The 103,790-nt window shown below is 42.6% G+C and overlaps 4 protein-coding genes across 11 annotated transcripts; 3 read left to right on the top strand and 1 right to left on the bottom strand.

Annotated features, from left to right (window-relative positions):
* Positions 1-4,447: 4,447 nt before the first annotated feature.
* Positions 4,448-17,152, bottom strand: hunk (hormonally up-regulated Neu-associated kinase). Its single transcript, XM_071506267.1, has 9 exons — positions 14,633-17,152; positions 11,686-11,978; positions 10,811-10,866; positions 10,307-10,442; positions 10,064-10,191; positions 8,435-8,561; positions 8,155-8,323; positions 7,806-7,968; positions 4,448-6,829 (listed from the first exon to the last, which is right to left on the bottom strand). The coding sequence occupies exons 1-9, from the start codon at positions 14,870-14,872 to the stop codon at positions 6,081-6,083; spliced, it is 2,061 nt and encodes a 686-aa protein (XP_071362368.1). The 5' UTR covers positions 14,873-17,152; the 3' UTR covers positions 4,448-6,080.
* Positions 17,153-17,399: 247 nt separating this feature from the next.
* scaf4a (SR-related CTD-associated factor 4a) lies at positions 17,400-28,164 on the top strand. 2 transcript variants are annotated; one of them, XM_071506191.1, is made up of 19 exons: positions 17,400-17,648; positions 19,093-19,176; positions 19,324-19,368; positions 19,464-19,625; positions 19,780-19,912; positions 20,362-20,498; positions 20,627-20,812; positions 21,015-21,100; positions 21,230-21,314; positions 21,600-21,776; positions 21,996-22,069; positions 22,225-22,415; positions 22,613-22,713; positions 23,044-23,157; positions 23,309-23,465; positions 23,570-23,697; positions 24,065-24,218; positions 24,621-24,776; positions 25,031-28,164. In XM_071506191.1, exons 1-19 carry the CDS (start codon positions 17,619-17,621, stop codon positions 26,179-26,181), a joined length of 3,351 nt encoding a protein of 1,116 aa, XP_071362292.1. In that variant the 5' UTR covers positions 17,400-17,618; the 3' UTR covers positions 26,182-28,164. The 2 variants fall into 2 exon arrangements, with proteins under 2 accessions (XP_071362292.1, XP_071362291.1); XM_071506190.1 differs by having other exon boundaries at positions 20,627-20,818.
* A 1,111-nt stretch (positions 28,165-29,275) lies between these two features.
* Positions 29,276-33,011, top strand: sod1 (superoxide dismutase 1, soluble). Its single transcript, XM_071505871.1, has 5 exons — positions 29,276-29,436; positions 30,764-30,860; positions 30,998-31,067; positions 31,650-31,767; positions 32,279-33,011. The coding sequence occupies exons 1-5, from the start codon at positions 29,365-29,367 to the stop codon at positions 32,384-32,386; spliced, it is 465 nt and encodes a 154-aa protein (XP_071361972.1). The 5' UTR covers positions 29,276-29,364; the 3' UTR covers positions 32,387-33,011.
* Positions 33,012-33,156: 145 nt separating this feature from the next.
* On the top strand, positions 33,157-103,529 carry tiam1a (TIAM Rac1 associated GEF 1a). Of its 7 annotated transcripts, none has more exons than XM_071505866.1 (30): positions 33,157-34,151; positions 34,588-34,703; positions 66,125-66,231; positions 68,164-68,813; positions 69,519-69,805; positions 70,960-71,232; positions 71,333-71,564; positions 72,321-72,493; positions 73,145-73,369; positions 74,815-75,000; positions 77,702-77,848; positions 78,219-78,293; positions 81,266-81,436; positions 82,462-82,566; positions 83,550-83,631; positions 83,917-84,003; positions 86,324-86,536; positions 87,649-87,782; positions 96,061-96,285; positions 96,676-96,744; positions 96,880-97,005; positions 97,220-97,328; positions 97,722-97,901; positions 97,988-98,106; positions 98,230-98,338; positions 99,294-99,352; positions 99,705-99,801; positions 100,529-100,616; positions 100,761-100,933; positions 101,077-103,529. In XM_071505866.1, the coding sequence occupies exons 4-30, from the start codon at positions 68,171-68,173 to the stop codon at positions 101,733-101,735; spliced, it is 5,046 nt and encodes a 1,681-aa protein (XP_071361967.1). In that variant the 5' UTR covers positions 33,157-34,151; positions 34,588-34,703; positions 66,125-66,231; positions 68,164-68,170; the 3' UTR covers positions 101,736-103,529. The 7 variants fall into 7 exon arrangements, with proteins under 7 accessions (XP_071361967.1, XP_071361964.1, XP_071361966.1 ...); XM_071505863.1 differs by having other exon boundaries at positions 33,157-34,495; XM_071505865.1 differs by adding an exon at positions 37,282-37,385 and having other exon boundaries at positions 33,157-34,703.
* Positions 103,530-103,790: the final 261 nt, after the last annotated feature.

Here is a 103,790-nt window from a genome sequence, read left to right as displayed (position 1 = left end):
CGGCCAACCAGCACGCTGTATCCAAGGGCAGGTTGCGATGGCAACTGAGAGCACGTGCTATGCTGAGTGCCTGTTGCCATCGCGTCATCGTGCTCACTGCCAGAGGAACAGCCAGCCAGCTCGCTGGCCGGTACGCCAGTCAACAGACGTTATCCCCCGCTCATGCTCAGACACACACACGGGGGAGGAGTCCTGGACCCCCCCCCCAACCCCACCCTAATCTCTGAATGATGTTTTTCTCTCCGCTAACCCCACCCTCACCCTTTTTTTCTCCCTCCCCCTCCCTCTAATTCTCCCCACCCTCAACAAAAAAGTCAAAACAACAACAAACAAGCCGCGTGGTTTTTGTTGTTTCTGGTGGTGGTGTTGGTCGGTGTTGTTGTCTTAATCCAGTCCTCGCCTAAGGATGAGGTGCCTGCACGCACCCTGCACAGGATGTGGATGATGCAAGCCGGTCCACTGTCCAGATGTGCGCTGTTGCTGCCTGTAACAGACTCATTTTGGAGAATAAGTCCCACATTGTTTGTTGTTCCATTAAGAGCATTAAAAGCCTAAAGGCTAGTGGCTGTGTTGGAAGTCAGCGTCACAGTGGATGGCTCATTGAATGGCCTCTGATCTCACTTAGCTGTTTTATATATAGACATGGCGTTGCCGGATGCATTGCACTGCTGAGTGCAATTATTGCACCGGTTTCACCCCATTCACCCTTTAAAGTCTCAGCCAATCACTACCACCCAAATCAAGACCAACATAGAAACACAAACACACACACACACAGGCGTCAGTCAGTACATCTACACATATTCTACAGGCACTCAGGGACAAAGGATGAATAATGCAGAGGTAGCGTCTGAGTGAAAGTCGCCTCCCCTCTTTCCCTCCTTTTCACCTTCCCTAAGCAATAAGGAAGCAATGTTGCCATGGAGGCAATGAAGCCTCGGCTCACCATCAGCCAATTACAGCCTCTCCTGTGTGAAACATCGGACCAATGGCTGCGCGGACTGATGCTGCCGTTGCCACAGACACTGAGATCCTATTGGCTGAGCTCTGCTCTTTGATTGAATTTCTGATCTTGTTTTCGAGAGAAAAAATATCTCAAGGAGTGCCACCTGTGTGCCAACTTACAAAATATGTTTGTTTTTGTTCCATGGAATGAAAAGGATTACTTGTGAGAATGAAAATGTTTCTTTTTTAAGAGGCTTAAGAGAAGTAAATGCTGTGCAATTTTGGTTCAGTAATAAAGTGAGCACTGGGGAAACTTATTTTTTTCTGACAGTAGGTGGATGCTGAGGTGCATGTGCCTGGGCTTTTGTCCATTCACGGGTGAAAGACTGCCTCATTTCAATTCAAATTTTAATAACTTTTTGCTATTTAACTGCAATTTTCTGCTTCCCCATCATATTGTGTGGTTATCCCCTGACAAAAGAACCACACCCCACCAGTTGCTCATAGCTTCTTTATGACCAATTCCCAGTTTAACTCTCGATTTTCCACAGCAGTGGCCAGCTATCAGGTCCACTGTGTTTCATAACAGGCACAGAGTTATATTTTCTCAGCGCTGTGCATCTGTCCATGTCAAATTTCAGCAACAGTTAACTCAAATGTTTTTTTGTTATAATAAATTATAATGATACAATAATAAATGCATTAAGATGGAGCTTTTGTGAAAATAGTATTGAATTTTAGAGAATTCATCAAGTAGAAATATTTAATGCTCCTTAATTCTGTTTTACTACATGACAAAAAAAAACTATTTAAACAAAGCCTCTACTGCAGAAAAACAAACTATATTTAGGAGTGTCAACAGATTTTTTTTTTGCCTTGTTTGATCACCACTACTTTTCCTTCCATGGTTGGTTGTCCATCACCAAAATCTCCTTTTTAGATCTAAAGTCGTTAAGTAAGTCTGGACTCATCTTTGTCTTCGTATCACCCAGACTAGACGGCAGGTCAGTCAGCAAGCCCCCTCATCTGGAGGTTGAATTCCCCAAATTAATCTGAAGAATCAGTGGTTGTAAGATGATCTTGGTGTCAAGAGTATTTGGGAAACTTAGCCTTGTTTGTTTTAACTGACAGCACTTCTACAGCGAAAGCGTGAAATCTCTTATAAGCCGCAGCCTTCTTGTTTCATTAATCACCTTCATCTGCGTCTGTGATCGGACAGGGTAGCCGGCCAGTGAGTGACTCGTCTGACGGCATAACCCAAATCCCCTCTGAGTGCTCAAAGCCTCCTACTTCATTAGAAACATCTGCTTGTTTGTTTACCCCCATGTCTTTGTGTGTGCCAGTCTGGCTGTCTCTCACTCTCTCCCTCTCCTCCCCTGTGCGTGTGAGAGCTGCTGAGGAGGGCAGGTACTGGTCTGTGAGGCTGAACCAGGATGCTCAGGTAGTCTTTGCGTGTGAACATCCCTGGCGTCCGTTACTGTGCAGCGGGTTAATCGTCTGTTTTTCTCAGACACAAAGGCTCATCCCGTTGCCAATGACACCCTGGTGTGAGTGTGAGTGTGTGTGAGTGTGTGTATGTGTGCATGTGTGCGTGCGTATATGTGACGAAGAGGGGGCTAAAAACAAGATTAATGTCATCAGGATCTAAGCCTGAACAGATTGATAGAAACAAAGTCCTGCCGCATGGTAAGTGGTCAGTTTGGCATATCACATTAAAAACATTTGTTTGGTGACAGTTAATTAACACTCACTTATGGACATTTATGAAGGCCATCACTCAGGTTATCAGTTTTTGAAAACAACAGATATACTGGCTGTTTAATGTTCTGTTAAAAATTTGTTAGCCTCCATTTCTCCTGGGTGTGGTTTCAATCTCCACTTCAATTTTGTTGTATCAAAATATTTGTTCAGGCATGGAAAATCATCAATCACACTTTTTCATCCAGCAAATGATGCGGCAACTGCTTTTTTATTGTTCCAGACGACATAATTATATGTCACAATTCACAATATCATAATATCCCTTGGGTGATTATGATCTGAAATATCGACTTATTGCCCACCCCAGCTGGGACAGTAGGGGTTGGGGGGGTGTTTATCACAAATTTATCATTGTAACGTGACCTGTTTACACACAGATTAATCAAATGATATTTGTGTCAAGGAAAATGATTTTTTTTTTTTTTTTGGTCTTTATCTCATCAGTATGGATTTTTTTTCGACTAATACCTCCCGAGATTATACATTGACTAACAACTTGCCTGACCCCCCCAAAAGGCAGTCTAGTGCTGCACCTGACGTCTTATATTTTCATCACTGATTAATCTGTCTATTATTATTATTATTAATAATAATCTGTCTATTCATTCCATAAATAGTTTAATCTATATGAGTAGTAAATATGTCCATCACAACTTTTCACAGCCCATGGTGACGTCTCAAAATCACTTATTTCATCTTAAAGATATTATATCATATTGGAGAAGCTGTTGTTTTGCATTTTTGCTCCATAAATAACTAAAGCAATTAATTATAAATTATTACTATAACTATACTTTGCTGTTAAACAGTTGCCAAATCTGCTATTTCCCATTACCGTCCCTCCCCTCTCTGTCAGTAGTTATTTTATTTGGTACACACACCTACTACAGGTACCAGCAGTGCTCCACTACACACTCAGGTACAGGAACTACCTGTTCACGCTCTGCTCTCATCTCTATCCTTTCTCTCAGCGCTGCGGTTAAGCCTCAGCCTGTTTGTCTCACCAGACCGCTTGGGGATTTTGACTAACTGTCCGCCTGTCTTTGATAAACAAAAGGCTCCGGCTCTAATGCATTTTAGAGCCACTCTTGCCCTTTAGCTTATATCAGCTTAGCCACGCTGATTTAATCGTACAGCCCTGTTTGTGTTGTCCCGAGCATGTGTGTGTTTGTCTCAGAGCTCCGGTGAGCCCCCTTCTTTGTCTCGTCAGGGCAGTGTCACCCAAAGAGGTTTATGATGGGGACGGGGGAGCCACAGCTGAGTAGATTAGTCTACAGTGTGTGTGTGTATGTGTGTATGAGTGAAGAGGGAGGGGTCCTAGTATGTGTGTGTATCCTTCAGCTGTTGCAAGGGTGTTTTTACCCACCACAGGTGTCCCGTGGGAAATGTATACGGTATGCGAGACAAGTGGCACATTGAGGTTGTAAAAAGCGACACAGACTCTACCATAGCAGAGAGGCCGATTTTAATTAAGTCTTCCTGGAGCTGAGAACTTTAGGAATACATTATATGCCCCGGGCAGTGTGTGAATTTTACATAAATTAACAAGAATTTTGGATTCTGTGAATTAATGTGGAATTACTTACCTAATTATCGTAATTTAAGTGTATTAGTTTTATATTTTTTCAGCTAATAAAAAAAAGTTGTATATTGGTGTGAGTGTATAGAGTACATCATGTGGCAAAAATGAGGCCAGACGGTAAACAGGTGCATTTTAAGTACGAGACAGACACATAATGGATTCAGTATAAATATTTAAAATACTTTATACAGCATAGAAATCTCTCAACACTCAAAACAGAACCATCCATTACAAAATCTTATAAAAGACCCCCGAGTCTGTATCAATCTCAGTATCAACCAGAAAAAAAAGGTACAAAGACGTAATTGCAAATGTTGACAGTACAGTTCGACTCGTGAAACATTGCATGCAACTTTTCATTTGGACGGGAAGAGATTCTACAGTATCTTAACAGTGAGGAGCCTCATGTGCCTTTGGAAGCCTTTTTGTAGAGTCAAATAGTTTTACGATGCGAAGATGTTGGCTCAACAAACGTTTCAGAATCCCTTCATACAGAACGGCATTAAGTGACAGGAACACAGGAGTCGTACTGTTATTTACAAGCACAATTTTCACATCACTCTCAGAGAGCTCTTGGCAAATACTCATCATTGCAGTTAACACTTAAGACTATTGCACAAACTACAGCATTAAGACGAAAGGAAGTGAATTATTTTCATGGATGTTACGTGATCCTAGTAACTGCTCTTCCCACCTACATACCCTCAGCCTTTGCCGAGGTTGATCAGTTTCATAAGGCCTTTGATACTCTATTTTTTTAATCTTTTCTTTTCTTTTTTTTTTCAAAACTGACTATGAATAGGCATATCCAGCTGTGAGAAAGTTGTAACTAAGACTTTTACAGTTTGAGTTTTCCCTGTGGGTTGAAGAGGTGATGTAACACTTGTGTATAAAAAGTTATAGCTGTGATTTATTACCAGTGTTGAGTGATAGTTCATGAGAATACTATAAAAAGTGAGAGTATGACTCTACTCTTGGTACCTACTTCTATTTCATTGTGTTGATTCTAATGGCACTAACGCTCAGACGCTGCAACACTGTGGCAAAATCCACACAAGCATGTCACAATCAACTGCGGTTATACATTAGTGTATGAATAATGCAGTGAGGTAAAAGATGGTAAACACTGTTGTTACTATAGGTTTTGGTTTTCAAGAATAGTGCAGTGAGCTTCTCATCCAGTCAGCATTGAGGATACGGTGCCAGCTGGCTGGAAGTCAGTGGGTATCATAGAGTTTTCACAGAGACAAAACACTTACACATGTAATCGGGGTTAGGGTAGGAGTTGGGGTCCGTTAGCTGGTGTGAATCAGTCTGCTGCTTAATTAGTAACCAGTTACAGTAATATTACATAAGAGACTATCGCTTAACTCAGTTTATAATACAGTGTTCTGTGTGTATGCATGTGCATGTGTGTGTACACCTTGCTGGCAAGGCCCTTATTACATGATGTCCCATGTCCACACTGTATCTAGGACACAGCGAGGTTTAGTCATTGCTCTGGGATCTGTTTCAAATCTCATCTTCTCAGTGTCACCACCTCTTATTACATAAGGAGAGCAGTAATGAGAGATAAACTATTATATACTTTCATTCTAATCCCTTTTGTTTTCTTCTTTTTTTCTCATTCGAAAGGATCAAGTCTTTCATGAAAAGTGGCTCAGTCGCAATAAAGGGACAGTTCACAGTTCAAAAGGCCGCTCTGGAAGACCTCTCCAACTTAAATGAAATGTTGAGAGGGGCCTTGAGTTCAGTCTGACTTTCTTTCATTTTATTTTTTGTCTTGTATCCCTCAGCAGAGGGTCTTGAGTGCACCTGAAGCACACAGGAGAGTTTGCATGGGGTAGGGAGGTGGTGACACCACTTCCTCAACGACCTGTTCTGGTCGGAAGGTGAACGGCTGCAGCTGGACCTTCTTCTTTAGGATCTGTCCGATTCCCATAGAGGGGAACTTGCTTCGATGCGTCGGGCTGTCGGGATCGCTGCTGCTGCTGTTGGAAGGAGGACTGAATGCTGAGGTGGGGTTGAGGGGACTAAAGGCGGACTTCGGAGGACTGAAAGCTGAGCTCCCTGGAGGGCTTCCTACGGTGCTGGGGGGGCTGCCACTGGTGTCAGAAGAACCGCACCAATCTGAGGAGTTGCTCTTCTTGGGCTGCGGGTTGACAATGAGGACTGGAGGACTGGGGATCGTGGCCTTTTTCAAGTAAGAGGAGTCGGGTTGGAAGGCAGACACGTGGCGGGGTGGGGACAGCGTACCGTTGGTCAGCTTGTACCAGGGGGAAGTCGGGGTGTCTTCAATTTGCTCAGCTTTGGCGAGGGAGCCGAAGGAATGCATGCCTATTGGTGACGGTGCCGGCGGAGCGGGAATGTTGTGTTCTGGGCTTGTGTTGACTTGTGGGAGGGTGGCCAATCGCCTCCGTTGCTGAGGGGTGTTGGGAAAGAGAGGATGAATCTCTAGATACTCCATGGAAGAGGAAGCAACGGTACCGGGTGGTGCCAGAGGTGAATTACGATGGCCACCAGTTATGGCACGCAATAGACCTGAGGAGGAAATAAGGAGCATTGTAACAATGTGGAAATACTGCATTTTGATGTTTGTCAAAGAAACATTTGTAATAGGAGTTTTTGCCCAACTTGCTGAAGATACAACTGAATGAAAGTTTGAGAGCTGTTGCTTTACTTCTGGGTGTGTGCCCTATGTGTCCACATTCCACATGACAAGTCAGTGAAGACATACCTCTCACTGGCATAAGCATCTAATGCCATATAACAACCAGGTGCAAAGCTACAGGAACAGTCTGTCCTGATTTTAACCTTGTTAAGACCAGCCTGTCCTGATGTGCTAGATCTGGAAAAGCTTTCTCTACAGCACTTGTATGACCAGAGGGAAAGGAGCTTAGTCCTCAGCTTTGCCCCCGAGGGCCTTGTCTGTCACTTGAAAGCTCTTCTTTAGAAAGTCTTATCTGACAGACTCCGACCTCCTACCGCTCTTTGTTGAAAGTCCCAGGCCTAGTTTGAAAGACGTGGCTTTAATTAATGCTGCTGTGTTGCTAGTTTCATATCGGTTTCAATTCCAATTATATGCTTACTTCTGTACTACACTTTCTCAGTCACAAGGTGAATTACATTTTTTTAAAAAAATGATTGGGTGTTTTCCCTATGATTGGCCAGTAACTTCCGTCCAAGATGTTTCCTCCCAGATGGATGAATGGGTGGATGTTTGGATGGATGGGTGGGTGGGAGGGTGGATGGATGGATGGATGGATGGATGGATGGATGGATGGATGGACAGACAAACAATGGAAGCAGGGGTGGATGGATGGATGGATGGACGGATGACTGGGTGTGTGAAACAGGTCGTTGATGTACAAGAACATGTATGCTCAGTCAACCTACCCTGTATGAAGGTAAATAAAATGGATAAAATAAATTAAGTGTTTGTTTTGAAATGTATTGAATCTTATTTTCTTTTTTTTACTGTTCAAGTTTTTTTCTACTGCATCATATAAATTCTCACCTGTCCTGTGTTTCTTCTCCTTACTGGGCCCCTTGCTAACAGCCAGGTAGACGGGCGTCTGTTTGGGGGGGATGGTGAGCTTGTCGACATGCTTCCTCCACTGGGTCTGGAAGTATTCGTTTTTCTGCTTCTCTCCTTTCTTTTTCTCCTGGAACTGCATCTCCTAAACAGACAAACAAGCAAAGCACGCATTACAACAGCCCGCATCATTTAACAAACATGTTGTTGTTTAACCAGACTTTAATACCTTGTAATTTACTCATGCAAACCTCTCAAGGCACAGAAACTGAATTCAGGTGTCATTAAAAATCACTTAGAAATTCTTTGGAAAAACATCAGCTCCTCCTACCCTGTACTCTTTAGAGAGTCTCTTCATTTTCTTGTTGAGGAGGAAGTAGACGGCCAAAGTGTGGCAAGCGCGGTTGGTGAGGACGGCGCTCAGCACCTCGCTGTGTTTGTAGCCCATCTTCTCCGTCATGTGCAGCAACACCGTGTGGTTTATTTCCTCAATGTGGATCCTGAACACAGAGCAAGACGGTTCATGCTTTGTGACGCTTATAATTGAATGAGGAAAGCATTCAATTTAACTCATAGAAAACTCAAAGCATTTCAAGTGCGTGTGGGTCTACCTGTTGAGGTATGGTGCCCCCGTGTTCTTGTTGGCCAGCTGTAGCCAGGAGTCAGCCATCACCTGATGGATATTGGGACGCTTGTTGGGATCTGGCTCAAGGAGCTTCTTCAGAAGACAGATGGCAGCTGAGACAGGGAGGGAGAGAACAGATATTCATACGCTGCCAACACTCTGCTCACTGCATATAGTGGAGGGTTTTCCAATACTGAAACATGTTAGTATAGATTTTATGTCAGAAATGCGACGGCTCTCATGACTGACAACTAAGGGACTCAACGGGGGATATTGCCTCATTTCTCTGCCACTTAACAAAACCACTTGCCACCATTTTCCATGAGTAATCAGAGCAGAACGCATATACACGCTAAACACAAGCCCGGCCCTCGTCCTACTCATCTGCTTTCATTCTGTCATTGCATAAGACAGATGAGATGACATATCTGTGTCATTAGCTTGATTAACAGGTACTTACGTAAATGGGTTAAGCCATCACTTACTTTGCAATTTGGTGAATGACACTGCTGTGACATGCTGAGGAGGTGTGAATGCAGTACGTGTGTCACTGCTTTGAGGGGGGGTCAATGAAACACCTAGATTCCCATAATGGTGTCTTTCCTCACTCACTTTCTAAAGCTACTTGACAGAAAAACATTGTCCCACCACATTTAGCCCACGAACTGGCCTTAAATATGGCTGTGCAAATATACTCTAGTTCTACTTCCTTATAGTGACATCAATAAAAGATAAACAAGAAGGCTTTGAAAGAAAGGAAAAGAGTGGGCGGGGTTTTGAGGGATTCTTATGCACTCAACAAATACTTTTGAATGAATGCCAGTAAGTTCTTCGTAACCCTTGATTAACAGGAAAGGTTAGGCTACGTGTTTACACCTGTATTTCTGCCAAGGTGGCCACGCTCTTTCTTGAGAAGTGTTTATCAGCGAAGTGTGAGTGTGTACATAGGTAAGTGTGTTTCTCGTCAGAGGATTTAAAGGAGTATGAATAAAGAGTCTAAATCAGTGAGGTACATATTGTGTGATTGCTTGGTTTGATGGTGCTGCTATTCTCACCTTTTTTTTTTTTTGCAAGTGTTTTAGCCTTTTGCTTCTCATTTTATATACTTATTATTTAGTTGGTTGACATTAAAAAAAAAAACAAAAACAAAAAACACAGATTAAATGTACTGAAACCAGACTGCCACAGACCTTGTTCATTAAGGGACAGTCTGCCAGTTGGGTAGTCAGACAAAAAGCTCTGCAATGCTAATAAGGCAGCGGGGGCTTTTTCATGAGTCTGCTGTTTATTTACGCCCACAAAGAAGGCTGCTGACAGTCTGTCCAGCAACACACAGTAGCCATTTATTTGTGAATTTCAATCTGCCTCTCTTGCGTCTCTTGGCAGACACCAGGATTTTTTGTTGACACTTGTAAATGTCAACATTCTTTCATCTTCACTCTTGCAGATATAACCTGAAATTACCTTGTTCACGTGCCATATGAATTTGGACTTGCAGTGAATTGCGAGTATCTGGGTGGGTATTGTAGTGGCATATCTGTGGGGTGTATAAGATTCATATATTTGTTCACCGCTCTACACACAACAGGTGTGCATCTGTACGTTCACTATTTACCTGTAGAGAGAGAGGGAGGTAGAGGGTTCATTTCCTTGTCGACCATCTTCTGGTGCAGGGCTCGGAGACTGAAGGGCTCCACGGTGAACGGGAGAGTCCCCGTTAACATCGCATACATGTTCACACCACTGGAAGACCAGAATATACACTTCAGCTCTGGGTGGACGTTTAAATAAATGTATTAAAATATTCTCATATTTGACAACAACTGGTTCTAAAAAAAATAAAGGAGAGCACACTCACATGGACCAAACATCCACCTTCGGCCCATACTTCTTCCTGGAGAGCAGCTCGGGGGCGGCGTAAGCCGGACTTCCACACTGGGTGCTGAATGGGTCTGAGTATCCCAAGATGCCAGCGCAGTTACTGAGGCCAAAGTCTGAGGGACAGCAGAGGGAGGGTGAGTGTTGTTTCTGGGTTTATTACTGTCTTTTCAGCTCGCCCATTAAACAAGTCGCCTCATCGCAGCGTTACACACACAAACAGAAACAGATTAGCACTATGGTGAGAGCTTGTAAGGGTTTATTTAATTGCTTTTAGCCCTTCACCACATGTGGTGCTCTGTGACACTCTAACTGAGTAAATCTTTTTATTCCCACTGTAAAGTAATTGGCATTAAAAGCCTGCCTTTATTATTAACAGCTTAAAATATTTTTCTTTTTCTTTTGTGGGATTCGGCATGAACTGAACAGAGAAAAGAAACACTGAGATGTGAGGTGGGTTAGATGCAGTAACTGTAAGAGTTACCTATGAGCTTTATGTTGTCCTGCTCATCCAACAGGAGGTTTTCTATCTTCAGGTCCCTGGAAGACAAAGAAGGGGGAAAAAAGGAGACGTCAGTGCCAGCACAGTCTCAGTGTTTATATTAGATCACTTATCTAAGCCGTCGTCAAACAATGCACGAGCAGGACAGAGGTCGGTGGGGACCCCCCCACCCACCCACCCACCTCGACCCAACAATCCCCGACAATCCCCGACGCATACATACACAACCCTCCCCATGTGGGTCACACTGGCTGATTTTCAGGGTCTATTGTGTGCCTCCAGATCCCTCCTCAGTGTTAGAAATCCTGTTACACAGTCACTACAGAAATTTAGTTCTCAGACTCTGAGCGACAAAGAACTGAATATTTCTGGGGAGGGCCTGGTGGAGTTTATATCTGAAATTTGATTTAGATGAGAGAGATGCAACAGATGTGTTGTTTTCCCTAAATCAAATCAAACATTTTATCATAAGACACAACTGATGTTTATGTTAACGGAAGAAAAATGCAGCAGTTTTTTTTTCCTTTAAAACAAAATTGTGTTTGTTTTTATTTTAAAAGAAATTCTTAGCAGTTCTCTGGGAAACCTCTTAAATCATCTCACTACAGTTATTGAGCGGACAGATCTAGTTATTTGTGGATTAACAGTAATGTGCACAGTAAGGACTTAACCCACACTTTGAGAAAGAGGATCATGTCTAACTCGGAGATCTTCAAGTCAGCTTTAACTCATAAACAGCACAGAGCTCTGAGCAATGGATGGCAAACTCGATCTCAACTCAAACTCTTTCTTTCTCTCCACATTTGTTTGTAATATTTCAAGTGTTGCTTTGTTTCGTTTTTGTTTTTTTTTTTTACCTGTGCACCACACCCGCCCTGTGCAGGTGCTCGACAGCCAACACCAACTGGCGGATGTATTTCTGAGTCTCCCTCTCATCCAGGCGTTTCTTGTCGTAGATGCGGTTCATGAGGTTCCCGCCGGGACACAGCTCCATCACCAGGTAGTAGCTGTTCTCCGTCTCCAGGATGTCCAGCAGCTGCGTGATGTTGGGGTGGCGGATCATCTGTTGTATGTGGCCCTCCCTCCGCAGGTTTTTGGTCACGTACGAGTCCTTCTTGGCCTTCCGCTTGTCAATCACCTTCACCGCCACCTGGAGAAAATTGAGACAGGGGGGTGAATAATACCCATGGAGAGTAGAGCACGAGTGCACTGCCCGTGTCTTGAAGGGAGATTTTCCGGGGATCGTAGTGTAACAGGTGACGAGCAGGGTATATAACTCGACACTGACCTCTCCCTCACAGCTGCTCCCAATGTGGGGCAGCCCGGGCAGTACAGGGCCTTGAGGCTGCTGGAGGGGGAGGTGTGTGTGAGTGTGTGTTTGAAGGGTTACTGAACCATCATAAACTAAGGGGAAAGCAAATGTTACCCTATCTGTCGAGAAGGCGCCAAGGCCAAAAGGACAGTTGATATTCCCCCATTTGCCACAGAGTTTAGTTGCAGCTGAACACACACGAGACGCGGTGACAAATGTGGAACCGAGACGGAGGGCAGGATGAATGAGGGCCCCGCTCGTTCCCTGAACATCATTCATCCTCTGTCTTTGTTTCTTCATTGTTGTCTCATTGGAGAACAACCCTGCACAATCTTCTCATAAAAGCCTCAGAACACGTCCTTTACCTGAATGACCGAACACTTTGCTAATTGCATTCAATAACACACTTGTCTACTCTGTTTCATCCTTTGCCCGTGTCTCCTTGTATCCCGTCTAGACTGAGTTCAAGAGCGTGTCTACCATATACAGCAAATCATCTCAAGGAGAGCCCACAGACATGGAAAGGCATGACCAGTGAAACTAATCACCATATCCATTAATGAAATGGTGAGGGCCAAAGTGGTTGTGTGTGTGTGTCGTCTCTTTCTTCTGTCCTTCAGCTCGTCTTTCCGTTTTACTTTCGTTCTTTTTATCTTTGATAATTGATTCACCTCTGAAAACCTTTTTACTGCTGCTAATTAAACCTGGCTGTGTGTGCATGAGTGTGTGTGTGCATGAGTGTGTGTGTGTGTGTGTGTGTTCACTGAGCTGTCATGATACAGTAATAGATGGCCCATGTTTACGCCAAGCACTGTGGATAAGAGAAGGGGTGCGGGGTATGCATGGGGGGATGGGGCACTGTATTTACAGTAGGCTGGTCTATATGAGGAGATGGGGGGGGGGGATATAGAGGGGGAGGGGTGTGCCCAGCCAGGGGGCTTCTGGGGGATTCAGTTGTTTATCAAGCGCCCCTCAGACAGAAAAGGGGGGGAGTATGGAGGGGAAAGTGGGTTACAGACATCAAAAACACATGCGTATGACCTCCCCAGCCCCCTGACCACAACAACACCATCTCTCACCTCGCCTCACTTTCATAACCCCTGCTCTTAAACACACACACACCCAGTCTTTCTCATCCCTGCATCCACACTGACTCTCGAGTGATGCTAAAAAAAGGATCTGGGAGTCCTCTTCTAACTCCTTTCCCCCTGACTGCCCTTTTGCTTGAATAAACTCGCTGCCCTCCACTCCCTCCCCTCCGCCGCCTGTTGGACCCTGTATTCAAATGAATAAGAGAGAGAGAGAGTGAGAGTGTAAAGGGGGGGGCGGGGCATGTGATGTGCTTGGCTTTGAGATTGCCAGTGTTTGCATCATCCTTAACAAAGAGAGTGACGGAAGGAGGGATGAGGAGAGGTGTGCTTTCTTCTCTTCTCACAGCAACAGAATGGGAGGGGGGGGGTGGGGGGGGGCTCATGATGAACTAACCTATAATATGTAAATGTGAATTTAAGTGCCACACAAGTATGTATATATTGTGCACATATATACAAATATATGTAGAAACATGTAGGGAATGCGGAGTGCCTGGTTTTCTAAAAATGCAAATGTCTCGGCTGCTCTCAAAAAAAAAAAAAAAAAAAAAAAAAAGCCTGGAGAGACAAAGGCGACCAGTGGCCAATGGTTGCCCATATCAAAGCCCTGTGCTGGCGGAATCGTAATGAGGCTGAAGCCCATTTATCAACGACATCATTTCATATGCAAGCAGCAGCTCCGCTCTCTCATAGGCCGGACATTTTCCTCCGTGTCCCTATCACAGGCTTGCGCGCCCACAGCGGTGAGATCACCACCACCACCAGCAGCACCACCACCACCACCAGCAGCAGCAGCAGCAGCAGACAAAGCAGAGGTTTCAGAAATGATCCAACACATGTTAGGAGAAAGACAGGCATCTCTCTCTCTCTCTCTCTCTCTCTGTGTCCCTCCCACACACAGAAAGAGTAAATATTGTCACCAGAGCTTTGGCTGGAGAACAAGCCCTGCTGTGCCCTTAGCTGAGATCAACAGCTGGTGGTGCCTCATGAGCTCATTATGAACAAAGATTCCCGTTGCAAACAGAGCCGATCACTCACTAAGAAGACGCTCAGAGCCGATTAAGCAGTAAGACCTGGACTGACACCTTGTAAAACTCATACAACGCCGTTGTTAATATGACCAGGTGAAGTGTTGACATGCAGCAGAGAAGAGTGTGTTGCCAAGCACACATGTGCCAAGTGACAGCTGACACTGTCCAGTCAAATGACATTTAAAACCAAACCAGAGCCCTTCCTGCATGCCGCTCATGACTTTAAATGTTAATGCAGTTTAGAAGAAAATCAGATACTTTTCTTTAAAACGTGATTTTCCTCTAAAGTTCACTTTTCATTTAAAAATTACAACTCATGATAATAATAATAATAATAAAAATACATTACAGTCCAAACCCTGTTGCTTACCTTCTCCCCAGTCAGCGCATGGAGACCTTCTCTAACTTTGGCGAACGATCCTTCTCCCAGCTTCCGCCCGATCAGATAGTTCCCGACGCGCTTGGTGTGATAAAAGTTCTTGAGGATGTCCGCGGCAGGGCTGCAGAGGGAGGCCGGGAGGATGTTCTCATTCCCGGCACTGTTCGGGGTCTTGCCCTCATATAACGCGTGGCTGTTGTCCACTACCATGTCGCTGTCCGCAACTGGCATCACAGCTCCTTCGCCGAGCGTCTCCTTTTAACAAGGGAAGGGGGGGGGGGGAGGAAATACGCAGCTCGGCTCTCGCCCACCTCAGAGGCAGGCAGGTATTAAATACTTAACGTCCGGTACAGAGCGTTAACTCCGGGCTGCCTGCGTCTCGCCCCTAATAACAAATTAAGGGAACCGGAGCTTGCGCCACCTGTTCATCCAAAGCATCCAGTGAGCGCACTCAGCAGTTTCCGAGACAAGCCTTGATTGGTGCGTCAGCTTAGATTGAAATGACACACAACAAAAAAAAAAATGCCAGACTCAATCATGTAAAGTTAATAACTGACGCAACCTGTATTAAAACTTGTGTGGGGTATTAAAAAAAAAAAAAAAAGCTGTGGCTCAGTCTGGGTAAGGCAACACACTCAGCGTCTCTCCTCCACACCAGAGCGCCTCCAGAGTTGTCTGTGAGCAGGCAGCGTGTTTTTCAGTTTGAAGTGACTTTCCCGGTCATCTGGGTGGGCGTTACTTAGTGTGAGTGTGATAAAAAAAAAACACACACACAACCCCTCTCACACGGTGGTGGTAGCCGGGGTAGTTTCAATCCAATCAGCGCAGGCGGGCGGAGCACATGTGAGAACAAGGGGGGACGACTCCGCCCGGCACCGCTACCCCATGGTGCGCTCAGGCTGCAACATGGCTGTGAACAAAGACTACATTTGTAGCCGGAGCGGAGAGACAGCAGCACCTTCCCGGTACAGCCTATATTTGTGTGTCTGCATCGTAATTTCTGTCAGGTTCACTGAGGTAGATTTGTGCTGAAAGGATCCAAATGTGCACGCCGTGCGCTCTGCGCCAGGCGCAAGCCCCTAATGCCACTGGCACACAGAGGTGAACGCTACTGGCAGCGAGTGATGATAGATAAATGCTGTCTGTGAGAAATGTTCAGCATCTGACAGTCGTCATGCTTTGTGGTGTTGTTGTCTGTTGCTGAAACTTATAGATATAAAGTTGTGCTCCAGTGCACCAGCGGCAGACAAAGGAGCATGCCCCCCCCCCCTCCACTCATGAAGGTGTTCTCTGGCCTAATTAACACGGTGTTCATCAATCAGAGGACACCTGCAGGGAGGGGCAACAATTTGAGACACATTTCCCTCCTGTGTTTGGCTTCATTTCAGGTTAATCTGATCTAATATGATTATAATGTATTTTTTTCCTACACAGTGAACCTGCATCGGCTGAACAAAAATAATAAACCATATGATGAAATTCAGAAAAAAGAAAAAAAGCCCTGTAATAACCACTGTGAAGCCTGTGTTATTTATGAGTCTGTGGCTGAGAGGTGTTGATTCAAATCTGTTGTGATTTATTAGGCTGTAGTTTGTGGCCTCATTATCAGATTTAAACACAGGTGTGCTCTGTTTTCATCTGGATTCATACGGGGAGTGAGAAAAATAGGCACGTCTGCTCAGGCAGTTTGACTTGCCTGCTGGACCATGCTTTCTAGACATGCACCCACACATGGAACCAATAGTATAAGTATACCACCACCTACTGGAACTATTTTATGCTACAAGGCCATACAGACAGTCCAACAAGTCTAGACATTAGTAAGCCTTTAGTACTCAGTGAACTTGAGCTGATGGCTGTTTTTCTTTGTCCTGACAGCATTATACATCTATAATGAAATTATGGTTCGAAGCAAGTTGTCCGTGATTAGCCCTTGAAGTTTAACACAAGCTTGTAAAATAAAGACGCTTGGAACCGACCATTAAAGACGATCTGTTCAAGGGGAAACAGAGCAGCCTCAATGACTTGCAGATAATGACTCTCAATTCTTCTTTTAAAAAGTGTGTGTTGCACATATCCATTCAATGCTTTAAATTTGAGAGGTGTCATACTGTTGTCGAAGTGATTATTACACTGATAAACGGTGAAACTCAAAAGGTAGATGTATTATCTTCATTCCAAAAATATCAGATGATGATGACAAGCATAGTAGGAATTGTCACTTTTGATTGTTGAATTAATTGGTACCCCTGCATGGTAATATTTGTTTGTATCTGGGAGTACAGGTAAAATATAAGATTGCATGTGTAATCTTTTGTGTGTGCACTGCATATAGTAGGCACTTGGAGACAATTGAGGCAGGTACACAATGCACAGACGCCCTGTCCACACGATGGATGTATTGGTCCTCATGGTTTAAAATATTATGTGTAGGTTGCAGTGAGTGGCAGGTTTTATGCATAACACTTTTTTTTTTTTTGCTTTGTATGCTGCTTGTGATTTGTTTTTTTTATTGTTTCAGTTGGACCTCTTATACAAACGTTTTATGTTGTATTTTTTCTTTTATATATATATATATATATATATATATATATATATATATATATATATATATATATATATATATATATATATATATATATATATATATCTTTTTTACATTTTATATTTGGACAAATGTCTTATTTGAAGATTGTTTTATGCCAAATAAAACCAAATCAAACCATACTCCAAGGATGTACAGCCCTGCCACATCCCCCGTCCCTGGAGCACTCCGCCACCCAGTGGACAAAACCTCGAACTACAGTATTGAATCCCATCATGCTTTGCCGTGCCCGCCGACCCGAGAGCTACCGATGCTAGGCTAACTGTCGTTAGCTACCGGGAGCGGACATGTTGTACCGACCCTTCCTTGAATAAACATCGCTGTAAGCGGGGAATCGGGAGCTAAGGGGGAGGCACGGAGCGTTGGGCAACCATGGACGCTGTCAACGCCTTTAACCAGGAGGTAAGCCGCCTTCAGGGCTCCCTGAGACCCTGAACTCACCGAGGTTGGCGGTGCTGGTCATGGTCCTGTGTTGCACCGGAGCTAGCCGAGTAGGACCGACCTGTGGGCCTGTTCACCGAGCTAGCTGGACATGTCCATCTTATCTGGCCAAGGGCTAACCGAGTTAGCGTCGGTGTTTCACGCCTGCTGCGCAAATAACTGTCGTTTGTGAAACAAATGTCAGGATTTACTGCTAAGTAGGAAGCTAGCACCACGATAGCCAATCAACATCGGCTCCTGCACTAACGCAAATGTTGGCCAGTGGGAGTGTGGTTACTAACAGAGCTGCTGATAACAATGCTTTTCAGCAAAGTGTTTCCTGGCGGTGTCCCTCACGCTGCAAGCTCGCAAACATAACTGCCTCGATAATATACACAGGACGTGCTTGTAAAGTCAGTGTGCGGTTAAAAGTCAAGTCAATAAACAGGTCGAGTCATCTGTTATCGTTTCTGCTGACGGCTCCTTTAATCCTTGAATGTATCAGTTACAGTGACTGGGCCCATATAGTTGATTAACCACAGAGACAGGTTTGCAAACACAAGCCTCTAATGGTATCACAACTTTGTCCTGACACTTGTTTGTTGTACCATTTCATCCCCAGGGGTATGAGCACTTTCTCCTGCTTCCTAAAAAGTGTTGCAGTTTCAAGAGCAGTTTCTGTTTGGAATAAAAAATAAAGAAGGCAGTTGTTGTTACTGTATGCAAATCACTGTGAGTTATGACTCAATAGACACCTGTTTAAAAGGGCAAATATGTGCTTTGTGATGTCTAAATGATTTTCTTACAGACAGCAATAACTATGTGCACCACACAGCTGACACCCATGAACTGTGTACAGTTTATTTCTCATTTCTTTGCACAAAACAGTAACTACTCTGTGTCTTGTCATATTACTTAATGAGGATTATGCAGCTGCGCGTTGAACTCTTGGGTTATTGCCTAATAACAACCAAAGTGTATTATTGAACCTCCTCAGACTTCAGGAGGAATTATGAAATTTTATATCATCAAATCAAATGCCAGTTTGGGTTGTTTACGCATATCAAGGATTTATGGCAAGTTGATTAAAATCAGTCCACATAAATAATCGCAGTGTGACAACCAGTGACAGACTTATAAATGATGATTGGTCAATGCTTAGAGTTTATAATATCAGGTTAAATTCTACCACTTGTTGCCAATAAGTCATTGTATTGGCAAGAGTTTGTCTTGTAAATGTGTCTTTTGATGTGGGAAGACATGCAGGTTTGAAAATGGAAAGCAGGGGAAAAGAAATTATTTGCATCAACTCTGAAACTCCAAGTCACTTCTCTGGCACTGCCCCCTCTGTCTTTGCATTTATTTTTTTCCTCTTGTGTCTGGACTCTCCTTATCTCACTCGTCTATTATTTCTCTTTGTCTTTAGTTATTCTCACTGATGGACTCCAAGCCCCCGATCTCGAGGGCAAAGATGATCTCCATCACCAAATCAGCCATCAAAGCTATGAAAGTAAGAATAAGTTTGGCATTCCCCTGTTTTGAGAATTACTTACTACATATGTTTGAGCTGTATTCTCTGTATTTCTAATATTATAACCCTTGTTTTTTAAGCCTATGTGAAGCTTATAACATGATCTCTTGCTTCTGTCTTTCTCAGCTCTACAAACACGTGGTCCAGATTGTGGAAAAGTTTATCAAGAAGGTGAGACAGACTGGTTTAAATTCAGTTGTCACCCAGTTTCTCCCCACCGAATTTGTATACACTCAGAATCTGTTTCCTCCCTCTGCTCTCCCCAGTGCAAGCCTGAGTACAAGGTAGCAGGCCTGTATGTGGTGGATTCCATTGTTAGGCAGTCCAGACACCAGTTTGGACCGGACAAGGACGTGTTTGGCCCAAGGTTTACCAAAAACATTACAGGGACTTTTGAGAACCTCTGCCTTTGCCCCGTAGAGGACAGGGTAAGAACAGAAAGACCTGGTGGAAATTTCAGCATGATGAAAATTAGTTCGAAAATCGTAGACTGTACTCTTGTAGTCACAAATACCTCTGTTCTCTCCTCCTTTTATTCCCTCTCCTTCACTTTTTTCCTTGTGTCCTTATTCTCCTATGTAGAGTAAGATTGTGCGGGTGTTGAACCTGTGGCAGAAGAATGGGGTGTTCAAGATTGAGGTTATTCAGCCCCTCTTGGACATGGCAGCTGGCTCTAGCAGTGCTGCTGCACCCTATACAGGCACAGATGAGCCAGGTAATTGGTGTGATTGTATGCATGAGGCAGTAGTGATTGTTGCAAGGTCATTATGTTTTTAAATAGACACAACTTTACACTTTGTTCAGTTTTTCGTGTCTGTAATCTTCCTAACTGCTGTGAATGGGAGATTTTTTAAAAAAGTGTTTACAATTTTAATGCAAAGTGAGGCCTCGGCTCAGGTGGTAGATTAGTTTGGCTCCTGATTCCTCAGTGGGCGGTTCGATCCCCGGCCCCACAGAATCCAGGGATCTGACATAAACCCTATGCCAAATCAAATTCATGTGGGCAGTGAACCCCTCACGGGAGCAGCTGAAAGACAATAACATTACATTTACATTTTATAAAACAATCTAGTATTGATATGTTGAAGTATCAGTCAATGATTCTGCCATTTGAATGCATCTCTGTGCTGCTCACATATGTTAAAGCTTTCTCTCCTCCCTCAGGTTCCTCTCCCCCTCCAGCCAAAGAGCCGGTTACCGCAGTAACGGCAAACTCCACCATGACATCTGCTGCTCAGCTGCAAAACTCGGATGCCTTTGCTGCTGTGGCACAACTCTTCCAGTCTTCACAGGGTCAGCAGGTGAGTTTGTACTCATGTAGCTTTGACCTCAGTCTTGTTGCTTGTATTGTTGTCTTTTCTTGCACATTTCTTGGACCTTCACTAATAAATAACTCCTTTCTTTCACTCTCTGTCACCGGCGTTTATAGCTTCAGCAGATGCTCCAGAACTTTCAGCATCAGCCAGTGAGGCCCGACGCCAACATTCAGCCTCATCTCCATACCACCCAAACACAGATCCAAAACATCCCCACTGGACCGAGCATGGTCAGCCTACAACCTCCCCCACCCACCCAACCCACTCAGCCCACCCAGCAGAAAACGGCCTTCGACAAGGTGACGGTGTGTTTTTCCATATGCTATCAACAGCTAAATGAATTCTGCAACATGACAGACATCGGGCACTGTTTCAACATTTTGTAGCACAGTGCTACTGGGTGTGATACAGTAAAGGGAAAAAAACAAGTCTTTACAAGTTCTGCCTTAAAGATGTCATTGTTTGTGTGTTCTTCACACTCATGACCTTTCTCTCTCTTAGAAATTGCTGGACCGTTTTGACTATGATGATGAACCAGAAGTTGGAGAAGAGACAAAGAAGGATGAGACCGCATCACAGCCCTCCTTGTAAGCCCTTGATGTATTTCATATATTGCAACATATCTGTGATGCCAAGAAGTGGGAAGCTATGATTGATTTTTTTTTTAGAAGGGAAATAGGAGCTGTGAAGCTAATGATGTATTTTTACCATCACAGTATGCAGCAGCCTCCAGCTTTTCCACAGCATGTGGAGCACTTTAAACCACCAATGATCAACGTGTCACAAGACCTCTCACAGCAGGTAGTGAAAGCACAATTTTTTGATTGTAAAAGAAATAACCTTTCCTGTTTCATCCTCTAATTCTTTGTTTGAGCTTTGTTTTCATTTTGTCCATTTTACTTTAAATTGTAGAAGAGGGTTCTATAATACATGTACTATACTGTATACAGTGGATGGCAACACCTTTATAAAAAGAAAAAAACATAAAAATATGACAAAGGGACAAATCTATCTGTGATAAATTGATTTTATATGTAGGAAACTCTGATGTGTATGCACAATATTTACCACAATTGTCATTCTCAGGTTCCTCTCCCCCCTAATGGCCAGCTCCAGGCCTATGGCTTACCACCAGGACAAAGCTTCCCAGTTATGATACCACCTATGGGGCAGGCTCTGCCAGGGCAGCCCCTTCCTGGTTCTACTGGGCCGCCAGGTTTCCCAGGGGTATTCCATCCCCACAACGCAGCCCAGCAACAACAGGTAGACGTAACAATACAAAGGATATGCAGACTATTATTTTTGTACTAAAATTAAATTCTGATACCAGAAATCTTGATCTTGAAAGTGGTTGAGCAGGAAGATTAACAGTTGTTTTCCTTCATGTGTAATTTAAATGTTTTTGCCATAGTCAAAGACACAGTGTTGTAGGTCTAATAGTTAGCAACAAATCGTAACCACGTCTTTTTCATACCACATCAGGATTTATCAATGGATTTGGACCGTTCATCTATGAGGGATGGCAGACATGGTCGAAGGTCACACTCAGGCTCCAGGTAAGCATCAGGAGTGGGTTATGACCCTTCAGACTAGGTTTCCTTATCCACGCTGAATTTTCCATTTATTTTGCCCGATGCAGATAAGCTGCATAAGCAATGGTGTTGTAATTTGTGATGATCATACCATGAATTGGAGTGCCGTTTTTCTTCAGGTCTCCAAAGCGGAGGAGGTCACGGTCTAATTCCCGTACACGGCGGTCCAGGCACAGGAGATCTCGCTCGCGCTCCAGAGACCGGCGTCACCATTCCCCACGCTCGCGCTCGCAGGAACGCAGGGAGAGAGAGAAGGAGAGAGAGCGGCGGCAGAAAGGCCTCCCGCCACCCAAGAGCGAGACACTAAGCAGTGAGTCATAATCAGATTATAGTCATATCTTTTCAAGTAGACAGGACCTGAAATGATCTGTTAGGTTTGTGTAGTTTTAGAATTTTCACAAGATTATTGTCTTTGGATGACATCACAGGGATTTTTTTAAAATAGTAAGAGATACCCAGTGTTTCTTGTTGAGTCCTTGTTCATAATACCTTTTATTTCTTTTTTAGTTTGCAGTACAACCCTGTGGGTGGGCCAGCTGGACAAAAGAACACAACAGCAAGATGTCGCCTGTTTACTGGAGGAGTTTGGGCAGATAGAATCCATCAATGTAAGTGGACTTGTTTAGATCACTTGCACTCAGCCAGCTGTGACCCAACCTGCGGTTTGTAATAACAGAAATTGCATTTTCTCTTTTATATGAAAGATGAAAAATGTTTTTTTGTCTTCTGGTTATCGTATAGTAGATTTTTTATTATATATTTTTTGTGTATTTTATGCCAGTTATTACATGAATAGCAGTGCTTTGTTGTGTGTCTACCTATTTAAGAGAGGACCACAGTGTAATAATGAGAAGAAGTCCAGTCTCAGCTAACTGAATGAAAATCACAATCTCCTTGTATTTTTTGCTCACCTGTCTGTTCGTCCTCCTCTTGTTCAGATGATCCCTCCACGTGGCTGTGCCTATATCGTAATGATACATAGGCAAGATGCCTTCAGGGCTCTACAGAAGCTTAGTAGAGGGTCTTACAAAGTTAACCAGAAAGCCATCAAGGTGAGTGAGCCACACAGGGTGCTGTTTAGTAATACTACATTTTTACTGTACTTGGGGAGAAGCCAAAGACAAATTTCCACCGACCAATAAACAAAAATCCACCAACTTAAAGAGAAAACATAAATCAAGAGTTTTTTCCTTTTCTTGCCAGATTGCTTGGGCTTTGAACAAGGGCATAAAGGCTGAGTTTAAACAGTACTGGGATGTGGAGCTGGGTGTCACCTACGTACCCTGGTCTAAAATCAGAGAGGACCAGCTGGAGGAGCTAAAAGAAGGAGGAATACTGGACGTAGACACCTTATCGCCAGGTAAAAACTGACAGGCACAAACACATTAAGACATAAAATTATTGTGTATTAGAAGGTATTGGCCAGTTTGCCTTTTCACAACTTTTTGCGCTCGTCTCTTCCAGAGTGGAGTACAGTGAGGAAGACTCTAGACCAACCTGAGGAACTCAACCACAACGGCCGATCGGAAGCACAGCAGCCGGAGGAGACGCAGGTATTACCTGTGGCTGCTGCAGCTGCTGCTCCTGCACAGGTAAACAACAGCTGCAGTCTGTTACCACTGTTTTAAATGCTTAGTGTTGATCTATCGCTGGTAGAAACGAAAATGCTGGTCAAGGTGAACATTCTGAAACTTGTTTTGATTACATGCCTGCTGTTCTTTGAGGGATCTATGCAAATGCTTCATTTAAGTGTCGAAGTAACATTTAAAATAATATTACAAATGATGTGGCATCTGGTCCATACCCACATTAAAATAGATGAGATAGTCTGGATAAAATAACATGATTTTTATTGTTCTTTCATTAAGTTACTTACTTTGTCTCCCATGTGTTACTGGGAAGTATAACAAAAAACTTTCTCATTTGACAAATGCATTAAATCCCTGTAAATGTTCTCAGGTTCCTCCATTACAGCAGCCAATGGCTGGTGTGGGTTCTCTCCAGCCTCCTGTCTTTCCTGGTCCCATAGGCATGCCCCCGCCTTCCTTCCCCCCAGGCGTCCCACCTCCTCCTTTCATCAGACCTGGCTTCAACCCCATGCAGATGCCTCCAGGTAGCACCTCCTACGACTGCCATCAAATCATTTCTCACTGGCTTTCATTCAGTCGCTTTCTCTCACACAGTGCCTACTCTCGGATTATGTTTAACAGTATCATACGCAGAAATTATACATTGACGATGATACATTATTGCCATTTAGCCTGTGCTCACATTAGCTTTTTACAAACGAACCAAGAGCTTAAAACATGAAGTGATGTGGACTGATGATAACTCATTCATTGGGCAGTTATGGTGACTGTCACCCTGTCATTGGCTCCTCATGGACTCACATGTGGAAATCAAATTCTGAGTGAAAGACATGCATCACTTTATTACTCCTTATGTGTTAAGGTATTTAATTGATCCAGATGGTATAAAAGCACCACCCTAACTCATGTCACCCATCCTCTACCAGGTTTCCCTCCCCCAGGTGCTATGCCTCTAGGTCCCCCACCACCTTCCAAAGGTGGAGTTGAGGACCCACCTCTGGACCCAGCAGGGCTGGGCAGTCGGAAAAATGACGAGGTCCCCGAAGGTCCAAACATCTTTAACAACCAGATGGGACCCATGGGTCAGTCTGTCTTTCTCTTCTCACTTTTTAATGGACAGTCCAATTTGTTGTTTCTCATTCTGCCCGAGCCATCGCTAAAAGACAACTTGATTTAGCCAATTTAAAACCAGGGAGAATCTGTCTCATCACTGAAAAAGACTGTAAAGAACTAATCTTTAGAGGTTACGGGTGAGGTTTTACAGTCAGTACAGTAGTTACTCATTTGGTTGATGGGTTAAAATCAAAGCTGTATTTTGTATTTGTCTCCCCATCAGGTAACCAAGTAGGTGTACCTCCAGGTGGTCCTCCAGGAAACATCCAGCCCCCCTCTGGTGGGCTGCTTGGTGCTCGGCCCGGTATAATCCCACTTCAGCGTCCGCCCGTTCCCCCACTACCACATATGCAGCGTTTCCCTCCACCCCATGTGACAAGACCCCCTCACCCCAACATGCCCCCTATGCCCCCGCAGATGATGCCCAGAGGACCACACCCTCAAATGATGCACCACGAGCCCCCTCCACCTAAAGGAGGCTTTGGGATGCCCCCTCCCCACAATATGAGGGCTCCTTTCCCTCCACATGGGCATGGCCCTCCTCCTCAAGGCCCTCCACCTCCTTTTATCAGACCAGGGGGTCCTCGTGGCCTGGAAGGGCCCGAAGAAATGGATGGCAGACCATTCAGGGGAGACAGGCCTGGTTTCAGGGACCGAGAGCCAGAGAGGGACAGAGACTGGGATCGGGACAGGGATAGAGAGAGGGAAAGAGGTTTTGGAGGTGGAAGGCGTCCATTTGGTGATGGAGGGAGAGGAGGAGGAGGAGGAGGTGGTGATAGAATGGATGGGAGGGACAGGCTCGGAGGCTGGCAGGAAGACGGCGGCAATCACCGTGGAGGAGGATGGGAGAGAGATAGGGACAGAGATCGGGATCGGGACCGAGACCGTGATCGGGACAGAGACAGACGGGACTGGAGGGAGAGGCGAAGCAGTCTGGATACGGACAGGGAACGAGGGAGAGGTGATGATGGGGAGAGGGAGCATGGGAGGGGGGAGGGAGGAGAAAGAGGAAGGGGAGAAGGAGGGAGTCGAGAAAGAGGGAGAGGAGCTGAAGGAAAAGAAGGGGACCGGCCAAGGCGTTCAGAACGGCGAGAGAGGACCACGCGGTGGGACAGAGATGATCGTTTGGCCGAATTGGAAAACATGGACAAATTTCGGACCTCTAACAGCACCGAGCAACCTTCTGTGACTCCTGTGGTTACCGTGGAAACCAATAAAGAACAAAGTGTGGAAGCTTCTCCACAGAAGGAAAAATCAGAACTTGTAGCTTCGGCTGCAGAGGTAACTACTGCTGCTGGAGAGCCAATGCCCTCTGAGCCCTCACCTTCAGGTCAAAGTGCACCCACAGAAACAAAAGAGGAAGCAGCGTCATAGACTGGCTCACTGTTCCTTCAGCCAGAGACTGCTGTGAACCACTGAAAGATAACAAAGGTGTTTTTCACTATGGTAGCCAACCTCAAATCCTGGCAGATTCATTCGAACTAGCCACAGTTTGTCAGTTGCTAATTGACAGTTTCCCACACAGGTTGTCAAACATTATGACACATTTTTAGAATCTATGGTCAAATTTTGCTTTGCATCTGTCTCAAAATGCACGACCACGTGAAAAGCAGTTTGGACAAATGGCTGTAGTTAAATACTGGCTGTCACCTCTAGTTTGTCTTCTTCCTGTAAGTTGTAAGAATGAGTGGAGTGCTTGCATGTTAACTTAGATTTGTCCATCTGAGGTTAATGTGAGGGTAACTCGCATTGTTTTTACTCAAGTTTATTTGCAGAATGATTTCTATGGCACACATTTATTTTTACTTCATGGCCTCGTCTGTGTAATAGCAGGCATTCCTCAATGAAGTAAATATATTTTAACATATTTTTAAAATTTGCCAAAATGTCATGTCAAACACTGAATATCTTTTAAAGCAATTATTTCACAACAGAAGCGATTGTTCTTTGTTGTTTTCAGCTCACGTTTTTCTTGTCAGCCAGTAAGGCACAGCTTTTAAAGGACTATGGAGGCCTTAAAATCCAGTCAAGCTGCTTCTAGGTGTTTGAATGGAGAAAGGCATGTGGTTAAGTACAAATTGATGGATGTTGCAGTAAATCACACTGAGAATTCTACCATACTCAGTCCAGAATCTGTGACATGTGCACTTTTACTGGCCAATACCCAATGTCCTTAAAAAAAATCCACTCTCAATACGTGGTTTTATTTAAGTTTTTAATATTTCTGTTAGTACTATTAGTACTATTCCATTAGAACTGAGACTCTTACAAACACGGCACTGATTAGAAGCTGAGCTTATTTTCACAGGGTCTCTGAATCTAACATAATAGTCTTTTTTTTTTTTTTTTTTTTTACAGATAACAGGAATTACATCCAATTCCTTGTGAAAAAGTGTTCTCATTCTAATATTATTTAGAGAATCGAGGATGCTTCACATTCTTTGACTGTACTGTACTTACCCAATGTGACTTTACAGTAAAATTGTTATGAAAATCTTTTAATCATATTGTTTGTTTACAGAAACATTGGACAAACACAAACCATTGTAGTGGCTGAAAACCAAGGTCTTAAACTTTAATTGGTGCATAATATATTTTCCTTTGCTTAGACAATTGTGACTGATGTGCCAAGAGGCATTCCAGATAAGACATTTCAACATAAGATGCACCAAAACTAAGAACAAAAGAGAAGTTACACGCAAGGGCATCGTGATTTATCTCCCTTGGAATATTTAGGTAATAAAGAAATTTGATATTATGTAAGTGGGCTTTGTTTCAGAAGTTGGAGTGATCTAGACATAGAGATATAGTTATACAAAAATAAATTTGAGTGCATCCATTTGCGAAGAATTAAACTTTGACCATTATAAGCAATGTCTGTTCAAAAACGTAAAACAAAAAAGTAAAATTCCTCTGAAAATAATCCTCAGATGTGTATACTTAGTAATGTATTTTTCTCTACTGTCCAATTTCACACTCCTGCCTAAAGGTGTATGTTTTTATTTTTCAGTTAAAGAAATAAAGCAGAACCTTTCATTCATCCAACAGAGGAAAATCCAGCACATGTTTATTTCAAAAAGTATCATACTCCATGAAAAATGTGCAAAAATTCAGGTGCCAGCTTGGTTTTTGGAGCATTCTGTATAAACACAAGTGAGCAGCAGGCTCGGTAAGCTTTATGTTTATGGCGGTCTTTTCTTTGTCCTGTGTGTGTGTGTGTGGAAGGAAGGGGGCAATATCTTGGATAAGATGAAAAAGAGCTGAATTGTATTTGGAATCTTCCTCTATTTGTCTAATGTATGTCAGCCAAACTCATAAATTTGTTTTGTCCTCATGAAAATGCAAAGTGAAACCCTGTGGCTGAATAATTTTTTGTCTTTGACAAACACACCATTCAAACTTAGTGTCTGTTTCACTGAAAACACACTGTATCTGATATAGATTCATTTGTCAACATCTGAAGCTCAGACTCTGCAGGCGCAACTCTTGTTCTTGAATAATTTTAACACAGAAGCACCGAGGGCAAAGTGATGAAATGAAGAGTGTTGCTTGGGACACACTGCTGTAAATATGCTTGTATCACTGACGCCTCTAAGGTGTCATGGTAATTGTTGTTTATAATCTGTGATTCGTTTATCAGAGAGAAACAAGCTGACTTTGAAGGAATAACAGAGGCCCTTTGCTTTAATGTTTTTAACTCCTCATGGTTTGAAAGTTGACAGATGTTTCTATGATTTGTTAAAAATAGAAAAGACATGGACATAAAATCGTCAATATTTCAACCATAGGAAATTGTTTTTAATAAACTATTTTTTTACCAAATCATTTTTGCTTACTCAGAATATATCCTGTGTTTAACCCACACTCAATGAAATGGTGTCCAACACATTTGATGTAACGATCTGTTTAAGTGCCACACACCTGATATTTGCTGTCATTTTGAATTGTTCAAATAATGCTTACAGGCTGACCTTTTACTATCCATGGTGAATTATAAAGCAGGTAAGATTTGTTTTTATTTGTTAAGCGTAGGTCTCCACAATAAAAAAGGTAATGGCACAACCATCTATGCAGCCACATAATTCCTCCTCTCAAAAGCACATCTTCATGTGAAAGACAATTCCTTAGGCCTTCAAATTAGCTTTAACATGCTCTTTTTGCCAACTGGCCACAGAACAGTCAATGCAACTTAACCTCTGAATGCAAAGAGGCCTATTGGCAGCCTTGCCCCCAAGCTTAGTCACTGGGTAAATCTAATATTATTATAAATATATATATATATATATATATATATATATATATATATATATATATATATATATATATACATAGTGTATTTCATTTGTATGGCATAACTACTTTGTCTGCACACCTGCTTAATGTGCTGCTCTCCTCGTCATAGTCGGTGACCAATCACAATCAGGCTTTTCGACCGTATTTTATTCTGATTGGCTGTCAGTGTTATGCTCCCGCCTCTTAAGCACTTACACGCTTGTTCGGTCTCTCTGTCAAAATCACACGGCAGAAACTTGGGTGTCCTTTCAAACTACCGCAAAAATGGTGCAGAAAGCTGTCTGTGTGCTGAAAGGAGCTGGAGAGACCAGCGGGACCGTTTATTTTGAGCAGGAGGTAAGCCTTGCTACCTTGTTTTCAGAAGAAGAAATATCAAGCCAGCGAGTTTATTTTAATAATAAAAAAAAACAAGAATACCCGGAGAGTTGACATGCATACTCCACGGAGCGTTAGCGCTCGGATGCTAAGTTAGCTCAGTTCCCCATTGACAAGCCCGTAGTTCGACTAAGTTAGATCGGGTTTTAGGAGAGGCTAAGATAGCTAGCTATGTGTTACATTTGAATGAGAAGGCGTCAAACTTGGCCTGATTTCAGATTTGGCCACGCTGTGTTAATTTGCACAGGTTACCCATAGGTTTTAAATGCAAATTAACGCTCGCCTGGACGTTGCATAAGAGCAATTAACGTGAATGCTCAGCGCTACAGCTACTGCGTGTTTCTCTTTATTTACTCAGAGTAGGCTGCCAGTGTAAACATGTCGTTATTGCCGAGTTAAAACACAGCGATGGTCAATATCAGTGGGTTGCCATTAAAGCCATAACCTTTGAACGTGTTAGGCCTGTGTTTTGTTAATGATCAACGATGCGTGCATTAAAAATGCCTGTTGAATAAGTTCAGCGTGTGTAGTGTCAGTTTCTAGCGTTGGCAGACTTGTGTGGTTTGATGGACCACACCAAAACTGGAGCACTTCTGCTTGCAGGTGTTTGGCTGATTTATTTTTTTTATTATTATTATTATTATTATTATTTTTTTAAACTGCTGCACTGTTAATGGTAGGACTAAACGTTGATCCACGATTTTATGTTATTTTTGCTGAGTCACTGCGTGTCCTCCCCCTTGATGCCATTTTGGCCTTGTTGATAAGAGAAATATCATGAGTCATCAAGGGTGAAAGTAGGTGATTTCAACTGCTCAGTGAAGGGTCTACACCACACAGCCAGTAATGCATGGCTTAAACAACCCTGCCGACTCGGCCCTCCTAAAGTTTTAGCCCAGTTAAGTGTGATATGTTTATTTTGCCATCCTGTGTTGTTGAACATGCATGGTTGCTGCATTTTTAGACTGCATATTTGAAGACTCCCTGTTCCACCCACCAAAGCAGAAACATTGCACATTATATTACTATTGTATATCAAATAAAAACTGTGTTACAAAAGTTATTTTTGCAAACTGTATTTGGACATTTTATGCCTTTTTGTATTAGATATTATTCAAGATAATTTTTACATTTGGTATTGAGAGTGTTTGCTTGGGGTGTTGAATAAGATGAAAATAATACTTGTCTTGTTTACTTAAGGTCCAAGTCCTTCTAACCACCTGGCTTTGACAGCTCCTTTGTGTCTTATGTGTTCTCCTGATGAATTGTGTATGAATTGTGTTGCTAGAGTGAGTCAGCTCCTGTGAAGGTGACAGGAGAAATCAAAGGTCTTACCCCTGGTGAGCATGGCTTCCATGTCCATGCTTTTGGAGATAACACCAACGGTGAGTCTCTGTCAATAACTGTGTCTCAATCTATCAGGTTTGTCAATTGTTATTGCCTGGTTTTACCCTATCCTACTGGTTTTATCCTCCAGACTGACTCTGAAGTGTTTCTTTTTTTCTAAATTTCTTTTTCCTAGGGTGCATCAGTGCAGGACCCCACTTTAATCCCCACAACAAGAATCATGGAGGTCCCACTGACGCAGAGAGGTGAGTCCAGTCTGAGGGAAGCGTAGTTGTGTAATGTAACTATTGCATTGTTCAACAAATAATTGTACCTGTTAATGCCTCTTATTTCAGTTGATGTATAATATAGATTCAGTAACAGAATTAAAGTCTCTAACATTAAACGATTTGCATAGTCTTGTATACAATGTTTAAACACCAGGACCCATCCCTGTGAATTAAATTGAGGTGTGGCCATTAAAAACGACTTAATTGTATTACTTGCGCCTGTATATATCTAAATTTTCTGCCCTGAAGCCTAGTTCAGACTACATTTGACCTTACACAGAAAATATTTATGGTATCAGAAATGATGATCAGGTCTTAAGTGGGATATTAAGAATTAAAGCAGTTATACTAAAACCTAGTCTGTTCTTGACAAGCTTTTTTTAATTTCAACATTTTGGAAGTCATTTTCTAGTCTAACACAGTCTTCAGTCAGGGTTGTCAAATGAAATAAATTATATTAGTGTAAAAAATATCAGCCTTAATTTCAAGGGTAAGTCCAAAGTATGTTGTCAGTTCTTTGTGTCAAGGTGAGTTGAATGCTTTTTTCTTTTTAAACAGACATGTTGGAGACCTGGGGAATGTGACTGCCGGAGCAGACAATGTTGCCAAGATAGATATCACGGACAAGATGCTCACCCTCAATGGCCTCTACTCCATCATTGGCCGAACCATGGTGGTAAGGAACAGTGCCTGTCAGGTTTTAACCTAAGGTTAAGGGATAACCTGGGTCTAGGTGGCGGATAACATTATGAATAGGATTCCTACAGAGATGGACCTTTTTTGTTAAAGAATATAAGATCTGTTTAACTGGAAACAGCTGTTTCATTGCTTTGTTCAAAACACCAAACTCCATTGACAAAAAAGGCCATTTTACCTCGCAGATCATGGGAATTGCTGGGCTACTCCTGCGTCCATGAGTGAGCTTCTGTTATTGTGTGACTGTCAGTGGTGGAAGAAGTATTCAGATCCTTAAACCAAATAAAAGTGCCACACTATAACAAACAAACTTACCGATAACTTGTTTATCCTGACTTTATGAGACAAGCCCCAGGTGTGACTCCGGCTCATGTGGTGTACAGGAGGAACAAAAACCTGCTGGATATTGCATCCTACTGAATGAAGCTGAGGATCAAGGTTCTGAACTGCCATGAAATCCTTCTTACTGTGCTTTCTGTCCTGTGTTTTAGATCCATGAGAAGGCAGATGACCTGGGAAAAGGAGGCAATGAAGAGAGTCTAAAGACAGGCAATGCTGGTGGACGCCTGGCCTGTGGCGTCATTGGCATCGCCCAGTAAACAATCTGCCAGAAATCAGAGCACTGGAAATAGCTTTTCCCCCACAGCACTTAATAAGACCAACATAGCTACTTGATGTGACACTTTCTCCTTTTCAATACTCTGTGGCTTTATATTGACTAGGCAAGAGTAGATGAGCCATGCTTTACCCTGTCCCCTCGTCATGACAATTGTATGTATGGATTTTTATGTTTGAAGACTAGTTTTGGTCCCAAAGAATTGGTTACGCACAAGTAATAAACAGATGTATACAGTTAATAAATTGTCCGTTCATGTGAATGGTGTGTGACATTTCTGCCAGTTTGTGACGTGTGTAGATGGTTGACAGTCAAACAAAAAGCTGGGGCAGGTATGGAGTTGGGCTCTTGTTTTCCACGCCATGAAGTTGTGACAAAAGTTTGGCATTTGAGCTTGAAGAGTTGACTTTTCTCACAGTGGCAATTTTGACTTATTAAACACAGCTGTTAACTAACCACATGAATAGCTGCGCACCATTTAAGGTGTGCTTGGTGATGGATGCTTGCTCAGTGGTCTGGCTTACTGACACAATTGAGTGGCATTATTGTAACGTGCACCACCTGTTGGCTTGTTGGACTTTGAAATTAAAGTTTGGTCTGTGCCTTCAGTGGAGGTTCTTGGTATGGTAACATACTAGACTTGGGTTGTTGTTACAAAAATGGGTGACTATGAAGTAATTACAATAAAGTAATTAATAACACCCAACTAGTGCTGGATTACTAAATGAAAGACTGCCATAAGCTCCACATTCATTATGTGTCAGTTGCTTTTAGCTATTTAATTACTTGCAAATTTGTTTGGGAATTGGCATCATTAAAATTATTAATAAACTTTATTTGTGTAGCATATTTCATACAAGAAATGCACCACTTTTCTGCATTTCTTGTATGTGAAGCCTAACAAAAAAGCCATTGGGCCCCTTGTTGCATTTCAGATGCTTATTTCATAAAACAGACAAACAAATAAAACAGGCTCACAGACACAGAGGTAAAATTATGCAGTAATTAACACAAAAGCAAAGATGAGAGAAGTCCCAAAAATGGATATAAATTTGTGTCGTAGAATTTTTTTTTAAACCCCATGAATTTCGCATCTCACAACTCCCTGTGTTAATCCTGTCTCCTAGCTCATTTGGGAACCACTGAACTGTGTACACTGTCTTTGATTGGGAACTTGGAGATAACAGGGACCCTAATATCAATGCTGGATTAACGAGTGGGCAAATGCCCCAAAACTCCCTTGTTTTCTCCATAGTTCCTCCACCCTCCATCTTGTGGCACTGGTCTTGTAACCTGTGTCATAATTTGGTTTTAAGGACCTTGACTGTTCAAGGTTATACTCAATTGATATGTGTATATCAAATTGCTTTCATTTTTTTTCTGTATCAAGTTATTAAATTCACAAACCTATAATATGGTGATGTTATTCCATCATAGCAGTACTGTTATTTACTGCTCACTGTAATTTCTACTCTCTGAAAATTGGGAAAACCAACTAACATTCAAATGTCAGAAGCTGCTACCAATGAATGTTTGGAATTTTTGCTTGAAAAAAGTTATTTAGTTAACAGTTATCAGCAGTGCTGCCAACTAATTTTCTGTCCATAGCCTCATCGAGTACGTGCCTGGGGAAATAATTAAGCTATCATATATACTGGGGGCCAGTAGGGGCCCAATAACAAATGTCCTAATTGCTGCATGTCAGCTGGAGGCTAGCATCCGCCTTAACAGGTGGAATAACCCCACAGGTAAGTCAGCCTGGCTCACATGCATGTTGTTCCTGCACAGCTGATGATTCAATCTTAGTCGCTGCGTTTTTACGTCATAAAACAAACTTAATTAAACACACACGTAACAGGAAAAAGTGGGTAAATTAGCTTTAGCTAAGCGTAGATATATACATGGAACAACGGAAAGTAATGAAGCAAATTATTTCTAGTGTAAAACATTACGGTTTTTTTTTTTTTTTTTGGTGAGTAGTAGTTATGAGTATTAGTTAACTTTATTTATTTTTTTTTAAAATAACTTTACCAACAGTGGAAATGCGCAGAAGCACAGTTTAGTGTTCAGAAGAATTTAGGAAACATAACAGGTCTGGTGTAATATAATAAATGTGTCATTTAGAGTTAATGTTACTGTATGTGCCAAATAACTAAGCGCTTCAATTCTGAACTTTTTCAACAGATCCCTGTCACTTCTCAAATATGTGGGTCACCAAGTCATAATTATGGATGTGTTATTATAATACATCTGTGGTCATAATGCTGTGCAGTACACCTGAAAGACAAGCCTGCCTACAGGTAAGAAAAAAAAATGTTCAAGGTATGTTGAAAAAGACACATTTTTATAATAAGATAAGTCCATCAAACCTGGTTTATTAAACTGGATGATAGGATATAGAGGTGTCACCAAAATCTGGATTGAGAAAACAACCATTAAGTACATTTAAGAAGTAAATTTAAAAGCGGGACACAGGCAATTTCTGGCAGCCCCTGACACAAAAACTTTGATCCTCATCAGCGCCTTTGTTGCGTATTAAGGTGTATCATCCTCTAGAGGGCATTGCTCCTCTTCATAACTCCTATTCTGACGCGCATTGGTCTGATGTATCAACACAAAGAGATCAGATCACATTTTGTCCTTCTCATCGAGATTTCAAAATGCTCTCATGGGGATGTATATATTTATACATTGTAGGAGTGCAGCTGTGCATACCAGTGGCTGGAAATGTCCACAAGATAATGGTGTACACATTCATCATCATAGGACACACGGTCCCATGATGAAGCAGTAGGAGGAATTATTTCCTTTTAATTATTAATTGCTGTTGCACATACATAAAAACATTAAATTGAAACATGAACATCTCAGACTGGCCACGAGAGCCAGCCTACTAAAATATAAATAACACTGTTTGATTGGAAACTTTGGGTTGAAAATTGGAATCTTGGTCTTTGCTCTTCATCCATGATGTGAAGAACAGAACAGCTGTGTCCTGCAGCAGCCAACACACACACACACACACACACACAGTAATACACATGGATACACTCTCATACACATACTCAGTATACACATCCTTCCCTACAGATACCCAGTACATGGCTGTATAAATTGCATGCTTTTAAAAGCCTTTTCCTTTGCATGGGGAATGGCGGATGCTCTCATGTGAAGTGCCATGTGGCACTCTCTGCTCTTCTCCTGGGGAAATGAGAGACTGGAGGCCCTTCAGTGGAGTGAAATCCAGCAGCAAGCTGCAAAGTGTGTGTAGTTTAAATTCATACATGATACGTTTAGCTCTGAATAAGTGCAGCGGAATAATCATATACATAGCAAGACTCGGATATCTATTAACATATGGGATATGTCTCTTTGCTTTCTGCTCAACGGCTGATAATCTACTGCTCATGAATTTCAGCTTTGAAGGAAGTCAGGCAGCAGAATTGTTGGCAGTGCGAAATAAAAAAAAAAATAGGGCACCTTAAGCGCTTGTTATTTTCTGATTACAATTAACATCTGCAGTCAGCGGTTTTTAATTTCAAGATCATTTGACAGGTCTAGCCTTAGAGCAATTTTGTTTTCTTCTCCAAAGGTACCAGGATGTATTAGTCTGTATGCATGGAAGTCAGTGTGTGCATACATTTCCCACTATGTTTGGGTACCTGTAGTGATGCTGTTTCAGGCCAAAAACTCAAAGGCATCCCAAAACCGTGTATGCAAGTTCAAATGGCCGTATTAGTGTTGACAGAGGCAGCCAGCAGAGCGGAAAGACAGACTGACTGTAAAAGCTGGTATAAATAGCCTGGGAGTGGAGGTGATGAATAATAGAGGCTACTAATGCTGCTGACAGTGAGGGAGAGAGGCTGTGACAGCAGGAGAGACCAACAAAGCTTAGTATAAAAGAGTAGAATAGAATTAAATGGTAAAGACATTGAGAACTGACTAGCCTGCTGTTGACAGAAGATCATCTTGGAGGTCATATCTTAATATCATATTGGCCTTTTTGATAATCAGCTTAGCCCTATTTCCTATCTTGGATATGATGTATATAATGGACTTTGTTGGATTACAATTTTAATTTACATGTTCTCATTTGAAAACTCTGTCATTATTGCCTCATATCTAAGTGGATTTTCATTGGGCCTCCCGGAGAATGCTTTTGAAATGTTGATAAAAACATACCAACAGAAACTTCATCAGCATCATTGTTCACCTCCACAGCACTGGCCTTCAAATTTTGTTAAACCTTAGAATGAGCTAATGAAACACAGACCAGGTATGATTATGTAAGGCTTGGAGATAACTGTCACCAACAGCATGCTTTCAGGTTAAAGGTAATGCTTAAGGTGTATTCTTCTTTTAATAGCCGCTGCCTCAGGGTTTCACATTACACAACATCGCAGTTGCATGTGTGTTCTTCCCAAAGATACTGTTGAACCGGTCTTACAGGGCTCAGTGGTTTTGTGGCTTACTTGGTTGTAAGGACTGAATGTGTGTGGACTGTTTTGAAAAGAAAAGGGGAAGCAATGTATGACTATTAACCGATATCCAACACCCACATGTACACAGTCACACTCGGAGGTGGTAAGGCTGTGCCCGTGGTGTTCGTTGAAAGATGACTCAGAGGTGGAAGTTCTTCTTTTCAATCAAGTTACATAAGTAGAGAAAAGTGCACTTTTCTGGGAAGTGTGTGTGTGTGTGTGTGTGTGTGTGTGTGTGTGTGTGTGTGTGTGTGTGTGTGTGTGTGTGTGTGTGTGTGTGTGTGCGCGCGCGTGCGTGCGTGCGTGTGCATTTCTCTGGTTCTATGTGCGTCTGTTTGTAGGTGTACTTCATCCATGAGCAGTCATCGGGTTGTTTTTTTTTTTTTTTTTTTTCTAGAACCATCCAGCTTTGCGCTCTGAAGCACTGCTGACAAGAACCAGTGTGGTCACATTTCTGGAGGTGGCTTCCTACTGTTCTCCCCCAGGGCTGCAGCAGTAGATGTATGGCCCAGCACTCCAGCTGAACGCTTTCGACAGGTTTTTACTTGTTTAACAGCTGCATGCTGTACATATTACATCCCCATCCATCTTCAATCTGTAGGATCAGTTTCTTCTGTATCAATCATCGGGAAAATAAAAAGCTCATGTAGGTCAGTGGCTTCCTAAGACAGCGGTTGGCCTCTTCCAGGGAGATTGTATTAGCTTGGTGTGATTTAGGGCACAGCTGTTATTCTCTTGAGAGATATGTTACCGTCTGGTGACTGCGTGCACGCGTACACGTTTCGAAACAAACACAAGAACCTATTCTGCGCTCTAGCCTGAATGCTCCTATTGAGGTATTGGCACTCTCTCCCCTGTGACCCTCCTCTCTTCTCTGGGGTGAAAGTTCACCTTCCGGTACCACTGTCTACCACTGACATTGTGGGGATATTTTAGAGGCTAGGAGCCACAGGTCAGGGGTGAGATGCCATAAATGGTGCCCGTCCTATGAGACATGGTTGGTTGGTAGACAGACTAATTACAAGGCCCCTGTGACCTAACCTCTGACCCCTGAGCTCTGTGTCATGTGATCATGGGAGTGGAGCCCCTAAACACAGCTAGTTTCCTATTTGCTGCCATCCATTTTCCCCTCTGATACATTAATGCTGCTGGCATCAAGTGTGTTGATCCTGTATTATGTGTATGAAAATGGTTCAATATCTGCAGGATTGGGCTACAACGACTGACTACACTAGACTGTGTAGATATGACTCCAGAGGGATTCAAAGGCTTATTTAACACATCACAGCCCCCCTCTCATCCATGGTCAAACAGCAATCTCGGGGTCTGACCTTTGAACTTAGTGACCTGCTAACCCTGCCCAACCATAACTCTCGCTTTTGCTCAAGACAGCGGATGTAGGATTTTCAACATTGTTCTGTAGGTTGCTGCATGAAAGACAGCGGGGAGACAGACTTGATTGGATATTTGGCAGCTGAGTATGTAGCCAGACGCTGACCTTGTGTGACATTCCAGAGATGCTCCTGTGTCTAACTCCTGAATGGTCAATGGCAGGAATATCACACATGTTGACCATGATCATGTGACAGCAAAGTAGCCCAATGTGAAGAAAAGCTATTTTACCATGTAAATGAGCAAACACATTGTGCCTGTTTTAATCTTTAATTATGCAAGTTTACTACCACATACCTTCTACTTATTACTCTGTATGACATGAACAAAACTGGTGCTTGAAACAATTGGTTTATTAAGCAAAATTGATCGCCAAAAAAATGAATGGCCAATCATTATGATAACTGGTTGATAATTTATCAAACAAAAATGCCAAATAGTTGTTGTTTTCAGCTCCTTTAATGTGATGATTGTTGCTTTTCTCTGTTTTATATCTTTATAAAATGAATGTTTTGGGGTTTTGAAAAGTTAATCCGACAGACAATTTGGTCATTTTGGGCTATGGGAAAAGCAATAATCAATTGATAAACTAAAGTATGACAATGTTTACAGCCATGCTAGCTGCTCTGCCAGGCTAAACATGAGCTAAATTCTAACTTCAATATGCTAACATGCTCACAGTGACAATGCTGACATGCTGCTGTTAAATCTAGATCCATGTAATGTTCGTATATATTATGTATCATGTTTGCCATGGTCACAATCTTAGGTTTAGCATGTTAGCATTCTATTAGTCAATAATTAGCACAAAACACAAATTATAGCTGAGGCTAAGCCATTACCAAAACCAAAGTACTGGACAACTTAACCTGATGGTGGCCCCATATGAAAAGTTAAGGGATCAATAAAGATGCATCTGGTGCTGGAGTAAACGTCATGGGATCACCAAAGTCAGTTGGATTCACTTTCTGGGAACAATGAATGTTCAAAACACAATTTCATGTCAGTCCATACAATAAGTGTTGAGATATTTCTCTTGCCTAGAGCCATAAAATAATATCCAGATTAATGGATAATGAAAACATTCATTAGCTGCACAAACCATATAAATGTACAAACTACAATACAATTCACTTGTATTGGTGTTTATCTACATACTATACATAAATAAATTGCAAATTTTATGACATATATGAATCTTACACATTGTTCACAGAAATGATCAGATCATAAATGTTTACTGCTGCTCCCTGGAGCCTGTTCATGCAGATTTTCCCCCTGCAGACAGTCTCCCGAATTTCCGTTATGTAAATTCACTCCCCACCTCAAATGTTATCAAAGCAAATATTTTTCAGGGAGTTACAGAAAAAGGAAGTAGTGAGCAAGACAAAGCGGACAAGCCAGTTTGCCAAATGTTGTCAGCTTAAATCGTGGGGAGGATGGTAGAATAGGAAAGGGTGTGTCACAGTGAGGAGATACTGCACATTGTGTTCAGGGGTCTGACGGACAGATCAGTCTTTATTCACACTAAAACTCCAGCAAGTGTGTTTGCACATATTTATGTCTACAAGGTGACTTTCCTGCAGATTTCATGCTTCTTGATTATTTTCTTTCATGAGGTCTTTTGGTGTGCACTTTGTGTGTGTGTGTGTGTGTGCGTGCGTGCGTGCGTGCGTGCGTGCGTGCGTGCATGTTAGGGTGAGTTTTCCACTTAAGACTCTCATATGTGTGTGTGAGATGTGCTGCTCAGGTGTGAAGTGTTCTGCGGTTCCCAGCAGAATGAAGACCGCTATAGACACTCCTCTCTTGTCAGGGAGCGAGGGAAGACTGGGGGGGAAGGGTGAAAAGAAGAAAACAGAGAGAAGGAGGGAATGAAAGAGGGAGAGAGGGTCAGTGATGCTCCTGTTCATCTCCTAGAGGATAGAAACTCCACAGTCCACGGCCAGACTAGAGGGAATGTTTCCACTCCCTCACAGACTGTCCTCTCTTTTATTCTTTAGTCCATGTTTCTGATTTTTTTTTTAATCCCTTTTCCTCTGTTCTTCTTTCTTGCTGCTTTCTGTCCATTACAGATAATGGAGAGAGTCTGGGCTCTGACCCCCACGCTCTATGAGATGAAGGATGAAATTACTGTTCTGATATGCGCATATTTAGCATTCTTTTGAATTACCCGAACCAAAATTATACACTTCTCCCCACGTTTTGCTTAATTATTCATCTACTTCTGAAAAGATTTTTGGAAAGTAAAATATGTTCAGGGCCTCAAGTCGAGGGCTGCATCCACTGACAAGTCTCTCAATTAATCATTTGGCCTATCAAATCTCAGAAAATAGTGAAAAAGGCCTTTCACAAATGATATTAAACATTTTGTATTTTGATAGAACATCAACTAAAACAACTGGTAAAATTCACATGTGAGAAGAAGGGACGAGCATGGCTTGCAAAATGATACATTTTCTGTCAATAGAGCATTTTACCTTTAAAGAAGACACAGACATTTTTTTCTGGAATGTGGATTTTCTTTTTTCCCAAGCACTTAATCTTGGAAGATTTCTTTTCCCATTTCTGAATTGCAATGGTAACATGATGATGGCCAATACATCCTAGGGGCACTTGACTTCTAGTGTGTTCTAAGCTTTATCCAAGGACAGCTAATGTAAACCGGCTACAGCACAATAATGAATACTTATTTATATTTCTTCAAGTTTCCATTTTGTTCTCTCATAGATGTTTGTGGCCATTATTCACTGTTGGTCCTATAGTGTGTGTGTGTTGGGGTGAAAATGTGCTCTTACTGGTGGTTAATGTTACCATATTAATTACTTGCCCTGCCGTCAGTCTTGTTAGTCTTGGACGGCAATTAACCTGTTTTAATTAGAGCGGTGTAGCCAGAGGAGGTGAGACAGCAACACCTGCAATTACAGAGAGAAGGTTAGACTGAGAGGGATTATTTGGCCACCAGCAGTTGGTGTCTCTTTCTGGTGGAAACCCCTGCTGGCACATTTTATAGTTTACTGACTATGTTACATTGAGCGTTTTCAGAACTGTGACTAAATATATTGACCGGCACATTTCATCTACTCACCAAATACCCTTGTTGGAGCATAATATGTAGGTCTTTTTTATTACAGCTGTTTTGTTAACCATTGAATTAGTGTGTGGCTTTTTTAGTCGTGGTTCAAATCTTAATGCTCAATTAATCATCCGAAAACCTCGAGACAGGAAGAGGTCATCCTACCTGACTGTACTAATCCACAAGTACAATGATCTAGAGAGGAACAAACTGTTTGTGTTTAAATGGGATGGGGAACAGCTGTCTTCTGCTTCACCTCAACTATCTAAAGGTCATATCTATTCTTACCATATGACCCAGGACTGTGATAATGTGTGTGTTTGTGTGCGTGGAGAAGCCTCTGTATTTTTGACAGTGCATAATCGAGACGTATGACCATTGTTCTCCATGTAAATCCACCAACTGAAAATCAATTAAGTTAATCCACTCAGTCACTATCAGGTAGGTAATTGCAAAAAAGCTAATTTCCCAAATGGAAACAATACATTGCAAAAAGCTATAATGTAGGTCAATAATAATGACAGCAGCACATAATGAAACAATAAATTAATCCTTTAAACACATCATCAACAAAGCAACCAAGAATCAATTAATCTTGGAGAGGACTAGTCAACCAATACCATACTGTTTTTGTTTGAAAAGTGTTTTATTTCAAGATGACTAATCCTACACAAAATCATAAGATCTTATTTGGAATCTGGGTACTTTTCAGCAATTAAGTAGATAGTGTGGGACATTTGTTGACAAAATGTTTGATTTATTTAAGGTGAAACAGGACATCTAACAATTCCTAATATTTCTTTTCTGTTTAGTTCTAATGTCAAATGGCCAGATGAAGTATGGGCTGTCCTTAGGCTTTGTGGGGTTCACTGAGCTAAAACCCTTCACTAGCTTGGCAGCATCTCTCAGCCCCCACCAAATCCCATCCTTCTCTGCCTCCTGTTGTCTGCCTCTTTCTGGCAATTTGTGCTTCTAATTATTTGAGGTTGCCAGCTAACGCAGCATAAACCTATCAAAGCACTGATGTGTTAGCAGGGTCACACCAGTGCAAATCTGCCACAGACACGGGAGAACAGCAAAACACTCTGTCCTGGTTTTTTTCATAGCAAGGCACAACAGTCCTTGGTTTTGCTGATGTGCACAGAAAGCTTCAGAGTCAGAGGGTGCAGTGGGGTGTCAGGTGTCCCCGCCTGATTTCCCACTGCACAATATCTTCTACCTCTGCAGGCTGAAGGATTTGCCGTTCAGTTTAAGCTTCGGCAAAGTTGAAAATTTTCTGTATTTTAGTGTTGTCCACAAATGTGGGGTTTTTTTTTAGTGTTCTAGAGCAATGAATAAGCCCACATGTGCCTTTTGTGATAAATTGTATTTCGGGCTATATTTCTGAACAAGTCACTGTAATTACTAGCATTTGTGTGTGTGTGTGTGTGTGTGTTTGTGCATCTTTCTTTGTTTCTATGTTTTGATTGTACGTAATTTCTCCATTGTCAGCTTAGCTCTCTGAGATAGATATGTTTTGTCTGTGCCTACATGTGGATGTTGCACATGTTTGTGTACGTGTTGGCTGTGTGTGTGCATGTGTGTGTGTGTGGGTGTGTCTCGTCTATGTCTCTGTGTATCTCTCTCAGTGGGTGGTGACTGTTAAACTCTTCCATTTGGGGGGATTACTCCTCCAGTCAGTCCTGTGGGAGCAGCCATCAGCCCGTCATCTTCCAGAGGAACACTATACCTTCTGATGCTCTAATCCCTTCCTCCCTCTCCTCCCCTCCTTTTCCCACACTCAACCTCTTAACCTCATCTCCTTTTTTTTTTTTTTTTTTTTTTTTTGCTGGCGCTGTCAACTTTCAGCTGAAGTGGCTGAAAGTCAGTAGACGCAGCGGTGGTTGTGTTAAAAGCTGTGATGTTACAGCTCTGTCTTATGTGTTCAGCACTAAGATGTGGCTGTTTTGATTTTCATTCAATCTTCTAACTGTCAGCTCAGTGCTTTTCAGGTGTTGCAAATCATCTCAACTGATGAAAAAGGCTGAAGAAAGAAAATAGCGATTTCATTAGTATTAAATAATAGTGGTATCAAACTGTGTGAAATAAGATTTGTATTATTACACCATTATCCCACATGTTGAGACTGCGTTGTTGATTTTTGTATTCATTCTTATTAGTTATGCCTTTAACACCATTTCCTACTGTGTATAATTCTGTATGTGGCAACCTGAGAGCTTCTGAAAGTGGGAAGATGATGTGAATTTGAAATGGCTATGTGTTACAGACAGTGAAGGATGTACTGAGAAAAGAAATGGTCTAATTCTGTTTCTGCTGCTCGGTCTGGAAACAACCCATACACAAAGACTTCTTAAATGAGCAGGAAGTGCATGACAATGCTAAAGAAGAAGGTGTAACGTTTACCATGTTCACCGTCTTAGTTTAGCGTGCTAGCATGCAAACATTTGTCATGGTGCTCGATCAAAAGTCATTAAAGCTCATCCTGTGAGGATTGTCTGTACCAAGTGTCATGGCAATCAATCCGATTATGTGGTTAGAAATCTCTCTTTCTTTAGTTGACTTAAGATTTGGTTAAAATACAGCAACACAGCACCACATTATTAAGCATAATATTTGAAATATTTTTTAGCCTTCATGTATAGTAGTGTCTGTGGGTCACCACTATAGTCCAGACTGAAGTCGCAACAGCCGTTGGTGCATTGTAGGGCGGGGTATTGCTACTGATTTCTCCAATTCATTTCCAATTCACAAGGACACGATATGATGTGATTGCAGATTCCGGTTTCGATTCAGTTAGATTAGATTATATTCAGTTCAATTCAATATCAATTCAGTTGGAGATATTTCAGTTGCAATACAAATTTTGCTTGGATATGAATGAGATTCTCAGAAAGCTAATGCTGTAAATTGTACCTTTAGCCTGGTGCATTGTTAAAAATTAAAAAATTTACATTAGGAACGGATCCCAAAGCGGTTACATTAATGCACTTTTTATTTTAACGTAACCAACAGTTTAGACACACATCTCAAGAAATAATAGGTAGGTAGGTAATGTGCGTTGCTAACGTGTGCCAGTACACCAGCTACAGTGCTAATGGACAGGTAACGAAGATCGATTTGATTTGGAGAAATGTTTTTTTTTTCAACACAGACAATCACTGTCACCAGAGGATGAATTCCACTGACTGTGGAGATCCCCTTACCTTTCCTGTGGCGCCATTATGAAGTTCGCAAGTGATTTTAAGTGACATGTCTCAACAGCTTGTGAGGGAAATCCCTGTTTATTTAGCCCAAATCATCACTGAAATAGAGGAATATTTGTGGTTGTGTATACCCAGAAAACCTCATTTCCATTATCACTGCGGAGCAAAGACCTTTTTATATACAAATATACTACGGCAAAGACAGGGTTTCTTTGTCTTTGACTCCTTTCACACGTACATGTGAAAGGAGTGTGTTTGTTTGCCTGTCGATGTTACATGTAATATCAGAGCTTGAGGCCAGCTGGTTTTTCCAGGATGACATGTCAGAATCCATTATCATCCTTGTCCAAGAGTCTGTGATGAGCAGTGAAATCCTTTGATGTTTCTGAGCCTGATGTGTCTGATGTGTCTGGAGTGCGCTTTAATAACAAAAGAGCAGAATGATGTGTACGTGTGTGTGTTTGTATCTCCGGAGAGGCCAGGTTACTGGGGTGTGTGAGCAATGAAATGGACTGTGGAGTTTTCGCTCATGAGTTTGTGACAAGGTCAGGGGGTTGTGTGGTGTGCGTGCAGCCGCCTCTCACTCTTCTTCCTCCCTCGGATGACTCCCTCACATCCCACGCTGTCACCCGCTAGCACAGGCAAACACATTTTATTCCTTTGCTGCCATTCTTTTGTTTGTTTGTTTGTTTATTCTTCGTCTGAACAAGTGAGAATCAGAGAGTAAGAGAGTCGAGGGTAAAGCGAGATAGAAATGGTAATTCGGCATGAAAACAAAAGAGACATATACACTGTTCCCACTCCTCCCATGTGCTTTTATCCCAGATAATCATCTCTGAATGCAGCACCATAATTAATGCTGCTCCCTGTTTACATTGATGGGGATTATGATTGATGAGGGTGATACAGTACATTACACCACTGATGTGGAGGTTTCCAGTGTGTATAGTATGGAGGACAGATATGTCTTTATATATGATACTTTGTCTTGATGATTAGATGTGATTTTCTGTGATGCTGGCTATGTTTGCCAAACATGCTGCGTGCTAGTCGATGACTTTTTGTCAGCTCTTATCCTGCAATCTCTTACCAAAATTGTCTGCGTGTGTCGCCCTTAGGAGGGCTATGCATCTTGCTGCTAACATTTCTGACTTGGTTTTGCTACTATTGGCTGCTGACTAAAGGTTATCCAGCTTTAAAAATTTTGAAGGTCCCATGTTTTACACTGTCCTGGTGCTTTATTTTAAGTTTTGATATCCGCAAGAGGATTTATTTAAAGCATCTCAGTGTGGTTTTACATCCCCTCTTTGGGGCGTCTCCCTCTCCCTCCCTTTTGCAACAACAGGTCTGTGAACCAATCAGAAGAGAAGCTCTAAGCCTCTCTTCTGATTGGCTGATTGGCTTCTGATTGACTGTGATTGGCTGTTCTGAGTGAGCAAATAAAAATTTAGCAGATTGCAGGTAAACCCTTGGAGAAATCAAATCCTACAAAGTTGGACGCTGGGTCCAGGTGGCTCAGGTGGTGACTGTTTTGTTGTGACATCACAAAGTTACAGAAGCCCTGATGGCTCATTTTAAATATAGACTGTGTGTATTTTGTCTGTGGATTGCACACTTTGATGCTTTCACAGTATTAATGTGGCACCTAGACCTGCTTTATAATCAAAAAAGACATGGGCATCTCATGCTCTACAGTATGGGACCTTTAAAGATATACCGCATGTTTTCTTCACCTTTGCTACACAAAATTATTTTCCTCTCAGACCTACAAACATTTTAAGTGATTACCACAAACAATAATAAACTATAAACAATAACTCCTGTGTAGTAACCAAAAAGCAGAATCCTAGGCTTGTTGGTTGTGGAAGGGTTTAGTCCCTACAGATACTATAGATCTCCATAGATCTACATCTCTTTTTTTTTTTTTTTTGGCCTATTTTGGTCTTAATCTCAACCCACACTGGCTATCATGTCTTAAACTGGGTTGATCCTGAAATAAAGTAGTGCTGACTGTGGTGCTCATTAAAAAAAAAAGTATTATTCATCTTTCTGTTTATCTCAGCACAAACTAGAAAAATATATTGTACACAAGTGTGCAGTATTAACTGTGTAGAGTCCCCAGGGTGAGGATTTCTGTCTATACAGTTAGAGCTGTCTGTGAGGGAACAACTGCAACTTCAGTGTGTTATCAGATAATTAGACAGTTTGAGTACTTGTGTGTTTTCAGTGAGTGCCTTATTAGTATGGACTGAAGTAGCCATGTGGGGATCTGTCCATCTGGTTTAGGATAAGTGTAGCTGCCTGTAATGCAGTCCATTAATTTACTAAGGGAATGAGGGATTTACATACTGATCTAACATTCACACCTAGAAAGGACATTGATGCCACTGTGTTTGTGTGTTTGTTTGTGAATCGATTATGTTGGCTACACTTTCTTGCCCAGAGTTAGACATTTCCTCTGTGTCTGTCTGATTTCACTCCTCTGTGACAGTGCTTGATGTATGGTGATCAGACAGCAGAGCTCAGAATCAGATGCGTGCATGAGGTAAAAAAAACCCCAAACAATTCAGATTCTTTTCTTCCAGTAAAACATGCGAGGGGCTGAAGGTCATGTTTCTCTGTACTGTTAGAGGAGTAGAAATGTAACAGTGACCAAAATAAATAGTACAATATACAATGTTCCTGTTTTATAATTGCTCTGCAGGTAATGAGCTAACCTCTCCCATGTGAATATTCATTAGACTCATAGCTCTGGGCTAATGTTGCACAGATGTGTCCTGTATGACCTTGAAGTCTATGGACAAGAATCTACTGGTGTGTTAGCGAATGTTAACTTAACTGTTTACTTACCAGAACCATTCGCCCTCATCCGCAACACAACGGTGCCGAGTGTATCACATCCAACACTGTATATCCCAATTGTTATGACAACAAAATTAAAGTGGCTGGGACGCAGACATTTGCCAAGAAATTTGAGACCAATCCAAGACACTGCAAACTGAATGCCAAGCATGAGCACGAGTGTGGTTGTGTGTTTTTTCTGTGTGTGTGTGTGTGTGAGTGTGTAGGTGAGGCTGAGGGGCCTTGGGGGAGGTTGGACCCGTGTATGATCAGTTATACTTGATGATTCAAATAATTGACGTGCCACCTATCGTGTCAAACCCGAGCTGTCCATCACGGCGTTACACCTGATGCATGTGATCGTTTCTTTGTGTTGATGATGAAGGGATGCAGTCGCACACCTGATGCCTGCTTCCTCTCCAGTTTGAGGGCCTGTCAGTCACGTGTGTCGTCACCATTAATGAGCGCAGTTGTGTCGTTCTGCATACCTGTGCTCGTGTGTCTGTGCGTGTGTGTGTGAATTCAACACGTGTTTTGTGAGCGTACCACAGTGCATGTGCATATATAGAGGTGTGCCATGCTAATGGAAAATGTAATAGCGGCAGACAGGGATTAGCTGATATGACCCCAAGCAATGGAACTAGCAACCGGTAGCTAATGTGACTCAAGAAAAAGGTAGCAGGCCAGAAGGGATGTACTATTGTGGCCCAGCAGTACATACATTATTCATCAGCTCCGCTCGCGTGGCTGGTGAAATGATTTTATCACATCTGGCAAGGTGGTGCTGGCAGGGTGGGGGAAATGGGCATCCTCACTGTGTATATGTGCATATCTTTTTTTTTTGTCCCCAATATAGTATGTTCATGAATTTCAATATGATATGTTTAGCAACAGAAATGACAGGAGGCATGGAATAGGAAACCAATCTGCGTCTCATCCCTTTGGCTTTTTACTGATATTGCCACCCTCCCCACCCACACACGCACACACTGCGATAACATCTGATAAGGATTGAATGGTGGAGTCCATTGTGCCAAAAGGGCAGCTCAGGTGTGCAGGAAGACGGGGGAACAAAACCGGCTACACTTACAGTGCTGCTTCCAAATAGCCTGTTTATTCAACAGAAAACCACGACTGGTGAATGGGCTTTGATATTCGTTTACTCCTCGCTGTCCCAACTGCCGACCGCACAGCTGACAACAAACAATGAGCGTGTTCGCACTACAAAAGCGGCACGCCAAAGGATGAGTGCAGATAGAGCAAAACAAGAATACAAAAAGAGACCCCCGACATCTCCAGCCCTCCTCTCTGCTTACATAACATCCTCCACCTGCTGGTGTTATTATTACCTCTTCTGTATTCTGCTTATGCCAACATGCCATCGCAGCCATTGCTCTGGGTTGTCTTTAAACTGCTAACCAATTCCTCCCCACTCTTTGGATAATTGCATTACAGCCCAATAACGCTGTGTTTGGGTAGGAGTGTGGGAACTGGTTGTCTAAGTCGCTGTTCATCCTCCTGGATTGGTTATTTCCTGTTTCAGCCGGCTCCCAGCAGGACACGACCTTTTCCAGCTATATTGTTAGATAACACAGAGAGAAACAAACAGGGGAGACAGAAAGGAAGGAGACAGGCTGGGAAGAGAATGAGGTCTGATGGGTAGACAGGTGCTAAGAGACAGTCGGACAGACAGCGTATGTGCACACTTACATACAAGCATGCTTTACACAAAAGAAATTCAAATAGGCAAGAAGCATTGCAGCGGTATTGTCTGAGTTATGTCGAAATGTCATAATGTGCCTGGAGGTAAAAAGCTGCGTGTGTGTGTGTGTTGTCCGTGCAAACAGTGTGCGTGCATGTAAGCGACTTTGTTTTTGTGACTGTCTCCTCTCTCTCCCCCGTGGAGACTGTGTCAGGTCCTTTTGTTGGGTAGATCTGTTACCTTCACTGCCCTTTGTCCCGACATGTTTGCCTCTATAAATGTTAAATACTCCCAAACAGCAGTTATTTCTGCAGCTTCACAGCAGAGCAGACAGAGACAATGGGGATCATCAGCCTGCTACGTAATCGTCCCCGTCTCTCTCATAAATTCCCATGTCCTCAAAGCCAAACCGTTTGGTAAATGATTTGATGATCCTGAGAAATCTGAGACAGCTACCTCCTGAGACAAAGTTATTTATTATTCAGGAGATTATATTTGCAGATATATTCTAATAAAGCATTTAAAATATTTTGAGATGGAAACATTTTAATACATTTGGATACATCTCACCACTGGACATCCTCACCTGGCAAGTCTCTTTTGAAAAAAAAAAGAAAAGAGGGCCTGAAGAAGGTTTCTTTATTTCTTGGATCATAAAGGTCTCTGGAGTGCTGAAGCCATGTTTTTGCTGAGTAAGGTCCAGATGAAAGTTTCTCCACACTTCCTGTTTTTTTAACGTCTTTTAACGGAGGAAAGGTTTTATGAGGATAAATGTCCACAAGCTGCACAGTAATGTTTCAAAAATGTTGAATTCTGGGTATCGTAACATCAGCCATATCATTTCTACCAAACACAACACATAAGTATATTGTTTAACACATTTCCTTCTGTTGCCTGTTGGACAATATGCCTTGTTACAAAGACACTTCTAAACTTACTGTTTGAGTTTACCTTTGTCACGTGCACTTATGTTTGCTTCTGATGGTCGCAGAGGCAAACAGCTAACCACGCTAGCGGCAGTATGAAGGTGTGAATTTGAATTTAAGATATTTTTGGTACATGTTGGCAAAAACGTGAGTGATCAAACTGAGCCTGGAACGGACAGGGGAGTAGTCAGTTATGCTGCAAGAGTGGTTTGAGTAGTTTCTATGGATATCTTGCTGGTTTTTTTTGCCATAAAACTGGGTCACTGTTGGAATCCATTGTAACTGTAGTGATTTCAAGCTGGCTACAACTGCTGCCAGTGATGGAGCCTTGTTTCTAGCCTACAGGTGGTGATATCTTGAAATAAAAAGTGTGGCAGATAATAGTAAGAAACAGCAAAAGCTACCACTTGTGGGTGTATTCTTTTTATATGAAGCTCTGTTACAAAAAGCCCTGTGGGTTATAAAACAGTAAAGTGAGGATGCATGGAAAACAAACAAAAAAAAAAAACATGAGCTACAGCAGCTCTCGTGGAAGATTGATAAGAAAGAGGTGGATTCTTCTTGTACTCCACTGTGCACGTTTTCCTGCTGTCTACCAAAGCCACAGTTTCTATTCTTGTGTATTAAACCTTACAAGTTGCGCATTTTAAGATGCATATTTAGTTTTCACTGAGCTGGTTTTCATTATCTATGATCTTCTTTGAAAAAAACTCATTTACTTTATCAGCCTTCATTTTAATTGTGCGAGTGTGCTTGCGTCTTTTCATGTATCTTTATATGTTTGTGCATGACTGTGCTTGTCCACTTTATCTGTGCATCTTTGTGTTTGTGTGGAACTTTTCAGGCCAGAGAGCCAGCAATTAAAAAGAGGACTGGGACATCTAAAGGCTTAGAGGCACAGACCCAGCACACATGCTGGCAGTCAATTGGCAAGCCGGGGGAGGTGAAATTGGAGAGAGAGGGAGTGAGAGAAGAGAGAGAGAGAGAGAGAGAACAAGAACGGAGAGAAGGAGGAGGGCAGGGTGAGTGCATGTGGGAGAGTACGGGAGAGCCACAGAAAAGAGGGCGGGCTCAGACTCAGGCAGCGCTCACACACCCTCCGCTCCTCAGCCCTCTCAGTCTGGTCTAGGCGTGCAAGAGGCAGCATGTGTGAGTATGTGTTGTAATGTGTGTGTATGTGTGCGTGTATAGAGTCAAACGCTGCGCTGGAGAGCAGGAGACGTCTCACCGGTGCAAGGATTCCCCTGTTTGCTCTCAGAGGACGCGTGCCAACAGTGTTTTAACCACCACAGGGAATTAACTCACAGGTGTGGAGCACAAGTAAAGGTAAAGAGACACATTTCTTGGTTTGAGGATGTTTTAGGAGCTTTGTGAGGGACAGAGACAGAGACAGGTAGAGTTTTTAAGGAAACTGGCTTCATGTTGTGTGTGTTTAGATGATTTGTGAACTGCTTCTATATAAATGCTGTGTGAGAAAGACAAAAGGAGATGAAGTTAGGAGCATCTGATAAGCTTTTTGTTCTACATGGTCTGAATCTGTGTGTGAGTTAACGTGTGTATACCAACGTACTCTGTGAGATGGCATACTTTCTCACACAACGTGCCTCTGTGTGTGAGTGTGGCTTGGCTCCTTTGCTAGTACAGTATACTACTGTTTGGCGTTTGGGTCTCCCCCACGCTGTCGCTCTCTCTCACACAGACACACACATACAGTCATATATATTTATATATAAATACATGAGAACTGAGCCAAAAAAAGCCTCGCACACACACACACACACAGATGGCCATCCTGCATGGAGCAGTCTGTGTGTGTGTTCATGAAAGTTTATCAATCATTAATGCTCTCACTGGGACGTTGCCTAGTTCCCTACTTGAGGTAATTTGGTGATAACAAAATACCTTAAGAGCTCTCTGCACTGGCAGCACCTGACTTTTCCCCTGCCACTCAACAAACTGCTTAGCTCAAAGGGCAAACATAGTGATGCATACTGTAGTACATACTGTACTGTGGCAGCGTATGTTTGATTGGGAGCTTTTACGTAACAAATACAGGGCGGATGAAATTACTTGAGATAAAATGAGATTACGCTCCAGATCAAACACTCAAGTGGCGCTTAGAGTAATTATGAGTTTTTAAAAGCTTCTTAGAGAAAAAAAAAAAGATCAAGTCAGTCCTCAAAGATTTCTGGTAATGACATCAAAGGTGCACAATGCAAAATGAAGAAAGATGGATCACACACTGACAGATTTTGATTAAGACGTTAGCCTGCTTGGTGTGTGTGATCTGCTGAAGAGCAGATAGACAGAGACCTCAGAGCTGCTGAGAGTCTTGAGAGACCAGCAGTTAAAGGCAGAGTGGGACCAGAGACCTGGCAGAGAGTGACAGTGGATAACAAGACAGTAAGAGAGTGAGGGGATACAGAAACAAAGGAGGGAGTCTGAATGTTCTGAATACTTCATATGTATTTAGCATCTGTCACTCAAATGTGTGTGTGTGTGTGTGTGTGGATATAATTGCATTAGTGGAGGTGTTGGGTCTCAGCTGTGCAGAGGGTCATCTTCAGGCATCCAGACAGCTGAGGAATTGCGAGAGGTCAAAGGGCACAAGGTCTCTGCAGGCCCTTCTTCTCCCTCACTTTTGTGCCTCTTCTCTAGAGGAGAAAACAAACAAACAAAAAAACAGTTGTCTTGGCCTTTTGGTTTGCTCCATTAAGAAAAGTCAGGCCAAGTAACATGTCACATATAGGGTTTTACAACAATAATTTGATGTGATTTAGTAACAGCAAAGTGAAAATGATTTTTCATTATAACAAAGTGGTGAATAAGTTTGTTAAGAAAAAGTACACTCATTTACAAAACCCTGATTAGGTCTGAAAATAAGACAGTAATACATCTAAGCACATTTTTGCCTCCTTGTCTGTAAAACACAACCAGGCCTGAAAATGATGCTCAGTCTGTTATCCACCTTTACAATTAGTGTTTGTTTAGAGAGGAAAATAGATTATAAACTAATTCTCTCTCTCTCTCTCTCTCTGTGTGTGTGTGTGTCTCTCTCTCTCCCGCTCTCTCTCTCTCTGTTATCTTTCCTTCATGTTATCTTTCTTGCTACAATTCACTGCTTCAGTTGCTGCCACGAGGAAGTTGAATATTGGCAGGGTGTTTTGAGGAAGTGATCCGTGAAAGGATTTATAGTGGCAGATAAAACCTGGTGCCTGTGCGCATGTGTGCGTGCGTGTGCATGTGTGTGTACGCGCGCACACTTTTTTTCAAAATTGACAAAGACTTTGTGAAAGCCTGGGGCTGTGAAAAAGCCATTATCTCAGATACTGTTACACACTGTTCATCCAGGTTTATGCGTATGGGTGTCCATCTACTATGCAAGTGTGTGTTGTGTGCGTTCAGGACAAATATGAGTGTGTGTGTGCGTGTGTGTGTGTGTGTGCATCCACGCAGCCATGTGCTCCGTCTGTGTACAGTAAGCTAATATAGTGTGTGAGCGTGAAGGGGGGGGATGGGGCTCTGCTAAGTGAGCCTTGTGGGCGTGTGTGTGTTTCTGTATGTGTGTGTGTGTTTGTATTGTGTGTGAGTGTGTGTGTGTACTGACCCAGATTGATACACTACTCTCCTGCTATGTCAGCCCACCTATAGGGCAGATGTAGGTAAACATATCCTCTTCCAGCCTCATGTAAACACCCACAATCAAGCTCTTGTTTTTTTTTTCTCTAAGGAGGATGTTGCATTCACTTACATCCTGAAACCACAACCACTACACCAGTACTGCAACTCCAACCCTTACTTTGACCTCAAGTCTTAACCCTGAGGTGTGATGGTTTACATAGTAGGGACCAGATCTCTGTGCTAGGCAGATGACAGATAAATCACACACTCAGTCACACAGTGAACACACTACACAGATATTCTGCAGCCTTTGTATAATCTATACTATAAATACAAATATCTGATCCAAATACTTATCCTTTGATCTGTTAATGTGATGCTCATATAGCGCTTCATGCATCAAATAGTACATTACATAAATGGAAATCATCATCATCATCATCAACAGCAAGTCAAGCTCACTGCAAATACTCTCACATCTTTACCCTCCACAGTGAATGAGACTCTTCTGACCTTGTGGCAGGTCAGAAGAACAGCCTCTCTTTATGATTACAGACACGGCACATAAGATGCAGTTTGAAGAGCATGTGGCGGGCATGATAAAGGGATGATGCAATTAACATGAAAGGGATGATCTCTGTCTTTCTCTCTCTCTCTCTCTCTCTCTCTCTCTCATCTTTGTCTCTCTTTTTTTTTTTTTTTTAACCGTTGCTTTGCTAATGCTTCATCCCTCCCTTCCTCAGTGGTCCACTTATTTCTGCTGTTGAGCAAATATGGGGCTTATGCAGCCCCCGGTGCCCATCTCCCTACATGCAATCAAGCTGTTTAAATGTTTGTGTTTGACTGTGCGCCTGTGGGAGACTCTGTGTGTCTGTCTACTCTGTGTGTTTGTGTGTGCGTGTGTATGTGTGTTCCTGTCGCTCACTCTCCCAACTCTCTGCTGCTGTCACTTGCAGACCAGTACCAGACGGATACTGTTGAAGGCTGTTTTGGGAAAACCAAGACAAAACTGACAGCTGAGGGTGGAGAGACACTTGTTTTTTTCTCTTCTTTGCATGCAATAGTAAGGGGGAATCCCTTTGCAGCGTAGATCATAGAATAACGCAATGGTGCCTCTAAAAACTAATCACATAAATCATAGGGGGAAAAAAATACTCTGGTTGAAACTGAACTAAATTTTTCCAGTCAGGTGCCATTAAACAACTGCAAAGAAGGCAAAATAAGATGACACTGAGAAGAGCAGCCTCAGACAAAAACGTGTAGAATTACAACACTTATGTTTTAAGAATTCATTTGAACAACATTATTAGTGTATAGTGTGTTTGTGTGTCTGTAATCAATTGTTTTGGCCTTCAGCATGAGAGGCAGAATGAGTCAGTGTGAACATTATGTCACACCGACTCATTTGCTTAAGTGCGTCCGTTTGTAATGTCGCTTGTCTGGTCGAGCAGGACCACGAGAGCTGTTAGTGCGTAACATCAGGTGGAGAGAGTTTAGCTTTGTGTCAGACTCCTTAACATCAACCCCCTGCTGAGAAGAAGAGGAAGAAGAAGATGATGATGATGATGCAGAAGGAGTGGGAGAAGCAGAGGGGATGCCTTCTAATTGAGAAGTGGCCCAAATGGGGGAGGGGTGTCTCATAGCTGACGTGAGCTGGCATGTGCCCCCATTCATTTCCTCCCTTTTGTCTCCTCTGCGTTTGCTGATGAATTGGGAGTTTCTTCCTTACCTTCCTTCCTTCCTTCCTTCCTTCGCTCCCTCCCTCTTTCTGTCTGTCTCTCTCTTTCTGCCTCATGCTTCATCATCCCTCCTTCCCTCCGCTCTTGGTGTGACAGTATCGCCATCCCTGTCATGTGTCTACCCATTATCTCAAATCAGTGTTGCGTTCCAGCCCCCACATCGGTCCGTGTGTGTGTGTGTGTGTGTGTGTGTGTGTGTGTGTGTGTGTGTGTGTGTGTGTGTGTGTGTGTGTGTGCATACATGCATCTACATCTTATTTGATACGGTTAGATCCCCAGATGTTTCTAGGGTGCCCTCAATACAGAAAAATAACTTAAGAAGAAAAAGCAGCGAAGGGGAATATGTGTCATTTTTTTTCCTGAGTGATCAACAAACAAAGGATACGTGCAGCGCAAACAAGTCGATAGTTGTTCCAGAGAAGTAGAATTTGATAAGGTGGCAGACACTGAGCTGAGATATGGAAGTGTGGTTCAGCGGAAAACGAGACGTGTTACCTGAACAGGAAGCTGGTGTAAAAGACTTCAGAGTGAGAGAGTGGAAATACAGTTGTGTGTGAAGTGCTGAGTAGGGATTTAAGGGAGGAATTACTGTGGGAGTGCAAAGAGTGTCTTCAAAGATTGTGTTTATGCTTTGTTTGCACTGGGGAGATTTGCCCTTCCTGGGATCTTGTCTTTTTTTTTTTTTTTTTTTTTTATCACTGCTTGGAAATCTTTACACCCCCTACTTTGTGTGAGTGTTTGTGTGTTTGGAGTGTGTTTTTCTTACCAAGTAGCAGAGGAAACAGGCCACTTAGCCATTGTCTCCTCACTCCTCTCCTCTTCTCCTTCACTCCATCTTTCCTTTCAACCCTCACATTACATTAGTTACAGTTAGTTAGAGGGTTAGTTAAAGAGAATCCCGACCTGGACTCAGTCCTCATCACATAGTCACACGTCACGTTCCTGCTTGTTGACCTGGAAGTGATGCAGTGGGATTGTACAAGGCTGTCTGAACAGCCCGTGTATGCATTTCTAAGTGTGTGCATGTGCAAATATGTATGTGACTATTTTTGTGTGTGTGTGTGTGTGTGTGTGTGTGTTTGGGAGCAACAAAAGCAAGGATGAAGGCTTAAGAGGCAGAGCTGCATGGATTCTTTTTGTCTGGATTGAGTTTCTTTGGGGATAAAAAAAAAAAACTCTGTGGTGAATGCTGTATAAGGTTTTCTATTAGACTGTGTGTTTTTGTTATTGTCCTGTGGTGCATTAGCTTTTAGGCACCTCAGTGTGTGTGCATGTGTGTGTGGTCAGATTGCCTTTGTCCACTCCCCTCAGGCCTGCACTCAGATGTCAGCGAGTCGTGTGGAGCTTATACAGGTCACTAATGCGCTGAGAGGGGAGGCTCCATTCACTGTAGCCACTCAGAGCCCAAACAATAACCCCCGGCTCGAGTCCGCACAAGAGCTCAACTACCAGGAAATGGACCCATTGACCTAGATCCAACCCCATCCACTGAAGAGACGCCACACTGCTGACATGTTGTTGACATCCTTGTCTGATTGGTGGTGTTGTTTTTGTCACAAGACATCGTTTAGACAGCGGCTGAAATCCTACAGGATAGTAACGGAGGAGTCTCTGAAAGGATGTACCCAGGGACTTAATGATGACTTACTGACTTTTATAACCTTTATAGTGACTAGAGTTTAACTCTGAGACTATACCTAGATCTTAACTAAGGATATGTGTGGCTTTCTTGACCGGTACTGAAGCGTTGGACAAAACCAGCCATTTGAAGTCGTCGCACTGAGCTCATTTTGTTGACTAAATGATGAAACATGACAGATTAATCAATAATGAAAATCAAAATCATTAGTTTCAGTCCTAATCTCCACAGAGGCCTGTTTTAGTTCAGACCTAAGATGAACCTCTGTGTGGGAAACTGACCCTGCTGTGTGTGGTAAGATTACTGAAGCAGTTTGTTGAAATTTGCAGAACATTGATGCAACACTCTGGGCGTAGGTCCACTCTCATTCTCTGAATCCGTCACACCTCATTGTGTGTGTGTGTGTCTGTGTGTGTGAGATATACAAATGAAGAAGTGGGTAGCAAGAGGCAGGGTAGTTTCTCTGTGGTAAACAGAAAAATGTGATCATGTGAGAAGTACAGTATGTGATCTGCTACATCCATTAAAAGCTATTACATGACTTTTTATTTTGTTTTTGTCCAGTATAAAGATTTTCTGCCTTTTTCCTACAGTGTATCAAGGGGCCATACTGTATTGTCGTTGTGTCCTCCTCCTCAGAGACACTCCACAGTGAGCTGCTGTTTGTCTGTCACATTCTTGCTGAACATTTCTTACCCCCATCCCTCTCTGCAGCACATTGTCTCTTCTTCAAGGGGGTACTTTGTTTGCAGGCACTGCTGTTGACTCAGGTGCAGGGACGCACTAAGATAACTTCCCCTTCCGCCCCCCGCTGTCCCCCTCCCCCCTCTCCCTCCAGCCTTACTCTGTGCTGCCCACTACTAACTTCTTTCTTAACATTACCTGCCTCCTCACCTCTCTCTCTCTCTGTCTCTCTCTCTCTCTCTCAGGTTCATACTGTTAAAGTGTCTTTCTCTACTCCCCCCTCGATCTCTCATATCTCCTTACTCTTTCTCTACCTCCTTCTCCCACGGCACCCTCTCCACATTCTCCTCCCTCCTTACCTGTCCTTGTGCGGTCATACCAAAGCCTCTCTCTTGCTCCCTGATAGTGCTACGAAGGTTTTGCAGGACCTCAGCAGTTTTCCTAATTAAAAAGTGATGAGGTTTCTGCTTTGTTTTTTTATTAACTGTCTTTGCTTTACTCTAAGAATCTGATTAAAATCAGAGTAAGCTAACATCTGCATATTGCATTGTTGCCATTTTTAAACCCTAATCACCTTATTCTGTGCACAATGAAAGAATATTTTGAAAAATAGTCCCTCCATTTACACATAAACCTGGATTATTACTATAAACCATGTGTAAACAACTCAGTCAAACTGTTGTAAACATGCATAATCATAGTCATCTCATGATTAGTTCACAGACAAAACAAGAGCATGAATCAATAATTTCCTTTAATAAAACTCCATGTTTTTTAATTAATTAGTGTATTTGTAGTTTATTAGTACAGTAGCAAACAATAATTCCTCCTCAGAAATCCGTCCTTCTTTCTTATAGACCACCTAGTCGTAGCTACACACATCTGCACTCACTCACATGGACAGTGGCTCTCTCCAGACAGCCTTACTCCAGTCATATTGTTAATGACAACAAATCGGGCCTGTTCACATCTGCCCTACTTCGACACAGTATCTATCTCTATCAGCCCCTCAGGACCTATCAGCACCACTCCACCTCTCTCCCTCTCATGTCTCCTTCCACCTCAGCACACATCATTTGTCTGTCTACCTGTGGGCCAACACTCGATTCCACCCGCTCCACAGCTCTCTAACAACCTCTCATCCCCCTTTCAACACCATCATCTCTTCTTTTTTTTTTTCTCAGACCCTCTTATCGCTTGCTCTCCTCCCATCCCCCATGTCTCAACCTCCCACCTCACTCTACCTTTGCTTAAAACCCTCTTATTGCTCTCTCTCGCCCACCCATCCACCCTGTTATTTTGCCGTCTCTTCAGGCTGCACAGAGAGGAATAGGAAGTATTACCCACCAATTTGGCCCCATTCACACCTGTCTGTTTTTGTCATGGGGTTTCTATGTGTGTCAGTGTCTGAATATGTGGTGATGCCAGGGTTTAACTGATATGAATTTCTAAGGACAATATTTGATGCTAAATTAAGTATATTTAAATTTGGCCATTTCTTTACCAGAATGGAAGCTGGAAACAGGTTTTTTTAATCATACACTTAATTTTAAATTTTATTATTAAAGCTGACATTATGACACAGTAAACCCCCTAAATCTTAGACCCTTATCACCCCAAATTAGGGGGAGGAATTTTAAAATAATGGGAAAAAATTACCTTTTCCAAGATGGTACAACAAGCCATAGTCCTACTTAATAATTCCAGGATTAAAAGCTCTATACAGCAGGGTGTCCTGTCCCTCTTCATTACTTTATTGCCATGTCAACCGAGCTGAAAGGAATCTGTCTCAGTGCAACTGGAATAAAACAGAGAAGCAGGACAACTTGGGAACACCACAAGACATTAACAGCAAAGGATCCAATAACACAGGCAGCAGAGGAGGCAAAAGTGCGTCAGTGATAAATCAGAATAAGTGATAAAGCGAACCAATGTAGAAAAGTTTTGAATTAGTTAATAAGTTAGTAATAAGTTAACTGTGGTTTTTGTCTTCCTGATTATACTAATTGATTCTTGATGTATTGATCCTTTCTTAAAAAAATTTAAAAGATTCATTGACATGGACAGGGAGAAACCATGCTGATACTGGGGATGGATGAGGCTGACTGGATGATATCAGCTGTGTAATAAAAACCTGTAGTTGCATTTCATTGCCCACGTGTCGTTTCAAGAAACTCAAGTATTCTGCCACGTCCTCACATTACTCTTCTTCCTTGCTCCTTGTTTAGCATCGTTCTCTATCTTACTCCTTCACTCCCAGGCGCTCCTCCCCCCCAGGCTGCGTCTCGCCCCGCAGGGTTTCTACGGTTACCAGCTGAATCTGGAGCACAGTCAATGTCTTATCCCACTCCGCCTGAATAATTAAACAACACTTTTTTTTCTTTCTTTTTTTTTTAACTGCCTCTCACTTATTGGGAACTGCAAATCAGCACATCAATATACAGTTGATTAGTTTTGATGACTTGTCTGTGCAATCAGGACTTTCATCAGGACGAACGAGCGAGTGCTGATTGAGGAATGGCAACGGAGGGAGCTGATGCTAGTTGAACATTTTGTCATTGGACCTGCTGCATTGTATAGTTGCACCCCATCAACAAGAGGATTTCAAGTGGCGTAGTAACCTACAAGAGAAGTTCAGGAAGGATTTCATTTAAACTGACGCACCTTGATCGCCGCCTTCATCTCAGAACAAGTGGGAGAATTGAGTACTCTGATTGTACAATGTAAAAACATTAAAGTATATATCATGAAAGATCATAATGGGAGGTTTCATACAGGGGATTCTGTGGTTGCTGAAGTTGCACTCAGCAACTCAGAGTGGAGCGTCAAAAGCTGCACACACTCATTGACTCTCATGGGCCTCTCACTCAATGGAGGACTTGTGGTGGAAGGATTTTTCTTCAAAATATGGTAATCCCCGACTGCACCGCGCTGCCGACACAGTCAGCTGAAATCTGAGTTAAGGAGCGTACAGCGTAAGCTCCTAGAAAGATGGAGGAGCGTATTTAATGAGGTTAGTGACACTTGAGGAGTGGAGTGGACTGACTGACACTGAATCCCACTGCCCTTTATCTTTTTTTTTTGTTAACTTGAGCCTCAGATGCCAAACTGACCCCAGAATCTCAGATCTTTTATATGCCATTTTGCAGATGATATGCCATACTATATAACTATCTCTTTACCCCTGTTTTTAAGCTGTTATCTTTTTTTCCTTTTTTTTATTGTGGTTTTCTTATTCTTATTTGGGCAGGTTTTTGACAGGACCTGGCAGTGAATTTGCTTTGCTACTTTTACCACCACAATCCCAAATCATAGCCCTATTTTTCTACACTTCTACACGAGGGAACCGTTGTAAATGAATGACAATCATCTCCTCTTTCCTCCCTCTACACTCTGTTCTGTCATTTTTATGCTTGGCCCACTGCTGAGAGCGTCGTTCAGGAAGGAATTATAATTTGTGTCTCACCACGTAAAAGAAATTAATGTTTGATTTGAGCAGCAGCCGAGACTCATGCTTGCAGGCACAATGTTTGTGTATGTGCATGTGTGTGTTTAAGCGGAGAGAGGGAGAGGGGGGGTGGGTGGCACGTGTCTTGTCAGATCCCAAAAGGATGAATAAGAAGCTAATCTCCCTCTTCCAGGGAATTCTACCAGCGATGTCTGAGACAGTCTCAGAGGGACTGTGGGAGTGCAGCGGAGCGTGCGCTCGTATCTCTACAATAGGATGATTTCAGAGCACATCTGACTGTTATCTCGGCACTGGATAGATACAGTTCCTTCTCAAATGTGAACAATGCATACACACCTAGGTGCACATATAGACACTCGCTGACGGATAAGTCCCCGATTCTTACTTATTTGGACCACTGAGCCTTCCTGCACCTCGTCCTGATTCGCATGTTATTGACAGTGTGTTTGTCATATTTTTCAGCAGGTTTGCTCAGTGTAAACAACAACAAGGAAGCCCTGGAATACAGGCAAGCATGTTTGCAGGTGTGTTAGTGTGTATGTATGTAGTTGTGTACTGTGTATGTGTGTGTATGCAGGATCAGGGAGTGTAGAGACGCTCTGATAAAACCGTCTTCAGGATTCCCTTGGTAGACTATTTTGACTTGCTAGGAAGGAATTTGTCCCCATTCAGAAATTCCTTTGCTTACCCCCCAGAGAGAGCGTTAACCTCAGTGACTTCCCTCCCTGCCTAGAGGGAGGGGGGGAGGGGGGCGAAAGGTGCGGGAAAAAGGCCTAAGGGAAGGGTGAATCCAGCTCCTGCTTCATGCATTTTGAGGCTTGATGGGGGGCGGGGGTGGTGGTGGTGGTCATGGTTCAAGAGTGCAGAGAAAGGTCAGAGAGGTCAGTCAAGCTGAGCGTTTCTCTGGTTACAGTGTCTAGACACTACTGTTGTACACACACCTTCAGTGTCTCTCTGAGGTTGGGTTATTTTCATTAGCTCTCTCACTGGGAAGTCACGAATGACAAAGAGAAAGCACAGAGTCATAAAACACAACATTAAACACTATTGTCTTAATAATGTTTCAATTCTAACAATAAAAAACATTTTAAGATGGTACAAGATGAGAAAGGTCTTTAGAGCTATACATCCTGTCATCAACAGCTGTTCATCTGAAATAAGAAAGTACATATATTCAGTCTTAAAATAGCGTGGGACTTCAGGAGGATTTCATGTCCTGTAATGTGTGACACACAGTGACTATAGACTGCATGGTGACGACACAGTGCCAGGAACTGGATGAAACTCTTGACTAATAGTTGCTCATTTTCAATTGTTCTTATTCATTTGTTTATTTATTTATTTTTCACACCGTCAGTTTCCCATCAGTTTACTTTTATCCATATTTTCACTGATATAGCCATGTATTCTCCTTTTATTGGTTTAGTTGTGTCTGCGGTCGTTGTTTGTCTGAACCTCAGTACCATTGAAAATGGTGTCTTCGGAGGTCTTAGATAAATAAATGAATGGATGAATTAATGAATAATAACTACATATCACTTTAACAGCAAAAGCTGAAGCAACACTTTCATTCCACAATGAAACATACAACACACCAAATGAAAGATGTGTCCCCTTCACCTGTCGCTGTATTTATGGATGCGATCCTCACTGCTATGCTCCTCAATTTTACATCAGTTGTATAGAAGCAGATTTATGATGGGAGTGAAGAGCATTTAATACAGGTGCTTATTAATTTCATAACCTGAAGTCTGTGTCTCATTTCAGCAGCCACTGCGGAATGTGGTGTCGACTATGACAGGCTTAAAAAAAAAAACAAAAAAAAACAATCAGACAGGTTTTGTGCGTCTCCATTCACGGTACAGTGTGGTACAGTGGTGCACAGCCACGTCATGTGTGGTTTCAGTCTGGAGCGCTGAGCTGTGTGTCATGTGGGGCGGAGCTGCGAGACAGGTGCAGAGATGAAAAGATTGGCTGGGGGAGGAAGGGTGTTCCCGCTCTATGGCTGTTCTGACAGGCCTTTGGTATTTTTCCAAACAAGTGTGAGAGCATGTGTGTGAGTCGGAAAAACCTGCTCGCATTTCTCTGGGGATGGTGCAGGTGTGCGTGCGTGTGTGTGTGTCTGCCTTTATGCTATTGTGCTCCAGTGTGTGCCACAGAAAACTACCTGCTTGCGTGCGCGTCTGTGTTCACGAGTTAGGTGATGGATGTGAGAGCCTGTCTGTTAAAGCAGCTGTGGCGGCGTCAGTTTGAGAGCTCCAGTGCAGAGTTGTTTCTGACGGCGCAGTTAAGAGGCACCTCCAGTCCCAGCACGATGCTCAGCTCTGCCTCCGTCTCGTTTTGTGTCTCCTCATGCACTTGAAGCCAGAAGTGCTTTCTGCTTTTTAAACATGTTGTTGGTGATAGATTCAGTAAATAAAAATCCAAATATAAATATGAGGTGAAGGGACTTTTTTTTTTCTGGAATTGTTCTTTGTCCCCTCTCAGCGTGTGTGCTTGTGTGTGCGAGGGCATGTATGCGTGGTAATGATGCTTTGGCTGCTGTTGCGCAGGCCATTGTGTTAATACACTCTCCCAATGTGTTAATATACTGCGAGAATGAGAGCGAGAACGAGAGACCGAGAGAAAGAGAGCGAATAATTATGTTTCCCCTTTTGTCTCGCCTCCCTCAATTAAGCCCGAAGAGAGGCAGCCAGAGCACATGTCTACTTATCCACTTAGAGCTCAGCAACAATAGAACACCCCCCCTCCACAGTTTCTCCCTGTCTATCGTTCTCAGTCTTCATCCCCCCCCCCGTCTCGCTTTTCTATATCAAACTTCTATTCATAGCACAGTATCTCAATATGTCTGCACCGACCTCAGCGGCCTCCCTCCTCATGTGTTTCGCCTTCAGCCCTGCCTCACCTCTCGGCTCTACGTGGGTTTTGCGGGGAGCTCTCTCTCCCCTCTCCTCGTTACCCCTCTCCGTCTCCCGTGCCTTGCTGCAGGGTACGGGGAGCGGAAAAACGAAGAGACTAAACATTTTAGACTGTACACCGCCAGAGGAAAGACAGTGGTTTGATTTCCCTTGTGTTGTGTCAGGCAGGATTGTTCTGTTTGTTTGTTTGTGTGTGTGTGTGTGTGTGTGTGTGTGTGTGTGTGTGTGTGTGTGTGTTTTTCACCTCAGACAGAGAATCAGACAGACTGACGTATAGAGGAATTATATGTCTTGGCAACAGTGATGTACAGTTAATGTAACCCAGAGTTCTCAGCACTAATTAACCAATATTTGTTGCGCAAGTTTAATTATCTCCAAAATAAACTGATGCCAGATTTAACAGGAAAGCAGGACTGCCTCCAAAATGAATATCCAGCACCTGTCAGGCATTATGTGTGGAGGATAATATATGTGTCTTTGTTTGTTTTTCAGCGGGGTTGGGTGGGTGGGTGGGTGGGTGGTCAGCATGTGGGCTGGGATGACTCTCATCTGGCTGGGTGGGTTGGAGGACGGATGAGAGATAATAAAGAGTGGAGCGTTAGGACGAACAGAGGAAGAGGAGGAGAAGTATCAGGGTCAAGTTTAGCTTATGTAACCGCTTCCCACAGCTGGGGCGAAATGTGCTGCAGTGGCTGTGTTTGAATACATCAACACACACAAGCTGGCATGGCGCAATGTCAGAGCTGACCAGTGGAACAAAACACTACGCAACAATGCTCTTTTTGTCCTTTCTGCTTCACTTTTTCTGGACTCTTATTTCTGTGTATTTCTGTGAACGAACTGACAGCGTTATCTTATTTTATTTTATTTTTTTATCAATAATAAAACCATCCATTGTATTCAAAGTTTGGTGGAAGTATCATTATACTCAAACCAGTGCTTTAGCCCTCAGGGAGCAAATTGATGATGCTTCTTTTTGCTTTCAGATAAGGACAGAAATGTCTCATGGACAATATGCTGATAGACATCTGCTTTGCAAGAGAATTTTCTTTTTTTTTTTGGCAGTGAAATTATTTCTTTTACATAATTTTCTTCCTTATAGGCCTATGGAAACACGAACACCTCTGACAATTGTGTTTGCAGCTCTGTGGGCAGCAGTTGGTCTCCCAGCTAAACTGCTAAGGGCCTCTAAATGCCTGTACCAGCCGACTGGGAGCGATCATACGTACAAATTAATAATTTTCATCTGGTTGTGAACTGAAAATATGTGCAAATCTACACGCAAGCCGGCATGTTTGAACTTGCATACCTTCACACTATACATAGCACATTAGAAAATGTGGTCTACTCTAAGCAGCTCAGGGCTGGTATTAGAGAAAATTAGGTCGTGTTGGTAAGGCTCATTGAATTGAGTCTTAAGCAGAAAATCATAGTGCGTAGCTGCTTTCATCTCCTGTCATTTCACAGTGTGTGAGTGTGCATGTGAGCGCGCATCCCTTTGTCTGCAGGGAAACAAGGGGTGTTTTCCCAAAATGTTTTGTGCACATGCCTGTACATGCCTGTGAGGTTTCTGGTTGGCAGTGAGTTTCAGGGTGCAGTTCAAAGAAAATGCAGTTGCTGTTTTTTTTTTTTTTGCCCCTCAGGCTCAGACAGTACCTCTGTGCTTTGTTTCTGATGATCTGTGAGTTTGTTTGTATGTCTGCATTTTAATATGCATTTCTTGTTTTTTTGTTTTTTTTTCTTTTGTTTTGCCTCACTGCATTATCTCAACACCAGGCTAACTGACCACAGTGTCCCTTATTCCCTTCCATCCTGTGTACTGCCTCTCATCCTATACGTTCCCTCTCTGCTGCGCTTCACAGCTTAACTTTCACCTTTACTTCACCCGCTTTATGTAACATACCTGGCAGATCCTCCTGCAGAAGCATCTTCCTCTTCCTGACTTCTGTCTCTGTGTGCATTTGACACATCGGGTCACTTTGAAGTTGTGAGAGCTCCATAGAAACGCTTCTCTCTTTCCTTGTTCCTCTCAGGGCAAACTGACACCAGCGTTTGAGGATGTGTGCAGGATCGTGCAGCCGGTGAAAGGCGACACCACGGTGGATGTGGGGATGCTGGTGATGCGGCTGCTTAACCACAGGTACAGCTTTTACACCTCAGTATCTCAGCGCTGCAAAGATCTCCATTTGTGATTTTATTTTGTGTTGAATTATAAAATCCTACAAGTTTAAAAAAAAAATATTTTTAATTATTAGATTTTTGTAGAAGATTCAACAGACTTTTGTCTCATCGGAAAGGATTCTCTCTCTGCAGTTTGAGTCCTGATGGTGTAGGTTGGGTGATGTGTGACTCACAGAGGACCAGCTGATCTGACAGCAGTTGACTCAGCAGCTCCATGTGCTTATATAACAGAGAGCATGAGGTGAAGCAGGATGCTGAGATAACTTTATGATCAACAGAATCCAGCTAGAAACAGATTTCTTTGATCATTGTAACTGCTTCTGGGAATATGACTGATGCATAATTTGAACAGTGCAGAGGGAGAGAAGTGCTGCAGTAAGATGAGGCCATCCATCACTGCGGCAACCGAGATGATGAGGCTTCATGATCGTGTAGGATCCAAAAGTACAAGAGTGACAAAGACTTAAATTGACCAAAGTAAAAAATTTAATGGCTTAAATTGCAATGCAGCTTTTAAACGTATGAGGAAGGAAAATTTGGGCATTTAAAGTTTTAAAAGTCTGTAACCACTAAAAAGTGAATGGGATTTTGATGCATTCTAAATACTTAAATGGGAGATAAACAGAAAGCCCTCAGGGAGCCTTGCTCTAAAACGTTAGCTGTGTTTATGCTCTAGATGAAATTTTAATTCACTTTTTTGTCCCTGTGCTACCTCATGTGAGTGTGTTGTCCAAACATCAAGGTCAGTTAAAGCGGCCAAAAACTGGCAAGGGAATTTCCACCTCAGCTGTGGACACCTGATCCCTGAGCTCTGCAAGGCGCTCATACAGATCCTGGAAACCTTTGACATTCCACCATTAGTTAATGGGACATCAAAGGTTACCCACTCATCCAGTGCAGTGACCTGGTTTTCAGGAATAAATACAGACACTTAAACAACCCATTAAACATAGTTACTTGTCTGTCAGATCATAATTTGAATCTCAAAGCAAAGAGCTCTTTTTATAACCCTTCTTTGTTTGATTCTTCCTTCAATGTTTTTGAAAATGCCATTAGAAGACACAACCTGGAGTTTGGTTTGTAAGATTTGAAAACAGATAACTCAATAACTTCCCTAAACTATCTCAAACTTCATCACAGGCTGAACAGCACTGCAGCTCAGCAATCAGTTCAGTGGGGAATTGTGAAAAGACAGCAAAAGCTCGAAAAGCTCGGGCTGATAACACTGCTAATGTAATATGTGAATTTTGGCACTAAAAGAAAGTTGTTTTTTGTCATTACTTCATTTTGCTGAGAAAGACGTTCTTTATCCTTTTTTTTTAACCAAACCTACTTTGCATAGGATTACAGTAAATACCTAATGAAAGAATCTGAACAAGTATCCAGTGCAGTTTTGACAGTAGCTTTGACACCCTCCCTAACTCACAGTGCAGCATGCAAATGTAGTTCTGTTTTTCTCCTATTTCTTTGAAAAGCCTCCTCTCAGTACTTTCCGCAACATTTAGAAGCTGCTGTGTGTTCATCTGTTAGTTTGCCTGACCTCCTCAAAGGCGCTGGCCCATAAACAAGTTAATCAAATAAAAAACAAAGCTGCATTACAAACAGCTGGCAGATACATGCTGTTTGAAATGTGTGATTTTGGTAATGAATTTCATACTCTATGTTTAAACTACAGGGGAATCTGGCACCTCACATTGATCGGTGTGCTAGTTAATGAATACAGATGTTAGATATAAATATAACACAGATGTGGCACACACCAATAAGAAGTTGTAAAACACTTAGGTCACATTTCTAAACTTCCAAGAATTTGTCATGGTTGAGATTACGGGATAATTAGAACCTTTCTAAGATGTATAAATTACACAGAACCTTCTTCCTCAATCTGCAGTTGAATCATGGGAAACGTGGAGAGTCAGAATGGGAACAGTGGTTTCTACGGCGATGTGACGGGACAACTCTCCCGCAAGCACACGTCCCGCTCACTCCGTCTCTCCGGCAAGCAGCCGATCACCCGCCGCTCCCGGCACTCTTCTTCAGTGAAACAGGAACACAGAAACTCTGAGGCCTCGACCCGCTCCTCCAGCACTCCCAGCATCCCACAGTCCTTAGCTGAGAGCGGACTGGAACCTTTTAACGCAACAGATGCGTTTGGGGATTTCGGCATCAACCCTCACTGGACACAGCGCGTCGCTATGACAATGAGGCCAGAGTCCTATCAGCAAGATGACGACCCTTTGGCCACGCCAACTCCCGAAACCTCAGAGGCGGACACAGTTGCTCAGGATGGAGGCGAGGACTCTATGGGGGAGGGGGAGGGAGATGCTGTCGGAGAGGAAAGGTACCTCCAGCGGATGACCGAGGGCCCCCGGGAAGGAGGGAGCTTTAAAAAGAAGCGGTCGAAGTCGGCGGACATGTGGAGAGAAGACAGCCTGGAGTTCTCTCTGTCTGACCTGAGCCAGGAGCATCTGACCAGCACTGAGGAGATGGTGGATGGAGGAGAAGAAGAGGAGGAGGAGCAGTTCACACGCCCCAGTGCAGGTGAGGATGGTAAACACAAAAGATAACCTGTCTATCGTAAACCTAAAGAATGCACGTCCAATTTTTTAGAAGAAAAGTAGTCATTCAGAGGCATCGGCATTGTCACTGTCAGCATCATTTCTGTGGATGTTAAGTTACGTTTCCTGTCTTGATATTGAGATTTCAGGAATTTCTACTTGGTATATAGGTATATATTCAAAAAGCACCACTTTAGCTTTCCAAGAGAATGGTGACTGATGGCTGGAAGAAAAATGCTCATATATATGTGTACATCAGAGCATGTCTGCAAGAGTGTTGTTGATTTGACTCACTTTACAGATGATGAGGGGGAGGGAGGTGGGAAAAATTGCAGACAGTCAGTGAGTGGGGAAAAATGATTTGAAAAAGTGCTGCTGATTGAAGGTTAGCTGCCATCCATCAGTCGCTGTACTTTGGTTGATCATGGGATTGTTAGTTTAACCGGTGCTGTGCAGGAGGTGCTGGAGCTCAGCATGACAGCAGGCTGGGAACCTAACTGCTGAAGGTTAGCTCAGAATAATGTATGGGCTTGGTGCACTCACACACTCACACAGTAATCAGAAAGCACTTACTTGAACTTGCTCACACACACACACACACACACACACACACACACACACACACACACACACACACACACATGAATACGCCACACGGCCCCGCAGTAACCACCTGTGTATGTTCCAGGCTCAGCGGAAAGGGCATCGTCTCTGGACCATCTGTGCAGCCAGCAGAGTCCTGGCCTCAGGGGGCAGAGGAGCCGCTACGCTAAAAACTGGAGAGAGGCTGAGTGTGACGGGGATGGAGAAGGGGAGGAGGGGTTGATGTCTCCAACTGAGGAGGATGGCGGCGGGTACGGAGCTTTCACGCTCCCTTGCCGACGGTCCCACTGCCTGTCTGAGGGCTTGGCAGGGCTCGGGATCCCAGCCGCACCGTGCCCCACCTTCCAGGGCCGCCGTGCACAAACTACTCAGGTTAGATCACACTGCAGCAATATACGAATAATTATACAAAGTCAGTGATAAAGTAATTAGGATAAAGTGTTCTGTTTCTGAAATATAGACCTCTACAGTAAATGTAGAAAGAGGACTTTGTTTGCCAGTCATATCCAGGAAGTGTAGGGGGGGTCACAGACATGACAGAGGACACCAGTCAATCCACCAATTAACATTTTGTTGACAACTGGAGACATTTCCTGTGTGTGCTCACACTGTGCAGTTGTGTGTGTGCATGTTATACATGTGTGTGTATATTTGTGTAGCGGAAAAATGGATTATAAGGAGTCAGATAAGTAAAGTCGCTGTGGGGCAAACTTGTCTAACGATGGCCTGGTTTTCTTCCCCCCTCCAGAAGAAGCAGCAAAGCATGATATCTTTCATGCCCCATTCACTAACCGCTGTCCTAACATGCATAAATACGCACACAGTGACACTTTGATCAGAATTTACAAGCTTATCTCACAATCTTACAAAAGCAGATTCACTTGCAGGGTAAATGAGAAATTCACTGAAGCCAGTTCATATGAGAGTCACTGGACACAAACAAAACTACATCAGTAGAATAAATAATGTTCATATGCTTTCTGTGATTTCCATGTGTCATTGTTAAAAAAAAAAAAAAGTTGCCAAATCAGAAGGAAGTGCTAAAATAGCAAACCAGGCTTTTCTTTCAACTCATTCCCACAACCCCCAAGCACCCTTGGATAGCAGAGCACCCTAAGTGCTCATTATAAATTCATCTTGCCAGGCTGAGGGGGTTGTTAGACTGGATATAAATAGATCGGCACAACACAGCAAAACAAAGAGAAAAAGAACAGAGGGAGACTCAGAAAAGTGTGAAAGCACGGAGAACCCCCTCGGTTGAAGTGAAAAGCCTTCGTGTAGCAGAAATGCATGGCTAAATATGTGCTAAAGATGTAACGCACCCGCCCACACACAAACATAAACCCAGAAACCCCTTGTGAAGCAGAAGCTGTCGGGCTAATTCTTGCAACCAGAGGGAAATGACCTCCTGTATTATGACCTCGTAAACTGGTTCATGCAGTTTTCACTGTAGGTTGTTGCTTTTATCTGTAGTTTAACCACTCACACTTCAGTTCTGTTTCCACCCTGTGTTTCCGGATTGACAGGACATCTCGGGTGTTTTGGGCGAAGGAAGTGAGTATGGCGACAGTGGCATTGATGGCGTTACCACGGAGATAGACGGGGATGGAGAATTGGTGTCACGGCGCTGTAAGGCCATGTCGGCCTCCTTCTCAGTGTACTCGGCTACCGAGAGCAGCATGTTCAACGGCAGCGACAGCGGAAGCAGCAGTGCAGGAGGAGGGGAAGGAAGAGGTGGCGAAGGAGGAAGGGGAGGAGTGTATGAGAATTTCCGGAAGGAGCTGGACAGTCAAGCTTGGGTTAGTTACTTTTTCTACGAGTGTGTATTTGCGTTTTCTTTGAAATACACATTGGTATGTGTGACAGATTCACTTCATCTTTCAACGGCTCTCTCATCAGACGCATCAGGGTCAGGACTGCACGGAGGAGGCTGGCTCTGCTGTGAGTGACGAGCAAAGCAGCGGCACGCTCAGTAGTGCGTATCCATCAGACACTGTGATTGGCTGTGCACAGGGCACAGTCAGGAAAGCGGGGGCTCTGGCTGTGAAGAACTTCTTGGTTCATAAGAAAAACAAGAAGGTGGAACCTGCAACGAGGCGCAAGTGGAAACACTACTGGGTTTCTCTGAAAGGTGTGGCATAGCCTCTCATTCCTCTATGTTTAAGATTATTATGGTCATATGACGTTAAATGCTTCTGCAGCTATAATCTAACTAATCTAAAATTTAGTTATCTGCAATATCCCTGAATGACTTACAGATCCAAGAAGTAGGAAAAAAATGATAAAACAATTCTTTAAGACAAAATATTACAGCCATTGCACTCAGATAAACATCTTAACTCGACCCCAACCTGTTTAATCTCTCACTCTCCCCATCCTGTTAGAGTGTAATCACATCAGTCGTAACACAGTCCATGCCCTTGGTTATCACCTCTACTGTCCCCTCTCAGCCTCTTCTGTGCGGCCTTACATTGCCTTACCTGGGCCTCGTCACAATTTAATTTTACGGCGGCATCCGTGTCTAATCCACTCTCATACTCTCAAAATGCAGCAGAACATACAGCATCTGCAGCTGCATTCCTGCCTGCCTCCTCTCCTTTAATCCGTCCCTCCTACAAATAAATAAATGTGACCACTCTTGGTATTCCTCCTGACCTCATGTTACTGAGGCCCATAATGGTATACATTTTTTTTGCTTGAGTATCAGTGAGGGATTTAAATAAATTTTTTATTTTTTGTTCCAGTCACACTAGATTTAGTTCTGAAAAGCCTTGGTTTCCCAAGTGGTTTCAATACAATCTGATAAAATTGTAAACATAGTACATTTAATGTAACATCAGTAATTCAATTATTCTGTCTTTCTTTTGTCCAACATCTGGTCTTCAAGGCTGCACCCTTTTCCTGTACGAGTCCGACGGTCGTTCGGGTATTGACCATAACAGCGTTCCAAAACATGCGCTGTGGGTGGAGAACAGCATCGTCCAGGCCGTACCTGAGCACCCCAAGAAAGACTTTGTCTTCTGCCTCAGCAACTCAGTGGGAGACGCTTTCCTCTTCCAGGTGAGAGAGGCACTGGTATTTAAAACATCCATGTGACATAACAGCTGTGTTCCTGTCAAAATAAAGGTGCATGTCAAATATTTTGCTCAAGGATACCATTAAGGCAGAAACAACAGTAGTATTTCATAGTCTAACAGATAATTTGGGTCCACTGATTTCTAATTATTTCATTGGTTTTTGGGACTAAGTGAAGTCAGCTGGTCACCAAGAGAGACACAAATGGATGGGAATAGATAAAGACCTAATTTCTCTTGGGGATTTGTGTGTGTGTGTTGTTGTGGCCACACAAGTACATGACATTTAGCCGTGTGTGGGAGATAAGCCAGTCCTGTGTCCATGTGTTTGTTTTATGTTTGACATGTTTAAAGGCCACACTGTCATACTGTGACAGTGATCCACAACAGTGACCATTGTGTAATATTAAAATGTGCCTATTTATATTCATGGCAGCTGTCTACAGTGACATTCAATCAATGAATGGGAAGATAAGTAATAAAATGATGATGTGATTGTAGTGACCACCTTCCCCTTCAATTCGTTTTGCTGTCAGTTCCTGAATTTCTTTTGCTCACCATTGTGACCTGTTGTCTTAAGATCTTCAACGTATCCTTCCGGTTATTTAAAAAAAAAAGTTTTTCTCTCCTCGATCAGACGTCAGGCCAGACAGAACTGGAGAACTGGATCACGGCGATCCACTCTGCGTGCGCCGCTGCCCTTGCTCGGCAGCACCATAGGGAGGACACGGTGCGGCTGCTGCGGACCGAGATCCGCAAGCTGGAGCAGAAGATCGACATGGATGAGAAGATGAAGAAGATGGGAGACATGCAGCTGTCCACCGTCACCGACGCCAAGAAGAGGAAGACCATACTGGAGCAGGTATGGAGGCGAGCGAACAGTCACGCTGAACTACTGACAATGGTCAAATATATTAAAATAATAAAAACAGAGCAACACCCACGAAACACAAGAGGAAGTCTCAGTTTCAGAAAGCTTTTTTCATATTCTCACACTGTGGATTAGTCATGCTTTTTGTCCACCTGATGCTGATATGAACCAAGTTTGTGATCTCATCTGTTGAGCACCCTGCTGAGTGTCTTTAGCTTCAACTTGAGTTAAGAGAAAACACCTAAGGTGCTTTACAGATGCATATCTCTGAACCGTTGAACCTCACTGATGCTCGCACACACTGAACTCTGCAATAAATCACCTTTACTGCATGGCGTCATCCAGACAAAATGTTCTGAAGGAGCATTTGCACCAGCAGATGTTTTCAGATATTCCGGCTGGTGCTCATTGATAAACACATGCAAGTGCAGCAGAATATTCATAGCACATGTCGAAACACAAGCAGTGCACACATGAACAGGCAGGTGAACCCGAAACCTCTAGCTAATTCTTTCATATTTAATCGCCGTTTTGAACATGATGTTGGAGTCACAGCTGAAATGTCACAGAACAGAATTTCAACAGAACATAGCCTATAGCTTTACTCTTGAAATGCTATGCATGTCTGGAGTTGCTGCTGAATGTCAAAGCAGCATTGCATGTGAACATTGAAAGAGAGCTTAAGAACATGCTCAACAACAATGGACCTCTTTGTGTGAGCCTGTTTGTCTTTGTATGTGTGCATACATGCATTTGGCTGATGGTCGATCAAAGACTGAAGTCCAAAGAGAAATATTACATAAAAAAGCAGCTGGAAGTGGTTAATCTCAATCATGCAGAACACTGACCATTTCTGAGAAAACACTGGGATTGCCTCTTATAAAGGCACATTAATACAAAAATATGGGATGAAAGGAGTAAAATAAGTTTCAACCTAAGTCAATTATATCATTGTCTGACGTCTTTCAAGATGAGTATCTGGGACCACATTAATCTACAAAAGAAATTTACAGGCCTGGGCTCCATGTTGAGTTCAAGACTCAAGCAAAGAGAAACTGTATTCATTTTGTCCTGGAGCAAATAGGTGAAGGCAGGAATCAGTGTAAATTAAGTCTATGTTGCGTTGCACAGTGAGTGTGTGAGTTCCTGTGTTCCACCTCCCACGGCCCACCCTGTGAGACATTGCACATAGCACAACAGGTCACTGACTGATGGGGGTTGTGTTGGTGAGTAATACCTCCACAGGGGTTTCAGCGCTCCCACATCTCACTCCTCCTGAAATGACCAAAGAATCATGTTTTATCTTCTTTTCCTCTTTATCACCATTGTGGTTTTAATCTTTCCATAGATAAATCTGGACCAAATCAGCGATGTACTCTCTTGTTACATAATAACAAATCCATCCCTCTCACTGTTTTCACATTTCCCTGTGTTAGATCTTCTTGTGGGAGCAGAACTTGGAGCGGTTTCACATGGATCTGTTCCGCTGTCGCTGCTACCTGGCCAGTCTACAAGGCGGCGAGCCCCCCAATCCCAAACGCCTGCTGGGCTTCGCTTCGCGTCCCACCAAGCTGGCCATGGGGCGACTGGGCATCTTCTCTGTTTCATCCTTCCATGCACTGGTATGATTACAAACATCCATGCACCCACTCACATTCATGCACGCACGTTTTCAGTACTCATGACTGACTACTCATTCCAACACTCTCCAAAACCTTTATTCTCAAACCTAATCAAAGCGCCCTAATCCAAAACTCAAACTCTTGTCCCACGTGTCACTACATGTTCCAGTAGGCATTGTATGAGAGCCAGAACATAAGTGTGACAGTCAGTCTAAATTAGTTGGCTAAGGGTTGGCTTTTAGTCTGCAACTTACCTCTCATTCATATTGACACTAGTTGTCTCTTTAGGGCCTATTTTTTAAATCCCCGACAGTGTAATCTAATAGAAACAACAACAAATGCACAGTGAAACCTACTCCAGCTGCAACATATTGTATTGGCATTGCTGGGTAAAAACAACAGAAACAGAACAGAAACTTTCAGCGGTTTGATTCTATGACATGAAACTACATTTTTGAATAATTTATTCTGTGGGGAGTCATTTTGAATGGTCTCATCTGTAACTCCCAACAGAAGAAATGAATTTGAAAATCAATGATATGACAATTTAATCCCAGAACTGAATTAAACATAAATCTAATGCAAGTCTAAAAAAAGCCTTTAAAAAAAATAAAGACTGAAAAAAAAAAGGTCCTCACTTGTCCTGGGGACATGTATACAAGATGATAGGTTGGCGCTGAGGTGTACACCCTGTCCTCACCTCGCAACATTCAGAACATACCCTTCACAAACTGTCCCTCAAACCTTGACACGAAAGTGAACACATGCTGACAATTGTTTCTCCTCTCCTGGAGCTGACTGCTTCAGCCTGCCAATTCTTGAGCTCAGGACTCTTGTTGACACCTTGAGTGCTCTAAAACTGTACAGAATGAAACACAAGCACTGATGGATGATCTGCAGGACAGTGCTTGCTGCTGTGTATCATGCGGCTGTATGTGGCTGCAAATATCTCCAAATATCATCCAGGAAAACGAAAAGCAGAGTGGAAAGGAAGAGGTGGAAACAATATCTCTGTCGGCCAGTTTCATACCAGCAGGCCATTGGATAGACCAAACAAATACGTTCACACATAGACAACATCAGAGGCTGATAGTGTTTTTTTTTTTTTTTGTGATTGGTGGATCAATACAAACTCTGTTAGTAAGCTACCATCCCTGAGGCACTTTCCCACAAACAGGCTTAACACTCTCTGCTCTGTTGCCCCCCCACCCCCCACCCCTTCCTTCTACTGCCTACACCCTCACTTCCTTTGTCTGTGTCTCTCTCTCTTTCTTGTTATCTGCCTTATTTTCTTCCCATCTGTCCTCCTTCAGCCTTTCTTCCTCTCTTTCTCAACCCAGCTCCGTTTTTCCCATCTTCTTTCCCACTGTGTTCCTTATCGTATCCCTTTGTCTCCCACATTTTTATTTATTTTTATTGTTGAATTAGGCAAATACCGCTAGAAATACATTTGCTCCACGTAAACTATATTTATTTATAGGAATTAACTAAATGGCATTGAAACACTGTAAAAAAAAAAAAAAAAAGAATAGAACTTTAATTAATGAAATACAAAAACTCTTAATAAGACTCATAATAATAAAGCTCTTAGCGACTTTTCCTTGGTCTCTAATTTTTGTCTTCCTTTACTTTCTACAGTGATTGCGTCTATTCACCATTGTTGTTTTTATCCATGACCAGAGGAGAAATTGTAGTAAAACAGGCAGTAAAAAGGCATCTTACACGCGGCTTACGTAAGAAGAGTCTTGAAGACAGTTTGACCTATTATATTTGAAGCGTGTGTTTCTCATGAGCAGTGACTGTTGAGGAGAGCAGTGAGCACACACCCACAGAACTGCAGTATGTGCCCATGTTTGCACATACATAGCTGTATGTGCCTCAAAGTATGTATTCATGTACCATATAGTGAGTCAGAGCTGCTCATAGCTCAGTAAGTTCAATGTGAATTAACCCAGAAATGCCAAGAGTGGTTTCTCTGTGCATGTGTAGTAGGTCACTGAGGGAGATGAGGAGCTGAAAGTGTTCAGTGTGTGACATTAGTGTATACTGGGATATACTGCAAATGTGGGATTTTATGTGTTGGTGTGTTTCCATGCCTCCGTGTGCATTTATATCAATGAATGCAAGGAATGACCCGTACAAACACAGACAGCCACTGCTGTCAGTGTGTAGTACACATACATAATACATTCCTTTGAACAGCTACTCACGCATTTATAAGAACAAAGCATAAGAGAAAATTACTCGTGAATATCAAAGGTAAGAAAAAATCCCAATTGGGATCAGTTGAATAGCACTTAAATGCAATTGATCAGTTACACATAATATTGCTTTAATGTCTCTCAAATGCTTAATAAATACTGAAATTGACAAGGTGTGCAGGTAATGGGGGGTTGGTGTCTGAACCCTTTTGTAGGTAGCAGGTCATTCAGATGTAAAGTAAGTAAACTCTAGTAACAGATATGGATAAGTGCATTATACGTGGATTTATTGTAAGTGCATAAAACTGAATTATTATCTACAAATGAAAAAGTCTAGGTAAAACCTTTGTGGATTTTAAAGTGAATATGAGCAATGTCAGTTACTCTTATACCAAATACGTTAGCGTTTCTCTTAAAATAACAATCAGGGTAGATTGTCCATAGTTAAGACTCAAATACCCTTTCGACTGAATTCATGTTTTCTGTAATTACTGTCACAGGTGTCGGCCCGTACGGAGAGCAGCATCAGGAGGCGAAGCCAGGCCATGCCTCGTACCTTCAGTAAACGCAGAAGCCGTTTCTCCTCCCTCTGGGGGCTGGACACCACCTCTAAGAGGAAGACCAAGGGACACCCCTCCATTAACCAGGTCTCCATAGCGACACATCCATACTACTACTAAGTGTTTCATAGAATTTTTTCATATTTGAAGCAGTAAAAGTTTGAGCTAGTAAAAGTTAGGAGACATAGCTACATATTGAACCTTTGGAAGTTGACTGAAGAATTTGTTGCTGAAAATGAATTTTGGTGATGACCCAAGTTGACCACTAAACTTTTATGTAGATGTCGGTTTTAACATGCAATGTCAGAGATGCCATGAAACCATAATGCAGATTTGAAAGCTGGATAAATGTTTAGTGTTGCTGAGATTTTGTACAAAGGTTCTTTTAGTTGTTAACTGCTCTGTGTGTGATATATTTGGATTCAGCCGCAATGTGCTGCTCTCTGTGTGGTTGCAGGTATTCGTTGATGGGATGGAGCCTGTGAGAAAGCCCTTGGAGCGCATGTTTGAAGACTCTGCCAGTGAGAAATCTGTAAGACATCAGCTATCTTTACTTGACAAAAGTGCAAGTAGACAATGAAAATGCATTGTTATATTTAGGACCATAATAGAATTGTGATCTGTTTGTCATTGTGTGCTATTTTATGTCTGACCCCCTCTAATGTCCAACAAGACAAGCTAAACTTATAGTTTACTGTTGAAAGTTAGAGGTTAGGTTCAAGTGCACATGAGCAACTTGTTAAATGTTTAACTTCTCTGAAATGTGCTCATGACTCTCTCAAGAAGATTTATCTCTACCTTTTTATTTTTAAGTCTCAAAGCACATACCAAACAGTTAGTGTGACATGAAGTAGGCCCGGACTTGTCTCTGTTTCCGCTGTGGTTCTTGCCTGTCCTGCAGCCAAACCAGGATACAGTGAATGTTTATATCTCTACAGTAATAATCTTCCCAAGGCTAAGCACTAAATTCCTCCCCCTTTTCTTAGTTTGGCATTCACTTCAGAGACCCAGAGCTCATGTAGCTGTAGGCTAATTCCTTGTCATTGTTTGCCTTTCTCATAAGCCAGCATAAAAATCACTGGGGCATCTGATGAACCTTTGTTCTTGTATAATGGGTTATGGGCTTCTTAAGACCCTGAGGCCAGCAACATTGCTGGATTTTCCACCTCTTTTCACTTAACTGAGATCCTTTTGGTGCTCTGGCTCTTCATTTGGTGGGTTATCTGGGGGGACGCACAAAATCTCTGCACCCTTCCGCATCAGTGAGCATTTCTTTGAGGTCATTTTCAAGCTCTCGTTTTAATGTTTTCCGACATCCACTTCTCTCCTCGATGAAGAGTGATTGGACAGATTTGCAGATTTATAAAACTTTAAAAGCTGCGGAATCTCTCCTTTCAGTGTTATCAGATGATTCTTCAGTTTATTTGCGGTACATGCAGCAAACAACTTTTTTTTTTCATCTTTTGCAGCTGTTTCTCCTCCTGCATCCGTCAACAACAAATGATTTGCTTCACATATCTTTGCAGGATGAACTTGGGTCTGCGTTCTCTCTGTCTTTGTCAAAAATGAAGCCATTTCTCTTACTGTATTCTCATCCTCCACCATCTATCAAACACCATTTCCAGATCGGTGTTGACAGATTCCCATTTCTTCTTTTCATTTGCTCCAGGCAATTCCGACTCCATCAGCATCATAGGCCATCGACTGGAGGGATATTTCTGTCTGCTAATCCCTCTGAGACAAATTTGATCTGATATGTTCAGATCATTAGCTTTCTGATGTTTCAACAAATTATGCAGACATTTGCTACCAAAGGACCTGGCAGTTTCACACCATCTGTGCTTGCTTGTATCTGTCGTATTGACCACATTTTACAGACAATTGCAAATAATGAGTAATATCTGTAGAAAGAAAACTGAATTATCTAAGGCCACTGTCGGACTGTAGGTTTCTGGGTGTGCCTTACACACACCACAGCCTGATGGATTTATATGAACTGTAAGGGAATATGTCCAATTACCCATGGGTTGTGGCAAGGACAAGCATGCCAGCTCCATATTTTATGAAGAGTGGTAGAAGGAAGCATGATGAGGAGAGATGAGGGAGAGAGGGAATACAGGCCTCTGTCTGAACTCAGCAGATAGGAGCAAACTTAACTAGCCCAAACCCACTCAGACTGTGGAGGCCCCCAGCGGCACCATGGGAGATTGATTTCCTTCCACCCACGTCTAACTTCAGCTGGCAGGGTATGGGATTACAATAAAGAAATGCACACTGAAGGAAGTGAAACACCCCAGTTTGTAGTAAGATAGAAACTGATGGAAACTGCTGCATCAGTGACAAAGGTTTAGATGATATCAAGATTAGCTCCAAATGTTTTCAGTTGATGGACTTGTCCCAGCTTTAATTCTCTGTTTGTTCTGGGGAATCCCACTGATGGCCTAAAAAAAAGGGAATAAGAGAGAAGGAGAGTTTAGTGTGCCGCGCCCCCAGCAGAGGCTTCCTACATGGGCCAGGAGGGGAGCCAGATGGTGCTAAGCAGGGCTGGGGAGTTCAGGGAGTTGGGGGAGGTACTAGCTAGAGGCCCCCTGGTCTGTTGTCTGACAGAGAAAATATAAGTGTGTGTTTTCCAGTATAGCTGTGTGTCTGATTTTGGTTTGTGCTTGTGAACATGTGCATGTGTGTGTTTGCTTGCGCATAGAAAAAATGTGCTTTTGCATGTAGTTAGTATCTAATAGTCTCTGGTTCACTTTGTGTGTAACCAACACACAGGAACCACACACAGGCACAGATACAGCCAAGTGTAAATTCATTTAAACAAGGACCGCTAGGCCAGATTGTTAACTGTCAGCAGATTGTATGGCATGAATGGAAGACGGGGAGGAGGGAGATGATGGAGTGATGTACAGATAGAGGGGAAGAGGCACCAGAAGGAGAGGCAATGATTAGTGTGGGGTGGGAGTGTGGGAGCGACAGAGGAATGAAAGAATAAATGCGGATGCTGTTACTTGATAGGAGGCGATAAGGTATCAGTGACAGACAGTGTGAGGTCGAATAGAAGAGACGAGCGAGAGAGGAGAGAGGCTGACATAGCTGCCAGATTGTCGGAGGTCAGACCGACGGGCTTAAAGGTTACAGACTACGCTTTGAACAGAATGCGCACACACGCACATGGAGACACAAGGGCACACACACATATGTAGCTCATGACCACACAGGGAGGAAATTGTATCAAGAGACTCTCATCAACACAGATGAATTAGATTTTGTAATCAGATCTCCTGCTGCTTTCAGGCCACCGCCACTCTCCATCATATTAGTCTCATCGGTCCGAGTAAATCTGATTTCTTTTGGGAGTAAGAAGATAAATAATGATGAATGAGGGGGATCACTGCACAATTTTAGCTGCGGATAATAGAATATCTTTTTCTTTCTTGCAGCATAAAGGTTACTCAGAGATTCACAAACCCTCATTGTGTTTGTGTGTGTGTGTTGTATTTTCAGAAGGAGAGAGAGGGCTCTGTGAAAAGTCTTCCTCAGCAGAACGTAGACAGCGACATTTGGGTCCCTGACTACCTGGCTCCATCCTGGGTGTGTCTGCCGAACAATCAGCCTGTCCTGGCCATCATACAGCCGGCAGAGACAGCGCTGGAAGTCCTGAGCGCCATCTGCAAGGTGGGACAAACATTATATCACTGGAGACTATTTATCAGCTACAAGTCTGTTTCTTTAAGGCTGAAGCACATAATGTACAGCATTAATGTACAGCACACACACACACACGCATGCAAGCATGCGTGTGTGTGTGTGTAAGCATGCAAATAATTCATTTTAACGGGTTTGTCGAACACATGCAATCATTGAGGAACAAGTCTGAGAACATTACACACAGTTCTGCCGAGGGGGGTTTAGAAACTGTAACTGGTTACATAAGAATAATGACGTCTTACCATTTACGGTCTGTTGACAGCTAAAGACAGGCAAATATGTGAGAGTCAACTTTTTAAAATTCAGCGCAGGGTAACAGGAACGCAACATGAATAATTACATGCAGAGGTGAGTATGTGACTCCGAGAATACCTCAGATGTAAGACTGTGATTGGTATCTCTAGGAAGAAAGAGGAGTGAATGGGTAGATGAATGAGTGGATGCTCTCAGACTGACAGCGTCACAGATCTTTTCTCAGTCTTTTTCTTAACCTTACAATGTACACTACATATTACTGTCACACACAGTCTTGTCAATTTTCTTTTCACTGCATCTCATCTCTCTACTCTCTAATTGGTCTCAGCCAGAGATGCACTAGAATAATAATGTCCAATGATACGTATACGTTCCTCTTAAAGGTCTGTTGAAAAACATGTAAAGCTGATCGACGTGCGTGCGTGGGCGTTCGTGTGCAGGCGTGCTATAAACATGTCTCAAGGAACTGGAGCATCTAATTCATGACCCCTGTGTGATACATGTATGCAGATATATGGAGATTACATACATGATTTGATACATGTATGTGTCCTTTTGTCAGTGGCCTCAAAATATGTCACATTTGAGGACACGACTGGGATGAAATCACAGGGAGTTTAATTGCAGTAATTAGAGTTATTATGTCTCCCTTATTTTGGAAAGCAGCATGCCTACTTTAGTTTCTACCACTCAAATATGTATTTCCTCTCATTTCCTTCTTGTCTTTTTACCGACAGACCCATAAGCTAGACCTATCCAGCCACTACCTGCGTTTGAAAGTATGGGCCGACAATCAGATGCTCTTCTGTGTTCCCAAACTTGAAGACGACATCTCTGATCTGGTGAGGAAACCCGCATTAAAGGATTGTTGTATTGTGGAATTGTAATATAATGGAGAAAATATCCCAGTTTTTGATTCTTGACAACCATGAAACTACAATATTTCCTGACACCACCCACATGGAGCACAGTTATCACTGTATGTGTCATTTAAAGTTTTACAGTCTCATCTGAGACACAAAGTCTCATTTGGATTTTGGGGGTCTTCACCTTATTATTATTAATTTCTGTCTCATTTCTGCCCAATGTGGAGCGAGCTTGTGCATGTTTTATGACTTGGTTGCAGATTTGATTTGCAATGCATACAAAATTCCCAGGATGCAAAAGAGGCACCATAGCATATGCTATAAATTATGCAAAATAATCTTCTGACTCTATTGTGTGCACTATGAACTGTGCACATTTTTGTCTGTCTGTGTTTGTACTTTTTTTTTTTTACTATTCATATAGACAATCGCTCATTGAAAGAGACCTCACCTCCACATTAATCAACCACTGTAAACCCCAAAACGAATTCTCTTTGTGACGGTGCTTTGTAGGTGATACACTGAGCTCTGTCTCAAAGCACAATCATTGTATAACTCGCTATTTTCCTCAAGAGCTCTTTTATCTCGCTGCTTTGATCAGTGACTCTTGCCACCCTCTTTCATCCTTAGTCTATGATATTACATGATTATTTCTCCACAGTGCAGCACATTGCACACTGCAGACTTCTGTTCCTGTCTGTTGCTTCATACACACAGCTGTGTCTATGCTCTCGCCCACCGTGAGGTCGAACCCTCGTCTGAGCACCCACTGCCTTTACAGACTTGACCTGGATTTTGACCCCACAACCTTGAAATGCAATTGCTCTGTTAAGGAGCCTGAATAAAACATGAATCTATCCATTCTTTATTAAGAGCCAAGACCTTAACCTTCTTTGTCCAACAACACTGCTCTCCTTCCATTTTCTTGACAATTAAATATGATTTTCTCGTGTTTGCAGCTCTACAAAGAGATTGAGATTTGCCCCAAAGCGACCAAGGTGATCCAGTTTGACAACGCCGAGTCCTGCGCCATCGGATATGGTACGCTTGTCTCTGACAATAGCCCTTTTTGAACTAGACAGACTCAGTTCCTGTCATACTCTTAAAGCGTGTATCAAATTGATTTTGTAGTGGACTTCATCAAGTCATGCTTTGTTAATGACTGAAGGGGGGGTGACCCAGTGTGAGTGCATTTTGTCTTAAGTGGATCTAATCGCTCAGTAGTTATGCTGCAGCAGTGCAAACTGTCAAACTGTGACATTTCAAAGAGGACTGAAAGAATTAATGACTGAATCTCTTTTCGTGTCTAATTATCTGTGCCTGTAGGTTTTTCTGTGGCTGTTGTAGATGAGGATGGGATGCAGCAGCTGCATATCACTGAAGTGAAAGCAGGAGGACTGGCTGCAGCTAAAGGTACATATTTCTTTTTTAATAACATACCGGACATGACATGTGTAATGCACTGTACAAAACAAAAAAAAAAAAAATAAAACCAAAAAATAAATCCAGGAGATTTGCTTTAGTTGAATCTGAGTGCAGTAATAACAGAGTGTGTGAAAGCTGGGTTCATACAGTATTTCTTACTTGACATTGCACACACAACACCCAAACACCTGACCTGACAAACACCTGATCCCACCTGGCATCTTATCAGTGCAGCTTTGTGGGACTGCATTGCATCAGCTGAGCCGGCACACCTACATTTCTTTTGTTTGAGAGAGATGAAGAAAAAGAAAACACAGACCTTGTCCAGACAGGTGTTGAAAGGGGGGAAAGCCCATCTCTTCTTTTTTAGGATTTAAAAAGAAATCAACGTCATCAACTTCCATAGAGAGATCATTCCCAGCCTGTAAAGGCCTCTAACATTAGTATGTTAACATGATATGAACCAACTACTACAAAATAAAAAAACAGAAAAACATCTGGGTGCTTGTATATAAGACTGTATAAAAGACATGATAGTCTTAAATAGACTGTATAGTCTATAGTCCAGTTTTATAAAACTGTGAATTTATGTGTTTTTTCCTTCCTGAGAGCAGAGAAGAAAAACAGCATCATTCCTTTGTCTGTGTCTGACCCCTGTTTGAACAGCCAGGTGTGGAGATCAGCCCCCATTCACTGGTTTCTATTTTTTAGCACAGCGAGAGAGACCTAATGGGTTTGAGAACACGGCAGCTCTGTAGATACAACGCTAATGTATAGAAAATAACATACCCCACTATTGTGCTCCAGGGTCAGACCAAGGTTACTCAAGTGTGAGATTATGTCCTCCAGTGTATTAGCAGTCTAAAAGCTGCTAGTTTAACAGGCTGCTGGCTGCCAGAGGATACGGCTGTGCTGACTCTCTCCCTCTATAGGCGAGTGGAGATGGAAAAAGCTTGTGGCATCCAGACAACACAATGCATCTTTTTGGAATATTACACTATATACTTTTGCTGAATCACAGAATTGGATATGTCAGGCACGGCATTAGGAGGTCCACATGCACACGCTGGGATGAGCCTGTGTGTGCGTGCACGTGTTTTACTAAGAGAGAGGAGAATGAATGGGGAGTGAAAGAGATCACGCTCCGATTTCTGCAGGGTATACGGAAAAACCAGGCCAGCGCTGGACAAGGAGCCCCAAAGGGTCTCTTCTCCTCAATCTCTTTTTTTCTCTTCCTCACTGTAGCCCCTGATCCCCCTCCCCCCTACGCAAGCACACACACACACACACACACACACACACACATAGTCATACACACACAGCAGTATATGGCCAGAGGGGTTATCTCTCTCTCTGTCCAATAAAGACTCTGCTGCAGCTGACATTTCACATCCCAGACAACTAGGTCATAACTTTGGGCTATATGTGTGCCTTGTGTATGTAACTGTGTTGTGTGCCTGCATGTGTCTGTTTATAGCAGCATTCAGTGCATTATGAAAGCCCTCTAACAGATGATGTATATATGGAGTCAGAAGACAGGATAACAAGCAAATATTTCATGTGCTCATGTGTGACTGTGTTAACAGGACCAAACCCTCTTTGTCTTACTTAATTCTGAGACTGCCGTCAGATACCCTAAACAGCTGTCACAGCCAATCAGGTTTATTGGGTGAGGTTGGCTGCTAATTGGTCAGCTGATTGAGTGCTAATTCTCACTTAGCGGAGCTGGGCACAGGTGGCTGAGGGGAGGGGCCAGAGAGAAAATGCCTCAAACTGAAACTGCGTTCTTGTTTAGTGTGTGGTTTCTTTTCCATATATAGTGCTACATACTGTAGATTATATACATGATGACAGGACAGGAATAGACATGCAATGCACCCTCCCTCTTAAACCTATCGAGTCTTGTTAAATCAGTATTAGCCTTAAGCAAACAAGCATGGAGGAATTAATTTTTTATGTATTGGAACACATTAGAGTCCCAACAGGATGAGCCACAGAGCTGCTGTTAAGAGGTATGGTGCTAAAGTTTTAGTTTGCTTAGATCATTTGTACACATTAGCACTCTTGAGGTGATAGCCCACAGAAAAGCTCCTCTGTTGGATGGTGCTTTGTTGTTTGGTAATGGCCTGACAGATAATCCTTTCACTTTATTGTGTGTTGCTTTGACCGTGTCAGCCTTTTCTGTTGCACCGTGTGTGTCTCCAGAATTAAGCCACTTTAAAGGATGCAATTACTGTTTCTCAGCATTTAAAGGAGCTACCTGTACGAGCTGAGTTTTACATTGCTTTGCCTTTTCATTATCTGCCAGGTTTGAAAGCAGGGGATGAGATCCTGTTGCTGAACGGTAAACCTGCATCTGCCCTCCAAATGGATGATATGAGGGCTGCGTTTGTAAACCAAGCGCTGACCTTGAGCGTAAGCACCCTGCCCCAGCTGGACCCTCGAGTGCTTTGCTCCCATCCACCGCGGCGCTCCGATGCTGAGCAGGACCCAGCCACAGACATCTTCTCCCAGAGCCAGGGTAAAGCTTCCTGTTCTAAAAGTTGTTGATGATATTTAGCTTTGAGCAGTGGCAACTGGATGTATACAAACAGTGTCCTCTAGTGACAAATCTTTGTCAGTTTCAACCTGTAACTAGAGGGTTATCAAATCAGGTAAAAGTGAAAGAGAAGGTTAACTTGCTCTTGATGTATTTTATCAACAACTCAGTCCAGGACTTACATGTGGCCTGACCATTTGAGTCAGCACAATCACACTCTTAACGTGCTCCACGCTGATATGTAAAAGATGTTCCTACAGTAGTTCAAATCATTTGAGCATTATTCATACTGAGTTTGTGAAAAAGAAATTACCATTTTGATCGTGGAATTAGAAATTGCACAGTGCTCCTTTTTGTCCTTTTTTTTTTTTTTTAGTTTTTATTCTTATTTTTTGTCTTGTATCATCACACACACCCTCCAAACCCCTAAGTTTGTGTGGTGAAAAAAGAGAGAATGCAGCTTGTGATGTTTCTTTTTAGGCAGAGGGTGAATAGGGCGATCTGCTAATTATGCATGGATGCTGTCTGATAACTAACCTGCAGGCAGCCGCCAGCTTTCCACTGACCTGCTCTTTTTTTCTTATCTGTGCAAGGGCACCATTTGTATTCCTTATAAACTGGGGCTTGCAGTGCACATGCTGACAAGCTGGCATTGTTTATACAGGGACTATGAATATTAATATGAATCCTTCAGTTCTGTGGAGCTGTCATTGTGTAGGATATGCCATACGCAAAGGGTCAGCGGGGAGTAAAAACACTTCAGCAGACAGATGGAGGTTATCAATGATATCATACTTAAGAAGAGATGGGTGTACACAGGAGGCCTTTCAACATAGGGAAGACAATTTCTCATGGATGTGGATGGAATAATAACCAATTTGACTATACAGTCATATCATAATAAGAAACTCTGGGGATTATGGGGATGTTTCTATTACTGTCACTATCACTGTAACTTAAAACAAACACAAGGATGATGCTGTTAATTATATTTATCATGATGTCTGATGGAATAGGAATACTTATTTACAGATTACTTTTTCAAAACACAAGTGTACCGTACACAGCATATACTGTATGTACTGTCTCTGCAGAGGACATCCTGGACGAGGTGTCAGGGTTGACAGTTGAGAGCCCAAATGACAGTTTGGAGGAAGGACCTCGGCTGACCCTGCAGAGCCCAGGAGATCATCAAGAAGACAAAACCTGCACAGGGACTGGACAGAAGGTAGGATATGACATGCAAAGGCACAAGTTGGATCTGTATATGGACTAAGCCGACCATACAGACACATACATACATACATACATACATACATATACATGCACCAGAGCAGGGGATTAACAGTCTGGTTGCGCAAAGTTGGGATGTCAGACAATCTGTCTATGTAGGTGGGTTAGGGTGTGTGTATGTGTGTGTGTGTGGTTATGTGTGACACCTGTTGATCAATACCAGTGTTGGAAGTGTCTGATTAGCTGCATTGTCGTGTTGCCATTCTCTCAGCTTGTTAGTGGGAGTGTGTGTTCACTTCTGATCTCAGATCTGTCAGAAAAGGAAACACTGACACAGATGATGACAATCTAATACATTCTGGATGCATGTTTGAACAAATAATGAGTGTGTGTGTGTGTGTGTGTGTGGGTCTGAAAAGAGATGACACAACCGCATTGAAGTTGTTTTTTTTTTTTGTAAATCCAAATCCAACTGATACATGTAGTAAGTTTTTAATATCTGTTGAATCCTATATCACACTCTTGTTAACGGTTAATCATATTCTTACATAAATAGCAGATTAGTTTTTGTACAGTGCTGACAACATATTGCGTGACTGTTCTTCGTGGCGTGTTCAATAGCTATAGTGTGTGAATCTGTCAGTCCTAGCACATGAACAGATGTGTGATCGCTCTGGAGCTCAGAGACGACAGACAGACAGACAGGTGAGTGAAAGAGTGAGTGAGCAGCATCATTTCTTTAATTAAGATTACGTCTGGTCTGATCAGGGTTGGTGCTGTGATTGCTGGGACACGCGGCGCGCCAGCCGGTCTCCCTTGGTTACGGTTGTCACTTCCATTACCATGGTAATGTCTGATAACCACCGGAAACATTTTTTTGTCCCTCTCTGTCGATAGCCCAGACGTGAACAAAAGATGAGGAAGGGGAAGGGACAGCGCTGTGTTCTCTGCTGGATGTGTGTCAGTGAGCTTCAGTTAGGAGGGAGAACTAATGGGTGAGGTCAGAGCCGGCTCCGGTCTAGACTCCGTCCTGTTGGACAGTGGTGGTTCTGTGACTCCAATGTGCCATTATTAGTTGGAAGGAAAGTATGAAGATGAGAGAAACACCGACAGATAGGGTTGCCAGGGTGGCTGGATAGGGATGAGAGGCCTGCTTAAGTCTGTCTCAGTGCACTTGATGTGGGGGAAAAACATTTTAAACTTGGACCTCAGCGCAGTCTTCAGTCAGCACAAAATGAATACAGTGTTTGTTCATCAGCCAGTAAGACACATCTGAAATAATATAGTCCCTTTGGAGACACAATAACAACAACGGTGTTGCTTACTCTGGTCTGTAATGTTGTCCCTTGGTGATTAATGCTTAGCTTGTGCTTTTTGGTTTATTATTGGAGGCTGCTGCATATAAATATAGAAGGGAAAACAAAGCCCTGCAAGCAAGGCAATATAAAGAAAAACAAAAGCTGTGTAAGTCTTCATCTCACCTTTCAGTCTCACGCCCCCTGCTCCAGTCTAATATGTGCTGTCTGATTTCCGTCCTCATTTCCATCTGCTGTCTGTTTTAGCCTCCTCTATTCCCTCTTTTTTTCCTTGGTTATTGGGATTTATTGTCGTATATTTTGTCTCCATAATTCATAGCAACAATGTGACCACGTCCTCAGACGAGACAGCTCAGTGTTTTTTCTCTTTGTCCTTTCTGATCATCCTGTCTCCTTATCTGCCACCCTTTGTTTTGGATGGTTTTTTTTTGTTGTTGTTTTTTTTCATCTTTTTTCCTGTCCTTCCAGTTTCCTTCTGACTTCCTGTCCTTTCTTACCCTCCTCCCCACTAACCCCCTGCTGTTCATTATCATAAACAACATGAGGCTTCTATTGGCTCTCAAACAGCCCCGCTCCTTTAGCTCTCTAGTCGGCTATGAGCCCTGACCCGAGTGTGAAGCACTTGGAAGCTGCCTCTGTCAACAAAGACAATCCAAACTTGCTACAGAATCCCTGGGAGCTTCCAAAACCATGTCATTTCTGTTTTTTACAAAACTCTTTTTACCCCCCTGCATGTTGATTACGCCTTTGTTTTCCCTGCTCTCCTCGTTGGAAAGTGCTCAGAGGCGCTGAGGATCACGCTTTACCTCATCTCACCCAGAGCCTGCGGTTGCATGGTGCGGTGGCAAGACTGGGGAAAAAGAGGCAAAGTGGGACAATTTTAATTATCCCCACATTCTAATTACTTCATTCTCCAGTGTTTCACATCATTTAGTGGAGATAAATGAGTGTCTGGCTAGCCGGAGGAAACATGGAGGTTCATTATTTTAGACAAAGCACAGAGCCACCTCCTCAATATGATAAACCAACCAGAGAATAAAACAATGATTGCTCAGGATAACAGCGATAATAGAGATGACGGTGATTGCTAGTGTTCTCCGAGGTGTAGTCAGCCTCACTGACAAGTGCTGTTTATAATTTACAAACCCCTATCAGTTCGGCTTAGGGGCATTTGAAATGGAAAATACATTATTCAGTATGTGAAGAGTGGGTGGGGGGCAGTTTTTTTTTTTTTTATTTTTTTTATTTTTTTTTTTATCAAGGTTTGTTTTGATTGACTCTTGATCGTGTAATTCCACCTAAATAGCTCCTTGCATTCATCGTAACTGCATTGAATGCATACATTGTTTAAGGTAGCTACTGACCCCTAAGAACCCATAAATTCAGTGCTATATATATTTAGCCTTAAAATCACATTCTTTAAATCATCCTTTCACTTGTCTTTTCTCACTACTCTCTAAACAGGCCTTCAAGCTCTGTCCAAGTTGTTGCTGTCATTTCATGGTCTTCCACTGGAGGGAGCTCTGTGCTGGTTAATGAAGCCTGCAACACAACAATAATGTTTCTAACAATAAGCATCCAGCCAAGAATATATCTGTTTGAAACTTAATCCAGTGTGATTATCAGTTCTGATTGGAATATTTCAGTATTTAATCATTTCTAGATTGTATTCCTTGTCTAACATATGGTTTCAGAACATAAGCTACAGTTTAAATGTGCAAAGCAGAATTGTCTTATGTTCTGTTATTAATGCTGGGTAGTATCCAGTGCTTTGAGTGATGAAAGAAAAAAAAAAAGCCTTGCACTTGACACTTGCTTTATCCTCATAACTTCCTAGAGTTGTAAGAAGAAGCTTGGAGTCTACAATCCAACTATTTCGAGGTCTAAATGTTCAAGCATAGATTTGTGAAGTCTGATGTCATAACATCATCATCCTTTCTCTTGAGATTAAATGATTAAAGTCTCCCTCTCTCGCTGGCACTCTCTCTCTCTCTCTCTGTCATGACGTATATCCCATCATTCCTCATAGGGATTTATGGATTTGCATGTTCTCCCTGATTTCAGATGAAACTGAACTTTAAGACTCTCCCTCCCCTCCCTTCCTGTCCCTTCCCTCCCCCCCTCTGTGTTCACTGACATGGACAAGTACATGCCTGCTCTTTCTGAGAAACAATGTCGAAGGTGGGATTAGACACATGCCATCAGAACTCCTGTATTTCTGTATTCCTTGTGCATGAGTCTATTTTCCACATGTCAAAATGCATGATACCAAGTGTGCATAAATGGGGTGTGTGTGATGTGTTTTCACTATGCCAAGTATGTGGATATGTGTAATCTGTTTATCCTGGCTCTCACAGTGCATGGTTGCAGCTGGTGGGTGTGAGAGCAGGTTGGAGCTTGCCTCCACGCCCCTCCCTCACGCTGCACCTCTCTCCCTCTCTGTTGTGAAGGGCGGGTCGGGGATGTAGTGCATTTTGTAAAGAGGTGAGGATTTGTTTCTGGTGATAGCCAATGCATGTATTGAACTTACTTTAAGAAAAGGTATTGCTGTCCGGGCTCTCTTTTCTTCTGCCTGCCTCTAATAGTTTGCTTATGTACTCTTTGCTAAGCTGTTAGCTTGTTTTCACACATCTGAGGTCAAAGTGTTGTGTACCATGCGAGTGTGCAGTAAGTCAGTGTGCACATATGCTTATCTGCTGCTAATTGATTTTTGTAATTAACAAAGAAGAACGTCCCTTTTATCAGACTTGATGTACATCAGTAAAACCACACTTTGATTTAAAGATGATCATTCTTAAAGATAAGGATCAGTTTTTAACTAAAATTTTAATCACAAATGTTTCTAAATATCAGCTTCTATTCATGTGGATATACGGGAGGAGGGGCCCTCGACCCTCTGTTACATTTTTTTTCTTATCTCCACTGTCAAATGTGCAGGTCAGTTGGGATTAAGGCACGCTCTTATTCCTGAATGTATTACATAACTCCTGTTTCTCAGGAATGACAAGTGTGCAGCAGGTGTGGTATCGCAACCCATCACTGGACTGACAAGGGTGTCACTTGACAGTGAAATTCAGGCTTTAGATTGAAGCAATTCAATTATGTGAATGAGAAACTTGAAACTCCTGTCAGCCCTGAATCAAATATCATTTGCAGAATTCGCTTCAAGCTGCTTTGACAGCCATACGGAGATCTGTTTTTGTTTTTTTGTTTTTTTAGTGCATCAGAGCATTTCTCGTTTTGCTGCGTGTGTTTTTATTTCAAATTGGTGTCCGGATTTATTCCTTTTTGATCTCTGCAATCTTTCTGAAACATTATATTGCACTGTTAGTGCACAGAGGTAATGCTGAGGGCATTTCAGAGACTCGTTTTGAAACATGAGACTGAGCTCAAATACGTAATATTTACCTTTTGTGTAATAAGGCTGCTGTCCTTCTCAAGTGTGGTGACATAAGACTCTCAGCAGATGCCTGTTGTCTTTTCCTGTTGGGAGTGTTTGGCTCTCACCACCCACTACTTCCTCACCTCCCATTCTCTCCTCCTTCCTTTTCTCCTCCCCTCTTTTCTTCCATCTCTCACGAGGATGTGATGTTTGATCTTGTTTTTTTTTTTTTCTTCAAATGTTGTATTCTACGCTGCTGCTGCTGGTGCTGCTGCTGCTGGTGCTGCTGCTGCTGGTGCTGCTGCTCTCAAACACCTGGACAGAAGTGAGACAGGCAACAAGGACAGCGAGAAGAGAGAGTGTAAACGGGGAGTTGACAGAGAAGCACGCACAGGCAGTCGGTGGGGGGGTAGAGAGAGAGACAGAGAGAGAGAGAGAGAGAGAGAGACTGATTGGGTAGACGCTGTAGGATAAGGTGACATGAGAACGCTGTTGTTTATTGCAATCTGTTCAATTCAATCTGTGTAATGACCTATTTGTTCAGCACTTGAGTGCAGCGTGAGTGTTAAATAGAGGCGTTTATTTCTACACTTTCAATCAGTTTGGGCGGACAAGTTCAAACTCCACACATCCTGCACAGGTTGTAGGCTTTTTTGAGAGGGAAGGTTACTAAACGGAACCTTCTGGCATCGAGTGGCACGGAGGAATGGAAGCTACCTGGACTGGAAAAAGCTGGACAGGAAACGGACGCCTGATTTCTTGTTGAACTCTCATTGACCTGTCAGCATGTCAGCCTTTAGGAGGAGCAAGAACTGCAAACGCTCGACCGAATCCATCTATGATATGTTACAGCTGGTGAGCCGTGCAGTCTGATCTTTGTGTGTGTGTGTGTGTGTGTGTGTGTGTGTGTGTGTGTGTGTGTGTGTGTGAGAGAGAGAGAGAGTGTATTTAATAGCTTGTTGTGGATTTGGCAATGCAGAGGTCAGTGGTTATGTCATAGTACCAGCAGCGCTCAGGTCAGAGGTTCAGTTCCCAGTGGAGCAACATACTCTTACAATTTATGTAAGATTTTTGTCTCATCCCACATGTGATTGTAGGAACTGCAGCACGCAGATCTTATGATATGATACCATCCTGTTTTATATGTGAATGGAATAAATAAACAACAAATATAACTGTTAACCAAGCATTATTCTGCTATAAGAGGCAGTGCTGCAAAAAGTTTCTAACAATTGGCATACATTATGAGCTAGGGCTCAGTTGTGTAGATTCATTCCTAATCTTGAATTTTGTCCTTTTTAATCAAAAAATATAATTACATCTCTTCCGTATTAGTATGATTAGTTCATTAGCACAGTATCTCTTCTCTTTGCTGCTTAATTAGTGGGCGATGGTGAAGCGTTATGCAGCCAATCTTCCTCTCCAGCCCATCTCTCCATCTCCCGCTGTCATGTTCCTCTGCTCCATCTGTTACTAATTCCTCTGGCTGTCAAGGGCAGGACCTCACTTATAAGTGGCAAGACTGTTAATGTCACTGCCCTGTATGTTCCGTGTGTTTAGAAATACAGTGGCAGGATTAGTGTTGAATCACTGTTTCTGTTTGCATATTGATCCCGGTCTTATTTTCTGAGCCAATATGAGTAAAAGTCAGTAACTCAATATGTGCGTATCTCTTCAAGTGAGACCAATTCAGGGAGTTGCAGATAATACTTTGGATGTTCTAAGATGACTAACCCTCTATTAGTGAAGCTCACAACACAGCATGAATGACTTTGACATTAGCAAGGATACGATCAGATATGTGTATAATTTTACTTGCATTTTGTTCTTTTTGGTTTATTGTGTGGTGGTTGTTGTGGTTTCCTTCAAATGACTAAAGGAGCTCATCTTGACTTGATAGAAGGAATGTCAATATCAGCATCTCTGTCATATTGTGTGTGCGTGTGTGGATCCAGCAGAGTTGCAAAACTGGTTTGAATACCACAGTGGAAATTGTGTTTGTCATTGCTGCAGCCTGACGGGAGATGAGCCATGGAATCAGCAAAGACAAGCCATGTCCCCAGCTTTACCAGCTGTCTGTAAATCAGCCAGCGGGAACCACACAAGCAGGCGCAGTGTGTTGTCACATACAACAATTAATGAACACTTTCACTGACCACACACACACACACACACACACACACAGATGAGGGATGGCTGTGTGTAAAAACATTTGCAGAAGCACTACTATGAATAACACTGATGACTGCAGGGTTGAACTATAAGTATTAATCCCATCAAACTAAATAATGGCTGGAAATTGGATTGCTCCTGCATTGTGTTTTCTGCATATACAGTTTGGCTTGCATCACTTGATTCATCTCACTCCATTAATTCAATAATGTTGGTCTTGACAGGAGCAACATTAAATCAGACAAGGAGCAGAAATCCCTTGCAATTACTGTTTGGTGTGTGGGCTGAGCTCATTCATTCCACCACATTTCAAGGAGATTCTTTTTTTCTAATTTGTCTTTTTAATCCATTAGTCGTGGCTGAGCAGGGAAATTAAAAAGATCTACACCTCTTAGACCTCACACTCCTACCAACAGCCTGTCTGGATTTTGTCCGCAAACCAGAGTCACCAATATTTGACATGAATTCAGAGGTGGTAGCATTTTTGATCATTGGAAGTGAATTATTAGGTTGTATTTGCAGACACTGGAAAGATTAACAATAGTTTTTGGTACTGTAAGAATAATAGTATTAGTATGGCTGTATTAATCAATGGTACATTTCAGATTTGCTGCAATGCATCCAGCCTCTTGATTTTGATGACTCTCCTACGTCACTCTCTGTTTTTCTATCTGTGGTGCCTCCGCACTGATGTGTTCACCTTCACAGCCTTGGAATGTCTATGAAAGACTATGAAAGATGTGGACAGAGCCTCTTGATCCTGACTATTTCTGCTCCTGTGTGGGTTCCAGTGTGTAATTCTCAAACTGCAAGATGATGCATTTGAGCTTTTTTTTTTCCCCCAGAAAGTGTTGAGCCTCACTTTGCAAAGCCCAGCTCCTAAAGACCTTGATTCATGATTACTGAAAATGCACTCTGTGATCTGAACTGATATTGGTCTGTACAGCCAGAGAGAGGTGGACGAAAAGAGCCCCTTTTTTTTCCTAGCATTAGGCCTACCACCAGTTTGCCTTGGCAGGTCTGCTCATGCTTGGTATTTTTGATAGCAGGGATGTATGTGGGTGTTGTTATGGCAGGTTTTGTAAGAATGTGCTGTATTTTTTGTTGGTGGTGCATATTTTCCAGTTTGTCGTGTAAATATCTGAGAATGAGCAGTATGAATACTGGTGTGTGAGCGACATCCTTGTTGTGCATTTTACTCATCTACACAAACCTACAATTAAGAAGTAATTTTTGTGAAGGAGCTTACCTCTTTATTCTTACAGTTCCCTTCTCTTTTAACTTGTCAAAGATGCACTAATAGCACCAGCTTTCTCTGACATAAAATGACCCTCTTAAAAGAAAGAAATTCTTAAAATGTGTCAAATATGACATTTCCTGTTTCTTTGCCTCTGTCTTTTCAGAGCACGGAGCAGGTCACTGCTTTCTGCCGCAGTCTCCATGACATGAATCCCCTGGAGTGCCCTATGTCATGCTCCTCATCGTCGTCCTCTTCATCCCTCTCGCCGAGCCCTGTGTCAGCTTTTCCGCCCACAGCAGGAACTGCCACTCAGAGACAGCTCTCCCACGCCGACAAACTCCGCAAGGTCATCAATGAACTTGTGGAGACAGAGAAGACTTACGTCAAAGTGAGTATGAGCTCTCTGCAGCGTTTGATTTGTGAAAAGCGATCCTTCAATTAATTCCCAGTGAGTCAGCAGTACATGTATGTGTCTGTTTGATGATAATGGCTGCACAATCACACACAACCTGTTTCCGGTAAAACTACACTCAGCTATTGTTGTTGGGTTTGTCATAGCTATGCAGAATGTCGACATGCTTTTCCTGTCATGGAGGGATATGTTTGTACCTGTAGGAGCTGATTTCTTTGTTATTTAAAATCCTCAGTAATCACTGCACATTAAACAGCCTCCACATCAAGAGACGCCTTGACATGCCTTGCCTCATTCCTGCTTAAACATCAGATCTCAGGCTGATCTTCTTCATATTCCTTGAATTTTTTTTTTTTTTTTTTTCAGGACCTGAGCTGCCTGATAGAATGCTACCTGACACCTTTGCAGAAAGAGAGCTTCCTGACACAGGATGAGGTACTTTCTACCTGATCTATATAATCTGAGAATAAAAAATAACTACATATGATTTGTTGTAGATATATAACCCAGGCATTGAGGATGCTCTTAAGGTAATATCAGCGTCAGAGTGATACTCCGTGTGTGTTGTAGCTGGACGTTTTGTTCGGTAACCTCGGGGAGATGGTGGAGTTCCAGGTGGAGTTTCTCCGGACGCTGGAAGATGGAATCAGACTGGTGCCAGATCTGGACAAATTGGAAAGGGTGGAGCAATTTAAGGTATGACTCCATGCATCATTACTCACTCTTCACTTACGTGCTGCTGTTTGGCTGCTGTCTGGCTTTTACTTGATAATTCCTGATATATGCCTTAGTTGCAGTCGTGCAGATGTGTTTGCTCTGAGTTCTTCTGGCCTCAAAAATCGAATTCCTTTTATTGACAATAAAGATCTTTTAGGTTGTAATAGCCTGACATGATCCTCTGTTTCCACAGAAAGTGCTGTTCTCCTTGGGTGGTTCATTTCTGTATTATGCTGATCGCTTCAAGATCTACAGCGCCTTCTGCGCCAGCCACACCAAGGTCCCAAAGGTCCTGGCTAAAGGTAAAAATCACGCAGACATTCTTAACTGGCATCAAGCACACAGCCAACATAGTTGATTGCTTTCTGCCATCAGTGTCATGTGATAGCTAAGGGGCAAGTGTAGTAGAGGAAGCATGTTGTTGTAGTCACATGCCTTGCAGTACCGAGGGCGAGCTGCAACTAGAATCAGCTTACAGTGAGGTAAACTTCTGGCAGCGTGTGTGAACGTGCTGATCAGACACATTTGAAAGTACAATAGCCACAGTTGCTGCCTTGAGAAGCATTTTAGGGTCCATCTGTTTTTAATCTTTTAGTTCTGTGCAGGTGCAGTGGCTTATCTGTCCGATGCAGTCATCTACATTCCCTTGCCCCACTGTACAAAACGAATGAAAACTAATTTTTCTGCCCCTCCAGCAAAGACCGACCCAGATTTCAAGGCTTTCCTGGCTGAGAGAAACCCCAGACAGCAACATTCATCCACTCTGGAGTCTTACCTAATCAAACCCATCCAGAGGGTCCTGAAGTACCCGCTGCTGCTGAAGGAGCTCTACTCTCTGACTGACCCGGACAGTGAGGAACACTACCACCTGGATGGTAAAGCCAGTGTCTTTTTACAACACAATAATAAAGATACAGGGAAGTGTGGTGATCTGGACGTAATGAGTGTTTGTCCCATTCAGTTGCCATGAAGGCCATGAACAAGGTTGCGAGTCACATCAACGAGATGCAAAAGCTTCATGAGGAGTACGGAGCTGTTTTCGACCAGCTCATCAATGAACAGACCGCAGACAAAAAAGAGGTGAACGTCATATCCAAAGTGACCCATCGTGAATTCAATAAGTTATCCACCGACTAAAATTCATTTCACATTTTTTACACAAATACATTTTACAATCTGTTTTATTACTTCTATCTATCTCAGGTGGCTGACCTCTCAATGGGAGATCTTTTGCTTCATTCCACGGTGGTGTGGATCAACCCTCCAGCTTCACTGGTCAAGAGCAAAAAGGACCCTGATCTGGCTGCTTTTGGTAAGGGTTCATGTGTTTTCAGATTACTTTGTGGAACTGATTCTGGCTACAGACACCTATCTACATCCACTGTAATCAAACTCAACAGCTTTTGAGTACACCCTGATACTGTCAACTCCAATTCCACAGACTTATTTTCAAGTCAAACTCTTCAATATTAATATTTACAAAATAGTTTGTAAAATTCTTTTTTCTGTCTTTGATCTTTATGCACATGATTGGTCAAAATCTCAGATGGACAGATGATCTATAAACACTGTGGGAGGTTTTTTTGTTGTTATATTAGTAAACAGTATTTTCCATGAGCTTTACAGTAGATATATACAGTGACACTTTCCTCAGCAGTTCTGCTGTGTGTTTAAATGTTCTCAGTATTAAATAAAGACTGCAGTATATAACCAAATCCTAACACTTAGTGGCACGTGGCACTTAAATGCATCTCACACAATGCTGTCATGCATAGTGTGATGCTGGGTGCTATTTTAGATGGTGAAGAAATGGACTAGGTAAAAGGAAAACCCAGTCGGGCATATTACATAAGGAGCATGCAGCGTGTCATCCTCACACTGATGGGATCACATTAAATTCTCACACACCCAGAAGTGCCTCTGTCTCGAACATTTCTCTCATCTCAGACATGTTTGCCAATAAATATTACATTCACATGGTATAAAGATTCCCGGACAAGGTGATCATGAGGAGACATGGCTGCTTTGTGCGTGGGATGTCGTGACTTCGGTCCATTTTCACTTTTTGTGCTGCTGATATTGAATTCCAGTAGTCTGGAGCTATTTTTCCTCGAAAAAGCTGCTGTAACTAAGAGCATCCATGCTGCACTAAGCTGTCACTGTTGTAATTGAGTAATGAAATCTTTTGATATATGCGATGAGAGAATGCAGACCCTCCTAATGGTTTCTGTCTTTTCCCTCTTCATCTCTGTCTTGCCCTCATTTAGTGTTCAAAACAGCAGTTGTATTTGTCTACAAAGACTGCTCCAAGCACAGGAAGAAAATTGTAAGTACTATTTTTCTCATTTTCTGTTGGTTAATTCCAAACTGAGAAACACTGTGTTGGAGGGTGTACTGTGCAGATTTGGACTGTTTCCTCAGAAGTGCTTTCTAAATTAAGGTTAATATTCTCCATCATGGGACAATGGACTGAGTTATTGAATATGAAGGTAGTTACTGGCAATTGAGTAGACCAAAGAGACTTAATACACGCACTTTACTGTTCCCCTACAGCACAGTAGATAGTTGTGTCTGTTAAGCCGCCCTCTCTCTCACTGCACTCTTGTGCCCTCTGCTGTCAGGCTGGTGTATTGCAGCAGTTATGCATCAACATCCACCTAGTCTCTCTTTTCTTCCAGGGTGGATCTCACCGTGCGTCTGTGAGTGATGACAAGGATCCTTTCCGTTTCCGTCACATGATCGCAACAGACTCTCTGCAAGTCCGTGCCCTTGCAAGTATGTCTATTTAAATACAGTCACATACAGCAAAAGACATTTTTAACTAATTCTATCTCGCTGGGGTCAGTGCCTGCTCAGGGATCAGTCAGTATCAGAACTAAGCCGCACACCAAATTCAAGTCTTAGATCAATGAGACTCAGTTTTTCAATTTTAATTGGTACATTATGTGGTAATTAGTCTAAAATATGTGTTGGATAAGAATGAAATCTTTAGACATAACTCTTTAAGGGCACCATGTGGAAACTCGAGCCTGGTCAGTCAGATGTCTCTATAATGAATGAAGTCTGTTCAGTGGGGAAACTCATGAAGAGATGCGAGAGTTTTGCATGTGCTACAGATTGTGCTTAACGCATAGATAAATATATTACAGGTCACTCTGTATTTTCTGCTACACAGTTTCTGCTACACAGATGTTGTTTCTCATGACCCAATAAATTTTGCCTGTAGCTTCAAAGCTTCTCGAGTCCACTCAGTGTTGCTGTTTTTCTCTCCCACAGAAAATAAGTGATAACCTTTTCTAAACAAAATGAATAAATACCTATTAGTAGGTCTGCATCCTATTCCTGTCCAAGAAGAACCTTAAATCAGCCTCTGGCTCAAGTATGATCGTTTGTCTGCCTAATGGCTTGTTGTTAATGGGAAAGAAATTGATTATGGAAATTAACTGAAAGCTCTTATAAATATAGATCACATCTCACGTCTTCTCTTCTCTCACTCTCTCAGACTCTGAGGGTACAGCGGTGTGTGAGATAGTTCACACAAGATCTGAATCTGAAGGAAGACCAGAGAGAACCTTCCAGTTGTGCTGCAGGTATGATGCCCTTTTTTTTTTTTTTTCCCAACTCTACACATGTATTCAAAGCCTGTGAACTGAAGGTATACGACGACAAACAAAAGACCTTTCTCTGATCTTTTATTTCTAAGTTCTTATGTTGTGTCTTTGTCGGATTTGCAGTTCTCCAGATAGTAAGAAGGACTTCCTGAAAGCGGTCCACTCTATCCTTAGGGAAAAACAGCGCCGCCAACTTCTCAAGACTGAGTCTCTCCCACCCAACCAGCAGTACGTCCCATTCGGGGGCAAACGCCTGTGTGCCCTCAAAGGTGCACGGCCCGCCATGAACAGAGCAGGTGACCTAGGTTTAGTATATCTTCTAGTTTATGTTGGAACCAAAGAACAAAGCTCCAATATTTCAATAAGTCTAGACTTACATTGTCTGTAACAATGTTTGTACATGACATCACTGAAATAACGTATCTTTTGCTCTGTTTAGCTTCAGCTCCCTCCCGAACGCTAGCCCGCAGGAAGCTAGTGAGGAACCGCTTCACCATCGATACCGACCTGGTTTTCCATGGCAACAACAACAACAGCAACGACTCCAACCCCTCCTACCCTTCCTCCTGTTCGCCGCTGTTTCAGCATGCCCGCCTTCAACCTCACAAACCTCAAGGAGAGGACACAGACCGTTGGGTGGAAGAGCAGTTTGACCTGGGTTGCTACGAAGACCAGGGAGAGGGCATCGACGTGGGGCAGGTGAAGGAGACGGACATTTTAAGCGACGACGACGAGTACTGCAAGTCTGTCCGAGCTGCGTCGGCAGAACCGGCTGACCTGGAGGGGAAGATGGAGGGACTTCACCTAGAGGGCGGAGAGATCAGGAGTCACAACCTGAACGGACAGGTAGAGACAAGAAGTGAGGTCATACAGAGCGTGACTCAAGAGGAAGTTGATCGAATAAAGCATGGTGATGGCTCAGGCTCCGTAGACTCCTTCACCTCCTGTGGTGTCTCTCTGTCCCGCTGTGCGACCCCGACTCTAAAGCTTGCTCCCTTGAAGCAGTGTGCTGTGGAGGAGGCCGCAAACAACGACCATGACGTCATCTGGGTGCGACGGGACGACTTTGCTAACGGGTGCAACAGTGACGTCTTCTGAAATCATAATAATAGACGACACGATGAAGAAAGGAGATGGATGGTGGTTTCTTCCACTTTGGAAGTGCAAGAAAATGGGGGATAGAATGGATACAAGCTTTAAATACATAGAAGTTGAAGGAGAACACTTGTATAGAAGGTATTAACCTCAGCCAGTCCTTCCTGTGTGACTAAACAACCCTCTTCTTCCCACCTCACCTTTATCTCCCCTATTCAAAGAATCCTAATGTCCTGAAACACCGAGTGAGTAAGGAAAAAAAAAAAAAACTCAGCTTCATTCGAGCTTCATCCTGAGCTGCTTATAAGAGAACTAGACAGAATACAGAGTCGTCCTCACTGTCTCGGACATACACCCAGGCATTACACACACCTGTGGGGACTGTATGTATGAACAAGACGGCACCGCATGTACACGCAAATAAACAAGCAAGTGTGTGTTTTGTACACTTACACCGAAGCACAGACACAGAGACTCTAGGCAGCTACCGTACCATGCACACATTGTACTGAAGAGACGTCGTCGCTGAACTGTGACCTTCTGGCCAAAAATTTCTATTTTTCAACACAGGAATGTGGGTGTTATATTTTTCTGACTCAGAAACTGTGTTTGTATTTTAACACTCAAGGGCTGTGTGTTACTGAACTTCTCTTCAGGGGCTTTTGGCTTAACGACTGCTGTGCGAAAGATGGCGGGACCCAACTAGCTTTATTGTGCTTTTTATTATTTTTAACTTAATATCAGCCGCACATTGGTGTATAGTCAGGAGTACAATAGAGTGCCGATAACCTCCTTGTATAAAGATATTTTGAAGCTCACTTTTGTCTCCTAGAATATCCTTTTTAAAAAGATAAGTCTACCAATTCCTTATTTAATTATTGCATTTTTACTGTCATTTTTAATGTTTACACCACATTCAGCTGCCCAGTGTTACAAACCACCTTTTGTGTGTTTGGTGCCAGAAACAGGCTTGAGAGAGCCAGCACTCGTGTCCTTCACATGAATGTGCAGTCTTAACTTTTGTCGCCCAAATAAAACAACATTTTTATTTTGATAGCCAGTGTATTTCAATAAGATTATCAATATACTGGACCCTGTCTTTGCCCCAGAGACAATACTCTCTTCAGGCTCCATGTCCTTGAAAAATAGCGTCAGATTTCCTGCAACAGTCCTGTTTTACTTGAATTTCCTTTCTCGTTTTCAAAACCGGTTTCCAACAGAGCCATGAAGAGACAGTCCTGAGGAGCAATAATGCAGTTGTCCTTTGACCCATTAAGACATTGTCTTCTGCCCTTTGACCTTAGTGGTGTCAGGCAGCATCACAACCACAGAGACGGACTTCACTCTCTACTTTATTCCCACTTCACCCATGCTGCATTTCTTCCCCTGTCCACCAGGCTGTGCTGTTTCACTACATGTCAACATCACGGCAACACACTGTTGATCAACACAGTCATCACACCTTAATGGATGTATTCAACATGCACTTAATACCCAACTGTGATGAATGGGGGAGTCTGTGAGTTACTGTGATTCAGAGAGTCAGGAGAGTGGAGGGAAATAATACACATGGATGTTTTTAATGGGTTTTTATTATGATGCTGGTTTCTTAGACTTGAGCTTATTGGGAAGACGATGCCCAGTAAGGTTGTTCAGACTGTGAGGTACAATCACCCGGACTTGGAGGAAAATCTTGTGAGAACCCCTTTGACTCCTCCCTTTGTACTAAAACTGTGTTCGTACATAAAAACTGTGGAGTATTATCATTTTTATGTCAAAATAAATTTTCTAAATTTAGTTTTCGTGTGAAAGTTATTATTTTTCATTTTTACTGTCGAGACTCTGGAGTTAAAAGGGCCTTTTTCTTAATGCAACAGTAACAGCTCAATAACCAACTTTCCTCTCTCGCAGGGAGACCAAGGATTTTTGTCATCGCCATAACCCTCCTGGCAGAGGTTATTGCAAAATCACGTTCAGTTGATGAAATAAAAATGATTGATGCTAGACCATTTTATAGACTCATTTTCAGCCTGGCATGGGTTTGAAGTGTAGCAAAAA

This window comes from Trachinotus anak, unplaced genomic scaffold (assembly GCF_046630095.1).
Source record: "Trachinotus anak isolate AG129_WGS33_773 ecotype Australia unplaced genomic scaffold, CSIRO_AGI_Tana_v1 ptg000020l, whole genome shotgun sequence".
NCBI lineage: Eukaryota > Metazoa > Chordata > Actinopteri > Carangiformes > Carangidae > Trachinotus > Trachinotus anak.
Note: the sequence above shows the minus strand (reverse complement) of the source record. Positions and strands in the feature narration are given on the sequence as shown.

What these genes read in the sequence shown, in the direction of transcription:
- hunk (XM_071506267.1), bottom strand. Translation starts at nt 14,872, where the DNA reads ATGCCAGTTGCGGACAGCGACATGGTAGTGGACAACAGCCACGCGTTA. An exon ending in ATGCGCTGACTGGGGAGAAG is followed by an intron (nt 11,979 to 14,632) that starts GTAAGCAACAGG and finishes AATTTTCTCCAG; the next exon opens with GTGGCGGTGAAGGTGATTGA. An exon ending in GACTCTCTAAAGAGTACAGG is followed by an intron (nt 7,969 to 8,154) that starts GTAGGAGGAGCT and finishes TTGTCTGTTTAG; the next exon opens with GAGATGCAGTTCCAGGAGAA.
- sod1 (XM_071505871.1), top strand. Translation starts at nt 29,365, where the DNA reads ATGGTGCAGAAAGCTGTCTGTGTGCTGAAAGGAGCTGGAGAGACCAGC. An exon ending in TTTTGGAGATAACACCAACG is followed by an intron (nt 30,861 to 30,997) that starts GTGAGTCTCTGT and finishes TCTTTTTCCTAG; the next exon opens with GGTGCATCAGTGCAGGACCC. An exon ending in GGTCCCACTGACGCAGAGAG is followed by an intron (nt 31,068 to 31,649) that starts GTGAGTCCAGTC and finishes CTTTTTAAACAG; the next exon opens with ACATGTTGGAGACCTGGGGA.
- tiam1a (XM_071505866.1), top strand. Translation starts at nt 68,171, where the DNA reads ATGGGAAACGTGGAGAGTCAGAATGGGAACAGTGGTTTCTACGGCGAT. An exon ending in GACACCCCTCCATTAACCAG is followed by an intron (nt 77,849 to 78,218) that starts GTCTCCATAGCG and finishes GTGTGGTTGCAG; the next exon opens with GTATTCGTTGATGGGATGGA. An exon ending in ACTCTGCCAGTGAGAAATCT is followed by an intron (nt 78,294 to 81,265) that starts GTAAGACATCAG and finishes TTGTATTTTCAG; the next exon opens with AAGGAGAGAGAGGGCTCTGT.
- scaf4a (XM_071506190.1), top strand. Translation starts at nt 17,619, where the DNA reads ATGGACGCTGTCAACGCCTTTAACCAGGAG. An exon ending in TACAGGCACAGATGAGCCAG is followed by an intron (nt 19,913 to 20,361) that starts GTAATTGGTGTG and finishes CTCCTCCCTCAG; the next exon opens with GTTCCTCTCCCCCTCCAGCC. An exon ending in CCCCATGCAGATGCCTCCAG is followed by an intron (nt 24,219 to 24,620) that starts GTAGCACCTCCT and finishes ATCCTCTACCAG; the next exon opens with GTTTCCCTCCCCCAGGTGCT.